This window comes from Leguminivora glycinivorella, chromosome 17, assembly GCF_023078275.1.
Source record: "Leguminivora glycinivorella isolate SPB_JAAS2020 chromosome 17, LegGlyc_1.1, whole genome shotgun sequence".
Taxonomy (NCBI): Eukaryota; Metazoa; Arthropoda; class Insecta; order Lepidoptera; family Tortricidae; genus Leguminivora; species Leguminivora glycinivorella.
The window spans coordinates 14,975,220-15,119,398 of NC_062987.1; the positions used below are offsets into that span (position 1 = coordinate 14,975,220).

The 144,179-nt window shown below is 38.6% G+C and overlaps 3 protein-coding genes and 1 non-coding gene across 6 annotated transcripts in view; 1 reads left to right on the top strand and 3 right to left on the bottom strand.

The window, feature by feature from the left end:
- Positions 1-4,040, bottom strand: part of LOC125235510 (zinc finger CCCH domain-containing protein 14-like) — a 13,621-nt gene extending 9,581 nt beyond the window's left edge. Inside the window, exons 1-4 of the mRNA XM_048142083.1 lie at positions 3,809-4,040; positions 2,807-2,849; positions 1,927-2,094; positions 879-1,546 (exon numbers count right to left, since the gene is read on the bottom strand). Coding sequence (XP_047998040.1) covers positions 879-1,546; positions 1,927-2,094; positions 2,807-2,849; positions 3,809-3,847 — 918 coding nt within the window. The 5' untranslated portion in view covers positions 3,848-4,040. The remainder of the gene's footprint in view (positions 1-878; positions 1,547-1,926; positions 2,095-2,806; positions 2,850-3,808) is intronic.
- A 5,134-nt stretch (positions 4,041-9,174) lies between these two features.
- On the bottom strand, positions 9,175-115,704 carry LOC125235130 (G-protein coupled receptor moody-like). 3 transcript variants are annotated; one of them, XM_048141570.1, is made up of 10 exons: positions 115,455-115,704; positions 69,787-69,819; positions 25,584-25,647; positions 20,086-20,226; positions 18,349-18,519; positions 15,799-15,926; positions 15,114-15,267; positions 13,920-14,140; positions 12,851-12,994; positions 9,175-10,557 (listed from the first exon to the last, which is right to left on the bottom strand). In XM_048141570.1, exons 3-10 carry the CDS (start codon positions 25,637-25,639, stop codon positions 10,178-10,180), a joined length of 1,395 nt encoding a protein of 464 aa, XP_047997527.1. In that variant the 5' UTR covers positions 25,640-25,647; positions 69,787-69,819; positions 115,455-115,704; the 3' UTR covers positions 9,175-10,177. The 3 variants fall into 3 exon arrangements, with proteins under 3 accessions (XP_047997527.1, XP_047997528.1, XP_047997529.1); XM_048141571.1 differs by lacking the exon at positions 69,787-69,819 and having other exon boundaries at positions 10,301-10,559; XM_048141572.1 differs by lacking the exon at positions 69,787-69,819 and having other exon boundaries at positions 10,427-10,559; positions 12,766-12,994.
- On the top strand, positions 33,373-35,318 carry LOC125235128. Its single transcript, XM_048141569.1, has 2 exons — positions 33,373-34,301; positions 34,758-35,318. The coding sequence occupies exons 1-2, from the start codon at positions 33,414-33,416 to the stop codon at positions 35,316-35,318; spliced, it is 1,449 nt and encodes a 482-aa protein (XP_047997526.1). The 5' UTR covers positions 33,373-33,413.
- Trnad-auc lies at positions 55,780-55,852 on the bottom strand. Its single transcript has one exon. It is a non-coding gene; the product is annotated as a tRNA-Asp (tRNA).
- Positions 115,705-144,179: the final 28,475 nt, after the last annotated feature.

Genomic DNA, 144,179 nt, shown 5'->3' on the forward strand with positions numbered 1-144,179 from the left:
ATGAGACAAGACTATTATAGAGTCGCGACTTAAGATTATTATTGTGTAAAGCTGATATTATCGTAATTTATAATTTAACATAATATTGTCTTCGGTTACCGCGATAGTTACTCATCGTTGACCACGAATGCTGTAAAGTGTTCGAAACGTCGGGATGAATTGTAAATTCATTATACGCGATATAATCCGTTTCCAAAGTTTTATTTATAATTTAACATTTGACCTTTTTTAAAGTTTGAAGATTGTTTTTGAAGATTTGTCAAAGTGGCATGCTTGAAGTAAGTACCTAGTTTCGTGGTGACAATTCTAATTAATACAATTATTTGCTTACTTACGGTTATTTCGTATTATTAATATTATTTCCAAATAATAAATTGTTTCAAAAATATAATTAAATAATATTGTACATAATGCGACTCTATTGATCTTGTTCTATTGCAGTCTTGCGATTGTTTTGCGATGACTTGTCCGAGCACTGCAGATCACGATAGATCAGGAATGGTCACAGTAAGATACGGGCACTACGAAGCCTTACGATAGCTAATTCAATAATATAAGGTTATATTCCTTTACCCTATAATGGGGCCACTATTCCACAAAGGTGATCTGTTACAGAATAGTGTGTCGAGTATTTAGGATTTCCAAAACACTTAAATACTGGACTTTAGATGCCCATGACCAGATAAAATGGAAGATGGCCTGGACTTCCTCAGAGAAATCTCGTGCAGGTTACGACGTGAAACAATACTAGGTTAATGTTACCAATTATTCTATTCTATTCTATTTTTATTATAAGCATTTTTTTTATACAGCTCAACACGATGATAGTGTATTCAGAATTTCACACTAATAATACTGTTACTGTAAATATTCCTTACCTGATACACATCTTCAGCAAAATCATTCATCAACTCCTCAGCTTCAGTCCTTATAGTCAGAAAATCCTCATCATCCGACATAGAATCTAACTGCTCGGCTAACTTCTGTTTCAACCCCTGAATTTTCGCTTCAATCTCATTCATCTCCTTAATCTGTTCATCCCTTGGTGCTGGTACGGTAGGTGCTGTAGGTACCTCCTCAACATCATGGTCACTGATTGTTGTAATACTTTCCATACTAGATTGTGAAGGCTCCGGCTGTGAATTTATTGTAGCTGGGTCTATAATAGGCAAAATTGGCCTCTTTAATTCCGGTAATGCAGGTTTTTCATCCACTTTTGTATCTATTTTAGGTGTTTCTAAAGTAATACCATGGTTCTTCAAAATCTGACCAGCAAATACATCAGTAATAGATGGCTCAGATTCCTTTTCCATGTTCATGAGTAGAGGTGGTATGTTAGGCCTGATCATTTCATGCTTTTTACTCTTTTTCTTACTCTTATGAGCTTTTTTGGATTCTTTATCTTTTTTCTTGTGTAGTTTTTCTTTGTCCTTCTTTTTGGACTTTTTAGAGCTCTCGGATTTTTTAGATTTATCCTTGTCTTTTTTATCTTTAGATTTCTTTTCTTTTGTTGAACTGTCTTTGCTCTTTTCAGATTCTGCTACTTCTGAAATGAAAAAATAATGTTTGTTTTTATTCTTCTTCATAAAATCGTACCATGGTTACGGTGACCGCTTTCCATCAGGCGGACCGCATACCTTTTTGCCACCGACGTGGTATAAAAAAAGTTAGGTTCTGAAGGTTGCGCGTTAGAATTAGAATTCTTGTGTATGTGTAAATTAATATTTTTTCCCTGTCCCTTTACAATGAAGTAAAAAATTGTTAGGACACAGGACTTATCTCATAGCCTAGTTTGCCCTGTGTGTTGAAAGCTTGGCAGTTGCTATCATAAACCTTGTACCTTATTCTGTCATTAGTTGCAAACACTTCCCCAAGACTTCATGAGCTATGGCAGAATGTGTGGGTAATTATAAGAAATGTACTCACTTATCGGCGCTGTAACGGTAACCTCCTGTAACTTCTTGAGCACCTGATGCAGCCAGTTGACAAACAACTCAGTGTTGTCTCCGAGGAACAACTGAAGATCGTCCTCCATCTGAGCGCGGGTGCGCTTGTTGGCCACCATGACCATGACGTAGTCTGGGAGCTCGTCATCTGGAAATAAATACAATACACCGTGTTTTTTTTTGTTTTCCGTTAAATTTGACACGTTGTTAGGTTCATTAACAGGAACCACCCTGTATGTCACTTTTAGTTAAATTCGCAAAAAAAAATCATCATTTTCATACATAATAAATGAATTTATTAGTGTGAGAGACCCTTAAGAATAACATTCAAGTTAGTGTCAAGTGATTGACGGCACATGTCAAAACAAATAACATTAGGAATTGGTAAAGGCTGTGACACACGTGTTCAGTAATTGTCTTTATTTTTTAATAACTCGATAACTTCAAGAGTTAAGATGCTAGTTTCTTAGAGAAATGAATTGTATTTGATGTAAAGAATCTTCCCTTAAAGTTAACGGAATTCAATAAAAACAGGGTGTATATAAAATATGCAAGCTTTTTCTCATTCTCTTTCAACCCGTTTAATGCCAAAAGTGGTCCCTCTTCCCTCAGAATAAATGTCTATTAATAATTTTTAATAGTTAAAATTGACAAATATTTATATTTGCACCATCTGAACCAGAATCAATGTTCCTTTATGGTTCTGACATACATTTTTTTCTTAGACATCTTTGATTATAGATACATAGTTGGTTCACTTTAAAGTAATGTTTGCTATGCCCTTACAGGGCTCATCTTTGGAACACTTACCTATGTAATAACATCATACCTGTTTATACTTAAAGAACTTGAACACTTACCAACATAACAGCCCAGTTCAGTTAGTTTTGCCTTGATGGCAGACTGAAAAAAAAAACATAATTCTGATTTAAGACAAGTGATGTCTTCAACTAACTAAAATAAATAATTTACCTGACCCGACAACCCTCGACAGAATCTCATGGCGCAAGATAATTAGGAGAGCCGACCCCACCTAAAGTGGGATGGAGCAAGGATGAAGAAGATGTCTTCAACTATTAGTGCGTTTTCACATTATTCAATCAGATGTAGGATAGATTTCAAAGGGAAAAATCAAAGATGGCACCTGTAATGTATAGGATATTCGTACTTCTGTACTACGCCTCGATTTTGATGACAGCTCGACACAGACTAAAATCAATATTTTATAGATATATTATATAAGTACCTACATTTTCTGTGTAATTTAGTCCTACAATAAATTTCACTGCTCTTTTAAAAAAAAAAGAGTTGGTGCCAACCTTGGCTATGCCATGTAGAGCAAGAAAAATTGTTCCGGAAAAAGTGCAAAAAGATGACCTAATTTTACACATGGATCCGTGCCTGCAACATATGATGGGATTGATGGGTTAAACCTTTTAAGGATGGCAAACTTGTTGTTCATAAGAAATCTTATATTATTTAGGCGTATGTTGTAGCACAAGTAATTAGCGGTCAGGTTTAACGAGACAGGAAGCCTTTTAAATGAATAGCATTTAAAAATGTTTTAATAAGAAATCAGTGTGCAACTATGCCTTTTATACTGAGCAACCGCTGTTATGATGTCTTTTAATTGATTTTCTGATGTTAATTCATTTAGCCTAACACACTGCGGAACTATGCCGCTGTTATCGTAACATTTTATATTGTATGGTTATGCTACACTTCAGATGTCATTTCAGCGCATGGAAAATGTAACTTGTAAAATATAATAGAGTGTTACAATGGTTACCTTAGGTGGCAACAGTTTATACCTTCAATAGAACTAATACACGCAGTTGAAATATGAAATAGAGCTTATTTACCCGCATCTTTTGGCCAATTTCACTGCCGACGACGTCCATTTCGATGGAGAGTTTATATGTCCTTTCACAATATACACTTCTTACTAAAACCAATTACACTAACTAATACTTTAATATTTAAAATAGAACATTCTAAATCTACAATTCATAGCTATTTACAGCCCGTAATATAGTTTTACGAATTATTTCTTCATTTGCACTTCATTTGTCAATTTTTGTTGCAGACGAAGACTTCGTTCCAATTCGCACAACCAGCTTTAGTTGATTTTAGCAGACTTGAGTGCAGCAAAGAAAGTTAGTATTGTTAGTAAGCGAATAAATAAAAATAATATTTTTAATAAAAAAAAAAAGTTATTCCAAATATAAGTAAGTTGCAGTGATATTTTATCAATTAATAGCGTAGATCTTTTTTATTTTCAAAACTAAAATAGCGTGCGTAATTAGGAGTGGAAAATTAAAAAAAGTTTCGTTTAGAAATTGCCACGGAAGTATAAAGCTAGGAACACACTACGCGGACGTCCGTCGTAAAACGACCGCGACCGCGACCGATCAGTGTGCACGGAACAAAACATCCGGCGAGCCAGATTTCGATCGGACGTCCACGCGCTCAAGGCCACGTCCACGTCCGTCGACCGATAGTTTGCACGGCTACGTGTATTTCCATTGGCCAGATTCCCGTCCGCGGTCGATTCACGACGGACGTCCGCGTAGTGTGTTCCTAGTTTAAGCTAGGAACATACTACGCGGACGTCCATCGTAAATCGACCGCGACCGCGACCGATCAGTGTGCACGGACCATAGATTTAGAATTATTAAACTAGATTGTGGAATCACATTTTTTGCCATACTAAATTGAACCTTATCACTGAGACAGAAAGGTGATCGTATCAGACTAGCGAAAACGGTCCACATGAGAGGGCATTGTTTGGGCTGGTGTCCCTCTCGCACGTGTGGCCAGTGTTAATGAGGTTACCATAGTAGTAGTATTTTTATCTGTATATTACCTGACTTTATAACTTCTTATATTATTTTAGTGTTATATTCAAACTAGGGTTTCGATATATTTCAAAGAATTGGAAAATAATTATAATGTAATTATTTTGATGCCAATAAATCAAAGATTTGTATAATTAAAAAATATGTTCAAATGGGTATTAGTAGATTTGGTAGTAACTTTGAAAATTGACTGGTATCCCCCCGTGGTATCCCCAATGTATGACAGTGATGACGTCACTGAATAATGTTGACATTGTCAGAAAGTGCGAGAGGGACACCAGCCCAAACGGGACTTCCGGTTGGGACGCCATCTTAGCGGTTTCGTGTCGTGAATAATTTATTTTTCTTTTACTCATTAATGTTGTTTAAAGTGTAATATTGATAGCTTATTATGCAGTAAACTAATGGTGTAGTGAGAAGCTGATGAAGAATTGTTCTCGAAACGCGTTTAGCCTCTTTTTTGTCGTAAACGGCCGGTAGTCCACGTGCTCTTGTAAAATCTAGCTATCAATTTACATGTGCTAAGTCACCGTACAATGTCGTACTTACTGTACAAAAATTACTAATATTAGCTCATATCACCTTGACACTGGCGAAATAGTCCCAATGGACTGAAGCCATTTAATTTTAAAAACTGAACTGAACCAGCCCAAACAATGACCTCTCATGTGGACACACTTTTTGACCTAACTACTCATTCTGGTTTAACTGTAATTCTGTGGCACGGACCAAAACATCAGAGAGCCAGATTTCGATCGGACGTCCATGCGCTCAAGGCCACGTCCACGTCCGTCGACCGATAGTTTGCACGGTTAAGTGTATATTCATTGTCCAGATCCCCGTCGGCGGTCGATTTACGACGGACGTCCGCGTAGTATGTTCCTAGCTTAACTAAAGCAAATTGCTTAAGTAGGTAACACACCACGGTCGGATCGCACTGCGATCTTGAAACTTTTAGTTATTAACACTTTCGCTACCAAGAACCCGACTGTCGGGTACACCGCTCGTAGAAGCGTAGCCGATTACATGGGTTTCCCCGTATGTAGCGAAAATGTCGTAGCGCCGCGTAGAGCCCGGTTTCGAAAGTGTTAAAGTAATTAAGAGTTATTCTTTTCTCGCTCCCACTTACAGGAGTCAGCACGTGGTCATATGTTAGCACTATAAAACATGACCACCAACGTCATCCACATACTATCCTGTAAGTGGGACCGAGAAAGAGTTATTCTTTTCTCACTCCCACTTACAGGGTGTCATGTGTTAGCACTATGTCCGAGCGAGACAAAAATAACTGTGGTGCGGCAGGTGTAAATACTATAGCATTTTGGTAAAGTATGAATTTTCTGAGATGCACTTTTCGCTTTTGCCCTAATCTGTTAAACAAAGGCCTTTGTTTCTATTATTCGCTGCGGTTAGCTCCCGTTTAAACGGCACGTGCTATAGTCTCAGTGTAGTTAAAAATAAGCAACTATCATGATAGCAATAAGGTTCAAATCCATAAAAAGCCCTTTCGGAGATAACACGTTTTGTCATCTTCAAAAAAAGTTGTGCACGCTGCAAACTGTTTAATAAATTTGAACCTTATTGCTATCATGATAGTTGCTTTTTAACTACACAGACTTTAGCATGTGCTGTGGAAACGGGAGCTAACCACAGCGAATAATAGAAACAAAGGCCTTTGTTTAACAGATTAGGGCAAAACCGAAAAGTTCATCTCAGAAAATTCATACTATAGCCACATTGGTTTATGATGCATTTGCTCTGCATTTGTGTGCGTAACAAAATGCACATGAGGGGATTTTAGGGATGTGAACTGGTCGATATTAATTAATAACATATCGATATCCTCAAACAAAGGAACAAAACACTTCAGGGATAGTTATTGATTAATTAATGAATAATTTTCATTTCAAAAGCACGTATTTTAATGGGATATTTACATCATGTAATGAAAGATTTAAACTTTTCTGTCTCGTTTAATAAAGAAGTGTCTCGAAAACCATGACATTTTCATTAAAGTGCAATTCGCTTAATGTGATCTATATGAGATGTCCAATCACTCCTTTTCATGTTGGCGTTGGTGGAGGACACCCGGTCGGTCCCGAAAAAACTCAAAATATTTTAATCTTAACGTTATTAGCATTATTTGAGAGTTTTTTTTATATAAACCACAGTCCCTATTTTTTTTTCTATCAGTAGACGAAAAGAGAAAGGAAAGCAGGCAGGCAAGTATGGTCGCTCGATAAATGATAAAAACATCTGGCCGTTCCTGCCTGGACTTTAAAAAAACGCCTTACCGATTTATTTGTCAGTCAACCTAGCTATTTCTTTCAAATATACGTTGTTGGTAAACAAGCATACGACCCGATGGTAAGTAGTTTCCGTAAACCTATATGGACGCCTGCAATTACAGAAATGTTATGCGCGCTGCCTACCCTAGTTTATTAAAGCAAAACTACAAAATTATGCTTTCAAATTTCATTTATTTTATTATAAAAATTTGTCCATGTTTAAAACTTAAGTAGTAACTAACTTATATAAAATAATAAATAATGCAAATATTTGAGTATCTAGCTAACTATTCTTATTATGATTGTCAATTTTATTAATTTCATACTTGATCTTATATACTAATATGGCATATAGATTTTAATTTATTATTGTTTTTTACATGTTTCACAAAGATACACCATATCGATAGTATTTTCACTCATTAGTTTATACCAAATGAAAAAAAAAAATCTTTATTATTATGATACAGTAAGAAGGTAATAATAGTTATTTGATACAAGGGGGCAAAGTTGTATTTTAACGCAGAGTGTGGAATTGAAAAACGAGCAAGTGAAAGGATTCTATAGTTGAACCACGAGCGAAGCCAGTGGTTCGAGAATAGAATCCTGAACTTGCGAGTTTTTTAACACACGAGAAGTAATAGTTATTTGTTATACAAGAGTGCAAAGTTATATTTTAACGCCGAGTGTGAAATTGAAAAACGAGCAAGCGAAAGGATTCTATAGTTGAACCACGAGCGAAGCGAGTGGTTCGAGAATAGAATCCTGAGCTTGCGAGTTTTTCAACACACGAGAAGTAAAATACATTTGCACTCGTGTGTAACACAAAACTTTTCCCCTCACTATAGCGAGGAAACTACAACGCAAGAAACGCCTTAATCACTGCTTCCAGTAGTTACACAGGTGGTAAAACATCTTCATTACTAGATTTACTCACTTTTATCAATTTTAAAGCAGAAAATTTGCCTCTATTCAAGGTCAAATTACTTTACCCACTAGTGGATAAAATGCGTTTTTACCCGCTGGTATTAAAGGACAAAACACGTGTTTCCGAGCTAGTGAGGGGAAAAATACATTTGCACCCAAGTGTAACACAAAACTTTTCCCCTCACTATAGCGAGGAAACTACAACGCAAAAAATGCGTTTATCACTGCTTCCAGTAGTTCCACAGGTGGTAAATCATCTTTATTACTAGATTCACCTACTTTTATCAATTTTAAAGCAGTTAATTTAACTTTATTCAAGGTCAAATTACTTTACCCACTAGTGGATAAAATGCCCGCTGGTATTAAAGGACAAAACACGTGTTTCCGAGCTAGTGAGGGGAAAACATAATATTTCGATAATCAAGTACAAATACTGACTGTGTCCACTTTCACCATATATAGGTGACCTATTTAAAGTTGAATAAGGTTTGTAGGTACCTACTTATTCTGAATATAACAATAATTGACATACTTATACAAAATCATACATTGACTATGACGCTTACGCTATTTGGTCAATCCATATAGGCCGAAAAATATTAATAAGTTAAAATTCTTTTAGCTGTCTTATTTTTTGCCCCCATAAAACGTGTCGGTCTGGAGCATTTAATTATTTTTTTTGTGAAATTTAGTTTTTAATTTTATGCATGTTGATTATAGGTAGATAATCTAGACTTAGAGCGTATATTTTCACGTGTACTGCAAAATACTCTCATGGCAGAGTGGCCAGAAACTAGACAACTAAAATATTTTTGACCCAATTATCTATGCGGAATGAGAATAAAATATTTGTGTCGTCTCCAGGCCAAAGGTCAATTTTTCGCCTACTATTAAAACGATATTTGTATTTTGTATAATACCTTAATTATATGCATGTTGTGTCCTTATAACGCGGAAAAGTGTGGATTTTTGCTGCGAAACAAAACATTTATATATTAATAACAGGTGCACTAGGCAATAGCTAATGTAATAAAAGTTGAGTACATCCTGTGACGTAATGGAGCGCAGTTCCCACTTTTCAGGAAATCCGGAGGGTAGATAGAAATGTAAATATTGGAAGTTGCAGGCAAACACGCTAGTGGGTTACGTACGACATAAGCCCGGAGTTCCTGGTATTGTTACGATCGGCAGAACGGAGCTTAGCATCCGTTCATTCGAGTGTTTTATGTCTGACCAATGGTCTGAGTCTGAATGGTGAAATAGGTAACTAGGTCATACTTAACAAACATTCATGTCATGAAACAAACTGCGAAATCAAATCAAATAAAACCTTTTGTATGAAATATTTGCGCATTAGCGATTACGAGGCTTTTATAGCTTAATGTAGGTACTAGGGAAGTTTTCATACAAATTTATAACATCGATAATTGTTAGAGAATAACATAAGTATTTACTTTTAGTTTCGTGCAAACATTTAACAAAGTGTTTACAAGGGCTACTTAAATTGTTTAAAACTGTGTGTTTTCCTTTTCGAATATTTAAATTTCCTACATCCGGCATCCGTGTTTGTCCACAACTTCTGCTGAAACTTTTGAAGGATATATAATTAATTTTTATTATGCAAAACCATTGGTAAAACATTAATTCACTACTTCTTATTTTAGTTTCTGCTCTAAAAACATGTTTGGAATGTGTTTTCACTTATAAATACCTAAATAGAAAACAGATCTAAACTTTACATAAAAGGAATGTATAACAAAACACGAACACTGTTTTTAAAACAGTTGCAACATGTAAAATTCATCGGAGATACATTTGTATTTCATTTAAATATCACTTTACAAATGTTATACAAATATTTACAATTAATTAAAACTATGTTTACCATTATAATGACTCGCCGCTCGCTAGCAGGACGGACTTTATTTAAGAATGATTCAGATATCGCCATTTAAATAAGCATAATAAAATAATACATGAAAAATATTAAAACTATGAATACTTCATTCTGGTGGAATCTCAGTGCGTCTTACTCTAAGTTTGTCATTGTCAAATCTTAAAATAAATTTGGCAAAATATTTGGCGCAAAGCAGTGCTTAAGTGCTTAAAATACTCTTTGGAATAATCTTTGGTCGGTTCTCATAGCGAGCGACGAGCGCTATATATTGGTCGTCCTATCAGCACCGTGTCCGTAGCTGCCAATCTGGAACCTGGTGATCTTGGGTCCTACAGGGCTCACCCTTGCCGGCCCGACTTTTAGAGAGCTCGGTTTATTGAGTATCGGAGTCGAGATTTTTACGGAGCTAGGCGTGCTCGAGTTTTTCAAGCTTGACTTCGGTGTGCTCGAGTTTTTCAAGCTTGATTTCGGCGTGCTCGAGATTTTCGTAGTCGAGCTGGTGGGGGCCGGCCGGGGGTCTACCGGCGAGGCCCCGTGGGGACTGCTGAGGCCCTGGGGTCCGCTCTGGACTCCCCCAGTGATACTTGGCTGAGCGCCGTTCGTGTGTTGCTGTAGCTGTATCCGTGACGCTCGTTCCATTTCTCTAAAAAGAATGTGGGACTAATTACTTGTCTTAAAATTTAATGTTATTAGGGAGTGTGAGAAAGAAAATTATGAAGGATGCACTGCAATATCTTAAGAGTAGGTGTAAGGGACTCAATCAGTTATACTAGGTAAAAGTTTTTTCGTGAAATTATAGATAATATTCCTGGGCAGATTATAGACTATCTGAGAAATCGCTGACATGGTAGTTTGGAAGTTACCAAGATGCCAATTAAATAAACAAATAATAACGGTTACAAATTTTTTTGGCACTAGATAATTATCAAAGTTACTTATACCTCTAACAAGCAACAAATTTGTTCATTCGCTACCTACACCTAACTATCACGCTGGTATATCACGCTGATTGAATACATGTGGAAATTAAAGTCAATAAATGATAATTGCATTGCACGTGCTTTCATCTCCCATGCCAGTGTTTCCAAGCTTGATTACCTGATAATTTAATGAACGATGAAACGTGCCATCTATGGAATCATTCGATGTAGTGTTTATTGTAATTGTGTAGGGACTAGGGACATTGTGCTAGTTTGTGTCCGCTTACGATAGTTTCCCTTCCATACACGGAATAGCAAATAAGTTATTAATTTTAACAACCTACTTGAGAAATATCATGTTTATGTATAAAAGTGTTGTTTGCACAATAAGGTCTCATTTACGTTAACACGCTACGCGAACTCGTAGATATGGAGCATTTTATTAAATATGTACATTGCGGTATTGGGTTGGTGTACCTATTCAGCTTAGGTACATACTAAGCTGAATAGGTCGCAATGTAACTAAAATTGGCCTTAACAATTGCAATAAGTGCGACAAAGTTTTATACTAAAAAATTCGTCAAATGGACACAAACTAGCACAGTAACCGTATGTGTAATGTAAATGCATTCATGCAACGCGCTGTGAGATCATCGGTACACGGGAACTCAGCGTCCCCAAACTATAAATACTCTGCCACATGTTAATATTTCCTTTGTCAGAATAGGTAATATCCTGTGTAGGAATAGACACTTCCGAGACATGAAGATAAAACCATAATTAAGACGTTGAAAACCATAATTACATATTCCCTTTTCAAAATTAGTAAATTGATAATGTATCCTGTATTCTCGAAACAAAGAACTTGAAACCACAATTAAGAATTTGTTGAAATTTTAGTTGTTAGTAATATGTATTATTTAATAATTATTGGTAGGTATTTCCTTTCCCGAATGGGAAATCCTATATAGAAAAGCTCTTTTCGAGATAATGAATTTAGAATTCTAATTAAGATGTTGAAAGTTTTGTGTTCGTTTTAAACTCATTCTGTTGAACATAAAATATATAGGCGTCGTCGGCAAAAGTAGTCGTTACGTAGGTACGCAAAATATGCATGCCGTGACATGAAATAAAAATTAGGGATTTTTTTTTTTAATAGTCTGTCGAGATTACATTTGCTTAGTCAACCTATTAAATTTATGGACAATTTAAAATTTGAATACTGTAGGAAACTTGCAACGATGTTCACAGCACATTGCAGAAGCAATCTGGAAACTATTGAGACGGTCCCATGTTTAACCTATTGTATGCCGGAAAATAATAATAAAAAAGGTACGTTATTTACAAACATGAAAAACAATCCTACATCGTAAAACTAAACGTACTCGTACGTTGTCAGGTTAGTTATATTAACTCATGAAATTAGTGGTATTAGTGGTAGAAATAATAGAAATACCATGTCGCATGCCGTTTATGGCCGGCAATGCGAAACCGAATAGCGATTAATTGAAGCTTCAATAATATTACGTATACTAAAATAAATCAACTATTGTGACAAACATTTTAGTCGGCGTTTTGTCCAAGAGTCGCCTAGAAGTAACCATAATCAACTTTCGAATAATTTATCGATATGACTTTATCGACATGGCTACAGCGTACATAACTAACGTCTATCAATAGTCTGTCAAGTCGTTTCTGTCATTAGAAAAAAGGCGGCAAATAAAAAAAAAAGCGCGGGAATGTTTCTCGTTTCATAGAAAATTTTAATTTCGTTTTTTAGTGATAAACATGTTTGAACGTCTATATTTACGTGTGCATAAGTGGATGTACGGTGTGACAGCTGGCTTAGCCGTCTATTGTCTATGGTAAAAGTCTTTTATCAGTTAGAACCGTTCAATAGTCCCCAGATCACCACTCTCAAGTCACTACCTTCAAGTTCTAATATACGAGGCCAATGCAGACGTGCGTTCCGTTTTCCTCGCGTCCAGGCATGCGGGCGAGGAGGGATACGCACCGCTGGTGAGGCCCGACAGCCTCGATAGAGGGCAGCACAGGGCCGCTGCGTACGCGGCGCGGTATTGCGCGTTCATTATGACGTAGATGATCGGGTTCACGCAGGCGCTTGCGTACAGGAGGAGGTAGCCGGCGATGTGGAATACTGGAAATAAATTAGATGGTTAATAATTTTTTTATTGAAGTTAAACTTCTTATGCGACTTCCAACTGACAACGTTAAAACCTGACCAGAAATATATAAAAGTCCTGTATTAAACTCCTCAAAATAGTCATATATTTCTGGCGAGGCTTTAAGCGCCCTCCACACTCGCGCACGTATCGAGGCGCGATGTCGCAAACGCTAGTGTGGATTTGATACGCAGAAAGAAAAGATTCCACACTCGCGTTCGCGGCATCGCACCGCGATACTCGTGCGAGTGTGGAGGGCGCTTTAAACGTTTAAGGCTCAGTGTTGTCAACTCGAAATTTGAAATACCCTTTCCTATTCTCATTTCCAAGTTACGAAATTTCACTTCTTCCGCGCAGAGGGATTCTACGCACTATTTTTTGGGAATGCGTTTGTTCTGTAAACAAACGCATTCCCAAAAAATTGTGCGTAGAATCCCTCTGTAAGATTAGGCAGTCTCCCAGACATAGTGCAAATGATATATTTAAACGTCAAACTATTTCAAAACCAGTTGAGGTTGAATGAAATGATTAAATATGCGAATAAATAAGGAGTGGAGTGAGTACCCTACTACACCTCGTTTACTGGAAATTTACTCGATTGGTCGAATACTTTTTTACCTACTACGCACTTACCTATTCTTCTTCCTTGAGTCTTGGCCATTAAGGAAAACCTTCCTATGTAAGTAGGATTAATACCCACGTCAAGACAATTATTCAAATATTGTTGTAATAATTATAATAAATAAACGTAGGTATTATTTACTAATGGGTAAGTAAAACTCAAGAAGACTCGTTCCTAGTCTTAGGGGCCTTAATTTCCCTGTTATCTTTAACAGTGGAAAGATCATCTGCGCGAGGAAAACTTGGGCTAAGAGTCAGCCTGGATATTAAATGTCTTACCAGGGTATTGTACATGGTTGTCAGCAACCTTCGCGATAGTGATGGGCAGGTAACACACGAGGAACGAGAGAAAGATAGCCAGCACCATCTTAGTGATTCTCCATTCATTTCTTCTCGCTTTGGTTTCCCTGTTATCTTTGACTGTGGACCGTTTGTCTGTGTTTAGAGAGCCGGGGCTCGCGTGTTGCGAGCGTTGGTGTTCGCGCATACGTTGCTCTGAGCTGAAAATATATTGTTGTTATTATAAGTATAAATAAAAACCGGCCAAGAGCCACGCTCAGTGTAGGGTTCCGTAGTTTTTCGTATTTTTCTCAAAAACTACTGAACCTATCAAGTTCAAAACAATTTTCCTGGAAAATCTTTACATAGTTCTACTTTGGTGATTTTTTTCATATTTTTTAAACATATGGTTCAAAAGTTAGAGAGGGGGGACGCACTTTTTTTTCCTTTAAGAGCGATTATTTCCGAAACTATTAATATTATCAAAAAACGATCTTAGTAAACCCTTATTCATTTTTAAATACCTATCCAACAATATATCACACGTTGGGGTTGGAATGAAAAAAAATATCAGCCCCCACTTTGCATGTATGGGGGGGTACCCTAATAAAACATTTTTTCCCATTTTTTATTTTTGCACTTTGTTGGCGTGATTGATATACATATTGGTACCAAATTTCAGCTTTCTAGTGCTAACGGTTACTGAGATTATCCGCGGACGGACGGACGGACGGACGGACGGACGGACAGACGGACAGACAGACATGGCGAAACTATAAGGGTTCCTAGTTGACTACGGAACCCTAAAAAAACAGATGACTGTCTACTGGAAAGGTGTAGATACAGAACTTTAAAGCACTAAAAGTGAATAAGCGATGAGCTATCGGCGATAGAAACGAACAAAAGATATGTAGTCGCTCCCGTGTAAAAGAGACGCGATGATAGTTTTATTTACCCGGGAGCGACTATCTTCTTCACCCCTTTTGTTTTCATGGATATATATATATTTCAATTCAATACTACTCGTATTTAGGTACTTCGACGACGAGGAACCAGCAAGTCTTAGACATTACAATCTGTATAATGTTTTTCTATTTCAAAAATTGTAAAAGGGTAAGAATTTTCTTCCCCTATTTTGCTTGTTTTGTGTCTTACAAGCAAACCATGTAATATTTCAAAATAAACAGTTTATACCTATGCACTACCCAGAAGATTCTCGCATAGCACATCAGAATAAGCAGAGCTGGCACCAAGAAAGCGATGACGAAGAGAGCGGTCTTCGCGGATCGTCCGTTGTCATCGGGCACTATGGAACACGTTCCCAGTTCTTTATCGTAGTCGAATTTACCTGTGAAAAGAGATTTCAGCTGTAACACGAATATAATTATAGGAACAAAAGGGCTTGTACCAATTCAGAAGGAGGCGAATGAAATGGAAGCTTTAGAAGTGGGAGAGGAGATACTAGAAAGCACTGGCGGATTTACAATGTTTACCGTCCTAGGCCAGGCATTGTAGTGAACACTAGTCACCCTTTTCCCCAGATCCATCATCGTCATGTAGGTAGACTGCTACTCCCTAATATTTTGGAGCTCCACTTGGCTTTACGTTAAATCCGCCTACGCTAGAGAATTACGTATGCATTGCCTCTTTCTACGGTGTAGGTACATAAGCCAGAACAATAGTTATTGTTTTTATTAGGTAGTGAATCTGCCTAAGAAGCCGATGGTCCTGGACTAGAATCTCGGCGATTGTGTAGTCAGCACAGACATTTTTGGTTTCGCTATATATATCGTTGCTGATGAGTCGTCTTCTTGCGCTTATCATGGGACAGTCAACGTATATAAGAATGTCTTAATATTAAATATAGTCTTCTTCGTACCCCATATCCCGATCAGCGTCGGAGTCTGCATGCCGTACGAGAACAGCCACGAGAAGACGATCATGAGCGCGATGTTGTACTTGCGGTACACGCGTCCGTAGCAGCTGTGGTGGGCGATCATTATGTATCTGAAAATACAAATTAATTAGCACTTACACAACACTCTGCCAATTGAACCCCCAAGACTTCCTACCCAAGAACCCCCACCTCTTAGGTCAATGAGACCGGTAGCAACATCTATTAAACTTCTTAGGGCCACTTGCACCAACGAAAATGGAAGGTTAACACGAGGGTTAACCCACCATTTTATATGGAATTTACCACTACTTAAAACAAACACAACCAAATCGAATTAAAAGTTCCAAATATCGTGAAGACTTTAAAATAATGTAAAATGTTACCTACTATTGTTTTAGGTTAGGTATAATTATTATTTACTTTTTTCGGCTCGGAAGTGTACCACTATATTATACCCGACTAGCTTTTCCCGTGGCTTCGCCCGCGTACTAATCTGATCTTGTATTCCCATACAAACTTTGGACCCCCATTTTACCCCTCTAGGAGGTGAATTTTGAAAAATCCTTTCTTAGTGTTCCTACACCTTACAAGGAACCTACGTGTCAAATTTGGAATCTCTAGGACCAGCGGTGATATGTCAGTCAGTCAGTTTCTTTTTTGATATATTTAGATGGGCCGATATGACAATTTTTAAGAAAAAAAAATACGCCTTCCTTTGGGGTTCTGGTAATAAATACTTTCAAATGTTGGATTATGTTATCAATTCGTCTGTATATTTTTTAATGTTTGTTATTCGATATCTCCGTCATTTCTGAACCAATTTTGAAATTTGGATGATTCTGAAGTACCTACTTACAGATGAGAATGATTATCAGAACGGAACTCTAACCAGGGGCGGCTCACTCTTCATCAGTAGTTCCACTGCACCAAATGTCACTGTTCTGGACGTAAGTGCATGCTGTTCTTATAAAAATACCAAAGTCACTATAAGTGTGCCGTTCAGATTTGAGGAGTTCCATTCTGATCATCATCAGGAGTTCCACTGCACCAAATGTCACTGTTCCGTACGTAAATGCATGCTGTTCCTTTAAAAACACAAAAATCACCGTATGCCTTTCAGATTTGAAGAGTTCCCTCGATTTCTCCAGGATCCCATCATCAGAACTGGGTTCTGAGAAAAATGGGACCAATCTGTATGCATATACATTAAATAAAAATAAAAAAAATCAAAATCGGTCCAGTAGCGACGGAGATATCGAGGAACAAACATTAAAAAAATAAAAAAAATACAGACGAATTGAGAACCCCTTCAAGGCGGTTAAAAATATACCTAACACGTATACCTATAACTGTGAGTAATCAAAAAAATTATGTCAAAAATCTCTAAATTTTATAAAACATCAAAAGTTTATGATAATGCAATTTTTTCCTCCTATAAGGCCTAATAAAGGTAATAAATAGGTACCCACAAATGTTTTTTCTGTTGTAAAAGAAGTGCTTAAAATCACAAAGAAAATACTTGTTAATAATAATCAAGATGGAAAATTTGTCGCAGCAGCTGTGTTTGTCGAAAAATCCCCCCAAATTCTATTAGACGATGTTGATTCGAGTTTGATAGAAAATTACAATTAAACTCAAACAAAGAAATTGGAAATGGCTTTGACGGGCTGTTGCTGGGTGCTGTAAATAACCAGTTGCTAGGTTCAACGACTTTAGAGAACATTAGTTGTGTGTAAACACGGCACATACAATTGTACGAACAGCCAATCACTCCATCGTAGGCCACGTCTTTGCCTTTGGCTAGTCTGTGGTCAATAGTAAGCCCATTTATAATAAAAAAAATAAAAAAAAATAAAAATAAAAATTTGTAAACATAGAATATTGAGTAATAGGGTACTGGATGGCGTTGTTCGTAACTACCAAAGACATAAATGTAACTCCGTATAGACAGCTACAGTTTAAGAAAAAAACGTACCTACCTCAGACCATATAGGAAAAGGCACGGTGGCCTAGATGGCGTTACACCTTTGGGGACGCTCGGCTAGATGGCGCTAATATTAATATTTGACATTTTAACACATATCAAGCTAAGAATATGGGCCAAATTGTCAAACCTGAGGTTTAAAAGTTTTAAGCCTGTGTCGAGAGATGGCAGTCTATGCCCTGTGATTACATATTTTACTTTGACAGTAACTCTCTATAATACTTGATCCTCTTTGGTAAGTTTAGCCTTTTACAGGATGATAGAGCAAAATATCCTTTTCAGTACCATCTGTACTGAAAAGGATATTTTCTCCTACTATATTCACTAGAAAGTGTAGAATAGGTCTTCTCACCGGTTGAGTGTGATGAAAGCGATAACATTGATACTCCAACGCTCCTGTAACGCAGGAACGGTACCAGCTTACACAGAACGTCGCTATGAGATCACTTCTGGTGCCAGACGCCAGTGATCGCTCATAAGAGCATTATGCCGCAGACCAAAATAGGAGTACCAATGGAAAATACTAGAAAGTGTAGAAGTCTTCTTACCGGTTGAGCGTGATGAGAGCGATACTAAGCAGTGATACTCCAACGTTCCCATACCGCAGGAACGGTACCAGCTTGCACAGAACGTCGCCATGAGACCACTTCTGCTGCCAGAAGCCGGATATCGCGAATGGAAGCACCATGGCGCAGAATAAGAAATCGGCGCAGCAGAGACTGTAACAATTAATTGAAAGGTTATACATTTTTATTGAGATTTTAACCTTATAAACGCTTACCCCCTTATTCATAAACGTTGTCTAAAGTTATCAAGCCGATAAAGTTCGTTTGTCTCTTTCTATCAAACCAATACGTCGGAAAGGGACAAACGAACTTTATCGGCTTGATAACTTTAGTGAACGTTTATGAATAAGGGGGTTAGAATTTTTGATCGAGCGTGCTCGTGTCGTCGCCGGTTACACATATTTGTCTTATTTTTCAGACTTTGGCGCTGGTATAAATATATCAAATCGATAACACAGTCAATTTCAATTTGAAAAGGGTCATTGGGTTAGTTTGGGTCCACTTACTTTAGTCAACGTCCAGCCACGGAATAGCAAATAATTTTCATAATGCTATTTGCAAAATATAATTTAAAGAAAATTTGCGCTTGATGCAAACTAGCGCATTTACCAATTGACCATACTTTATCTTTCTTTCTTTGGTGAAGAATTGATCATAAAACTAAAACCTATACTTTCAAAGACAGTAAAGTTGTAATGTGGACGCAAGAGAGTTCAATGCTTTACGTTTACACCACAAAAGAGGAAAATATACACAATAGGAACTCCCCAGGCATGTCATTACTATAGAAAACAGCAACTGTAATACGTTCTTATGTTTCATACATGACGATGTCGTGGTTTATTGAATGTATACCTAATTGAGTTTTAAGTTTTTCCAGGGTAGGTTCCTCAGTAGCTCAGTACTGTCTGATATTGGTAATCGGTTCCTTAGTATCTTTCTAGGTACTAAGGAAATTTGCTTTACGACCGATTACCAATATCATAATCAGATCAGATACAAAATGCATAGTAAAAGTTTACCATCTATCTACGAATTTTTCTCACCATTATTCTGATGAGATATTATATAGAAAAAATATGAATAAAAAATTGTAATCTTTAAAAAATTAAAATAAATAATTAGGAAGAAAAAGAAGTTTCTAAATATCTTTTCCCCTCACTAGCTCGGAAACACGTGTTTTGTCCTTTAATACCAGCGGGTAAAAACGCATTTTATCCACTAGTGGGTAAAGTAATTTGACCTTGAATAAAGTCAAATTAACTGCTTTAAAATTGATAAAAGTAGGTGAATCTAGTAATAAAGATGATTTACCACTTGTGGAACTACTGGAAGCAGTGATAAACGCATTTTTTGCGTTGTAGTTTCCTCGCTATAGTGAGGGGAAAAGTTTTGTGTTACACTCGGGTGCAAGTGTATTTTACTTCTCGTGTGTTAAAAAACTCGCAAGTTCAGGATTCTATTCTCGAACCACTCGCTTCGCTCGTGGTTCAACTATGGAATCCTTTCACTTGCTCGTTTTTCAATTCCACACTCGGCGTTAAAATACAACTTTGCCCCCTTGTATAACAAATAACTATTCATTGGCTTTGATTTATATAAATAAATAAAGGACACCTAGTTCGAATGGTCCAGGTCATTTAAAATATTTTGCCACAGCCGATCGTTCTTAATTTCCCATTTATTTAGGATAGTTATAATACTTATAATTGTACTAACCTAATAATAAACGCCGCAGCGACGTTGCGCACCTTCGGACATTTCAGCAGGGCTACCACTGTAAGTAGGTTTCCAAATAGCCCGACTAGCATGATGAGTCCAGTCATTACTGCTGCGAACGTCAGCAAGCCTGGTGAGAACCTGCAAGATAAAGGAATAATTTAAAATCGTGTTATGATGTTTTTTTTTTGCTTTGAGGAATTGAGGATGATCACAGGGTTAAAAAGCGAACATATGCCGAGGTCCCTCTGTCCCTAAAATCAACGCCAAATTAAAAAGGAGATAGGATACATGAGATACATATCATTAGCTATCACATTAAGCGAATTTGACCATTTTTTGGTAGCACCAAAAAGAAGAAATTTGTCATTTTTTCTCGTATCACGACTATCACGAGTACAATATCGTGTTTCATACTTTGAAGATAAGTTTAATACGCTTGTTTATAGTAATAAGGACAAAGAATTTATTTACAATTTTGTGAAAACAGTGGCAAAATTGCCTAAGCCTCGTTAACGCTCGTTAGGCTTTAAAAAGGAATTGAGCCTCGGTAGCCCTAGTTTCAAACAATTCATAAAATATGCTAAGTTATATTCCAATGAATAATAAACATAGCTTTGAAATTTTATTCAAAACACAGTCCCGGTAGGGTGAGGTGGCATGAAAGGATAGGAAGTCTTTTGTGGGACTGAAGATGTGAAGTAAATAGAAGTCAATTCAATGTATAATATGCATTTCTATATTATCTATATCGATGTCTGAGTACCCATAATACAAGCCTTTTTGGGCTTACCGTGGAGCTCAGTCAATCTGTGTCCTATAATATTAAAATGGAAGCCTAAAATAGAAGCTTGCTCGAAGTTTTGGTGAAGTTTTAGAGTAGGTATCCAAGTGACGCAAAAATATTGGAGCGGAGTTAGCGATGTACTGAAGATAATTTCCGAAATTGCAAATGTTCTCATAGAAACTTCTTGGTATTGCTCTTCGCACATTTATTACCAATTTATACGGTCAATTTCTATGGCAGTTTATGAGTTAATAATAAACGCCAGTGTAAATTTCACCAAGTGAAGCGATCGTCAACTGTTGGGAACATTGCGTAATATATCGTAATTCGAAAGAGAATGTTCTCAATGACAATTGCTTGAGAATGTATTCATGGAAAATTACAGTAATTTAAATAGTTTTGAGAATGTTCTGCAACTTGTACAAATTCTAAGTGGGATACATATTTTCCAAAAGATTTTCAAATTGACTGATTGAAAGGTTTCAAATTAGTTTTAGTACACTAAGGCCCACTTACACCAACCACTTAACTCAGGGTTAGTGGGCTGTCATCTGTCAAATTCCATATAAAATGCATAGCTGGGCACCGTTAATCAAATAGTTAACTTCGTTAATCGCTAATCCGTTACTAAAAAAGTTAACTTCGTTAATCGTTAAAGCGATACATTTCGACAAATTTAACGTAAGTTAAAGTTAATCGTTAATCCGTTAACACGTGAAAAAAAAAGAACTTTGCTGTAAATATTTAGTTGTATCAGTATCCACTATAACGTATTATATTTCTGTAAAAGGCCGAAGTACAGCTAGCCTATTGAACTCTAGGCTGCCCGTGGAAGGCAGTGCTCGCCTGAGCTACTGCCAAGAGCTGTGTCAGGAGAGATGCTGGCGGTGACGGGACTGTTGTGGTACTTTGGGCGGTAGAGGCTAGGGAAGCGAATGTGGTCGTAAATTAGGGCTCGAATTTGCTGCCCTATCACTACAACAGTCGCCATGGTAAAGCTTAGGATTCACCGAATCAACGTTAGTAAAAGCAAATCCACGTGAAAAATACTTTTTTAGGTAATATTTCGGGCTTTTAGCGATAGACATCGGTAAAACCTAGGATTTACCGGCAAATCATAGGATTTGCCGTACTTCGGGCTTTTATAGTAGCGTTCAGAACGTGTTTTTTGCAGCGCAGATGGCGCCTGTGCCCTACTAGATTAACGATTAACGGTCTCGGAGAAATTTAACGGAAGTTAACGAGTCCGTTAACATTTTTTTAAGTTAACTTAAAAGTTAATCCGTTAATCGAAATGTTAACTTCGTTAATTAACGATTAACGGATTAACGAGTTAATGCCCAGCTATGATAAAATGGCGGATTAACCCTCCATTTTCGTTGGTGCAAGTGGCCCTAACAGTTGTTTCAATTTACAAAACGTTAACCACTTCTATCTCCCTATGCATAGACAAGTCAATTCCCTTTCTTTTTAATCACTTCGCATCCTGTTTTAAAACCAAATATAAAATAATTTAATGGTAATTGGAAATCTGACTCTCAACCAAGATAATATATCCACGCATAGCGTACAAAAGCGTGGTAAAACAAAGGTAAACGGAAAGGCTTTGAGCAGCTTCCTGTTTCGAGGAACCCCTTTTCACCAGCTTTTGAATGACATCCAGGTCTGGATAAAACAGCAGACTTTTTAAAGGTTTATTATTTGAATTGTGGTTTGTTTTTTGCTAATAGAAATGGTATTTGAGACCACATAAACCCCCTTATTCATAAACTTACACTAAAGTTATCAAGCCGATAATAGTTATTTGTTATACAAGGGGGCAAAGTTGTATTTTAACGCCGAGTGTGGAATTGAAAAACGAGCAAGTGAAAGGATTCTATAGTTGAACCACGAGCGAAGCGAGTGGTTCGAGAATAGAATCCTGAACTTGCGAGTTTTTGAACACACGAGAAGTAAAATACATTTGCACCCGAGTGTAACACAAAACTTTTCCCCTCACTATAGCGAGGAAACTACAACGCAAAAAATGCGTTTGTCACTGCTTTGAGTAGTTCCACAGGCGGTAAATCATCTTTATTACTAGATTCACCTACTTTTATCAATTTTAAAGCAATTAATTTGACTTTATTCGAAGGTCAAATTACTTTACCCACTAGTGGATTAAATGCGTTTTTACCCGCTGGTATTAAAAGACAAAACACGTGTTTCCGAGCTAGTGAGGGGAAAAGTTCGTTTGTTCCTTTCTATCACAGCAATACGTTAGAAAGGGACAAACGAACTTTATCGGCTTGATAACTTTAGAGTACGTTTATGAATAAGGGGATAATCTTTTTTCTAAAGTTCTTTAGCTTATAAAAGGCCAGATTTTGCTCATAATCCTCCAAAATGAGGGAACCTATTGATACGAGTAAAACTCCTAATAAGTTATCTAGACTTGTTCTTTGAATACGAAAAAGAAAATCCATTTCCGAAAACATTACATGGCATGAAATAAGAAATAAATAGTAAAAGATAAGGAAATATCGAATAAATCTGTGTACACGCCAAGACATAATTTAGACGAATACAGCAATATTTCAATCCTTCAGTAAAAGCTTTCACGTGAGATTTATAGTGCGGATTTGTGTAGATGACTCTATTTGTATTGAGTTCGTTATAATACCTATAAGTATATAAAGTTTGGTGCGATTGTAAAATAAGGATAGAATAAACTAGTCAATATATCAATATTTTTGTTGTATTGAGTACCTATTGCTGTGCCCCAACGGGGATTATGCTGGAATACACTTCAAAATCTTGTCAAACTCTTAAAAACAAATTTTAAAAATGTTCAATAGATTTTAATTTAGTAAAATATAATACCTACCTGACAGCTGGTAACTAAGAGCTGCCAAAAACAATTGAGTGACAAATTAATTCTTCTGTGTAAGAATTAATTTACAAAAGAACATTACAAAGAAGAAATAGAACATTATAAAAAAAGAATTTACCTATTTTGACGGTTGGTAGGCGATTCTGGTGTAATAGGATTTTTCGCAAAATTCTACTAAGTATCATTCTTTATAATATAAAAGGTACACTCAGACACCTAGGTATGCCTTTGAAGTCAAAATTACTTCTTGAATACTTAAGTACGTATGAGTAGGATGTAATGAAAGTATGTTATGAGTTTTTTTAGTCTAATCACTACATTAGAATCCCCTCTGAACGTCTGGTATTTAGACGACGGCACAATAGGAGGCGATCCCGATGTGGTCCTTAATGACATCGGCAGACTTCTACCAGCCTTAGAACATATTGGCTTGGAAGTAAATTCCTCAAAATGTGAGTTCTTCGCTCCCAGTCCCGCTGCTATGAATTCTGTTTCAGATTTTCAGAATTTACTACCACACATTAAGGTCATAGACAAATCTTCTTTTTGCCTCCTTGGTGCACCTATTTATCCTGAAGGGGTAAGTTCGGTGCTGCAGTCTAAGACATCACAATTAAGATCGTCTCTCGAACGCCTCAAACAACTTTCAGCACACGTATCTCTAACATTACTACGCAACTGTTTTGCCATGCCACGAATAACTTACACTCTTCGGACGGCACCAACGTGGTTATTCAAAGAGGACGTCAACAACTACGACTTAACATTAAAAATAGGTCTGGAAAGCGTCCTTAACGTCCACTTCAACGAAGTCCAGTGGATCCAGGCTACACTTCCTATCCGCTATGGAGGCTTAGGTATTCGTAGCATGAACGATGTCGGGATTGCAGCGTTCCTAGCCTCCTCTCATGCGTCGACAGGTCTTGTCACTAAAATATTATCCTACAACGGTGGCGAGATCTGTCTTCCATTTGTAGAGGAGGCCTTAGAGGAGTGGGCAACCCGGTGTCCCGGAAGTGCACGTCCGGACAACCCTGATCTCCAAAGACCCTGGGATAATACTTTATGCGAGCGCACATATTTAAGTATTATCAACAGTGCTCCACGAGGCGAAGATGTGGCGAGATTAAAAGCTGTCAAACAACCAGAGTCCGGAGCCTGGCTGCACGCGCTACCTTCTCCACAATTGGGCACACTCTTAGACAACGACACTCTTAGAGTCGGAGTCGCCCTTAGACTCGGGTGCAGGGTATGTGAACCTCATCGCTGTGTCTGCGGTACAATGGTCGAGGCCAATGGGCACCACGGATTAAGCTGCATGCGATGTGCGGGGCGAATGCCTAGACATCACGCCATCAACGAGCTGATCCGCCGTGCCATGGTCGCAGCCAGTGTACCCTGCATCCTCGAGCCGCAGGGTTTATGCCGTGTAGACGGCAAACGACCGGACGGCCTGACGCTAGTGCCTTGGGCAAAAGGCCGCAGCCTAATTTGGGATGCCACATGCGTTAGCACCTTTGCCCCGTCCCATATCACCCATACTAGCAAAGTGGCAGGCGCGGCTGCCGAAAATGCTGCTAAATTAAAAAAAACGAAATATTCCAACTTAGTACCGGCATACGATTTTGTCCCTGTCGCCATTGAGACGGCAGGGCCTTGGTGTGCTGAGGCCAAGGCCTTTATTAGAGCTTTGGGGCGGCGTCTACGGGACAGAGGCAACGACCCCGTTCCGGCTCTTACCTGGTCCAACAAATTTCGCTGGCCGTGCAACGCGGCAATGCCGCCAGCATTTTTGGCACCTTTAGACCAGGTGAATAAAAAATAATAAAGGTAGCTTACTTTGAAAGTTCACTTTGGCTGCCGTATAACGTCTCGTTCTGGATATTCTCGTCCATTTTGAAATCTGAAACAACAGAAAATATTTTATTATTAAAGGCAAAAAAGCATACCGAATAATTAAATAAATTAGAATTGATTTAGTTTTAGTTATCGCGTTACAAAATTAATCTCAGAGTTCAAGTTAAAAAAAACCGGCCAAGTGCGAGTCGGACTCGCCCACAGGGGGTTACGTACAAACTTTCAATAGTTGAATCATCAAATGTTATTCATATAACTCTACAGACTACTACCTAACTAAAACCTTCAAGACTCAATTTTCCACATAACTAAGTAGTAATGTTTAATATACAAATTTATAATTACACAACGTCCAAAAAAATCAAGACAATCAGACTTCAATAGTTTACGACGTCGTTTTTTTTTTTTGAGTGTGCGTTTTGGGAATTTAGAGTGAAGACTCTATCATATCCGCAGAATCATGACGCCGGGATGTCCTGGGGGGGACAACCCGGGGAAGAGAGAATATATGCCTGGTCCCTTATTATGGGGGCCAGGTCTTTTGGCTCATACGAGCAAAACAAAAGTTATATTAGTCGGTGTTAGTCCGTAAAGGACGCCGACCCCATTATATCAGCAAAAACGTGATGTAGGATATGAGCGTTCAACGTACAGCGCTATCGGAAAATTAAGTAAACTAATGTGCGCGAGCTTAATGTATGGAAGATGATTTTTATGGGTTATGTATTGCGTTAACTGATTTTAACCATTTTTCTTTATTTGAAAGCAGTTATTATTATTGTTATTCTGTAGAAATTACAGGTACAATAAACACCCGCAACGGTGGTGAAATTGAAAATGTAAATCTGAAAGGTTTAAGGTTCTAAAATGAATATTAATACATTTAAAAAATAATACTTTCAATCTGTAGAGGTTAACGATGTTTATAAGTATTCCAAATTTCAAAGCAATAGCATAAGTAGTTCTCGAGATATTTAGTAATGTGACAGACAGACAGACGGACAGAGCGGCACCACACAGGGTTCCTTTTGTACCTTTATGGTACGGAACCCTAAAAATAGCGGGACGTGCCCTTAGCCAGCCGTGTGTAGTTAGTTGACTGTAGGAACTTCGCTTCGCTCGTTCGTTTATTCGAGTTTTCATGCGTTTTTCTTCGCGCGCCATCTCGTGTGCAGTAGTTGTACTGTTAAGACAGAATTCTTTCGGTCGATGTAAGTACTATTTATTGCAAACACTAGATGGCGACACAGGTCAAGGCTAAAACGAATAGAAAAATACACTATTTGAGTTTTTGTGGCGAAATGCGCGCCATCTCGTGTGGAGTAGTTGTGTTGTTAAGGCTGAGAATTCTTTCGCTCGATGTAGGTACTATTCATTTTTGAACTAGATGGCGACACATGTCAAGGATACGAAACAGAACCGAGCGAAGCTCGGTCGCCCAGATATTAAGAAATAATATTAGAAAAAAACAAAAGGTTACACTAGAACGACACTACATTATTTAGGTCTCTAAGTCAACCAAGGAGGATTACAATTTTGTAATTGTTTTGCAATAGACAATCCTTGACAGGAAAACATTTGCCAATTTCCTTTCTTTTTACTTAAAGTCTTATTATTATTTAGCTTTGTTCTCACACATCCCATATTTATTTTGTTATATTATTTTGTTTATTATATATTGATGTGTGATCCCTTGAGGGTGAAAGCCTCCTCCATCTTCTTCCATTTGTTTTTGTTTTCCGCAATATGCTCCCAATTATTTCCTGCGGTTTCTATGATGTCATCATTCCATCTTTTTCTTTGTTTCCCTCTGTTTCTTTTTCCAAGAGGACCTTTCCATTTGGTTGCCAGAACAGTCCACCTATTATCTTTGTACCTTGCCAAATGTCCGGCCCATCTCCATTTTTGCCTTAAGCTATACTGCAGTGCGTCTGTTACTTTTGTTTGTGATCTAATAACAGTGTTTCTGACTTTATTTATTCTTTTTAGGTTTAAAAGGCTTCTCTCCATCCCATGTTGGCAAGATAAGATTTTTCCTCGTACTTTCTCGGTGAAAACCCATGTCTGGCATCCATATGTCAAACTGGGTAGTATGCAGGAATCCATGACTATTTTCTTTATTTTTAAACTGTAATTTCCTTTTAGGATTTCTTTATGTGACCAGTATTTTCTCCAAGCTATGTTTATCCTCCTATCTACCTCGTTTTCGTTGCTGTTAGGGTCAAATGAAATCATTTTTCCTAAGTATACATAGTTGTTCACATATTCTATTGCTTTTCCTTCTACAGTTATACATGTTTTGTGACTGTTAGTTAAAATTTTAGTTTTAGACGTGTTCATGTGGAGGCCTACTTTTTGACTCTCTGCGTTTAGGCTCGTTAGCATTGTTTCCATACCCTTGGCTGTTTCACTAAATAGAACGACATCGTCCGCAAACCTCAAATGCGTGAGTTTTTTGTTTGATATCCATATACCTTTCTTTTCCCATTGAAGTTTTTGAAATATTTCTTCCAGCACCGCTATAAATAGTTTTGGAGAGAGGGGGTCCCCTTGTCTGACACCTTTGGCAATTTTAAATTCCTCTCCTAGTCTCTCCAGTTTCACTCTACTGACGCTGTTGGAGTAAATGTTCTTGATGATGTTAATATATTTCTCATTAATGTTGTTGCTATTCAGCGCTTTCCATATTGATGTGTGTATTAAGCTGTCGAACGCTTTTGAGTAGTCTACAAACGCCACATACAACGGTCTTTTAAACTCTTTGAATTTTTCTATAATTTGTTCGGTGGCATGTATGTGGTCAATCGTAGAGAATTGAGGTCTGAAGCCGGCTTGTTCAATAGGCTGGTTTCTGTCGATTCTTGGTGCTATTCTGCTCAGTAATATTGACGAGAAAAGCTTGTATACTGAGGAAAGTAGGCTGATGGGCCTGTAGTTGCCGATGTCAAGTGGGTTTCCCTTTTTATAGAGCAGTATGATGTTGGATTGACACCATTGAGTTGGAACTTTTTCTTCTACTAGTACTTTGTTAAAAATCTTGGCTAAGGGTTCTGTTAGTACAGGAGCTCCAGTTTTCAAGGCATCATTTGTAAGTTGATCTGGGCCCGGGCTCTTGTCAGGTTTTAGCCTTTAGGTCATTTCTCAAAATTTTGCCACCCCCACCTGTCAGTACGTTTATGTTAGAACTTTTTTTAGTATACAATATCTTCATAAATAAATTATCGATACATATTAAAAGACAGTTTTTACATAGAGGCCTGATGCTTTGAAATCGATTTATTTTATATTAATGAAATAAATAATAATTGTAACTAAGTTTTGTCGTTCACCTTCCGTGTCCCAACGCGGAGTACTCATGTTTCGAGTTGTTAAAAGTACACAAATTATTAACTTTACTTACCTTTATTGCTGTATTTTATTTGCATATATCCTTAACTTTTAAAACTAGACTATCTGATAATAATATTACACTTATGTTCCAAGTTATTTGGCTTTAAAGTTTGTCCACGGCCGTTTTTGTCGTTGACCTGTCGAGACAAACTCGCAAGCACTGTGCGATCCCTACTCCACCTCTGCCGCCCCACCCCGCATGAATCGAAGCCGCCAGTATCGGCCATCACCTGCAAGCAACGGCACGTGCTCACTACGCCTTGATTAGAAAATAGAAAATTTTAATTACCTCGAACGGGAGTTTGTAACGGGTAAGTAGTCGTTATTCTGTCAATCATAATTTGGTTATTGTTTGAGATACTGCATTAACTGTAACATATGTTTCGTATTTTGTTGCTTAATTTTTAGGCACCTAAATATTTAGTTCGTTCGGCAAATACTTTTTGAGTTTTGGCGAAATAACTGGCATTTTGTCGGTCACCTGTGCATCGTTCACCTGGCTAAAATAGGCAAGTGAACGACATTTTGGGACAGGGTGACGACAATAATGATAAATTTACCAATCGTAATAATACTTTTTTACACCTTCAATATTTGTTTTGTGCGTTAAATGAGAAAAGTATTACTGTTATATCGGTTTAGGCTGCATTTCTCAAAGGATTGTTGCTTTTTTGCGGTGTGTGTCCTTCACCTGTGCGATAAAGCCAGGTGAACGACTCAGTGACAGGAAACCGACACGTCGATCACTTGTCATAAGCCAGATGAACCATTACGAGGGGCGATCAATCGGATCAATAAGTAATGATAATGAGTATTAAAACATAATCTAGAATATGAGTATCCTTATATTTTTATAATTAAAAGTAACTCTTCTGTGATTTATTTACATATTTTAATTTTTTCATTTGTTTTTTGCCCCCTTTAAAAAATGAAATCTTAATTATAGTCTAAATACCATGTCAGTAAGCAAGTGCTTGCTTGAAGTGAAGTCACTTCATTATACTTCAGAGTAGCTATTATATTACAATTTTATTTAAAGGTCGGGTATAAAATATTAATGGCCCTTATATTGCCTTCAATATGAGGTATGTCACTTGTAGCTTTAAATACACCAATTAAGCAGCACCCTCGGCAATTTGAGGGTTCGGCCAATTTTTATTTGATTGTTTAAAATTTTGTTATTTTAACTAATCAATTTTTTTATATAAAAAAAAATTATATTCTTCTTTAATACTTGCTGATGGGCAGGTGAATGACGTCCATATCAGGTGAATGACCACCAAACTACAGGTGATCGACTACGGACGCAGGTTAGCGACGCTTGTCGTTAACTTGTCAAATGTGTCATACAAATTTGTACTAATTTGTCGTTAACCTGCTGCTGTTGTCGATAACCTGTGTATATTTATCCTTCACCTGATCATGATGTCGTTCACCTGAATTTTAATCGATCATAACTTCTAAAATAATTAATTGATATCGGTGCCTTTGACATTTTTGAAATGTTTGAGACGCATTCAAACGATCCCTACAAAAAAAAATTTTAAAAATGCGACATTTAAAAAAAAACAAATCTTTCACCTGTCGGTGCCAAAATTTTGAGAAATGGCCTAGTTAACGTTGAAAATCCAAAATGTTTCCTCGATTCACAATATTCACAATAACTCACACATCACATATCGAACTTTCACAATTTTCACACATTATTTACTTTAGACCGCGTACTCTATAAATATACACAATACCTACTGTTCTAATACTTGTTGTTCTGACAGTACTTGACTTGACTGTGATATGAGTATGATATGATGATAGGAACACTAATTTATCAGAGATCAGTTATGTACTTTACGTATTACTACACGATATGTGAATATAACACCACAGTTCATATAATACTAAAAGTAATTATACAACCTATTCGAACCGATTACTACATCATAATAAAGTGTACGTCAATTGCGACTAGTAAGGAAAATCTCGACCATGTGCCCATTATTAAATGAGGTGCTTAATGACGTAGGTGGAATAATTAATAACATCATTACTGAAGATATGTGCAATTATTTTTTATAAAAGATTAAACTATTATGCCAAAATAGTGTTCATCTACATCCTACAAGTACGAATGATTAATAAAGTATGTAGGTAATTAGCAATTTTCTTCTGACGAAAAATATAAGCACATTGTGCTTAAAAAAAACGACTATTTAGCATGTTAGCGTAAAAACATGTGGATATTCAATGATCGATTCGATTACTTCGCTTACTATAAGACAACCTGTTTGCTCGTTTGCTTCCTATCACTTTAAAATTAATTACATATACCTACAAAATCTAGTAACGTAGAAATTGTAAAACATCAAAAATTCCGTAAATTACTGAAAATTTTCATGAAAAAATTCTAATGCACTTGCATTAGAATAGCATTAATGGTTTGCATGGCTACTTAGCCATTGAGAACATTGTCTTTAAGATTAAAATGTATTATTAAAAAATGTTCTCAACAGTTGACGATCGCTTCATTCGATATTTGACTTGAGGCTGGCGTTTTTTATCAAGTCGACAGAAATTGACACTAAAGCTTGTCAATTCATAATGCGAAGAACAATACTTACCTAGAACTTTTTCCTAATACAATTATTTAGCGTTCGTTTAATTATTCGGACGACTTGTGGGCCAAGATAACCACAGAGTGGGAGCCCCACGAGTCAAACCGGAGATCCGGCAGACCACACCGGCGATGGCGGGATAACCTGGACTCATTTTTGATTAGCTGGCCAGAAGTATAGCACTAGACAGAGAAGATTGCAAGAAGAGGGGGGAGGCCTTTGCCCACCAAGTGGGACACAGTAGGCTCTGAATAATATATTCAATATTTATGATTCAAAATCATCATCTATAGGTAAATTCTACCAGCCAGCTTAAGACATCAAGTTAAAATTTAAATGAAATTACTTTGCACTCTTGTGGATAAAATGCAATTTTGCTATCTGTTTTCGAATAGCAAAGTAAGTCATCACCAGTTGGTGTGGTGAAAATATCATAATGCATATCTTATACTTTTAAACGAGCAATTCTTGTATATTTATTTATTTATTTATTTATATATATATTTATTTACACTGACGATCTCGGAAACCGCTCTAACGATTTCGCAGAAATTTGTTATGTGGGGGTTTTTGGGGTGAAAAATCGGTCTAACTTATCCTTAGGTCCCGGAAAACGCGAATTTTCGAGTTTTCATGCGTTTTTCTTCGCGCGCCATCTCGTGTGCAGTAGTTGTACTGTTAAGACAGAATTCTTTCGGTCGATGTAAGTACTATTTATTGTAAACACTAGATGGCGACACAGGTCAAGGCTAAAACGAATAGAAAATACACTATTTGAGTTTTTGTGGCGAAATGCGCGCCATCTCGTGTGGAGTAGTTGTGTTGTTAAGGCTGAGAATTCTTTCGCTCGATGTAGGTACTATTCATTTTTGAACTAGATGGCGACACATGTCAAGGATACGAAACAGAACCGAGCGAAGCTCGGTTGCCCAGATATTATTCTTAAAAAGAATAATATGTATTATAAGAATTTCTTATCCACGTTTATCCAAATCCGCTTGCATGTGTTGCGTAACACGACGCGCTTGTGCGCACCCCGCGCGGCGTACGTTTGTTAGAAGATTTATTACTGATTTTATACTGTGGTATAAGCTCATGTCGTTATCTTATACTTTTAAACGAGCAATTCTTGTATATTTATTTATTTATTTATATATACCGACGATCTCGGAAACCGCTCTAACGATTTCGCTGAAATTTGTTATGTGGGGGTTTTCGGGGGTGAAAAATCGATCTAGCGTAGCCTTAGATCCCGGAAAACGCGAATTTTCGAGTTTTCATGAGTTTTTCTTTTGCGTTAGTAAACGTAAAATATGGTCGTTAATTTCGCCGCGCGCGCATCGATTCCGCTTAGCTCAGTCGTACGAGGTCGGTCTAATCTACGCAGATAGATCGTTGGTGTCAGGGTTTCGAATCCCGGCCAGAAATTAAGTTTTTTTTTTGTATTTATAAGAGTTTTTTTTTATCTAAAGACGTGATATATTAAAATAGAACCGAGCGAAGCTCGGTCGCCCAGATATTTAAGATTGAAACAACATGTTTTGTGAATTAGTAGCTGTAAGTACAAGATTGGGGGCAATTTATACCGACCTGACAATTAAGGTCCGTCAGTCATATCTGGTCATATCCCGTTGCATCGTCTACGGTTATTTAGCTTTTAAGTGGACATTAGTGGCAATGTCAATGTGTTGTAAAAATGCTCCAAAAACGTAGTGCAGGTAATCTCATTATAAATCATAGTTCGCTCGAAGCATTCGCGGAGAGAGGACGCTTGTGCGCGACGTATACGGTTGCGAATCGGCTTGTCAAAATGACAAACGTTCTAAAATGTGATAAGTGCAATATTGTGGTGGACGAACTGTTAACCTTTGTGCAGAATAAAATCGATGTCATGGATGAAGATAGTTTGTGCCGCATCTGTGTGTCGACATTTGATGAAGAAAGCATAGCTAAGTCGAAATCGCTTCTTTTTGAGTCTATACCTACTGAAAAGAAGAAGGTTGCACGCAGGAATCGAAATAAAAGTGGAAAACAGAGGAGGGATATTGAGGACATAATTGGCTTGTTTAAGGGGACGGATCCAGAGCTGATACCAACTTTTGTAGCCCGGGACCTACACCTTCTCCCCCCTGTCACTTTCGATCATATCGATATCACTGATTTCCTAAAGAAACTAACTATAATGAGGGCGGAGATAGCTCATATTAAATCTACTTTTGTGACGCAGGAACAGTTAGAAAAAGTAACGAATAAATTTGAATCTTATGCGGGCAGACAAAGCGCATCATGCAACGGTCATTTTTTAAACGTAAACATGCAGAGAGGCGCCTTTATCGGCGGCGACAGTGGCCCCAGTGGGTTTTCGCATTCTGACCTGTCAGTTCTTAGGTCGACGGAGGATTGTGTATCTCTTTCACACACGCTAGTCGCGAGTATGCAGGAGCGAGTTGAAGAATCCGGCGATGAGTGCTCTGTTCGTGAGACGGTACATAATGAAGAAGTAGCGCTCTCTCCCTCACTCTCGCGAAGTAAGGAGATGCTTGCGCCCTCGTTGCGCGAGTGTGAGGGGACGCGCGACCGAAGCCCCGTGGATCTGCGGTCGCACTCTAATACACGTAATTTGCCATCTAATGAAATAGTGCTGTCACCCTCATGCAGTAGAAACACTAGAAACGGTCCCACTCCAACGTCGATGCAAATTAGGCTTGTGCCGTTTCGTTCGTTGATCGGAGCGCTCCGATCTCGTTCAATCGTTCCCACGAACTAGTTCGCTCTTTTAGGTCTTTTGCTCATTTAGTTCAGCCAGACCAGCGACCACTGCGGTCGGAAAGATCAGAACGAATGGGACCGAATAGTGTCAAATGATACGAATAGTCCACAGATAGTAACATTCCGGGCCCAAAGGTTGTAAGTAACCGAAGTTTAATATGAAAACTTGACGTTTTTTTGTTGCTCTGCTAATTAGCTCTCGCTCTCGGTCGGCGCAGTCACACACTCGTTCTCGATCCAAATCGCTCGCGCTCGCCGATCCTATTCTGAACTAAATGAGCAAAGACCGAATCTCAGAGCCTGGAAAGATTCAGTTCATTTCGGTCATTGATGGGATTTTATTCCTAACAGTTCATAGTTCGTGAACGACACAAGCCTAATGCAAATGGCGGAAAGTTTACGTAGCAAAGAAACGGTTTCGTGTGAAACAATTACGTCTAAAAGTGAGCAAATTGTGTCCGAAAATAGTAGTAAAGTGCAAGCAATGAGAGGTGACACGGGTGAGAGACGCAAAGAAGAGTGGAGAAAGGTGGAATCGCGTAAACAGCGGGCAAAGCGCAACCGCTTTATCGGCAAGACGGGTATGGCGTCGTTGTCACCTAACGCCAAGTTCAAAGCGGTTGAAACTAAGCTGCCTCTATTTATAACTAAAGTTGCTTTGGAAACAACTAAGGAGGACATCGCTGAATATATTGAAGCTAAAACTGGGCAAAAAGTGACTGTCTACCAGATTCGAAACAAGGATGACCAGGTGAAACGTCACAATTCTTTCAAGTTTTACGTCGATAAGGTAATGGTGCCAGCTTTCCTTGATGCGAAACTATGGCCAGCGGGAATAGTTTTCAGGCGTTTTATGGCACAGAAGCCGCCTATAGAAGTGAATGCTGCAAATGCTGCGAATGCGGCGAGCACTATTGACGGGACGCAAACACCTCTTTCAAGATAGAGAAAGTGAAAGTGAAAGACAATAATATTGTGAACGACTACATTTGTAACTTGGCCAGCTTTAACTGTAAAAATGTTAAGCGGTCACTTGAATCTATTAGAGAGCTGTGTAAACAAGTGGACATAGTCGCTCTTCAGGAAACTTGGCTGTACAGTGATGACCTAGCATACTTGGATACTATCAGTGACGAATTTGCTTTTACCGGCACCTCGGCCATTGACTCTGCGGCAGGGATTCTACGTGGTAGGCCACATGGAGGTACGGCTATATTATGGAGGAAGAGTGTGTTTCCTTCTGTTAAAGTGCTTGAGTGTAACAACTGTCGTGTGTGTGGTGTTAGACTAGCGTTGCGAGATAGAGAAGTCCTGGTTTTCAGTGTGTATATGCCCACGGACTGTGCAGACAACCTGACTGAATTTACGCAGTGTCTAGGTACAATTAATGCTGTAATTAGTGACTGTGATGCTGAAAGTGTCTTTATTCTGGGTGATTTTAACTCGCATCCCAACGAGCCTTTTTGTAATGAACTTCTTAATTATTGCTCGGACCAATCGTGGATCTGTGCTGATTTTGATAAACTTGGCATGTATTCCAGTTGTTATACTTACATTAGTGAATCTCACGGGTGTAAGAGGTGGCTTGATCATTGTATTGTTACAAGTGCAGCTTGGCCTACCATTATTGATGTATATATTAAGTATGATGTTTACTGGTCAGACCATTTTCCACTCATAGTGAAGTGTAATTTGGGCTCCGTACAGCCAAAACAATTTATCTATAATCAAAGTAAAAATAGTGTTCTGTGGGGAGAGAGAGATATAGAGGAAATTGAGCTGTATAAAAATAAATGTAACTTGTTACTAAAGAATATTGACTTTCCCCAGTCTCTGTCCCAATGCTGCGATGGTATGTGTCATAACTTGGAACATAGAAATATAATTACCAAATTGTACTGTGATATTATTAGTGCTCTAAGTTTAGCTTCTATAACTTCTAAAAGTAAACCGTGTAGAAGGCATAGAGGTAGGCAGATCATGGGTTGGAATAAATATGTGGCTGATGCCCACAGGGAGTCTAGGAGTAAATTTCAGATGTGGCAACTTTGTAATGAGCCCTCAGCGGGTCCAGTGTATGAAGAAATGTGTAGTAGTCGACGCAGGTTCAAGGCCAAACTAAAGTGGTGTAAGTTAAACCAAGAACAGATAAAACTTGATAGGCTTGCTTCATGTCATTCCGATAAAGACTTCCGTGCATTTTGGAAACAAACTAATAAACTTAACATAAGACCTGGACTTCCTGTGAGTATCGAAAACAGTACTGAGCCGAAGGTGATAGCGAATAAGTTTAAGGAACATTTTTCTGTGAAGTCACCATTGAACTGCAGTGCTGCGGTGCCTGATGCTGGGGCAGCCATGGCCGGGGTGAATGTTACCAAATTTTCTGCTACGAGAATTTCTCAGATTATTAATAGCATGAAGAGGGGTAAGTCTCCCGGGCATGACGGCTTGAGCATCGAGCATCTCCAGTATGCAGGTGCTCATCTGCCTAGGGTTTTGGCTATGCTTTTTTCCTTTTGTATGAGTCACTCCTTTATGCCAAGTGAGATGACTAAAACAATTGTTGTACCTATCGTTAAAAATAGAACGGGAGATGTATCTTGTATAAATAACTACAGACCTATCTCACTAGCTACTGTTGTGTCTAAAATATTTGACAGTTTACTTAATGCTGAGCTTGATAAGTATTTGCAACTTCATGATGCACAGTTCGGGTTTAGGCCCGGCCTGTCCACCGAAAGTGCTATCATATGCATGAAGGAGACTGTTAAGTATTATACTAATAAAAATACACCTGTCTTTGCATGCTATCTTGATTTATCAAAAGCTTTTGATCTAGTTAATTATGAGCTTCTGTGGAAAAAGCTTTTTGAGGCAAATGTACCTAGAGAAATAATCTATGTTTTTAGGCATTGGTATACTAGTCAAACTAATGTTGTTAAATGGGGTGATGCAATGTCTGATGAGTATGGCCTTGAATGTGGGGTTAGACAGGGGGCTTGACTTCCCTAAATTGTTTAACTTGTATATAAATGCACTTATCGAGGAGCTCAGTAGCATGCATGTCGGCTGTCGCATACAGGACACAAGTTTCAATAACATTAGTTACGCAGACGACATGGTGCTGCTGAGCCCCTCGGTAGGCGGGCTTAGGAAACTGTTACTAGTCTGTGAGCAATATGCTAACAGTCATGGTCTTAAATATAATTGCTTTAAAAGTGAATTAATGATTTTTAAATCTGGTAATAAGTGTCCTGAAGAGGTTCCTCCAGTGTTGCTTAATGGAGTGCCATTAAAAAGAGTGTATGTATTTAAGTACCTTGGCCATGTATTATGTGATGATATGTGTGACGATGAGGATATAAAGAGGGAGCGGAGGGCGCTGGCGACCAGGGCGAACATGCTGGCACATAGGTTCGGGCGATGCACAGTGCCTGTCAAGATAACTTTGTTTAAAGCTTTTTGCACATCACTATACACATGTGCACTATGGGCCAGCTGTACGCAGAGGGCGCTGGGTGACCTCCGCGTCCAGTATAACAATGCGTTCAGGGCGCTGTTGCGGCTGCCGCGCTGGTGTAGTGCATCGGGAATGTTCGCGCATGCGCGCGTAGATGGTTTCCAGGCCATGCTGCGCGCGCGGTGCGCGGCATCTTTGTGCCGCCTGCGTGGCAGCCGGAACAGCCTTCTGGCCGTCTTAGCTGATCGCTGGGATAGTCAGCTCCTCATACACTGGACTAGAATGCACTCGGTGGTGGCCACCTACACATATAACTGAGTGTATGTGGCTGTCACCAAGGCACCTTAATTAGAATTAGAATAAGTTTTTTAAAAAAATGTATTTTGCTCACTGTATGGACTTTGGTCTGAAATAAAGATATTTTATTTTATTTATTTATTTTATTTTTTTTATTTAAATTTTATAAAAAATAACTCATAATAAACATACATAAGTAATGCAACATAGATGTACACAAATACAGTAATAACTACAGATAAATTCTCTAACAATAATATTACATATAATACTAGCTGCCCGCCCCGGCTTCGCCCGTGGTACTTAAATGTATTATACATATAAACCTTCTTTAAGAATCAGTCAATCTATTTAAAAAAACCGCATCAAAATCCGTTGCGTAGTTTTAAAGATCTAAGCATACATAGGGACAGACAGCGAAAGCGACTTTGTTTTATACTATGTATTGATAATAAACACAATACTTAAATAATAACTACAACATTACATAATTAATAAAAGTACATAAATACTATACTTATACTTAAATACATGTCTCATACTAAGGAAAGATAATGTTCTTGTGATATTTTGCAAGTATTTAATGGTATTAATTATTGAACTCATTATTTATTTATTTATTTATTACAAGGTCAAGGCATGTCTACATCGAGCCAAAACGAATATCGGAGGATACGGAGATATTACCCGTGATCCAGAATTTAAAAGAATGGGTGAAAACTCCGTGGGAGTTATCCAAAGAAAAGTAAAAAATAAGTAGTTATATTATATCAATGATTATTGCCAAAGTAAAAATAATAAAAGATGATTCTATAACCAAGTGTTTTAATCATATAATACCCTATTTTTCTCAAATCTGCAATGTTTTATTTTGTCAAACTGGTAATGACGTCAATTTTGGGAGAAGGGGGGGGTCATTAAGATATGACGATAGGATGATTATAGGGGGGGGGGGTCTAAAATCTGAAAAAATCGATGACGTAATTTATGGACGGCCCCATACATCTCTGATATACCTACTTATACTACAATACTTATTATTGTTTATTTCCATAGCAGGTATATTGATAAAGATTAACAGCGGCCTTTTGACACATTGCTCATTTTTTCTTTGGTGGTTTTGGTATGATAATTTTTGCCCACACTAGTCCCCAAAGTAGTTAATTTCTTCAAATATTTCTTTCTGTACTGAAAAATGTCGTACGATATACGTGCGAAAAGGAAATTCGTAATTCATTCGATTAAAAACACTTTCTTCTGTCGTGTTTTGATTTATCGCCACTAGTGTCGAACTCCCTCTTTTCTTCCTGTTAAGTTCCTATTATGTTCCTGGTATTGATCAACATTTTGGGCGCCCCCGCTCCCCTATTGATTGGATTGACGATCGAACCGTTTAATTGAAGATACATTGTACGCGTTCATCCAAATAACTGATCAAACGAGTGCATCGGGGTCACTTGCATTGTTAAGATCCGGAGCAATCAATGGACGATCAAAGCATATGTGGCTTTCCTGTATGAAAAGGTCCCTATACTCATAAAGACGTTGTCTTCTGGAACTCTAAAAGAAATTCCCCCTTATAGTAGATGAAGCATAAATACCCTTGAAATAAAAAAAAATACATACTTAGTTGAAACTATGAATATAGTTTTCCACTACCCAAAGGTTGCCTGGAAGAGATCGTTCTTTAGCGATAAGGCCGCCTGTTGTTTACCTCTATAATAAATATTGGAATGTGTGTTCCTATGTACATTTCTGAGGTTGTGCAATAAAGTGACTTTGTCTTTGAATTGTATTGTATTGTAACCTTTTGTGTTGGAATACTACAATTTAATAATTTTAACCAGCTAAGTATCTATGGTTTCTTTAACATAACTTTTTTACCAAGTAAATAAATAAATAAATAAATAAATCAGAAATTATTGGAAATTTTCATGAATAAATTTTCATGCAAGTTGCCAAATCTGTATTCGTAAAACTATTACAAGTTGGCAGATTATTTTGGTGTTTAGCATTGAGGTAATTTCGAAAGTCACATAAAAATAACCATCCATCATATCAAGAATATCAAGATTCCCCTTTCGAAATTACCCGAGAATTTCTGTGCTTCGAATAGGGTTGCAAAAAACGGTTTTTTTTCTGGCTTGAAAAAAAAACATGAAAAAAAACAGTTTTTTTTCTGGAGTATGTTTATTTTCTAAAGTACGAAATCTCAAAATTTGAAAGTAGTTAATACTTTTATACGGTTTTTTAGACTTAATGTTAACTATTAAACGAATTTAATCAAATAACTTTAATTTCTGGTCTTATAAAAGTAACATTTACGAAATCTGTAGTTGGTAGTTATCACTTTTTACTGTTGGCAACACCACCGCCTCTCCACGCTACACGCAGCATCGGGGATTCCCCAATAAACGTTTGTATACTGAATGTTAATTGAATTAAAATTTACGTTATTGTCATTGAAACACGTTACACCTCACGAAAAACCGTTATTGTCGTATTATTTGTTCATCTGAAAAAAAAACCATATTTAGAAAAAAAACCAAGGTGCTCGGTTTTTTTCATGTTTTTTTTTCACAATTCTGAAAAAAAAACATTTGGTTTTTTTTTCTATTTACAACCCTAGCTTCGAAATTACCTCAATGCACCCTATTATTTTACACGCAACTACATTATTGTCGACTGTACATGAAGTTAGCGCTGGATTTAGAGTATTAAGTCGGCCGGGTGCGAGAACTGCGCGGGCGCACTAAGTGGTCTAAATTGAAGTTTAAACAATTGCTCTGCAACTGCCCGTCGACGTTAATTAGCTGTAGCTTCTTTCTCGTTGGCCATACGCACGATAAATACACGATATGTGTATCTCTTTCATAACGCTTTCAAATAAGACAAAGCTCGTAAAACCGTTATTTTTGTCAAGAAATGACTAGGTCTCAACTCAAAAAGTAGTAGTACATGTTATGATTTGATGCTGTAGGGTAAATTCGCCTAATTCGGTAACACGCCTAATTCGGTGAAAGAACCAAAAATCGTCTTTCGGAATAGTGCTTCAAAGCTTGTATCACCGAATTAGGCGTGTCACCGAAGGAGGCGAGTTTACCCTACCTAAATCTATGAATGTGTTATTAAGAGCAATTTTTGGCAAAGTTTTCCAACAAATCTAAACTTCAATTGACAATTCTTGAATGCCTTTAAATATATGTATAATAAATAAGACATGGTACAAAAAAGACAATAACTGATATAGCGCAAACTAAAATAATGCTATATTATATTATAACAGTTTTAGTCGCGGCTATGGTGTGTGTTCAAACGGTCAACATTTTGTCTAGTGCGTTTCTATAAAATTTACAAAACAATTAATTAAGATAGAGTTTCGGTAGATGCAGACTCAAGGGACGTAAAACGACTTGATTTATTTGATTGACTTTTGTCCAATGTCTTTTGTACTCGTTACAATCTCCGTAATAGCAAAGTCCAGTCTGCAATCAGCATTCGACGTGTCATTTAATCACAAATAAACTAAAACTTAGTGCAAATGAGTTAAGGTTTGAATTTACTTAGGTAATAAAAGTTTAAGAGACAAAGAGCTTAATTTTATACCTCAAGGTTCAAGAGACAAATAGGTACCTAAACTAAATTTAGCAAGTAAAGAGCAATTTGGTATACCTTCAACACCCTTGAGGGCTATCAGGGGTCGAGACAAATTTGCCAAATGCACCCCTAATGGTTTAGAACAAGGATTTTCAAACTGTGGGGCGCGCTCCATTGCTTTCACATTGTATAGTTTGACCAGTGATTACTCAGGGAGTACATCTAAACGTCTGTCAAGTTACACCAGTTTTGACAGGACTGGCTTCCCTCGAAGGCAACTGACCCGCAGCAACATTATAAAGGGGGCCCCCTTTATAATTGGGCGCGGTACCGCTGGACAAGTGCACACGTACCTAAACCTTACACTCCTGTACTCAGGCGTAGAAATTTCACTTTCGGCAGCAGGAAGGCGTCCTTAAAATAGTTTGGGAACCTCTGGTCAAGAATATATTTTCAACAAAGATTTGTGACTCGATTTTTTATGCAAAACGACTTCAGGTGCGCAATGTGAAGGAGTAAGCCTTTATTTTTTGTATTTTCCTCGGATTGTAATGTTTAACCGAAATAACAGGGTTTTTGTGGGTTCTGCTTGGCACCTGACATGGATTTATAGTCTTATTATGCACTAAGTAAAATTGGCAACAAACAAATAGATGCCAAATCCCGAGAGAATTGTAAATTTGTAAAAGAAAAAATCCAACGTTTATGCCCACCAAGTTTATTTAGCATTTTTTCTACTCCAGCACTTAAATCTGTCAATTAGATTATTGTCAGAGGTATCCAAATTAACTTCATTTGAGTAACGATAAGAAAGTCTATTTTGTCTATAGGTTCACATTATGAAGGCTAAAAGTCTCGTACCTTAGGCCACTCGGCAGGCCTCGTGGCCTAAACGCGGTACTCAACTTTTATAGCTTTCATAAAGTTACCATTATATAATACCAGCTTTTACCCGCAGCTTCGCTCGCGTTAGAAAGAGACAAAGAGTAGCCTATGTCACTCTCCATCCCTTCAACTATCTCCACTTAAAGAATCACGACTATTCGTCGCTCCGTTTTGCCGTGAAAGACGGACAAACAAACAGACACACACACTTTCCCATTTATAATATTAGTATGGATACTATTAGATGGGACACACTTTGTTGAAATCTTTAAGAATACCGCAGGTATATTACGACGAGAATATCACATAATGATACTAAGCATCTTTTACAAAAAGATTAACGACCAGATTATAAAAGTGGCTCTCTCATACTTAGAAAACGTCAATATCAGATCAGCCAAAATCCATGAGAGAGATCAATTTAGTCTCAGACCTCAGTTGAAATCCCTGCAGAGTGCCTATGAGGCAACCGGACTATGATAAGCTGGTTCGATTGAAGCCGCAAGAGACATTATGTAGGTAAATGCACGCAGATATACGTATTAAAGATCTGGTTAATGACTTTTATTGAGGCTACTGGTTTTCATTGCTACCCTCAATGTTCCATAAACAAGTGGACGTCATCAGTGCCTCAGCCCTTCGCGCCGTCATTGAATCAAATTGACATTTCAGATTCTTAGAAAATAATGTGTCAATGCGACAATGAATACGTCCGTTCGCACTTTGACTTCACCTTTGCCCGTTCAATGAAAGATGATTACGAAAATAATAGTGTTTTTTAAAGCATGACAGTTTGAATTGTCGACCTTGAGTCCTTGACCCTTAAATACTTACGCCTAAAGACTGGCAGCAGTTCTTTTATTGTTGTACCTACTATTTAATAAATTGGGGCCACTTTACACGGGTCAACCTAGCTCCTATGCTAAGCGACGATATTCATGTTTATAAATAATTAAATAATAAATAAATATTGGGGACACCTTACACAGATCAACTTAGCCCCAAACTAAGCAAAGCTTGTACTATGGGTGCTAAGCGACGATATGCATACTTAAATAGATAAATACATACTTGTATACATAGAAAACATCCATGACTCAGGAACAAAATCTGTGCTCATCACACAAATAAATGTCCTCACCGGGATTCGAACCCAGGACCGCGGTTTAGCTATAATAAATAGACAGAAAACATACGAGAATTGTGTTCATAACACAAATAAATGCCCGTACTTGGACTCGATCCCAGCACCAATGGCGTAGCAGACAGGGTCACTACCCGTTGTTAGGCCATACCAATCATCAAAAAAACACTGTCATAGGTTTTTTTTTTCTGTGTGCTAAAAGTGCTATATTTTAATGTTTGTTTATTTTTATTTACTCTTTGTTTACTATATAAGCGGTTCTGTATGTAAATTTAACTGTGGAGGTGCGAAGGGAATGTGGTTTCGGCTGAAAAACAGCGCTGAAGTGTTACCCATGTGGGCTGGCATTCTCAGTATCATGCTGACGCCAAAACCATTTGCCACATTTTTGTTCAATATGATATAATAATAGCTACATTTAATTTAGTTTTTTAACATAGTTACATAATTATATAAGAAACTAAGACTAAACTTTAGTCTAAATTTAGTACTTGGATTTAATTTAGTATTTAGTTAAGTTTTTTATGTACCTACTTGCTAATTTGTTAATTTGTTTCTGTGGCAATAAAGAAATTTCAATTTCAATTTCAATTTCAATACTTTGGGTAAAGGTACAGTGAGCTGCAAAAGTGCGTGACGAATTTATCAATGAATTCGTTCAAAATTTGTCCAATCAATTTTTCACTGTACATTTTGGCCCCAATTTGTTGACAAAAATACTATCATTTTCATTGACAAGATTAGTATCATAGTAATGTAACATCGCCAGAAATTATGTTTAAATTCCAACCAGACATCGTGGGTGATATGATGCATGAGGTGAGAACTTTATGAAGATAATGAGCGTAGGCGAGGGCAATTGGGTGAATCAAAAGTGAGTTTAATATCCTACGAGTTTAACTGGCCCATCCGTGTGTTTTGCTCGTTATAGAAGCTACCGTTTTCAATAATAAATAACCTAACCACAAAATTAAAATTTTGAAAAAACCCCCGACCGTGACCTAGTGGACCGATTTTCATGAAACATGGCTAAGAACACTCCCGATTAACTCAGCTTTCAGACAAAAAAAACTAAATCAAAATCGGTTCATCCGTTCGAGAGCTACGATGCCGCAGACAGACACACACACAGACAGACAGACAAACAGACAAACAGACAGACAGACAGACAGACAGACAGACAGACAGACAGACAGACATACACACAGACAGACACGTCAAACTTATAACACCCCTTCGTTTTTGCGTCGGGGGTTAAAAATAACACATTGCGTTGACATACAATAATATTTTTGCGTCTTTTTTATTATTTTCTTTTCAGATATCACTTCGGGGGCCGATTTTTGAGTCTCACTGTCACTAAAATACCGGTTGAAAACGGTAAATTGCCTATTATTTTCAGTGACAATTTTCTGAATTCGAACGCCGTGAGACTCAAAAATCGGCCCCCTGAACACATTTTGAAAAAAATATGAATTTGTAGGTCTCATCAGTGGAGTTATGTTAGTGTTTAATAGGTGGCGCATACAAATGGAGGTACGATCTTTAGTATGAAAATTGTCAATCCATACTTAATACTTAATACTCAATATAATATTATAAATGGGAAAGTGTGTGTCTGTTTGTTTGTCCGTCTTTCACGGCAAAACGGAGCGACGAATTGTCGTAATTTTTTAAGTGGAGATACTTGAAGGGACGGAGAGTGACATAGGCTAGTTTTTGTCTCTCTCTAACGCGAGCGAAGCCGCGGGCAAAAGCTAGTCCTTTATATATTATTCTTGCTATTAAATACCTATACTTATAAGTAGTTTATCAAATTAAAACTACAAAAAAAAAAACGAATCGTCCAGCGAACCTAAAACTGAAACTTGTAATTGTAACGCTCCCACGGGACGGAGACAGTCACGTAGAGAGCGATGCACGGATAATTAACTAATTTAACAAGACAAATGTTAAACAAAGCTCATCGCCTAATGAACGCCTACATGCTTTATCCTGTATGTTCCCGTGGGGACAAGAGGAACCAATAGAAACAATAGAAATAACCAGTGTTCGTGAAAGGCCTCCAAGTGTTCGGAGCTGGAATCGAACCAGCGTACTCCGTTTACCGGACGGATGCCTGAACCACTTGGCCATCGGTACACGAAGGCAAGGGTCGAAATTTTCAAGTATATGACATTTCCGAACGCTCGTGGCGCCCTCTCTCGTGTTCGCTTGGTTTAATGTTTATAACATGGGTAATAGTAGTGTGACTACTTAAAAAACACAAATTAAAATATTTTCTACGAAAATAATTTATTTTTTTCTTAGAGAAAGAACCAGTGTTTAGGAGCTCACTGCGTTAAGTAACATACCTACTTAGATATTTTTTTAAATCTTTTGGTGTCTGAAATTGTTCTACCCACCAACGAAGTGACAGCTGACGTTTAATTGGGTCCACATTTTTAATAAGACAAATGTTAAACAAAGCCCATCGATTCACGGATACTTCATCTGAAAAAATATCGTACGGGAGGAAATGTCTGAATTCATAAGTTTTCGGTCCTTCGATGGCTGCAATTCCTCAACTTTCCAACGCTGCAGCTGACGTCCACGAGGCTTCATTATGTTTAAAAAAGTTAGGTTAAAAAAAATTAAACAGCCTAATAGACTGTAGGTTCTTATGAGGGTGCGACAAACCAGTGTAAAAGCTTGTCACACTGTCCGTTCGTTCCGATGCCAATGGCAGATCAGATCCATATCTAATTCATGTTCTATAATTAAACTCCGAATACGACTTTTCTTCAAGATGCTATCGGAAAGCGGTTACACTGCTGATGCTGATTTTTGGACTCGCGTATGTGAATATGCAGTGCATTTGGAATAACATTCCTGATGCAGCTTTATTCAATTAAACTTGCCCCACAATTGTGGTTTTTTTATTGAAATTTAGTGACCAACTAACTAACTAACAACTAACTGGGAGTAGGTTAATCTTCATATATTGTGAGCACGATGAATAAAGACAAACTGTCACTTAGGAAGAAACTGTGGACTTACGTTACGATATTTAATTAGCATACACCGGACAAACGGGGGCAATTTAGAGTTTGCCAATAGTGCAAAGGCTAGTAAAAGGTAAAAGTTAAGAAGATATATATGTCCAAATGAAATAATTTGCGTTTGCACTATTATTTTTTTTTGTTTTTATTTTGACGACCGGTCTGGCTCAGTTGGTAGTGATCCTGCCTGCTAAGCTGCGGTCCTGGGTTCGAATCCCGGTAAGGGCATTTAATTTGTGTGATGCGCACAGATATTTGTTCCTGAGTCATGGATATTTTCTATGTATATAAGTATGTATTTATGTATTTAAGTATGTATATCGTCGTTTAGCACCCATAGTACAAGCTTTGCTTAGTTTGGGGCTAAGTTGATCTGTGTAAGATGTCCCCAATATTTATTTATTTATTTATTTAAAGTATAAATTGCCCCCGTATATCCGGGTGGGCCCTGTAACAAAAGCAATGAAATAAACTGTAGGCTATATTATATACTCATCATACTGACCCACATTTTGTTCAGCGACTTTTAAAAATAACTTGTAAGGTACAGCGGGGCAAATCTCGACTGGGGGTCAATTGTAACTAATCTTCTTCTCAAACTTGTTTTCCCATGGAACCCTTTTGGAAAGCAAAATATCTGACGGAACCCTTAAATTAAATAAATGAAAAAAAAAGTCTTAATCATAATAGTAAAATGTAATCACTAGATTTTAATGTGAGGTATTTACATGGAACTGTTTTTATTTTTACAATTGGTGAATCTTTGGTTTTATGGAAGAGAGTTGAAGTCGCATATCAATCAACCAGAATTCATACGGAGCCCCCAGAGAGGTTTTGCGGAGCATACTTTGAGTATGGCTGCACTATGATGTTGAGTTCTACATGTATCCACTGAACACGCCTACCATATATAACCGGTGGACACTCTATTTAATAATGTAAACATTGTAAAAATGGAAAAAATGGACCAGTTACATTTTGCCCCCCCAAAGTCGAGATTTGATGGTATACCTAATTCTGATTTTTATTACGCTTGAAAGTTTTTCCTAAGAGGTAATGTATTGCGAATTCTCTTAAGTCTAAAGCGTGACAGACAAAGTCAATGACAACAATAATCGCGTACATATATTGTATTAACTTATATAATATTTTTGGTATTCTAAAGCCAAAATTCTTTATCTAACGCTCTCAACAGGTGTCACAATGAGATAAAAGGCATTAAAATTTAACTTACTTTAATTCGTCCGCATAAATTTTAAATCATTATCCCTTCAATTTGGATTTCACCAGTCTATTTACATTATAATAATTGTGAATCGTTTTACTTCGGAGGCTTATCGTTATACAGTCAGCAACAAAGCTATGAATACAGCGAAAGTGCTAAAATTATGTATACAGAACTTTATTACCTGTACATTAAGGTGCCTGATACATATTTTTGGCACTTTGTGATCGCAGCTTGGTTGCTGACTGTACTTTGGAGTCCATTTAAATGGCAGGTAATAAAATGATCCGAAGTTTGTTCAAAAGAAGCTGTTTCCATTAATGTCATTGTGTTTGAGCCAATTGACAGTACGTTGCCCCGAGTAATCATTACTGCTCAATGATGGTGATAGTGCTTTTCGCTGTTATATATTTTAGAGTACCTACCTATAGTCTGTCAAGTTTTTACTTGCCCCTCGACACGTTGCGAATTTTCAACTGAACTAATTTCTTTTACTGGCAAGGATTATTAATTAATAATTTGCATGTACCTACGTGGATAGTCAGTATAAGAACATATATAACCTAACCATAAAATTAAAATTTTGAAAAAACCCCCGACCGCGACATAGTAGACCGATTTTCATGAAACATGGCTAAGAACACTCCCGACTTACTCAGCTTTCAGCCAAAAAAAACTAAATCCAAATCGGTTCATCCGTTCGGGAGCTACGATGCCACAGACAGACACACACACAGGCAGACAGACAAACAAACAGACAGACAGACAGACACACACACAGACAGACACGTCAAACTTATAACACCCCGTCGTTTTTGCGTCGGGGGTTATAAATAACGTATTTCAGAACAACATAATTATTCCCGGCTCGGCCACCAGTGGGCCTTGTCGTTTTTTCTTTCGTGTATGATATCTATTTCAATTTATAACATAATTATTATTGATAAGGACTTAATGACACATTTCCCCACAATGACATTGACACTCGACACTGACAATGCCTCTGTGCATCTCTTTCTGGGTTCTGTGCCTATTTCTTGGTTGATAAGTTGTAACAGCGTCATTATTTCCTTGTTGAACATGCAATGAACGGCGCGACAGATGGCGCCACCCCATTAATCTTTGCACTTGATCGCACAGATAAATAATTTCATACGTGAGAGCGAGAAAATAATATGTTTTCTCTCTCTCACAGGCACAGGCGCCGCCTGGCGGGATAAAATGTCAGTTTGCCTCCTCATTGTCACTATTGTGAAATAAATATTATGGAAGCGTCCTATCTCATAACCATAACTCGATACTCAAGTAAGAAGGTCGATGTTCATCACGCTAAGCTTGTGTAGGCAGGTTTTCAATAAGATTTAATGATCATCGCCGCCGTAAGGATCCTCGGGTGTCAGCGCAATAAAGTTCTAATGCTCAGTATAATAACAGGTTGAACGGCCTTTCAGCAATAAAATGGAACAGCTACAGGTGGAAATAAATAAATAATAAATAAATAAATAAATATTATAGGACATTCTTACACAGATTGACTGAGCCCCACGGTAAGCTCAAGAAGGCTTGTGTTGTGGGTACTCAGACAACGATATATATAATATATAAATACTTATATACATAGAAAACATCCATGACTCAGGAACAAATATCTGTGCTCATCACACAAATAAATGCCCTTACCGGGATTCGAACCCGGACCGCGGCGCAATTGTCAGTTTTATTGCCTTAATTTTTTCCATATAAAATGCTTCGCCCGCGTTAATCCTCCATCTTTCGTTCGTGAGCGTCGCGTCGGGCCAACTGTATGGAAAAAGACGCCGCGTTGACGCGTCGTCAGGCTTTGCCCATACAGTTGGCCCGACGCGACGCTCGCGAGACGCTAGATGTGGGGGGACCCTCAAATAATTCAAACTTTGGACCCCCATTTCACCCACTTAGGCCCACTTGCACCAACCACTTAACTCAGGGTTAGTGATGGGCTGTCATCTGTCAAATTCCATATAAAATGGTGGGTTAACCCTCAGGTTAATCCTTCATTTTCGTTGGTGCAAGTGGCCCTTAGGAGGTGAATTTTGAAAAACCATTTCTTAGTGTTTTTCTACACATAATAAGGAACCGACGTGCTGTGCGTTGATATTTGATATGTCAGTCAGTTTTTTCTTTTATACAAGGTGTATTTTGATAGCGGGTTAGTAAGGGCAGCTATGAGATCCCGTAGTCTTACGTGAAAATGGTCTAAGGGGACCATCCATCGATTTCAAATTGATGACAAATGGCATTTACAGATTTAGAAAAAAACGAGAGAAAAAGGGCATTTTTGACAAACTGTTTTTTTGACGCCAATCGATCCCATTCTTATCCAGAATCAAAAGCTTGTATGGGACCAAGAAAATAAAGTTCGGCTAAAAAAACTTTTCTGATACAATTTATATGAAAAAAAAAATGTTTTGATATAAAATGCAATGATATCATTTTATTAGACACTGACATGTGTGTAGTGACAAAATTTAGTTAGAGCGACCTAAATGCATTACAAGAAGACCTTACGTTTGGTTTGAAAGTTTCAAACGAATTATCTGCCAAGTTGGTCATGTCATGATTCAGTTGGTTCGTTAATACTTATAAGGCATTATTCGAGGTTTCTGCGCGTAGCCAAATACCAATGCGGTTTACTGATCGATGTAGGGTAAACTCGCCTCATTAGGTGACACGCCTAATTCGGTGAAACAACCAAAAATCGTCTTTCGACATAGTTTTTTTTTATATAGTGCTTCAAAGCTACGGTGTATTACGGTGACGAATTAGGACGCCTGCAACTCAAACAGTGTCACATGCGCGTCACCGAATGAGGCGAGTTTACCCTAATGAACACTTGTTTAGGAATGTGACACGTGCACAAATGCATATTGTACAATGCATCTTGTGATAATGTCACAACTCACAACAACATGCTTTGACTCAGGTTGCAAGATTCCACGTGGGACAATCATAATAGGTACCTACCTACCTCATCCTCCTTGCGTTACCTGGCATTTGCCGCGGCTAATGGGAGCCTGAGGTCCGCTGTGACAACTAATACCAAGATTTGGCACTAGTTTTTACTAAAGCGACTGCCATCTGACCTTCCAACCCAAAGGGTAACTAGGAATTAGTCCGGTTTCCTCACGATGTTTTCCTTCACCGAAAAGCGACTGGCAAATATCAAATGACATTTCGCACATAAGTTCCGAAAAACTCATTGGTACGAGCACTAATACGAGCCGGGGTTCGAACCCGCGACCTCCGGATTGAAAGTCGCACGCTCTTACCGCTAGGCCACCAGCGCTACTATACATATAGGTACCTAGCTACTACAAGTAAATGTGGGTGGTCTTATTTATTTATTGTCAATTCAAAATCATCAAACGTTCAGAATGATTTAATATTTTCGTCATTCGCGTTACAAATGCCTAATCATTCGCTTGCCCTTATCCCCGTCATTAGGGGTCGGCGCAGTATTTCTTACGCCGTGGTTTGCGTGGGCGACGGTCGCGCGATGGTCGCGCGACGGCGATGCGACACATACGAAATCAAACCTTATCGATATGGAAGTATGAGACGCGACGGCGACGGTCGCGCGACCGCCGCCCACGCAAGACACGGCGTTAGTCTTTCATAGCTCTCTATCATCTGTCATCTTATCATTCACTTGCTTACGTTTCGTAATTAGGTACCATCTCTCACTACACAATTAGACGATAAACAATTCATATTTTATAAAGGTTTTGTTTGCAAAAAGAATCTTCAAAGGAAAATGTTAAAAGAGTTGCTTTGTTATTACAGCTGCAAATGATACAAAATAAAAATACCTACGCTTTTATTTGTGACAGTCCTGATCTAAAGGGTCCTTAGGCTTCATCCATACTAATATTATAAATGGGAAAGTATGTGTGTCTGTTTGTTTGTCCGTCTTTCACGGCAAAACGGAGCGACGAATTGACGTGCTTTTTTAAGTGGACATAGTTGAAGGGATGGAGAGTGACATAGGCTACTTTTTGTCTCTTTCTAACGCGAGCGAAGCTGCGGGCAAAAGCTAGTATGCAATAAGGATTGGTATAAAGTTTTTTGAATATAGGCAAATAATATATTTTTCTGATAGAATACGTTATAGAGTTCACGGAAAGGTAGTTCTTATTTTCATTTCGTATTATTTCTAAGCATCCGAAATGACATGAGTTGTGAAATTTAATGGCAGATGAGGTGACAATGCCTTTGCGCGTGCTGAATGTAAGAAATTAGTAAAAAAAAAACACCAATGACAGCTAAGTGACACTGACGCCGTGTCTTGCGTGGGCGACGGTCGCGCGACCGTCGCCGTCGCATCTCATACTTCGATATCGATAAGGTTTGATTTCGTATGCGTCGCATCGACGTCGCGCGACAATCGCGCGACCGTTGGCCACGTAGGCCACGGCGTGACAGTTGACATTGCTTTTTAACACGCTTTTATTAGGTCGTCGTGTATGTAACTATGTATGTAATGGAATCTAAGGAAGCTAATTTAACCATCTTCCAGGAGTCGTAGCGTAATGAAAATTGGCAGCTATATGTAGTTCCGATGACAATACAATAATATGGTACTGTTGAGCTGATCTGATGATGGAGTCGGAAGATATGAACTGGAACTACATGATGGAACATCGTATCATAGCCGTTTTTTTGTTTCTTAGAAAAGTCTTGTAATGAACTTTGACTACAATTAGGTTTCAAGGTCTGATGATGAAGCCGAAAGATATGAACTGGAACTACATGATGGAACATCGTATCATAGCCGTTTTTGGGTTTCTTAGAAAAGTCTTGTAATGAACTTTGACTACAATTAGGTTTCAAGGTCTGATGATGAAGCCGAAAGATATGAACTGGAACTACATGATGGAACATCGTATCATAGCTGTTTTTGGGTTTCTTATAAAAGTCTTGTAATGAACTTTGACTACGATTAGGTTTCAAGGTCTGATGATGGAGCCGGAAGATATGAACTGGAACTACATGATGGAACATCGTATCATAGCTGTTTTTGGGCTTCTTAGAAAAGTCTTGTAATGAACTTTGACTACGATTAGGTTTCAAGGTCTGATGATGGAGCCGGAAGATATGAACTGGAACTACATGATGGAACATCGTATCATAGCTGTTTTTGGGCTTCTTAGAAAAGTCTTGTAATGAACTTTGACTACGATTAGGTTTCAAGGTCTGATGATGGAGCCGGAAGATATGAACTGGAACTACATGATGGAACATCGTATCATAGCTGTTTTTGGGCTTCTTAGAAAAGTCTTGTAATTAACTTTGACTACGATTAGGTTTCAAGGTCTGATGATGGAGCCGGAAGATATGAACTGGAACTACATGATGGAACATCGTATCATAGCTGTTTTTGGGCTTCTTAGAAAAGTCTTGTAATGAACTTTGACTACGATTAGGTTTCAAGGTCTGATGATGGAGCCGGAAGATATGAACTGGAACTACATGATGGAACATCGTATCATAGCTGTTTTTGGGCTTCTTAGAAAAGTCTTGTAATGAACTTTGACTACGATTAGGTTTCAAGGTCTGATGATGGAGCCGGAAGATATGAACTGGAACTACATGATGGAACATCGTATCATAGCTGTTTTTGGGCTTCTTAGAAAAGTCTTGTAATGAACTATGACTACGATTAGGTTTCAAGGCCTGATGATGGTGCCGGAAGATAAGAACAGAAAAAAGGGGGGGGGCTCGAGGGGGCAAGCATGAAAGAAAGATCAACGTAGTATTTAAAATAAGTTGGGTTAGCGTTTTCTTGTGACCTTTCAGAGCAAACAAAACAAAAGAAAGATAAACGTTGTATTTAAAATAAGTTGGGTTAGGGTTTTCTTGTTACCCTTAAGAGTAACGAAAAGGGGAGCTCGGGGGGCGAAGCCCCCCGCATAAAAGAAAGATTAACGTAGTATTTAAAATAAGTTGGGTTAGCGTTTTCTTGTGACCTTTCAGAGCAAACAAAGGGGGGCTCGGGGGGCGAAGCCCTCCGCATAAAACAAAGATCAACGTTGTATTTAAAATAAGTTGGGTTAAGGTTTTCTCGTGATCTTTAAGAGGGGCTCGGGGGGCGAAGCCCCCCGCATAAAAGAAAGATCAACGTAGTATTTAGAATAAGTTGGGTAAGCATTTTCTTGTGACCTTTAAGACCAAACAAAGGGGGGCTCGGGGGGCGAAGCCCCCGCATAAAAGAAAGATCAACGTTGTATTTAAAATAAGTTGGGTTGAGGTTTTCTTGTGATCCTTAAGAGTAAAGAAAAGGGGGGCTCGGGGGCGAAGCCCCCTCATGAAAGAAAAATTAACGTAGTATTTAGAATAAGTTGGGTTAGCGTTTTCTTGTGACCTTTAAGAGCAAACAAAGGGGGCTCGGGGGCGAAGCCCCCTCATGAAAGAAAGATCAACGTAGTATTTAAGATAAGTTGGGTTAGCGTTTTCTTGTGACCTTTAAGAGCAAACAAAGGGGGGCTCGGGGGGCGAAGCCCCCCGCATAAAAGAAAGATAAACGTTGTATTTAAAATAGGTTGGGTTAGGGTTTTCTTGTGATCCTTAAGAGCAAAGAAAAGGGGGGCTCGGGGGGCGAAGCCCCCGCATGAAAGAAAGATCAACGTAGTATTTAAAATAAGTTGGGTTAGCGTTTTCTTGTGACCTTTAAGAGCAAACAAAGGGGGCTCGGGGGCGAAGCCCCCGCATAAAAGAAAGATCAAAGTTGTATTTAAAATAAGTTGGTTTAGGGTTTTCTTGTGACCCTTAAGAGTAACGAAAAGGGGGCTCGGGGGCGAAGCCCCCCGCATAAAAGAAAGATCAACGTAGTATTTAAAATAACTTGGGTTAGCGTTTTCTTGTGACCTTTAAGAGCAAACAAAGGGGGGCTCGGGGGGCGAAGCCCCCTGCATAAAAGAAAGATCAACGTTGTATTTAAAAAAAGTTGGGTTAGCGTTTTCTTGTGACCTTTAAGAGCAAACAAAGGGGGCTCGGGGGCGAAGCCCCCGCATGAAAGAAAGATCAACGTAGTATTTAAGATAAGTTAGGTAAGCGTTTTCTTGTGACCTTTAAGAGCAAACAAAGGGGGCTCGGGGGTGAAGCCCCCGCACAAAAGAAAGATAAACGTTGTATTTAAAATAAGTTGGGTTAGGGTTTTCTTGTGACCTTAAAGGGGGGGCTCGGGGGCGAAGCCCCCGCATAAAAGAAAGGTCAAAGTTGTATTTAAAATAAGTTGGATTAGCGTTTTCTTGTGACCTATAAGAGCAAACAAAAGGGGGCTCGGGGGCGAAGCCCCCGCATGAAAGAAAGATCAACGTTGTATTTAAAATAAGTTGGTTTAGGGTTTTCTTGTGACCCTTAAGAGTAACGAAAAGGGGGCTCGGGGGCGAAGCCCCCGCATAAAAGAACGATCAACGTAGTATTTAAAATAAGTTGGGTTAGGGTTTTCTTGTGACCCTTAAGAGTAACGAAAAGGGGGGCTCGGGGGGCGAAGCCCCCCCGCATAAAAGAAAAATCAACGTAGTATTTAAAATAAGTTGGGTTAGCGTTTTCCTGTGACCTTTAAGAGCAAACAAAGGGGGGCTCGGGGGGCGAAGCCCCGCATGAAAGAAAGATCAACGTAGTATTTAAGATAAGTTAGATTTTAACTTCTGAATAGCAGAAACGTCTGCAATCGATGCCACTAGGCTTAGAATAAATTTAAAAGTGGAAAATGTCTGCCTTGGGTGAGACTTGAACTCACGGCCTTTGGATCGATACTCCAACGCTCTGCCAACTGAGCCACCAAGACTTCAACCAAGCCAGCGAAATTTTCCACTACTAAGGTCAATGGGACCCGTAGCGACATCTACCGTAAGAGTGTTAAACCGCCGTTAAGAGTGTTAGGCCGTGAGTTCAAGTCTCACCCAAGGCAGACATTTTCCACTTTTAAATTTATTCTAAGATAAGTTAGGTTAGCGTTTTCTTGAGACCTTTAAGAGCAAACAAAGGGGGGCTCGGGGGGCGAAGCCCCCGCATAAAAGAAAGATAAACGTTGTATTTAAAATAAGTTGGGTTAAGGTTTTCTTGTGATCCTTAAGAGCAAAGAAAAGGGGGCTCGGGGGCGAAGCCCCCGCATGAAAGAAAGATCAACGTAGTATTTAAAATAAGTTGGGTTAGCGTTTTCTTGTGACCTTTAAGAGCAAACAAAGGGGGCTCGGGGGCGAAGCCCCCCGCATAAAAGAAAGATCAAAGTTGTATTTAAAATAAGTTGGTTTAGGGTTTTCTTGTGACCCTTAAGAGTAACAAAAAGGGGGGCTCGGGGGCGAAGCCCCCGCATAAAAGAAAGATCAACGTATTATTTAAAATAAGTTGGGTTAGGGTTTTCTTGTGACCCTTAAGAGTAACGAAAAGGGGGGCTCGGGGGCGAAGCCCCCGCATAAAAGAAAATCAACGTAGTATTTAAAAAAGTTGGGTTAGCGTTTTCTTGTGACCTTTAAGAGCAAACAAAGGGGGGCTCGGGGGGCGAAGCCCCCCGCATGAAAGAAAGATCAACGTAGTATTTAAGATAAGTTAGGTAAGCGTTTTCTTGTGACCTTTAAGAGCAAACAAAGGGGGGCTCGGGGGGTGAAGCCCCCCGCACAAAAGAAAGATAAACGTTGTATTTAAAATAAGTTGGGTTAGGGTTTTCTTGTGACCTTTAAGAGCAAACAAAGGGGGGCTCGGGGGGCGAAGCTCCCCGCATAAAAGAAAGGTCAAAGTTGTATTTAAAATAAGTTGGATTAGCGTTTTCTTGTGACCTATAAGAGCAAACAAAAGGGGGGCTCGGGGGGCGAAGCCCCCGCATGAAAGAAAGATCAACGTTGTATTTAAAATAAGTTGGTTTAGGGTTTTCTTGTGACCCTTAAGAGTAACGAAAAGGAGGGCTCGGGGGGCGAAGCCCCCCGCATAAAAGAAAGATCAACGTAGTATGTAAAATAAGTTGGGTTAGGGTTTTCTTGTGACCTTTAAGAGCAAACAAAGGGGCTCGGGGGCGAAGCCCCCGCATGAAAGAAAGATCAACGTAGTATTTAAGATAAGTTAGGTTAGCGTTTTCTTGTGACCTTTAAGAGCAAACAAAGGGGGCTCGGGGGCGAAGCCCCCGCACAAAAGAAAGATAAACGTTGTATTTAAAATAAGTTGGGTTAGGGTTTTCTTGTTACTCTTAAGAGTAACGAAAAGGGGGCTCGGGGGCGAAGCCCCCGCATAAAATAAAGATTAACGTAGTATTTAAAATAAGTTGGGTTAGCGTTTTCTTGTGACCTTTAAGAGCAAACAAAGGGGGCTCGGGGGCGAAGCCCCGCATAAAAGAAAGATCAACGTTGTATTTAAAATAAGTTGGGTTAGCGTTTTCTTGTGACCTTTAAGAGCAAACAAAGGGGGGTTCGGGGCAAAGCCCCCGCATCAAAGAAAGATCAACGTTGTATTTAAAATAATTTGGTTTAGGGTTTTCTTGTGACCCTTAAGAGTAACGAAAAGGGGGGCTCGAGAGCGAAGCCCCCCGTATAAAAGAAAGATCAACGTTGTATTTAAAATAAGTTGGGTTAAGGTTTTCTTGTGATCCTTAAGAGTAAAGATAAGGGGGGCTCGGGGGGCGAAGCCCCCCGCATGAAAGAAAGATCAACGCAGTACTTAGAATAAGTTGGGTTAGGGTTTTCTTGTTACCCTTAAGAGTAACGAAAAGGGGGGCTCGGGGGGCGAAGCCCCCGCATAAAAGAAAGATCAACGTAGTATTTAAAATAAGTTGGGTTAGCGTTTTCTTGTGACCTTTAAGAGCAAACAAAGGGGGGCTCGGGGGCGAAGCCCCCGCATAAAAGAAAGATCAACGTTGTATTTAAAATAAGTTGGGTAATGGTTTTTCTGTGACCCTTAAGACCAAATAAAGGGGGGCTCGGCAAAAAAGAAATACTTAAATTTTGTTTGAATTAGTTGAAATGTGACAATATTTTCTAATCGAGTCAAACAAAATCCCACTAGCTGAGAGCTTCAAAACAATGTATGGCGAAAGTATGTCTCTCTAATGTCTTCAAAAAGTCCGCGATGGCATAGAAGGTAGCCACTAGTTATTATTAAGTAGCAATTAGCAATAAGTACACGTTAAGCCACAAATGGCATGTAAAATCCGCCTACTTGAAATAAATTTATGTATAATGTTAAAAGTATTTCATTATTAATGACTAAAAAGTATAAAATAAATTAATAGTTTAAAAAACACTATAAAACACGCTTTTATAAATGCACGTAAAAGCCAAAAATAAATTATGGATCGTTCAAGTTGTCTCTATTTGTGAGCTGAAGTTTAAAAACTATGTGCTTTTAATTATAATATTTGATTGTAAAAGCGTGGGGCGCTGGAACAGGAAAGACTTTCTTGTAAACAAATACTAATCCGAACTTCCTGGCGAATGAAGTTGCATAAGAACATAACGTTTACATATGCCGCCTAAGGGTTACCAAAGAGAACCAAAGATATCTCGTCCACGAACAAGAACTCTGCATCCTGTCACTGTAGACACTTTCCCCTTTTGTACTTTGATTACCGGAAAAAAGCGGCGTTCTAAGTGTCGGTGACTGTCGACTCTCCTCGCTACTAGCGCATATTTTGTCTGAGTTCGACAAACTGGTACCTACTTTGAACACTGACTTTTAATTGATTTGACTGTTTAATGTAGAACCTACTAGTCATAGCAACTCCAGTTAGCGGGTCAATCTGTGTAACCTCCTTCCCGTAACATAGCATAATTTGATTTATCAGCAAGTTATACAAAAAGTCTTTCCTGTTCCAGCGCCCCACGCTTTTACAATCAAATATTATAATTAAAAGCACATAGTTCATTGTCTGTTCAACAAGGACATTTTGACGCTGAAGGAAATTTTGACGCTGAGTAACAATGTTACTTACCATCCTCAGGGCCATTTGCATCAACCAGTTAGCACGCCAAATTCGGTTTGGTGCAATTCTTCTTGCACTTAAAGTTGACCCTTTTATATTGAAAAGTCACATTAAATTGCTAACTAACGAAGTCGCTAGTCAGAAGCATTTAACTTAATTTTAAAATAATGTTTTCTAACTAAACAATTAACTTTTCAACCGGTAAATTTGCAACAGATACATTCTGTTAAAACCTTGATGATTCATGGCAAAAATTTGAAAGGCAAAGTTTTTTTGCACAAAGAAAAAACCGCACGTCTTAGTCACGATTTAGAAAATGACAGTGTCACCTCGTTTAAGTAATGTTCACAACAGCCAGTGGACAATATACCTTATTATGGTGACGAACATATGCCAGTTTATCTCACTATACATTCTTGTCATTTTACCTTGAAACTTGATTGACCAATAAAGGTGGGAAAATTAAACTAGAAATTATGTAAGTTTTACACTAAGTCGTTATTTTTTTTGTATACTGAAACCGGTCACAGCACGTATTTTTATTTTCACTCAAAAAATACTAAACATTTTTCGTTCCATCCGTAACGAAGAGCATAAACAGGATCACGCGTTGACCAAAACAGGTTGGTAATCACTATGCATTTATGCATTACATTATTTGTAACTTTTACCAATAGTAATAGCTTCTAAAAATCAAGTCTGTCGGGTTATTGGCCATCCACCGTATATACAACTTCCGGTCAAATCTACTACTATTTAAGACAAATATTAACATAATTATCATTAAAATTCATTATTAATACCGAAGGTTGAATCACTCTCACCGAAAAAAAGCAGGCCACCATATTTTTAAACTATGTTGGCACAATTTGCATTGAATTGTATGTATTGTATTGAATTGTATCGGGCTCCTTTGTTGGTAATTTCACTATTGTTGAGAGGTAATAATAAGTATAAACTCATGCCTCAATTCCCAAAAGGGGTAGGCAGGAAGAACATAAAATTGTTCATTTTAGTTCCATACACAGCAATGCAAGGGTTTATAGAAAACAAAATAATGGATAGGTACCTATAGAAATACATAAATATTTCCCCTCACTATAGCGAGGAAACTACAACGCAAAAAATGCGTTTATCACTGCTTCCAGTAGTTCCACAGGTGGTAAATCATCTTTATTACTAGATTCACCTACTTTTATCAATTTTAAAGCAGTTAATTTGACTTTATTCAAGGTCAAATTACTTTACCCACTAGTGGATAAAATGCGTTTTTACCCGCTGGTATTAAAGGACAAAACACGTGTTTCCGAGCTAGTGAGGGGAAAAATCTAATAGACACCTATTTATGTACCTAAGGTATCTTTCATATCTCCTGGCCTCACTAGCGACGTAGGGGGAGGGATCAAGCGTTTCTCCCTTCCTTCCTTGCGCGGGTGCCCTGGCACTTAGCCGGGGCTGCCGGAGGGCGCCACGGTGGAAAGAGGAAATCCGATGATCCCGTGGCACCTTCATGAACGGCACAGGGGGCGAAACGCCGGAGTGGGGTTTAGTGGGTAGTCCGCTTCCCTCCCTCTCAATAGGAGAGGGGGCCGAAAGTGGGAGTCCCACACACCCCCCCATTAAGGCCTTCCCGTGGTCGGGGGGACGGTGCGTAAACGCATTCCCCACTCCGACAAAAAAAAAAAAAAAAGGTGGTAAATCATCTTTATTACTAGATTCACCTACTTTTATCAATTTTAAAGCAGTTAATTTGACTTTATTCAAGGTCAAATTACTTTACCCACTAGTGGATAAAATGCGTTTTTACTTTTTACCCGCTGGTATTAAAGGACAAAACATGTGTTTCCGAGCTAGTGGAGAGGAAAAATATATTTCAGTGGACATACAGTATACATGTTATCTTCGTATGTAAAGTACCCAGTAAAACACTAGGGTTTAAAAGTAACTTAATAATATGTAGTAATTTTATTTAAAAGAAATGAAGTACGTTTTGTATGAGGTCCAGTACGACGTAATATCAGCGGTCTCTAGCGTTTACTGTAGTTAGTACAGGCAAAACAATACTGCTACCACGTCTTTTAAACACAAGTTTACCGGTTTACGACATATCTGACCGCACACATAATGTTTACTGAGTCAATAGTGAATCAACACCTTACCAACTTTGAAATAATTGGATGCGTGAGAATTTGAAGCTTCGTTCTATACGAGAAGGTTCGATTTGCAAAGCATATATTAGTTTGTTGAATATGAGAGTACGAGCCCCAATGCAAATGATATCGTCTAGTATGAAAAAAATATTATGTCCTAACTTCGACCTCAAAATTCAGGATGAATTAGATGATTAGTAGAACATGTAACATAAAAACAAGAGAGCTTATAATGCATATTTTATTTATTCAAAACATAAATTAACAATTTTCCTCACTAGTAAACAAAAAAACATAATTTCACCAAATGTAACACTCGCAAAAATGGTCGTCTTCAGCGTAGCCGATGCAGAAAAGAACAACTACCACTTGGTGGCGTCACCTTTTGCATCTAAAACGGCCTTAATTCTGAGCGGCATTGTATCTACCAACTGTCTATACTCCTCAGGGGTTATTCCATTCCAGACACCCACAAGTTTCTCCTTAAAATCAGCTTTGGATTTAGAAGGATCTTTTCGCAACTTTTTCTTCATTTACCACTACAAAGTTTTTATGGGAGACAAGTCTGGACTGCTGGATGGCCATGATATGGTAGGAATTTGTTTTTGTTTCAGCCACTCCATCGTTGTCTTGCCAGTATGACATAAGGCACCATCTCGTTGAAAAGTAAATCCATTTATATACTTGAACTTTCTTATAGACGGTAGTGAACTCTATTCCAAGATGCTTTTGTATTTCTCTGCATTGACGGTTCCATCTATAAATTGCAGACATCCCACACCCTGTGCCGACATACAGCCCCAAATCATTTAAAGATGCTGGAAACTACACCTTGCGTTCAAGACAGTCTTTGTGAAATGCATCTCCTTTATCTTGAATGACTTTACTTCGTTCATCGCCAACTATGACCTCAAATTTGGATTTGTCGCTCCATATTATTTTTCGCCACTGATCGGCAGTCCAGTTTCTGTACTTTTGTGCAAATTTCAACCTGTTAGTTTTCTGCTTTTGAGTAAGTACCTAATGGTTTCTGTTTAGCGATGTGAAAACCGAAGCCCATTATTTTCATTACTGTCTTTCAGGTATCGACTGAAATGTTTATTTTGATCGCGTCATGCCATAGTTAGGTAAGTTCTCCTGCTCTTGCATGACGATTTTTCCTGATGATGCTCCTCAAAATCCTGTTTTCTCTTTGGCAGTTATTCTTCGACGGCCAGATTTATTTAAACAGGAGACGGTTCCGTGTTTTAGTTGATGCTGGATGATTGTATGCGCCGTAGATCTTGGCAAAAAAAGGTCTTTGGATATTTTGGAACGTAGATTTGCCGCTATGTTACTGGAAATTATAATTTTCCTCACTGATTCAGGCACCGACTTACCTCTTGCTATTTTGGTATAAAAATGTTGTAGAATAATTATATTTTTTACAGAATTTACCTTTTTATGTAGCCGTATATCATATCAGACGACTTATAATATTATTAATTCAATTTAAAATATTATTGTATAATATTAATCTTACTAAACTATTTTTATTTAAAATAGACGACCTATTATGCCTCAAATATGAACTAGGCGTATTTTTTTGCTTTAGATATGTTATTTTTATGATATGATTATATTAAAACATATAACATTAGGGCATTTTGTACGGCGCAAGATTAACACGTTCACTGCGTTACGGGGGTTTTTGAACCCCGTACGCTGTCATCACTCAGTGCGGGTGAGAAAAATCATGTACACTCCGCTGGTGCGTAAGCTGTATTTTGGTCATTTTTGCAACTACGAAAATGACAAATATACATTTGGATTTCTGTTCAAAAGTATTATTTATTGATATATTAATTATATACGGGGTCTCAGGAACCCCGTACCGACCAGGGGACAAAAATTACCTTCTAGTGCGATACGGGTCTCTGTGAACCCCGTAAAAGAATTTGCTGGCCCGTACGGGGTTGTGGGCACAGTATCGCTAGTGCAGTGCTTACTGAAATACTTGTTATCGGCAAATTAAAAATGAAGCGCTCGAACCACACGTTAGAACTACTATATTCCAAAAATAAAGGTTATCCCACACAGTAAACGTCAAAATCACCACAAATTGACATTTAATTGCAGGCAGGTAATTAAATATTTATGTTTTTAATACGTAAAAACGGTGGTGGTTTATCTTATTTTATTTATCTTTGTTTAAGTAATTATATTAACTACTTTCACAAAAATACAAGAGTGCGAAATATCATATTTTTGATGTGTAATGTTTTTATTAATATAGCACATACATCGATTTTTTTATTCCCATCACTACTAATTTATCGACCTTAATACATTACATGCGTTACGGGGTGTATTAAGCCCCGTATTTTTTCATTTTATAATGAGACGTAGGAAATTTCATACTCTTACAGTTAGCCGAAAAAAATATTTGAAAATCCAATATTTCAGGAACTTACAGCACTTTTAACAGACTTCAGCGTACGGGGCACTTTTATACCCGTAACGCACTACGATGTAAACTATTACGGGGCGGTTTGGGCCTCGTAACGCACTTGATTTTGGGTTAAGGTTTTGGCTTGCCGCAGCGAACGTGTTAAACTAGTTTTAATGGCTTAGTGTGTCGTGTATTCCATTTATCATCAAAGTCAATCTGGGTTTAAATACCAGTTTCGGAAATAAATATCGCACGTTGAAGTGTGACTAGACGATATCATTTGCATTGGGGCTCGTATTTAGTAACGTAGCTATGTGAGTCAGCGATGACCATTTATTATGAGAGAATGTGGCTGAGTCAGCAGTAGAATAGTTGAGATGATATGATTGGTTCCGGCATTAAACGTTATATCACTCATATCGATAGTATCGGTTCTATTGCCGATGAAACAAGTTTGCCACAAGAAAAAGGTGCGAAATCTGTGGGATGATTCGTGCCTAGAGTATTTTAATTTGCCACTTATTTCTAATTTGTAGTGACGGAAACGGCTTGGCATAATTACTATAGTATTTAATGATAAGTGGCAGTACAATAAATCGAAAGTACCTAACCGATCAAACAACGCTTCAGAAGTAACTACAGTAAACGGCCATAAAAAATGCAAATCGGTTTATCGTCAATCGGTCTTCGAAAAGCGTTGTATCTTTCTTGCTTATAGGACGTTAATTATCTCTTTCCAAAGACCGATGTGCGTTCTTTATGGCCGATTACTGTACTATTCTGTACCTAACAATTAAACAGAAAAATATGTGATCTACACAACTTTCGATATTTCTGACCGTGAACTTATCTACATTTAGAAAAGTTATTTAGGATGTCAGATACTTTTGGGGCGTTGTTTCAACCGCTTCAAATGATGCTGACTGTACATAGTGACAGGAGGTCCGGGGTTTGATCCTGCAGGGTTAGCACATGATTGCCGCGAGAGTATGTCGCCGCGAGATAGACTACCCGTGTCCTTGTGTCATTCATACAGTTATAAGAAGACGTATACAATCTACGACATATGACGTACTCTCGCGGCAATCATGCGCTCGGCATACTGGTGTGGATATACTTATGTGTATGTAAACACGGAGTCATTGTTATTTTCATAATATAATTATTTTTAAAATTGGGACTTAATCGCGTATTAGGGACGGCGTTGTCCCCGTGGTCTCGGAGAAGACTGGCTTGAAATGTCATCAACACCTTCTGACAGCCGCGCGAGTTTTTTGAACTACCCGCACTTGGCTTTGATTATCAACTTGAACTGTTTGCGCACTAGTTTCATAATACTCAGCACATCCGTAGACTGGGTCGATTTATGTAATGTTACATAATATTTAACGTTACACGTACTAACACAATATTCATTGATAAAAGAATGTTTACAAATACATAAGCCAGTAACATTGATCACGACTTATGATTGTACGTGTCTTTCTGACTTTTTGTGTTATTACCTGATAATTTGTTATTTAAGTTTAAGACACAGATAAGAAGTAAACAGAAATGTCAGGTTCAGTAGCCTGTTTCACCAAAGTGACATTTGTCGCCCAACACTGACACTTCACCCTTCATTACCTATTCAAAAATAAAGAAAATACTGACGCTGAGTAATACTGTTACTTATAGCCCAGAAATAGGCACATAATTTTCAGTGTCAAGTGTCATCATCATCCTCCTAAAATAGCGACTAAATCCCGGCATTTGCCACGGCTCATTACTACTGAGCCTTTTTACAAGTAATCCCATATTTGGCGTAGGCACTTTTTTACGAAAGCGACTGCCATCTGACCTTCCAACCCGAAGGGAATAAAAACGAGCCCTTATTGGAATTAGTCCTAGTTTCCACGAGCGATGTTTCCTTCACCGAAAATAGACTGGAAATATCAAATGAAATTTCGCACAAAATTCCGAAAAAATCATTGGTGCCACACGGGTGTAACAACCCTTTTCCCTCCTAACGAAAGTCGCAACGTACACCGCTAAAAATGCGTACCAGCTCTTCAGTGTCAAGAAGTGTAAAATGTGGTAAAATAAACCAGACTGGAATTTTAAAGCAAACTGTTTATTCAAGGTCAAATTACTACTGAACCTTAGTTTATCTGGCAGGTACCATATTTAAAAAAAATTGAAAACGGCATTTAATCGCGTATGACTGTGTTTCAAACACTATCCTAGTAATACGTGATTAAGTCTGGTTTGCAATTTTAAATATCTATGTGCAACGATTTTTATACAGGATTTACATACGAATCGTAGGTACCTCGACTTTTTAGCGCCACCTAATAAATACTGATATTGCCTACATTTATTTTTTCTAAAAGTGTATTGTCTTAAAAAATAAAAACACAAAAAATATTTCGGGAAAATATGATTTTGGCGTGTTTTGGCTACTTCCAGGCTGCGAAACAACGCCATCTAGTTTTAAGCCTAAAAGACCTACACATTTCAGGGGTGCGCTTTTTTGTATGGGATTTGTCTGTCCCGTATTTTATGGTCCTTGGTGTCAAGTGTCAATGTTGTGGTAAAATGGCCAGACTGAGCCTATACTATCAACATAATTTCAAAGCTTAATACCCCATTCCGCAGTAATTATTAACTTTCGATAAGTCTATTGGTTCATAACCAATTCTAAGATAAGGTTTATGTAATGCCCGATAGTTTGCAGATAACTTATCTAATTCAAGTGTACGTCAAAAAGTACTTAACAGATAGCTCTTTAACATGATCAATACTAATATCAAAGTTCATTGAAACTTGTAATTTGATTCTAGTGGATACTAGAATACCTTTTTTTTTTTTTTTATTTATTGCTAAGTAAAAACAAAACACTTAAATCTTACAATAACTTCGCCAAACTGCGGAACAGTCTACAACCTAAACAAGTCTATTCGCTAAGTGGACGACTGGTTCCCGTTCTGTCCTCATTTGTGGGCTTTACTAAGTTTTTTATGAAGTCAAGCTAATAGCATGTTTGACATGTCCATTATTAGCTTTTATTCAACTAGCCTTGTAACATGGCCCTTGTTAGTATGTTAGTGTGGGTCAAAACGTAGAAACCAAATTTGACCCACTTCCCGGTTTCTGATTGAGCTGAAATTTTGCACACATAATGTAAATCACGTGACAATGCAATGGTCATAGGAACTCTGTTATGAAACGTCGTATCCCTATCCAGTAAGGGGTTTTTGAAACGTCTCGGAGAGCAGTAGATGACTGTTGAAAGAAAGGTACAGTCGACGCTAAAAGCTTGTGTTAAAAATGAATTCTTGCAAAAAAACTTATATTACGTAAACATGAAACCACACGAAAACATGATTGAATGAAACTTATAGATAACTAGCTTCCCGCGGCTTTGCTCGCGTTAGAAAGAGACAAAAAGTAGCCTATGCCACTCTCCATCTCTTCAACTATCTTCACTTAAAAAATCATGTCAATTTGTCGCTCCGTTTTGCCGTGAAAGACGGACAAACAAACAGAGACACACACTTTCCCATTTAGAGGTATAATATTAAAATGGATTTAATCAGATTATATTCGTTTATAATCAGCATGTCGCTAAAACGATGTTAACGATGCTATGTATGATGCGTAGTTTGCAAGATTTAATCGAAAAACGGAAATATGAGACTTTTAAACCTCTCTCTTTTGACATGTTTAGTTCCTAACTAGTGTAAACAAAGTTATGCAGCCAAAAATTATGTTCCAAAGCATTTCCCTCTATAGTTCTCCTACCTCTGCTGACCTAATATGTATGTCAAAGAATGACAACAAAAAGTCTATCCTTATAAATACTTGTTATATCTTAAGCCCGGCCCCCGTAATACTTGTTGTATCTTAGGTGCCCGTGTGATGACGGGTTAAGAATTTCGCCACCCCCTATCTTCCCGCGGGTGTCGTAGAAGGCGACTGCGGGATATGGGTTAAATTGTGGCGTAGGCGAGAGGCTGGCAACCTGTCACTGTAATGTCACAGTTTCGTTTTCTGTCAACCCCTTATTTGCCAAGAGTGGCACTGAAACTTGAGTAGTTTCATGTGCTGTGCCTACCCCTTCATGGGATACAGGCGTGATTGTATGTATGTATATCTTAGGACACTGACAGAGACCTTTAAATAACCCATAATGTACTCCCGTGAGATACATATTTAAAAATATTTTAAGACCACGTATTAAGTCGATATAGCGTTCGACATAATTTCCCTTTCTCATAACCCCGCCTTTACATGTCGAGAGCGCGACGCATTTTTTGTCGAACGCTAGATTAATACGCCTATATTTTTATGGATATTTTAGTGTGAGATATCTTGCAGTAACCATTAAGAAGACTCCAACAGCGGCTTAAGATAAGTGTTAAAAAAGAAAGCATTAAAGTGTTTGACATTTAGATTTATGTTCGTGAATGATTAAATAACTTGTTGATAATATTGTCTTCGGTTACCGCGATAGTTACTCATGAAATAAAACTATGGAAATCAAGAAATATCCAAACTTTAATAGAGAAGATGGCTTTACTTTACCACCGGGATCCAGTAGTACATCTGATAATGGAACAAGCACGACGAAGACTGTGAGGCATTTGTGTTGTATAGTGTTAGACATTTGTAGTTTGTTTTTGTCAATTTTGTGTAGATTAATTGATAATTTTTTTTTTGACATAGTAATGGTATTTTTTTTTAATATTGTATAACTAGCTTTATTTATAGTGTGTGAACCTTCCTTAGAAATTTATATTATTTATGGTCATGGTTCGTTCATATTTCTTGTATGTGGGTAGCTTTTGCACATTGTAATATTTTCCTCAGTCACCCGTTGACCACGAACGCTGTAAAGTGTTTGAAACGTCGGGATGAATTGTAACTTCATTATACGCGATTTAATCCGTTTCTATAGTTTTATTTCATAAATAACTTGTTGGTTTAATTCCATAGATCAACCACAGCCCTATTCAAACGAATCCTGACATCAGTGGGGTATTTCACAGTGACATTCACACTTGACACTGACAATTCTTTGCCTATTTCTGGGTTGATAAGTAACATTATTACTTAGTGTCAATATTTCCTTGTCGAACAAGCAAAGAACGGACAAGTGTCACTGTCAGGCGACAATTTTTTTTAATACTACGTCGGTGGCAAACAAGCGTACGGCCCGCCTGATGGAAAGCGGTCACCGTAACCTGTGGACGCCTGCAACTCAAAGAGTGTCACATGCGCGTTGCCACCCCATTAGAAACTTGTTCATTCCCTTTTGCTGTGGTAAATACACAGTAAAAAGGAGTACACAAGTTCCAAGGAGGGTTCGGGTTGCTGACGACTCAAATTACAATAGACGGAATAAGTCAGTCCTCATCAGCACACCGCACCCTCGTTGAGCTCTGGCAGCCTTACCGGCAGGAACACAACACTATGAGTAGGGTCTAGTGCTATTTGGCTGCGGTCTTCTGTAAGGCGGAGGTACTACGCCAGTTGGGCAATTGTCACTATTGTGAAATAGGCCTCTGAACGATCTCTGAATGAAATCGCAGCTTGGCTATTGTCAGCGTGTCAATTGTTTACGTTTCTTATATAGGCATGTCTATGTACGTCCGTTATCGTTTGAGACCTTGGCTAGGCTGTTACGTCACAACTCGGAACCCTGTACAATTACTACAATTACTACCAAACCCCTGGAACGCGTACCACTTTTATGAACCCAGTTATAATTGTTACATTTAAGTTTCATACATTTTATGGTACCTAATATCAACAAGCCTAACAGTTAATAAAGTACAGTAGGTAGAACATGCAACATTTACTACTCAGTATTATAACGTAAATTTCTATATCCTACACAGTTTACAATATGTAACTGCTATAGCGATATATATCCCTTTCTCTCAACTTACGGCTTTTGTACTCCATGGTAACACCCCCCCCCCTTCCCCTTTCCCAGTTGCCCCTCTCTATACCTGGTGCCGTAGCCGAATAGTATTTCTCCGACGCGAAACGAAAACGAAACGCCGAAAAGGTAGTCTGGCTCTGTCGCGCCAATACGCAAGAGCGATAGAGATAGATATCTACGAGCGTTTCGTTTCGTGAGCGTTTGTGCCATTCGGCTACGCACCCTGTCATGTCATTTAGCGGCGCGGCGGCATTCATTGACACACAGCAAGGAGGAACATATATGTATATGTAGGCATATTTACCGTTATGATTCTTCCTTCATGAACTGAACATACCTGCAATAAATCAAGTATAATGTTATTAATTATGCCTGCATTGCTGTATCTAAATATAAACTTAAGATAATAATTCTTTCTAAAATATGGTTCAATAAAAGTCATAGAACCTACTTAGTAAATATCGTTCAATAGGTCATTTAGTTATTTCGACAACGACTGCCATAATTATAATAAACACATATAATATTATCTGTCTTTGAAGTTGAACGCCGTGGGTACGACTATTAGTGTGCTTGGTGCGGTTAAGTAGTTTGATCAGCCTGCCAAATCGGCCCTTTTTTTACGGAGTGGGAATGCAGTTGCGCACGCTGTGTGGGTCTCGTCGTTGCTTTCCCTTCTCCTGGCGAGAAGGGGAGAAACGACCCTACCTACTAAACCCACTCCGGCGTTTCACCCTCTTTTCCGTTGTGAGAGCGCACTGGGTTCGGAACGTTTCATTTCACCACTGCGCTCAAATAAATTCAACTAAGAACATGATTACATCTACTTACGAACCTTGTGAGTCTGAACTAAGATATTGGTCAATTTGAATATTAATTGTTTAATCAATTCAACTAAGACATCTGTCAATATTAACATGAAGCATTACTGTATTAACTATTTAATCCGAATAAGTTCAACTAAGAACATGATTACATCTACTTACGCACCTTGTGAGACTGAACTAAGATATTTTTCTATTTGAACATGAATTGTTTAATCGATTCAACCAAGATGTAGGTCAATATTAACATGAGGCATTACTGTAGTAACCATTAAAACCAAATAAGTTCAATTAAGGACATGATTACATCGATATACACACTTTGTGAGAGTGAACTATGATATTGTTCAATTTGAATCTTTGTTTTGTTATACATTTCAACTGAGAAGCTTGTTCAGTACTATCATTCATGTTCAATTGCACTATGACTTACTTTGTCTCATTTACTAAGACAACAACCCCTTATTGATAATTGTCATAAAACACCACGGGACTGAATTAGACAAATTATGTTTTATACCTATTTACAAATACATACGTTAACTTGACAGATAACATAAAACGATTCATATCTAATTCAGGCTGGTGATGCGTTTATGAATAACGCCATAAATAAAACAAAAGTTATAAAAAATGACATTTATTCATAATATACTTGGCACCTACTACTACTACCTACTTAGAATAAATAGTTCTTTTCTTGCGGCGGTTATCACATCACAGTATTACCTAACAACTTACAAGTTCAATGGAGGAAGAAATCGAAATTTTAAAAACATGGGAGTTGGAAACTTAAGACGCTACAGGAGCGAAAATGCTAAAATGGAAAGGAACCCCCCTTTCAATTTGGGAATTCTAATTTAATATACAAGTGTTATTCACTACATTTATAAAAAAAAAATGTCCATTAAGAACAACTCAGTAAAAAAATATTGCAAAAAAAGCTTTAAAATCGAGGTTTCGCTCTCGACTGTTTCCCCTTCAAAACTTAGTCAATCGTAATGAAATTTGAGAATCTGAATAACAATGAAATAATCAGTGTCGGACCGTTCAGTTTTTGTGGCTAACAGGCTAGTTTCCTACTAGTCAAATCAGCTTATTTTTAAGAAAACGATTTGCTAATATGGAATTACTATGAAATACTGAGGAGTGACGTCACGGTCAATTCATTTACTTTATATCTTTCTCTTTGACTTATTAAATAGAAATTATGTTTAAACACAACTAAGTGTCTACATTTTTCTTCTAATTAAGTGGTGCTTTCTTTCGTCCACTGCACAAAATATTTTATTTTAAGTATAGGAACTTAGCCTATTGCCACCAATTTTGAATGCCACACCTTTTTTACGCCATAATCAATAACACCGTTTTTGGAAATTTTCGATGGGCTCTAGTGTCTTTAAAAATAAGAAAGTCAAAAAATCAGTACGGTCCGACACAGATAAAAATTATTATACTGTGCTGAAAAAAATCATGGCTGTATCTTGAAAAACCAGGGAGGAAATAGTCGAGAGCGTTTGTATGGAGAATTGATCACTCCTGTATCGTCTTAATACCAGAGTTCACCAGTAAGTACAATGTATTATATTTTCATTATTGATTATTGTTTGTTTGTTCAGAGTATCATCTTAGGTCAGCGAAGATTTTGTAGCATGTATTTATTGCGTTCATAATGGACTGTCTTTCATAGATTACCGATCTGCTAGCAAGAACTAGAAATGATTAGATTTTTTGTGTGCATCAGAATGACTGACCAAAATGGCAGATCGATGTTGGAGTAACATTAGCATTTACTACCTATTTGCTACTATTTACTACCTGTATTGACACATTTGCTACCTAAGTTAAAAAAAAAGATTTTCCAAAAAAAAGTGGGCAGTCATTCTGACGTCAGGATGACTGCCCAAACGGTACTCCGTTCAGGTCCAACCCCGACATACTTGTCGGGGTTGGACCCCTTAATTAGCAACAATGTATGTACTATGATTTACTACCTATTTGCTACCTACACATATACTTTTTTCAGATTTTTTAGTTAAAAAATAACGATTTTATGAGCAAAGTATTATTTTTAGAGATTTTTTCAATAAAGTGGGCAGTCATTCTGACGTCAGGATGACCGCCTAAACTGAATATATCGGGGTTGGACCCCTAATTTGCAACAATGTATGTACTATAATTTACTATCTATTAGCTAGCTAGCTGCACATATATTTTTTTTAGATTTGTTTGCCAAAAAATAACGATTTTATAAGCAAAATAGTTTTTTTGTAGAAATGTGTTTCATAAAGTGGGCAGTCATTCATATATCAGGTTGGACCCCCTAATTTGCAAACATTCTGTCCTATGATTAACTACCTATTTGCTACCTACATATATACCTATATATTTTCATTATATTCAGATTTTTATTTTTTTATAATAAAATCTGAAAACTTGCAAATATTATGTAGGTAGGCAAATTGGGCCTAAATTTTTATTTATTTTATAAAAAAAAACTGAAAACATACATATATTATGTAGGATATGTATGTTTCAAATTAGGAGGTCCAACCTGAAGTATGAATGACTGGCACTTTATGTAACACATTTCTACAAAAAAAAATCATTTTGCTCATAAAATCGTTATTTGTTGTCTAAAAAACCTGAAAAATATATATGTGCAGGTAGCAAATAAGTAGTAAATCATAGTATATACATGGTTGCAAATTAGAGGGCCCAACCCCGACAGACTCAGTTTGGGCAGTCGTCCTGACGTCAGAAAGACTGCCCACTTTATGGAAAAATCTCTAAAAATAATACTTTGCTCATAAAATCGTTATTTTTTTAACTAAAAAGTCTGAAAAAATATATGTGTAGGAAGCAAATAGGCAGTAAATCATAGTACATACATTGTTGCTAATTAAGGGGTCCAACTCCGACATACTCAGTTTGGGCAGTCATCCTGACGTCAGAATGACTGCCCACTTTATTTTTGGAAAATCTTTTTTTTAACTTAGGTAGCAAATGTGCCCATATAGGTAGTAAATAGTAGTAAATAGGTAGTAAATGCTAATGTTACTCCAACATCGATCTGCCATTTTGGTCAGTCATTCTGATGCACACGATTTTTTCAAGAGACTCACCCACAACAATACAATTATGTATGGCTGGCATGACAATCCTATTTTTTGAAGTGTGGCTATGCAAAGTTCGATGGTCTGGCTAATTTCTGCACTAGAGCGGATATGCTTTATGAAACCTTCCCTTACTTCCATTTTGCTGGGCTTCCAATTTTGACTTGCACCGGAACCTCGCTTCTTCTTTTGGCGGACTGCCGCAGTGTTCAGCAAAAATGGAATGGTGAGAAATCCGGTTATATTCGTTGTTTCCTCATAGGACGCTATAAAAATGGGACTAGTTAGTAAAATATTATTACAAACGATATAATATAAGGAAAGGTCAATGCGACTATATGCATCCTTTTCTTTAGGGTGCTAGAGAAAAGGATACCTATAGTTTTCTTTGTTCTTATTTACTGACAGACTTGTTTCACAGAGTAAAGCTAGTTAATCTTATTATATTTACCAAAGAATATCCTTGTGGTTTTTTGAGAGCAGAATATTTTCAAAAGTAATTTTCTATAGTTTGTTGACCAGCAACGTCATATAAAAACTGCGTCCTTCTTTTTATACTTTGGTCCTATTTTTCTTCGACTAGGATCCGAGGCATTTTCTAGCCATTGCAAATCATCTTCAAAATTGCCTTCTGTTTCAAATTGAATGCCAGCAGTGATGCAGAGTCCAATGAATCTTAAGAGCTTTTCCAAAATCTGAAAAATATTTAGAAATTTTAGTTTTCATTTGCCTCTTCTCTTGCATTAATATAATTATAATACAATTAATTGCAGTCGTAACCTACATATACACTCACAGTATAAATGTATCATAATAATAAATAAATTAATTAATGTGACAGGATATTCTTACACAGATTGACTGGGTCCCACAGTAAGCTCAAGAAGGCTTGTGATGTAGGTAGGGTACTCAGACAACGAACCCGGGACTGCGACTTAGTAGGGACGGTCACTACTCGCTAGGCCAGCCCGGTATCTTGCCTAACAATGCAGTTATATTAAAAATATTATTGTGATAATGTGCATGAGAAACAATATGTTACTTCAAAAATGGTTGGAATAAAATCTCTCTCTGGTATGTTGGTCTGCCTATGTGGTATTAATTTATTGAATTGTAATTCTTATATGTTTTTTACAATAAAAAACAGAACCTCCTCCTTCTAGGTAAAGAAGTTTGTTAGAAACTGCTTACCCTGGAATTATAACTGGGCTCTGGTTTTCTTATCAGCAATTGCAGATGGCACATTTTCTGGCACATTTTCCTTTTCTGAGGGCAAGTTTTCCTTTTCTGAAGTTTCTATAACTATTAGGTCTGTGCAAAATCCATCAGGGTCTGGAAATGAATGATACAATTAATATCACATACCATACTACAAAATTATGAACAGCGTGGAAAAAATATTTGGCCCTAGAGGAACCATGCATCTTTTTTTAACTCAAAGTTAATATTTTTCAATATTCATCTTTAATCCCTGTTACCATCTATGTAGGGTTTGAATCATATTTCTCCATTGACTGTTAGTCCTGGACAGCTTGAGTGGCCACCTCCCACTCGTACACCCAAGTCGAAGGGAATGTTTTTTCTTTTCAAAAACCACTGTTTTTTAAGTAAAAAGGCATCTGCTCCTCCTCCTCTCCTCTACTTAGCATAATCCAGTTCTTAATTCTACTATAAATAAATATTTGGGGACACCTTACACTAATCAACCTAGCTCCAAACTAAGCAATGATTATTCTATAGATGCTAGACGATTATATGCATAGATACATGTCATGTCTGTGTTCATCACACTAGGCCAAACTTTGTTACACAAATTGATAAATCCCACTGTTAGATCAAGAAGGCATGTGTTCTGGGTACTGATGATATACAAATACTGAAGTAAATAGAAAACACCCATGACACGGCAACCTCTGTATCATACAAATGTCCTTATCCTTACATGTGTATTATTACGAGCTTGCATCCATCATCGGCCGGGGCCGCAGCCCAGCAAGCTATTGGCCTCGTGTCATTAGCAACTTGACTAAATAATGAAAAAAATACATTGTACTTACTGGTGAATTTTCGTATTAAGTTCTCCAACTCCCATGTTTTTCAAAAATTCGATCACTTACTCCATTGAACTTGTAAGTTGTTAGATCTGTGATGTGATATGATAACCGCCGCAAAAAATTTCAACACAACAGTCAACACGTGTTGACAAGTCAGTTCGGCGCCAGTGTTGCCAACTCCGATTTTGAAAAACGCTAGGCTAATGTATAGAAGATGTCTAAAATACGTTAACATTTTATTTAAATGAGTCTCCCTCGAATTAAAGGCATAAAGGTATTTAAAATAAATGATTAAAAATAATTCAGTACCTATCTAAAATTGAAATGCCGTCAAATGATACCTAATGTGCAGTAAAATTCACCGTAATTTGTTATTTGGTTACGAGTCTGTTGTTTTTTAGCAATATATTCGATAAAAATTTTATTTTAACTAATAGATAATAATCAATAGTAAACTACGATACAAGTGCGAAAAATAGGAAATTCGAAACGAGTTGTAATTAAAACACGAACGAAGAGAGTCTTTTAAATCGACACGAGTAGTGATATAGTGACACCTATAATACTTATTCTATTCGTACATGTATCGTACAACGTTTTACAATACATACCATAATTATATAATAGTACATTACGATTTACGATAGGTACTAGTGCGAAAAGGTGGAAGTTCGAAACGAGTGGCAATAAATTAAAACACAACAGAAGGGAGTGTTCTAAATCGACACGAGTTACGAATTTCCTTTTCGCACGTGTATCGTACGACGTTTTTCAGTACAGATGGTCCTCCGAAGTTTCGACCTGACAAGAAATGAATCACTTCTCGCACTAGTGCGTAAAAAACGCAACATCTGTACTGAAATAGTACATTACGATACAAGTGCGTAAAAAGGAAGTTCGAAACGAGTGGCGATAAATTAAAACACGACCGAAGTGAGTGTTTTAAATCGACACGAGTTACGAATTATATATAATTATACATATATATAGAGTAACCGAAATGGGAAGGGGTGGATCCGTTCCTGACTTGGATACTCATGAAGAATACAAAACTGAACCCAAATCGAGTCCGGCTATGCTAACGCTGCAGCGTTTTTGATAACAGTGTGTAAGCCTTATTGCGATTATTAAATAACTTTAACGATTCTGACAACACTTTCATAGTGGGCTATCAAATTTATGGAAAGCATGGTTAGCTTAATAGGATCAGCATGGCAATCCGTAAATAACTCACCCTTCCATTTATTTTGAAAATGGTTATATTACATCGACGTCCGCCACACACCAAAATTCATAATAAAATTGAATACCATATGGCGATGACAAATATGGTTGCTTTCAAGTTGATGCCTTAGACCAAATATGCAAAAGTATGTGCCCAGTGCTAAATGGAAAATTTCGATGAAAGAGCCGTGAAAATATCCCAGATCTGGTATATTTTATTCCGAGTTGGCAACACTCGCACGCGCCGCGGGAGGGGCGCGGGCGGAAGGCAGATGTACAAACGCTTACCCCTACTATTCACTTGATTGATCAGATTACCAATTATTTAATTTGTTTATTATCATAATTGATTTAACAATTCATTCTTAGTAGAGCTCAATTCATTTCGTAATTGATACAAAAATTTTATCATACTGGGATTGAAAAATGTATCTTCGTTGTTTCAAAATTTTATATGTCTAGAACTATTAACATACTTATCTGTCTTAAAGAATTAGTTGAGCATTGAAGCAACCTAGATTTAATTTATGTCAAATACCAAGTCTTATTTGAATCAACAAAGACAAAATAATCAAATGTTCTCCGTGCCAAATCGGCCCTGCTGTCAACTTACTGTTTTATGAAGGTTAGTAAATTATATTGGGCAGTGTTTAGGTAAAGCTTTACTATCATATGCCCAAGGGGGTATGGACATTCAGCAACTTTCACAAGTTATGTTATCAAGGAAGGAGTTTATGACTATCGTAATAAATGTCACTTACTACTTTATATATTATCGTCTTGTGTATTTTATAAAGAAACAATAAAATGCTCAAATATTATACCTACGAACACACCTACCTAATTTTATATCTATTTATTTTTAAAGGTCAAACGTACCAAGTTCAACATTCTAAAAAATCTAAAATAACTGTATGAAAGCTGTTTAGTTGCTTGTTATCCATACTAATATTATAAATATGAAAGTGTGTGTGTCTGTTTGTTTGTCCGTCTTTCACGGCAAAACGGAGCGACGAATTGTCGTGATTTTTTAAGTGAAAATAGTTGAAGAGATGGAGCGTGACATAGGCTACTTTTTGTCTCTTTCTAACGCGAGCGAAATCGCGGGCAAAAGCTAGTAAATTATAAATACATATATCTTTGCGAATTTGTGATACTTACCAGTTCTTGCGCAGTGACTTGTAACATAATTTCTGAAACTTTATCAATTACGGATGCCTTATTTTAGTAACTAACTACATACATATGTCTAACGAGACAGCAATAAAAAAGTATGACTACCCGTGTTTATATCCATGCGGAACATCAAGTTGTTATGCAAATACATGTAGCGTGCATAAACAGCAAAAAACGTAATCGATAAAAAGGTAAACACCGTGAATGCAATTAGTATTAACATTAATCATGTCATGATACTGAAAAACACGATAAAATAGTAAAAAATACTAACCAGGCAACATGCAGGAAACTATGTATTTATAATACCCACAGTCACGAGGTAGCAAACTATTAAACTATTATTGAAGTAAAGGGTTAAGGTAAGCTAGGTTTTGGCTACGCATACATGCATCGTATACGTATATGTACATGTGTGTGTGTGTGTGTGTAAGCATAGCAAATACTTATATCGATACCTTTGGGTTCAATTGGCGTAAAGGACAAAATGCAGGTTTTCAGGAGAAGCAAAAAACAACTTTTTTTTTAGAAAAATGTTTATATCTTTTTTGTTTTTTGACCTATATTTGTGACGTATATAGAAAAATATGTAGATTTTTAGTATCCTTCACCTAGTGTAGCAACCGTAGTGATAAACTAAACGGTTTAGAAGTTAGATGGTTGTAAAGGACACGTCAAAATGCTATGGACGTCCTTTACACCCACGATTTTTTTGAACAATTAGAGTTGATAGGGTCGTAAATGACGGTCTTAGATGATTTTTATACAAATTCGGGGCGTAAATGTAACCGGAATGGTACAAATGGCAACTGTTTTTAGCTTAGTTTACAATTGAGAAACTTGAAAAATGTATCAAAACGTAGTTAATATGGCATAGAATAGCCACATTAGTGTTACAGTGTATATTTATCTAAATATTTAACAGTGACAAGAACAAGACTATTTTATATCCAGTTTTGCAATAAAGAAACAACATTTGCTTAAAAACTATCTAATATTTTGGAAAGTTATTATTTTAGTACTCGCCGCTCGGCTGTCTCAATAAGTTACGCATTCAGTATTTAATTCTAGCAGGGAAACGATTTCGTAGTTTAAGTAAAACACTAATTGTAATCACGTAAACTTTAATCAGCAACTGTGAATAGTAGACTATATTAATACGACAGTAATTTTAAGTCTAAAGTAGAAAGAAGTTTTAAGAATAACTAAGAGTTAAGTACTTATTTATAAACGCAAGTTAGGACGCGTATACAAACTGTATATATAGTCAAGACTACCTACTATGTTGATTCATATTTTTGATAATTTTAAAATAGAAGATTGTTATTTAGTCTTAAACCTGTTAAATAAGAATAATTTTAATTATGAGTTCAATCCTAGAAATATTATAGTCAATGCTTTAAGTACCTGGGTACATAGCCAAGTCACCAAACGCTAACGCTCATTCGCTAGCGAAACGCACCTGTTATTGTCGCAGTCGCACTTAATGTTAGTATAGTCTACTGTTAAAGTTTACTGCCGGCGTAGCTGAATGGCAATCGTCGACAAAAATGCAGTCTGGTGCAATACGCAAGAGCGATAAAGATATATAGCTACGAAATAGATATTATCGTGAGCGTTTGTGCATTTGGGTACGTACCCTGATTACCATAATGTTTTTTTTAATTACCTACATCTCGCCGCAGTATAATAATACTACGAAAGCGTTTCCCTGCTAGAATTAAAGACTGAATGCGTAACCTACTGACTATTCAGACAGCGGCGAATACTAAAAAAATAACTTTGAATTTGTTGCCAAAGTATTAGATAGTTTTTAAGCAAATATTGTTTCTTTATGATAAAACTGGATATAAAATATTAGTCTTGTTCTTTTTTGTTGCTAAGATAGCTTAGATAAATAATACACTGCATTAAACTGATGTAGAGCTATTCTATGCCATATTAAGTACGTTTTGATACATTTTTCCAGTTTTTAATTGTAAACTTAGAACAACATTTGTACCATTTCGGTTACAATTACGCCCCGACTTTGTATAAAAATCATCTAAGACCGTCATTTACGACCGTATCAAATCATGGGTGTAAAGGACGTTATAACATTTTGACGTGTCCTTTACAACCATCTATCTTCTAAATCGTTTAGTTTATCACTACGGTTGCTACACTAGGTTAAAGATACTCGTAATCTGCATATTTTTCTTATACACGTCACAAATATAGGTCAAAAAAACAAAAAGTGGGTTTATCTTTCTCTTGGAAACCTGCATTACATGTCCTTTACGACAATTGAACCCAAAGATATCGATTACAGTTGCGGATAAAATATTTTTAGTGCTGGTCGTAAAGGACGAAGAACAAAAAACTTGTCCTTTACGCCCAACTTTATCACACTACTATAGAAAGTGATCCTTAAAAAGTAAGGGCTTAAAGGTCAACAATATATAACAAGGTGACTTGCGACTATATTTTTATTTGTAGATTTCCTTTACGACACAAATAATAATTTATAATTAATGACTTGATATTTACGCCCCTTCAGAAAAGCTATTTTTGCAAGTCCATAGTAGAAAATCTTGGTCGTAAAGGCAACTTTTTAAGAGATATCGAAATTTTAACTACACAGATCGATAGCGCTTGAAATTCTGAACAAAACTGTATATATAACTCATTTTCGCCAAAATGTCCTTTACGCCAATTGAACCCAGAGGTATCGATATATATAAATATTATACAAATATCTAAAAACTATGAGGTATTTTAGCTTGATAAGTGTATGGGAGCCTCGTCTGCCAAAGTGGTTTGGCAGAAGATATGTAATAGGGTTAAGCTTTACGTTCTGAATAAACGTTTTATTTATTATTATTTTTTTTATTAAAATAATGAAAAATTGAAAGCCGACGAAAAACATTACGATTATTTTACTGTTAGTTGTCAGTAATAGTACGTACCTATGTAAATTTTAGTTATTATCGAAATTAACCAATATATACCTCTAGGTAGATTTACTTATTGCTGCTGCAGAAAAATATTTAAAAAAAAGTAATTTTGACTTTAAAACGGGTAATTGATTTGTGAACATTTTTCATACTAAGTAAGTAATAAATTAAAAACCTACCACTCTGCGCATGTAAGAGATATTTTCCGTATAAATTCTTGCGTTTGTTATAACCAGCAAATAGTTATTTGTTATACAAGGGGGCAAAGTTGTATTTTAACGTCGAGTGTGGAATTGAAAAACGAGCTAGTGAAAGGATTCTATAGTTGAACCACGAGCGAAGCGAGTGGTTCGAGAATAGAATCCTGAACTTGCGAGTTTTTTAACACACGAGAAGTAAAATACATTTGCACCCGAGTGTAACACAAAACTTTTCCCCTCACTATAGCGAGGAAACTACAACGCAAAAAATGCGTTTATCACTGCTTCCAGTAGTTCCACAGGTGGTAAATCATCTTTATTACTAGATTCACCTACTTTTATCAATTTTAAAGCAGTTAATTTGACTTTATTCAAGGTCAAATTACTTTACCCACTAGTGGATAAAATGCGTTTTTACCCGCTGGTATTAAAGGACAAAACACGTGTTTCCGAGCTACTGAGGGGAAAATATGGTTAAGGCTTGCCTCCTTCAGAGTAGGAAGAATGACAAACAACTTGATTGAAAAATAAGCCGCTGAGGGCATTGACTGTTTGAATATACTTTTATCTCAACACAATCGACGTTTAAAAATACTACTGCGAAATAATATAGTAATTGCCATAAAAATTATAGTATTTTATGCAACAGGCGTTTAAAGGAGGTCAAAAAAGACGTGTGTGGAATTGGTAACAATTTGAGGCGAAGCCGAAAATTTTATTAAGACGCCACGAGTATTTTTTGACTCAGTTAAACACCGTTGCATACAATACTTTTTCTACGACCATGCACTTAGTTTTTAATAGTTTTCTAGAATAACTTTCGTGAAATTCACACTGTTTCCTGTATTATGACGCAAATGTTTGCACTGTCAGCTCAGCTGCCCAAAGCCTTCCCGAGTACGCGCAGTATCGTTATAAGAATGCGTTGCCATGGTTACAGAGCCAAACAATGCGTTTTCAGTTTTTTCGATACTGCGCGCATGCGTTTTAAAGCCGGCGGACGCTGGCTTTAGGGAATAGACTTTTATGTAGGGGTTTAAAGATCTATGCACGACCCTGTAAATGACGAATAACAGTTCGGGAGTAGAAAAAATTATTATCACAGCCGGTAGAGTTGTGCCTGCTCGTTCACTGAAAAGATCGCTCCCAACTAGTACGATCTCCGAAGTGTATACAAGTTTGTTCTTTTAGGACTTTTAGTACAGTAGTACCGACCGAGAGACAAAGTGCGCATATGGCGTACAGTAACGCTCGCTCGTACTAGCCGAGAGCTGATCGGCCGTTTTCGCGCGCTCTCAGTCCGAGTCAGTCGGTTTTCGTTCGGTTGCGGTCGGATCACACGGATCGCTTTGCTGTCATTGTCACTCCTCGGCTCTTCGCTCTTTCGCTCCCATTCTGTTGCGCGTGTGTGAGTGTACCAAATGTACTAGAGAGCAGAATCATTTGGGAGTAGTTCGGTCTAGTACAGTGCAGGGAATCGTGTCTTTTGTACTATTAGTACATTACATGTCCTATGATGACACAAGCCTAACAGCCGGGCATTGAAAGTTATAATTTTGTTGATTTGCATAACAATTATTAATCAAAATGTCAGCCTCATATTTAATGTTCCAGTAAAAATGGAAAAACACCCAACACGCAAGCCACGGCGTAACAATATCGGCTCAATACCACAGATTATTAATAAGTTACTAACTTGACAGACAAATACCTACGCTTTATTTAACTAATACTAATGAGTTACCACGTAAAACTCAGAACGTAAAACACGTAAAACACGTAGGTACGTGCCACGCGACTACACAGGCGGGTGCGTGGCGCCCCTCGGCCACTTGTTCATTCGAATGAACGGCTAGCGTGTAGGTACTTAACGCGCGACCGCGAGCGAGTGACGGAGGCCTGGGTGGCTAGCCGAATGGCACAATCGCTCACGAAACGCTCACGAAACGAAGCGCTAGTAGATATCTATCTCTATCGCGCTTGCGTATTGGCGCGACAGAGCCAGCGGCGTATCGCTTTCGTTTGGCGTCGGAGAAATGCCATTCGGCTACGGGGCCTGGCAATACAATCTATGAGCCATGAGGTAAACGATCACTAAAGGGTACGTTTTTGATGTTTATTTCGAATCTGCAACTCGTCTTCGAGTTCTTGACAGCGATATATTTTAGTAATTCATCCTATATTGATTATACGTGTTGACATCCTGCCATGTTTACGTATCGTATCTGGGGCATTCCACGAAAATGTCGCTTACGACATGCAATTCTTCTAAGAAAGCGAAGTTGTGTCTGACAACCTTTAATGACTTCGTTAACAAATGGACCTTTTCTCGACCTTTACGGATTTGATTGAAATAGCTGCCATATAAGGGAAAACCATGTCATAAGCGACATTCTCGTGGAATGCCCAATCTATGAAATTGCAAGTAATTACGATAATGTCCGTCTTGGCACGACATAGCCAGACTGTTTTGATGACGTCTAGCGTCAACGATCGTCGTTTTGGTTAGGTCGGCTGTGAGCTGTGAGCGGCTGGAAGAACGATAGACAGATTTTTTTTTATATACCATGTCGGTGGTAAACAGGTATACGGGCCACAGCCGGATCGTCCGCGGGAGGAAACTCCTCTGAAACGGTGTGCGACCATTTAGGTTGCAAGGTGTGTGGATGAGCGCCCTGTCGATGGCGAGCGGTGCGGTGATGAAAAGTGGACATTGGTATCAAGTCAAACAGTTCTTCAGAACACAACCTATTGTACAGGCGATAGAACTAGGGAATGCAATCCCGACTCGGGATTGAAAATTCGGGATCCCGCGGGATTAGAAATATCAATCCCGCGGGATCCCGGAATTTTCGGGATCCCGACTAGTTTTAAAAAAAAATATTCGGATGACTGAAGAAGCCAATAACTGCTTGTTTGTGATAATTAGTTTAACTAAAATAACATATTACTTGAAAGAAAATAAAAATCTTTATTCTTTAATCTTACTAACTAAATAATTATCAAGTTTTAAGAAAATTAACATAAGTAAATTAGGTAATCAATACAATAAGCATATTTCAAGTTTCAAGAGAATTAGGAAGTAGTTACCTACGAGTGATTTTGAAAATGACTCCTTAAAAACAAAAGGGTACCTATTAATTGTGTCATCTGCTAAACGACATCTTATGTCCGTAGCAATGTACCTAGCTGCTGAGAATGCCCTCTCTGACTCTACACTGGTTGGCAAGTGCAGCACGTAAATTTAAATCCTCTGCAATCACTGAAAGAGGCAAGGCAAGTTTTCTAACGCTGTTTGGCGTTCCTGCCGCTCGCGGCCGTCAGTCAGCGGCTCAGCGCGCCGCTTGCGCCCCGAGTGGACGTGTGTAGCGTTGCTGACCACTGCCGCCCAATCCCGTCAATCCCGAACCGGATCTCGTCAAATTATGCGTCGGGATTGATCCCGAAAATTTACACGAGATCTCGCGAGATCGGGATCCCGCGGGATCGGGATTGCATTCCCTAGATAGAACACACATAAGGAGGCGAAGTTTCTCCTTAGACTTAAGGGTTCAATACCGTCTGTAAGTTTGGTTTGTCGACAATTCACACAGCGCGTCTCTGGACCAAGTCCAAGCTGGTATCCAGGTGCTCCTGCCCAAAGGTGACAGTAATACTCCATGTGGGATATGACTTGCGACTTCTACACGAACAGTCTTTGCCCGGAGTAAAGTCTGCCCTCGCTCTATTGAGCACACCGAGCTTTTGTATCGTTTCCCACGGATCGCTAGCGATTGGCAACTTGTCCACGCTCCCTGGATACGGATGTGGAGATGTATCTTACCGATTTGGGGAATGCTGGCTGTAAACGATTTGTGATAATGCGTAGCGATTAACCTACATTCTTGCGTAGGTTACTTCCTTAGATAGTCGTTTGTTGGTATTCAGCATCGTAAATAGGCGGGATCTAAAATTAACTTAGGTAAGTAGGTTAATAGCCGTGTAGCAAAAAAGTACTTAATTTAGCAATTTAAATTTGTACTTCAATTTCAGTCTCGTAAAATATTTTTAAATGACTATTTGTAGCAATTCCCCGAAGCGCTGGTAGCCTAGTGGTATTAAGAGCGTGCGACTTTCGATTCGGAGGTCGTGAACATATACGGTCGGTCGGTCGGTCGGAACATATGTGCGAAATGTCATTTGATATTTGCCAGTCGCTTTTCGGTGAAGGAAAACATCGTGAGGAAACCGGACTAATTCCAATAAGGCCTAGTTACCCTTCGGGTTGGAAGGTCAGATGGCATTCGCTTTCGTAAAACTAGTGCCTACGCCAAATCTTGGGATTAGTTGACAAAGCGGACCCCAGGCTCCCATGAGTCGTGGCAAATGCCGGGATAACGCAAGGAGGATGATGATGATTCCAAAACCATAAAACACCGCATATTTGTCAACACAGTAGCTTAAACGTAAAAATGAAAGTCTCAAAAAGTTCACTATCTAAATTAGAAATTTCACCGCACATTTTCACTTTGCATTCGCACATAACCGCTATTTGATAAGCGCTCTCAATGTTCCCATTTCCTAAATGACCGCCCTTATTTGCTGCCAACAACGCTTTTTAAGACTCCATCCATCTTCTGCAGAACCATTATACTAACGTAAAGCTACTAAACAAACCGCCTACGTAATCGGTAAGACGATGGCACTTAGCCTAACGAATTAAAGGCCTGAATCGCATGCTTACCTGAGGGCTTACCGCGAAGACCTAAATTCCCGATCGCGTCTTGAAAAAAAGTAAAGAAACAGATGCTCGTAGTTTGTGAACTTGGGTTTCCACGGTAGGCCCATAGGTTTACAAACTTATGATTGCAGTTGTAAAACTCGCGCGGAAGCGTTTAAATTCAGAAATATGAATGAGAAGATTGAGTTTGTAGTTAGATAAGTGTAAATATAACTTGGTTTGTTACGAGAAATGCTAGCATCTGAAGAGGATTAGCGATGTGGAAACAGATTAATAGAGCACTACCGGATCGGAATTGATTAAAGTTGTACGAGTGACGTGACGTGAAAAGTCGGTCACTGCTGAACTGGTTAAATTGGTAGTGGACCAATTGTGAACAAGGTCGCAGTTTGTGCTACTATGTTAAAACTAATGGTAAATAAAGGATTGGGAAAACTTCGCATTTATTAACGAAGAATCTGTAAATGAACGAAGAAATAATTAACCCAATTAATATTTCGGTCAAAATAAATCAGTAGGTAAGTGTTTGTCTGCCTATGACGCATCTCTCTAAGTGCCATTCATTATGTAAAATCAGACCTCAATCTACTAGTGGTATGCAAAATTCATCAATGAAATTTGTTGTTAAAAAAGAAAAAAAAAGAAATGTAAATGTTAAAATATATGCTACTAAAAATAATAATGATAAAATATTCAGAAACGAAATTAGGTAACTCGTTTTTAAAGATACTGTGCGTGAACATTGGTAGGTATTAATAGTAGATATACGTTAAAAGCCGACAACATTAAAGATAGCCCTCGCTAAGACGCTAAAAATGGAGAACCAGACGTTTTAAACCAAGATTTACTGTATAACGTGGGTGACCAACTATATAGCACTGACTCATACATGTTTACATAGACCGATGACACAAATCGTTTCGTCACCGTCCAAACTTACAAGAAGTCCATTTGATACGAGGTAAATTGATTGGTTATTTTGTACAGATGAGTTCACAAGCACCTTTACAAACCACATAAAGATTATTGTGAACTCGAGCGTACACAATTGTGTGATTTTTGTAATGAAAGTGAAGGACTTGCGCGAAACCGACTTTTCATACAAATGTAATCCTGATTTTACTCGTTGGATATTTATTGTCAATATTGTAATTGAAAATATTTTAAAACCCCCGACACAAAAACGACGGGGTGTTATAAGTTTGACGTGTCTGTCTGTCTGTCTGTCTGTCTGTTTGTCTGTCTGTCTGTGTGTGTGTCTGTCTGTGGCATCATAGCTCCCGAACGGATGAACCGATTTAGATTTAGTTTTTTTGTCCGAAAGCTGAGTTAGTCGGGAGTGTTCTTACTTCTTAGCCGTGTTTCATGAAAATCGGTTTACTATGTCGCGGTCGGGGGTTTTTTCAAAATTTTAATTTTGTAAAATAAATTAATAGTTTAAAAAAAACTATAAAACACGCTTTTATAAATGCACGTAAAAGCCAAAAATAAATTATGGATCGTTCAAGTTGTCTCTATTTGTGAGCTGAAGTTTAAAAACTATGTGCTTTTAATTATAATATTTGATTGTAAAAGCGTGGGGCGCTGGAACAGGAAAGACTTTTTGTATAACTTGCTGATAAATCAAATTATGCTATGTTACGGGAAGGAGGTTACACAGATTGACGCGCTAACTGGAGTTGCTATGACTAGTAGGTTCTACATTAAACAGTCAAATCAATTAAAAGTCAGTGTTCAAAGTAGGTACCAGTTTGTCGAACTCAGACAAAATATGCGCTAGTAGCGAGGAGAGTCGACAGTCACCGACACTTAGAACGCCGCTTTTTTCCGGTAATCAAAGTACAAAAGGGGAAAGTGTCTACAGTGACAGGATGCAGAGTTCTTGTTCGTGGACGAGATATCTTTGGTTCTCTTTGGTAACCCTTAGGCGGCATATGTAAACGTTATGTTCTTATGCAACTTCATTCGCCAGGAAGTTCGGATTAGTATTTGTTTACAAGAAAGTCTTTCCTGTTCCAGCGCCCCACGCTTTTACAATCAAATATTATAATTAAAAGCACATAGTTTTTAAACTTCAGCTCACAAATAGAGACAACTTGAACGATCCATAATTTATTTTTGGCTTTTACGTGCATTTATAAAAGCGTGTTTTATAGTGTTTTTTAAACTATTAATTTATTTTATACTTTTTAGTCATTAATAATGAAATACTTTTAACATTTATACATAAATTTATTTCAAGTAGGCGGATTTTACATGCCATTTGTGGCTTAACGTGTACTTATTGCTAATTGCTACTTAATAATAACTAGTGGCTACCTTCTTATTACGGTATTATCATAAAAATGTTTATACCTAGTAAGTTATCCGTAAAAGATAGACAATATAGACATGTGCCATCGCGGACTTTTTGAAGACATTAGAGAGACATACTTTCGCCATACATTGTTTTGAAGCTCTCAGCTAGTGGGATTTTGTTTGACTCGATTAGAAAATATTGTCACATTTCAACTAATTCAAACAAAATTTAAGTATTTCTTTTTTGCCGAGCCCCCTTTATTTGGTCTTAAGGGTCACAGAAAAACCATTACCCAACTTATTTTAAATACAACGTTGATCTTTCTTTTATGCGGGGGCTTCGCCCCCGAGCCCCCTTTGTTTGCTCTTAAAGGTCACAAGAAAACGCTAACCCAACTTATTTTAAATACTACGTTGATCTTTCTTTTATGCGGGGGCTTCGCCCCCGAGCCCCCTTTTCGTTACTCTTAAGGGTAACAAGAAAACCCTAACCCAACTTATTCTAAGTACTACGTTGATCTTTCTTTCATGCGGGGGCTTCGCCCCCGAGCCCCCTTATCTTTACTCTTAAGGATCACAAGAAAACCTTAACCCAACTTATTTTAAATACAACGTTGATCTTTCTTTTATACGGGGGCTTCGCTCTCGAGCCCCCTTTTCGTTACTCTTAAGGGTCACAAGAAAACCCTAAACCAAATTATTTTAAATACAACGTTGATCTTTCTTTCATGCGGGGGGCTTCGCCCCCCGAACCCCCCTTTGTTTGCTCTTAAAGGTCACAAGAAAACGCTAACCCAACTTATTTTTAATACAACGTTGATCTTTCTTTTATGAGGGGGCTTCGCCCCCGAGCCCCCTTTTTTGCTCTTAAAGGTCACAAGAAAACGCTAACCCAACTTATTTTAAATACTACGTTAATCTTTCTTTTATGCGGGGGCTTCGCCCCCGAGCCCCCTTTTCGTTACTCTTAAGAGTAACAAGAAAACCCTAACCCAACTTATTTTAAATACAACGTTTATCTTTCTTTTGTGCGGGGGCTTCGCCCCCGAGCCCCCTTTTGTTTGCTCTTAAAGGTCACAAGAAAACGCTAACCCAACTTATCTTAAATACTACGTTGATCTTTCTTTCATGCGGGGGCTTCGCCCCCGAGCCCCCCTTTTCGTTGCTCTTAAGGTCACAAGAAAACGCTAACCCAACTTATTTTAAATACTACGTTGATTTTTCTTTTATGCGGGGGCTTCGCCCCCGAGCCCCCTTTTCGTTACTCTTAAGGGTCACAAGAAAACCCTAACCCAACTTATTTTAAATACTACGTTGATCTTTCTTTTATGCGGGGGCTTCGCCCCCGAGCCCCCTTTTCGTTACTCTTAAGGGTCACAAGAAAACCCTAAACCAACTTATTTTAAATACAACGTTGATCTTTCTTTCATGCGGGGGCTTCGCCCCCGAGCCCCCTTTTGTTTGCTCTTATAGGTCACAAGAAAACGCTAACCCAACTTATTTTAAATACAACTTTGATCTTTCTTTTATGCGGGGGGGGCTTCGCCCCCGAGCCCCCTTTGTTTGCTCTTAAAGGTCACAAGAAAACGCTAACCCAACTTATTTTAAATACTACGTTGATCTTTCTTTTATGCGGGGGCTTCGCCCCCGAGCCCCCTTTTCGTTTGCTCTTAAGGGTCACAAGAAAACCTAACCCAACTTATTTTAAATACAACGTTGATCTTTCTTTTATGCGGGGGCTTCGCCCCCGAGCCCCTTTTTTACTCTTAAAGGTCACAAGAAAACGCTAACCCAACTTATTTTAAATACAACGTTGATCTTTCTTTTATGCGGGGGGCTTCGCCCCCCGAGCCCCCCTTTGTTTGCTCTTAAAGGTCACAAGAAAACGCTAACCCAACTTATTTTAAATACAACGTTGATCTTTCTTTTATGCGGGGGCTTCGCCCCCGAGCCCCCTTTGTTTGCTCTTAAAGGTCACAAGAAAACGCTAACCCAACTTATTTTAAATACTACGTTGATCTTTCTTTCATGCGGGGGCTTCGCCCCCGAGCCCCCTTTGTTTGCTCTTAAAGGTCACAAGAAAACCTAACCCAACTTATTTTAAATACAACGTTGATCTTTCTTTTGTGCGGGGGCTTCGCCCCCGAGCCCCCTTTGTTTGCTCTTAAGGTCACAAGAAAACGCTAACCTAACTTATCTTAAATACTACGTTGATCTTTCTTTCATGCGGGGGCTTCGCCCCCGAGCCCCCCCCCTTTGTTTGCTCTTAAAGGTCACAAGAAAACGCTAACCCAACTTATTTTAAATACTACGTTGATTTTCTTTTATGCGGGGGCTTCGCCCCCGAGCCCCCCTTTTTGTTACTCTTAAGGGTCACAAGAAAACCTAACCCAACTTATTTTAAATACTACGTTGATCTTTCTTTTATGCGGGGGCTTCGCCCCCGAGCCCCCTTTTCGTTACTCTTAAGGGTCACAAGAAAACCCTAAACCAACTTATTTTAAATACAACTTTGATCTTTCTTTTATGCGGGGGCTTCGCCCCCCGAGCCCCCCTTTTTTGCTCTTAAAGGTCACAAGAAAACGCTAACCCAACTTATTTTAAATACTACGTTGATCTTTCTTTCATGCGGGGGGCTTCGCCCCCCGAGCCCCCCTTTTCTTTGCTCTTAAGGATCACAAGAAAACCTTAACCCAACTTATTTTAAATACAACGTTTATCTTTCTTTTATGCGGGGGCTTCGCCCCCCGAGCCCCCTTTGTTTGCTCTTAAAGGTCACAAGAAAACGCTAACCCAACTTATCTTAAATACTACGTTGATCTTTCTTTCATGCGGGGGGCTTCGCCCCCCGAGCCCCCCTTTGTTTGCTCTTAAAGGTCACAAGAAAACGCTAACCCAACTTATTCTAAATACTACGTTAATTTTTCTTTCATGCGGGGGCTTCGCCCCCGAGCCCCCTTTTCTTTACTCTTAAGGATCACAAGAAAACCTCAACCCAACTTATTTTAAATACAACGTTGATCTTTCTTTTATGCGGGGGCTTCGCCCCCGAGCCCCCTTTGTTTGCTCTTAAAGGTCACAAGAAAATGCTTACCCAACTTATTCTAAATACTACGTTGATCTTTCTTTTATGCGGGGGCTTCGCCCCCGAGCCCCCTTTTCTTTACTCTTAAAGATCACAAGAAAACCTTAACCCAACTTATTTTAAATACAACGTTGATCTTTGTTTTATGCGGAGGGCTTCGCCCCCCGAGCCCCCTTTGTTTGCTCTGAAAGGTCACAAGAAAACGCTAACCCAACTTATTTTAAATACTACGTTAATCTTTCTTTTATGCGGGGGGCTTCGCCCCCCGAGCTCCCCTTTTCGTTACTCTTAAGGGTAACAAGAAAACCCTAACCCAACTTATTTTAAATACAACGTTTATCTTTCTTTTGTGCGGGGGCTTCGCCCCCCGAGCCCCCCTTTGTTTGCTCTGAAAGGTCACAAGAAAACGCTAACCCAACTTATTTTAAATACTACGTTGATCTTTCTTTCATGCTTCCCCCTCGAGCCCCCCCCCCCCTTTTTTCTGTTCTTATCTTCCGGCACCATCATCAGGCCTTGAAACCTAATCGTAGTCATAGTTCATTACAAGACTTTTCTAAGAAGCCCAAAAACAGCTATGATACGATGTTCCATCATGTAGTTCCAGTTCATATCTTCCGGCTCCATCATCAGACCTTGAAACCTAATCGTAGTCAAAGTTCATTACAAGACTTTTCTAAGAAGCCCAAAAACAGCTATGATACGATGTTCCATCATGTAGTTCCAGTTCATATCTTCCGGCTCCATCATCAGACCTTGAAACCTAATCGTAGTCAAAGTTCATTACAAGACTTTTCTAAGAAGCCCAAAAACAGCTATGATACGATGTTCCATCATGTAGTTCCAGTTCATATCTTCCGGCTCCATCATCAGACCTTGAAACCTAATCGTAGTCAAAGTTCATTACAAGACTTTTCTAAGAAGCCCAAAAACAGCTATGATACGATGTTCCATCATGTAGTTCCAGTTCATATCTTCCGGCTCCATCATCAGACCTTGAAACCTAATCGTAGTCAAAGTTCATTACAAGACTTTTCTAAGAAACCCAAAAACAGCTATGATACGATGTTCCATCATGTAGTTCCAGTTCATATCTTTCGGCTTCATCATCAGACCTTGAAACCTAATTGTAGTCAAAGTTCATTACAAGACTTTTCTAAGAAACCCAAAAACGGCTATGATACGATGTTCCATCATGTAGTTCCAGTTCATATCTTCCGACTCCATCATCAGATCAGCTCAACAGTACCATATTATTGTATTGTCATCGGAACTACATATAGCTGCCAATTTTCATTACGCTACGACTCCTGGAAGATGGTTAAATTAGCTTCCTTAGATTCCATTACATACATAGTTACATACACGACGACCTAATAAAAGCGTGTTAAAATGCTTTTTTACGCACTTGTATCGTAATGTACTACATATTTTAAATGGCAATTAGAATAATTTAGTATAGGGCAGTAAATAAATAAACACCCAGATGGAAAATGGACATTAAAACATTTGTATAGAGAAGCGTCGTTTTCCTTTTAATAGAATGTGTTATCAATCTTTGCGATAAGGGCGGGAAAATCAGTCCCTACTGTGAGAAGTATTGCTCTGTGATTAATTTCTGATTGAGCGTAACAAAAGAGGATCGAGTATTATAGAGAGTTACTGTCAAAGTAAAATGTGTAATCACAGCGCATAGACTGCCATCTCTCGACACCAGCTTAAAACTTTTGAACCTCAGTTTTGCCAATTTGGCCCATATTGTTAGCTTGATATGTGTTAAAATGTCAATTAATATTAGCGGCATCTAGCTGAGCGTTCCCCAAAGATGTAACGCCATCTAGGCCACCGTACTTTTTTCTCATGGTCTTTGAGGTACGTTTTTTTCTTAGACTATATCCGTCTATACGGAGTTACATATGTCTTTGGCGTAGCTTATTTATTTTGGGGTGAATGACTTACTTCCCTACATATTACTTAAACGATAATTATATTTTGTAGGTGTACATTTTGTACCTACACATCATCATCCTCCTTGCGTTATCCCGGCATTTGCCACGGCTCATGGGAGCCTGGGGTCCGCTTTTGACAACTAATCCCAAGATTTGGCGTAGGTACTAGTTTTTACGAAAGCGACTGCCATCTGACCTTCCAACCCGAAGGGTAACTAGACCTTATTGGAATTAGTCCGGTTTCCTCACGATGTTTTCCTTCACCGAAAAGCGACTGGCAAATATCAAATCACATTTCGCACATAAGTTCCGAAAAACTCATTGGTGCGAGCCGGGGTTCGAACCCGCGACCTCCGGAACGAAAGTCGCACGCACTTACCGCTAGGCTACCAGCGCTTCAACACGCATTGGAATGTGTAGGTACATTTTGTACCTACACATTCCAATTATTATTTACTTGTGAAGGTCGCGAAAACCAATTTCCGTTTGATTACAGGGTAATTTAACTTGAGTTTCGTTGTGAGAAATGGAGTTTTGATGTCTACAACTCCGCACTTTTTTCTTGGTAATTGAAATCATAAGTAATACAACTAATACAATATTTATTACTTATCATTTTCATTACGAAGGAAAAAGAGCGGAGTTGTAAAAATAATGAACCCAATCTAACCATTTTCACCATATCTGTGTGGATGTTTTTTTTATATTATAAACTGGCCGGTGATTGACCTTAGTCGCACCTGATGGAAAGTGACGACAAGGTCGAAGTTGTAGCTCACTGGTTCAGTAATAGCCTATTCACTCTTGACTTGAATACACCCAGATTGTATTCGGCCGGGAATGTGGACCAAGGAACAAGATAGATATAGCCTATAGGTAGCAACTTACTGGTGGAAAGGCATCGTAATTTTCATTCTACGTTTAAAAATTCGACCGCAATTATCCGTTCATTGCTTTTCAATTAAGATTTAAGACGATACGGTAGGAGTCTCGACTATTTCCTCCCTGGTTTTTGAAGATAGAGCAATGATTTTTTCAACACAGATTGTTATTATTTTTATCTGCGTCGGACCGTTTTGATTATTTTGATATTCTGCTTTTTAAAGACTCTAGAGCCAATCAAAAATTTCCAAAAACGGCCTTTTTCATTGTGGCGCAAAAAAAGGTGTGATACTCAAGATTGGTAACAATTAACCAAAAAAGCTAAACGGTCCGACATAGATTATTTCATTGTTATTCAGATTCTCAAATTTGGTTCCGATTGATTAAGTTTTGAAGGAGGAAAGAGTCGAGAGCGGAACCTCGATTTTAAAGATTTTTTGAAATATCTTTTGACTGAGTTGTTCTTAATGGACAATTTTTTGTCGATAAATCTAGTTAATAACACTTGTATATTTAACTAAAATTCCAAAGTTGAAAGGGGGGCTCCTTTCCATTTTAGCATTTTCGCTACCGTATCCTCTTAATCCCAAGCTATTTTTGCATGTAATCCTGTGTTACACGTGTTGGTCGCTTGGCCGACGTGGGAACTTTAGCCCATCCATCATCTGTTGGTGTAGATACCTACCTTATAATCGAAATCTTTATAACTATGAAACAAATTTTGAAGCGGTTTTTTAATAGATAAAGGAGAAAGATTTTATGTATAATACCCGTGAGACGCCCGGGCTAGTATAACCTCTAGCGACCCACCATACAAAAAATTGCCAATCAATGAATCAATGGCAGTAGATAACGGGGCTGAATTTCTTTTGTTTGAAAATCGAATGAATCAAAACAAAAGCAACTCAATTCTATTTAATGTAGATTCGAATTTCATCGTAGGTATTTTGTCCTAGTATTAGGACATTGAACCCCAGAAGAAAGTGATAAAGCAATGCAAAAAAATATTGTGAACATTTTACGAGAAAATTCTATCGTTACCTAAGATTCTAAGAAGTATTACATTACTGTGATGTTTATATCCAAGGAAAATAGTTTTTCACGCTATAGCCCTGCGTAACTTGCTATGTGTCACTACTGCGCGTCAATTGAAGACCCCTCGACCTTGTGGTTCCGCGTTCTATACCTACAACCGAGTTAGGTAAGGCATTTTTATGGCATTCCGACGCAGTTATAATATCCATATCATAGTATTAGCTGCTTTTTTATTTATTTTATTAGTATTAGCTGCAGAGTGAGAACTAGGGAATCTATAAAAATAGAAACAAACAATTTTTTTTTATGGGATAGGAGGCAAACGAGCAGACAGGTCGCCTGATGGTAAGCGATCACCGCCGCCCATGGACACCCGAAACACCAGAGGTGTTGGAGGTGCGTTGCCGGCCTTTAAGATGGGTGTACGCTCTTTTCTTGAAGATTTGAAGGTCGTATCGGTCCGGAAATACCATACAATCACGCCTTTATCCCATAAAGGAATAGGCAGATCACATGAAACTACTCAAGTTTGGCAAACAAGGGGTTGCAAGAAAACGAAAATTAAATAAATATTATAGGACATCTATACATAGAAAACATCCATGACTTAGGAACAAATGTCTGTGCTCATCACACAAACAAATGGCCTTACCGGGATTCGAACCCAGGACCGCGGCGTAGCAGGCAGGGTTACTACCGACTAGGCCAAACCGGTCGTCATTAATTGTGACATTCATTGCAGTGACAGGTTGCCAGCCTTTCGTCTACGCCACAATTTAACCCGTATCCCATAGTCCACTTCTATGACACCCACGGGAAGAAATGGGGTGTTGAAACTCTTAACCCGTCACTACACGGGATCCATAAACATATTCTTCTAATAGTTATATTAATTTTACTAAATAGTAACTAAATTACTAGGCCAAGAGCGTGTCGGGCCACGCTCAGTGTAGGGTTCCGTAGTTTTCCGTATTTTTCTCAAAAACTACTGAACCTATCAAGTTCAAAACAATTTTCCTAGAAAGTCTTTATAAAGTTCTACTTTTGTGATTTTTTTTCTTTTTTTTTAAACATATGGTTCAAAATTTAGAGGGGGGAGACGCACTTTCGATTCGATAGATTATTTCCGAAGATATTAATATTATCAAAAAACGATCTTAGTAAATCCTTATTAATTTTTAAATACCTATCCAACAATATATCACACGTTGGGGTTGGAATGAAAAAAAATATCAGCCCCCACTTTACATGTAGGCGGGGTGCCCTAATAAAACATTTTTTTCCATTTTTTATTTTCGCACTTTATTGGCGTGATTGATATACATACCCATACAACCATTTCAGTCGCAAAATCTTCAAATCAGTAACTAACTGTCAAATGTGACATAACGCGTGGTAACGTCGTGCAAACAATGCGACCGTATTGATACAATAACAAAATGTAGTTGTCGTGTGCACTCGTTACAGTAACAAAATGTGTACGAATTTGTGGCTGTCAATGTCACTGTCAGAATGACTTTTAACGACACTTTATTAGTCGACGTTTGCACACATAACGGTAACAACATGTGGACGAATTTGTGGCTGTCATTGTCACTGTCAGAACGGTTTCTGACAGTGACATTGACAGAATTTGTACACACATGTGTAGGTCTGATTACCGAACTGCTCCTAAACCACTGTATCCGCAAATGACAATCTGAAATACGAAGGTTTCTCAAACTGTCTTGTGAAGTTGTGGACTGGTTGCTTTGAATCATTTAAATATGAGCGAATTAAATAATAATAAACGACGACGACCATTTAAGCACTCTTCGACATTTTATAGAAATGTGGGAAAGTTAAGAAAAGTGCAGAATGATAATACAAATAGATAAGCACTTTATAGTTACTTAATGTATTAAATATATAATTTTTAATTCTTATTGATAAAAATGAAGTGTAGTGTTGCTTTACACAATAAAAGTAGGAATCAAATGAAATAGAGTATTTACTGTGATATTAATAGAATTTCTGTTGCGCAATGATAGTTTTTTTTCAGTACAGATGCTGCTTTTTTTAACGCAGTAGTGCGAGCAAATCAAGCAATGATTCTTTTCTTGTCTGGTCGAAACTCGTAGCTTAGATTTAGGTACTGAAAATCGTCGTACGATACACGTGCGAAAAGGACATTCACAATTCGTGTCGATTTAAAACACTCCCTTCGTTCGTGTATTAATTTATCGCTACTCGTATCGATTTTCCTCTTTTCCGCACTCGCATCTACAAGTATTTTGTTTGGGTTACAAAAAAAACACATTATTTACTCTACTACGTTTTATTTATGTCTCTTTAACATTACAAATTTGTAGACACTTATCTATACAACAATCTTGACAAAAGAAGTACAGATCGCTGAAATTAATGTTGATAGTAATATTAATGACGACTACTTCAACAAGTGTCAATTGTGAAATGCCGCAAAATACTAGTTGCTCTATAGAAGACCATAATAATATGATCCCCGATCCTTTACAACCCAGCAGCTCGGTACGCACGTTACAATTTTTTTTAATCTTCTTTAGTGAGGGCAACTGAGTACGACGGCATATTTAATTGTTTATAAAGTTTGAGGATACCTGGAAAAAATTAATACAAGAAGCCATTTTGCTTTCGGTCACGCGTGTACGCTGCGACCATTTTGCGACCGTTTGTCGACCGTTTGGTGACCGTTTGGTGACTGTTTTTTACATGGAATATTACCGTCTTAATCCATATTTTAACAACTTTATTGGTTTTCTAGGCATTATTTTTATTATTTCAGTATAGTATATGCACCGGAGCACTAAAACTTCACCAATCAATATACATAACACGCAAACACCGAGTAGTCAATAATATTATTACTGGTTAAACTGAGGTAAATTGATGGCGCGTTGATAAATTTAGACTTATTTTATGAAATCACTCGAGCAATTTAATTGGCCATGGTAATTAGCCCACATTATATTACAAATGCAAACAATATTTTATCTTTAACAAATTCTTACGCCATTACATTTTAATGTCAAATGATTTTATTTATTTTTTACTTTGACGTCTCTGACAGTCGCCATTTGAAGAGAATGAAATGAACGAATGATTTTGGGAAAGTAGTCGCCAAACGGTAACAATGTGTGCACGCGTAGTGCACACTTCTGTCACTTCTGTGACCATTTGTGCCTGTTACCAATCGTCCCCATTTGGGTCGCCGCGACTAAACGTCGACCGTACTGCGACTAAGCATTGAGACCCGAAGACCTGTGTGTACACAAAATAGGAGGATTTGCGTAGGAACGGCGACCGATTATGGTTATATGGGTATTGGTACCAAATTTCAGCTTTCCAGTGCTAACGGTTGCTGAGATTATCCGCGGACGGACGGACGGACGGACAGACATGGCGTAAGGGTTCCTAGTAATCCTAGTTGACTACGGAACCCTAATAAATGAGGACTAAAATCAGGTATTCATCACCTTACATTCCTACACATGCAGTGCTATGCTATTAAAATGCAATCAGCCTGTTAAAGCCTAACTCAATTTGAATATCAGGGCATGTAGCCAAGAGTACAATCGTTGACGCTTCGTAACATGTCATATGTAGTTATCTCTCTCGCTCTCTGAAACTTATGAAGGAGGCAGTTGACAGCCCTCAGTAGCCGAAAATGTTGGATTGGAACAACACAATTTGATCCTAAACTGCTATCTAACTTAGGTTGTATAGATACTAACCCCCTTATTCATAAACATGCTCTAAAGTTATCAAGCCGATAAAGTTCGTTTGTCCTTTTCTATCACACTAAAGCACTGGTCCCACCGCTAGCTAGTAAGCTATGAGCTATCGGCTATAAAAACGAACAAAAGATAATCACTCCCATGTAAATAAACGAGACACGGCGATGTTTATAGTTACTCGCCCAGCGGTGAACTATCAATATCACGTGTCTCGTTTATTTACACGGGAGTGATTATCTTTTGTTCGTTTTTATAGCCATAGCTCATAGCTTACTAGCTCGCAGTGGGACCAGTGCCTATTACGTCGCAAAGGGACAAACGAACTTTATCGGCTTGATAACTGTAGTGGGTTAGTGTCCTTTCTGTACTTAAGTAAAATTATTTAATTTGTAGGTACTATTGGCTAGCGGCCCTGTTTAGCATTCCAGTTACTCACTGCGCCTTTTCTCAGCCACTAGGGAAAAGGTCTCAATTAATGTAAAGGTCAATCATACGTGGCTTTCTATATATAGAAGGGTCCTTATGCTCCAAATGCAATAAAGTTATTTCCATCATAAAATTCAACGTAAATTTTGATAAAAAGGTCCTTACTGCTAGTGGACCCTTTAGCCGTAGAACGCCACTTTATAACTGCCCTATTTTCAGTTGACTTACCTATTATGGAAAACGTACGGTGACAGTATTTTTGTTTGTATGTAAATTATGCATTTATAAATGGAAAAGCCGTTTCTTGTGTGTTATTATTGCCAGTTACTGCAATTTATTTGAAATATTTATTTCCTTAAACTAGAATTGGAAAATCGTCACTACTTTGAAAAAAAACTTGTATCTTCTTCTGTCAATGAAAAGAAAAATGTAGTAAGTGTGTATGGAATGCAAATAGACTTACTGCGTTTTAACTTTGAGGAGCAGTGTGAGATACGAGATTATTTCAAAGTAGTGACGAAATGTTATGAGTTGGAAGTTATACCAATAATAAAAACATTAATTAACGATTATCTGTATGATGGTGGTTATATTTGCAATCAACAATAAGTGCCCTTAAAAATAATTAAAAGAGCAATTATTTAATTTCACTCAAACGCTCGGGCAAATCTCTATAATATCACACCTCGGACACTGGCGATTAAATATATGAATGAAAGAGGCGCGTTCCTAGCACACAGTCTAAGCTCGTGTAGGTGAACGCGTACTATGCTTGTATGAGTGACATATGACAGGTCGACTGTTCGCGTTTTTGACAGACGGTAACTGTGAGGTAACCGAGAGGGGGTGGGCGGCACTTTCAGCGGGGAGCGGGAGTGGCCATACTGTATGATAATACTCTTTATTATACTGTGATAATATGTAGGTATATTTAAGAGGCAAAACTATCCATTATCCATACAAACTTATAGTTCTTATTTTCCTTCCTGGACATTGACATATAGGAAAAATATACTTAATTAAACCAAAGTTATGCCCCTAAATTGAATTGTTTCCAAATTTTAAAGTGCTTACAAGTATGAGAATTAGGATCCCTAAAAAATGTACGAAAAAAGTACATGTAATACTTAATCATAAATTCAAAAACTCACAGCTGAGTTAATAATATTAGATAATTATTAATTATTAAAACTGTTAAAATACTTCTGGAAGTTCCCTGGGGAGGAAAAATCGGACGACGTGTGTATGTAAAATCGGTTTCGGCTCGGTCTTCCCCTTTCGGTTTAATCCGCACCCAAAGGGCAATAACGTGGTAATGATAATAAAGCCTAATTGGGGTATCAACCGAGTATGCGGGCACTGCCCACTTACTGTGGCCACTCGTTACCTTGCCCGGTGTCGAGGGACTATTTAGACGAGATCGTTCTGCTCGTATCAATAATTATTATCAATATTATCACAACATTTAAATTTTGTAAAAATCCCCGACATATTGGACCGATTTACAACAAACATAACACTCCCTACTACATACAATCACGCCTGTTTCCCATAAAAGGGTAGGCAGAGCACATGAAACTGCTAAAGTTACAGTGCCACTCTTGGCAAATAAGGGGTTGAAAGAAAACTAAACTGTGACATTTCAGTGATAGGTTGCCAGCCTCTCGCCTACAGCTACGCCACAATTTACCCCATATCCCACAGTCGCCTTCTACGACACCCACGGGAAGAAAGGGGGTGGTGAAATTCTTAACCCGTCACCACACTCCCTACTAATTGTCAACTTTTCATATTTTTAAGTACTACTTTTTATTGTTTGGTTTGAAAGAACTCAATAATAAAATATACACGTATTTTTTTATTTTTCAAAAAAACTGCTATTTAACGCGAAAATCTGTTTTTATTACTACTTCGAGCTGAAAGAGCGTAAGTTACAAACGTCAAGACTCAATTTAATGACGATTTTGATAGCCCTGCCTCTGTAAGGGTTAAGTAAACGTCATCGTTTCCTCGAAGTTCGACGTTTAAAACAACAGTTGCCCGGTGAGGCTATCAATATCGTGAGGTGACTCTAAAAAAATGACAGAATATTATAGAGAATTACTTTTTCAGTACAGATGGTCGTTTTTTTACGCACTAGTTCGAGAAGTGGTTCATTATATGCCAGGTCGAAACTTCGGAGGCTCATCTGTACTGAAAAACGTCGTACGATACACGTGCGAAAAGGAAATTCGTAACTCGTGTCGACTTAAAACACTCCTTCGGTCGTGTTTTAATTTATCGCCACTAGTTTCGAACTTCCTTTTTTACGCACTTGTATCGTAATGTACTATTAAAGTGTAAATGTCAAGTCACAGTGCATAGGCTTGCTTTACATATAATAGTACAGTCAGCTGCAGAGAAAAGTAGACCCCCCTTGCATATACAAATTTGTAGCCTTTTCTCTGCAGCTGACTGTACCTATTTATTTATTTACAGGCAAAATTCTTCAGAAATTAGTAGCATTAATTGGAAGTTAATCAAGACAGCATGACTTTGAAAATGGAATTCAAAGAATTCGTCAACAAACACAATGACGCTCATGTCATTCAACAGAGACCGTTTTATTAAAAAGTAAGTTATTCGCTGGCTTTGAATAATAAATACATCTTTAGATGATAACAGGAGTCAAAGTATAAGATATGCTAATCACATGAATGGGACGATGTTTATAAAAATATGGTCAGTCAACTCAGAGATCAAGAACACGGATATTATAAATGTTATCTCTATGTTTAAGTAAGATCGCAAGTTATAATAGGAACTGAAATAGCGGGGCTATGGTATCAAAACTGTCAAATTTAAAAACATCGGAGAAAGGTCATTAATGTCATTATGCAAAATAAAATATTTTAATAAATATTATAATTATTTTCAGTACAGATGGTGTTTTTTTTACGCACTAGTGCGAGAAGTGGTTCATTATATGGCAGGTCGAAACTTCGGAGGTCCATCTGTACTGAAAAACGTTATAAAAAAGAATTCGTAACTCGTGTCGATTTAAAACAAATTTATCACCACTCGTTTCGAAACTTTATCGAAATTACTATTTTAAAAAAGGTTAAAAAAGACGAGTGCCAAAAATGAAATTTCTTCAAAAAAAAACTTATTTTTTGAACCGGTCCGTCCACCCTGTGTCACGCTTTTTTTGTATCCCTTTAACATGGATTGTCACATTTAGTATGACCCCCACTGACGCTGCTGTGACGTAATAAGACCCCAAAGTTGAATAAACTAGAAGGTATAAATGTCACCATCTCTCATTTTCCCAAATAAAATGGACTGGACAAAAGACCGGAAGAAATTGGTAAACGGTCACCATGTTTAGAAAGGCGGACGTCCAACGCCAAAACTTATCGCACAATTTTCCTCGCAGTTCCTACAATTATTTTCAAATAACGTGCTATTATTTTAAAACGCAACGAAGTTGGTAACGGAATACCTCCATGCGCTCTTGAATCTAGTATAAAAAGTCGCAAGCCATCACAAAACTCATCGAATTTTGTACTTTATTATTGAGCTACAAAGTCCGGATTTTAATTAGTATTTCAATGGTGGTTAAGACTGTAGTTTTCGTGTGGGGTGGCGCTGGTCCTAAGTCATGCGAAAAATTGCTCATTAATGTGAGGAGTAATTAATTTACAAGTTGACCGTTTGCTCCAGTTCTTACGCAGCAGTTGACTCATTTAATGGCGTATGCTTACTTCAGATTCATTGTTGCTTAAAAACTAACTGGTAGTTAAAGAAAAAAATCTTGCCCCAGTAAACGTCAAGAAATATCAGGTACCTAACGTGTGTAATTGTGTATGAATAAATTTCAATTAGGTAAATGTGTTTAAGTACAGTTTTGTTTTATCCCATAATTTTTCATAGATAAAAAAACTACGGTTTCAGACTTTCTTCAAAATTGTTCATTGCAAACTAGACAATTTCATACTCATTAAATGTAAAGTTGAAGAAACGTGAAGTTGCAAAGCAAACTGGATTAGTTTATTAAGTTAATAAAATTTAAATAACAAAAAAATAACAAATAAACTCTAAAATATCAAAACAACTTCAAATTAAATTAAAAACTTTGTGCTCCATGCAAGTATAGAATAACATTAAAGATATATTATGTACATTATGAAAAGCTAAAACATAAACCATAAACTTATCAACCCTTCGACGGGGACCATTAATTGCATCTTGTTAATTATGCCTTATTAATAATTATTAACTTAAATTTCAATTAAAACACACGAAGCACGGAAGATGAACGATTTTTAATCACGTTAAGAAATTCTGATAACGAAGATGGAAGCTGCTTAATTGTTCAAAATTACCTGTTAAAAGGAACTTTGAAATGCTTAATTAGGGTAATTCGTATTTTCTACACAGAAATGTTTTGTGTTAATAAAACTTCGTTCTTGCAACTTTGTTAGCGCTATTTTTGACGAATCAAACGTGTTTCATGCCTAACACATACAAAGTTGTAAACTACTTACGAGTATCTACTGATATTTATAACTTCAACAAGTGATTGAACATTTCATTTAAATAATGTTTTGTACTGAGATGTAATTCCAAACCCAAAAATAAAGTAAATAAAAAAAAGATTCGAAACAGTCATATTTCAGCGTGATGCTGGGGACTTCCCATAAAGGGGTAGGCAGAGCACATGAAACTACTAAAGCTTCAGGCCACTTTTCCAAATATGGAAACTATAACTGGATAAATACATAGAAAAGCAGATAGGTACATATAAAGCAAATTCTCTAATCTGCATTTCTATCGACTGAATTCCTATGTACCTATCTATATCGTTAGGATATCAGAAGGATACCATTCGGATATCCTGTTTTCCGTTCGTTCTTGCCAGTAGCTAGTACGCGGGCGGGACAAACGATGACTAAAATTACATCTTTCAGAATATCATTTTGATGTACACCACATTTGATTTAGTCATTACATTCGCCGTGCATAGTACCTACAAGCTGATACGCAATATTGTGTCATCCCACATGCACTTTGCCATAACTGCCATAAGATTTGACGATTAAAGTTGACATTTTATTGAAAAATAGGTACAGTCAGCTGCAGAGAAAAGTAGACCCCCTTGCATACAAATTTGTATGCAAGTGGTTAACACAATATTGTGTATGATCGGAGTGTTTCGCGAAGCTTCATATACGTTTTCTGTTTCTCAACATGAGATTTAAACCCGCTCACTCTCATAAGTAAATATGCAAATATTTCGAGAGATATACGAGCTACGGCAGTAGCAAAGTGCCATTAGGTAATTAATAACTAGATAAGGACAGTAAGTCAAGTTAACACTATCTCGAAGCATAAATAACGAGTTATTTGTCGTAATTAGTCATTTCGTATCTCCGTTCGTGGCCTTTGGGACTCGGCGCAATATTTCATATTTATTGCTTCTAAAAATATATTTTATGGTGTTCCCACACTGGCTGTTGTAAAATGGTTTATAACATGTTGTCACACCAGCGCGCCATAGCGCCCTGCCCAGTGTGGGAACACCATCAGGAAGCCATTACATACATTAGCCCCGACGGGAAGATCAGCGTTTAGCTCTCCCAGGCTAACACCATGCTGAGTCGGGTCGGGACCATTTCGTGGCAAATATAATTATGTATGTCTTTTTGTGTTATGTGTAAATAATTTCTGTTGTCACTTGTCACGAATAATGATTTCTATTTCTATTATTTTCTTCTTTTACCGATATTTATTTATGTAAATTAGTTAGGACATAAATAGTTATTTGCTTTACAAGGGGGAAAATTTGATGTTTAACCGCACGTGCCGATATTGATACCCGAGCAAGCGAAAGATTCCAATATTGAACCACGAGCGTAGCGAGCATTTTAGTCAGACTGTATTATCAGCTTTTGAGCAGATTCGTTGATAGTTAGACGATTACCAAGTTACGTGAGTCACGGTCAGAAAATGTCAAGTCAAGCCACTTTAAACGATGACGCTAGGATAGAACCATGCAGTGGCCTGCACAGGTCGATTTTCAATTTCCATAGTAAACGTGTCAGTAAGCGACTCATAGGTAAGTACCTTGATTGTGAGTGTATGGATAAGGACTTCATTCATCAAATATTTTATGTTGTGTAAAGTACATATTTAATGACATTGAGATTTATATTATACTAGCTTTTACCCGCGGCTTCGCCCGCGTAATAAAAGTATTCATTAAGATTTTCATTTGGATCCTTAGGTTTCTCTGGTATATTTATCTGCGATTATTTCGATTGCACATAATACTTTTGCTTGAAATGATTGTAGTAATATTACACATCGACCACAGCGTAGGTAATTCTATATACGCTGGGGAAACCTTTATAAACATCCCACATAGCCCGTATTTCGACACTATATGATCGGTGGGTAAAAAGTACTTTTTTCTATTATCCCTTACAATTTTTTACATTTTGCTTATACTTATCGCAAACGTAATCTTCAAGCAAGCAAACAACGATCGTCTTAGAGCACTTTGATTGTAAGAGACCGCCGACCGGTTATCCGTATCCCTCTAACGATACCCATATTATCCGTATCCGTATCCGTTTCCGTATCCGTATCCGTATCCCTATCTCTATCCCTATCGCTATCGCTAACGCTATGGCTATCGCTATCCCTATCGCTATCCCTATCGCTATCCCTATCCCTTATCAAGATAACACTAAGTTCTCGCGCTTTGTACACATATTTAAAGTCACATACAGGTCGAAAGCGATTAATTAACATTATTTTTACCTTTTTTCCCAACGTTTCGGCCAGGTTGCACTGGCCGTGGTCGCGGAAGACTGACGTCCCAGCAAAATGTCACCGGAGATGTAAACAACACAAAACTACCCGATATTAATTTATATAAATGTTCGGGGTAGACAAATAAATATAATCTACCCGCATGTAATTATTTACGACATCACATTAGAAACCTCAAAAATAACAGTACTTCTCCACTATTTAATGGATGTTATTATACATATAAACCTTCCTCTTGAATAACTCTATCTATTAAAAAAAAAACCGCATCAAAATCCGTTGCGTAGTTTCAAAGATTTAAGCATACAAAGGGACATAGGGACAGAGAAAGCGACTTTGTTTTATACTATGTAGTGATATCGCTATCCCTATCGCTATCCCTATCCCTTATCAAGATAACACTAAGTTCTCGCGCTTTGTACACATATTTAAAGTCACATACAGGTCGAATGCGATTAATTAACATTATTTTTACCTTTTTTCCCAACGTTTCGGCCAGGTTGCACTGGCCGTGGTCGCGGAAGACTGACGTCCCAGCAAAATGTCACCGGAGATGTAAACAACACAAAACTACCCGATATTAATTTATATAAATGTTCGGGGTAGACAAATAAATATAATCTACCCGCATGTAATTATTTACGACATCACATTAGAAACCTCAAAAATAACAGTACTTCTCCACTATTTAATGGATGTTATTATACATATAAACCTTCCTCTTGAATCACTCTATCTATTAAAAAAAACCGCATCAAAATCCGTTGCGTAGTTTCAAAGATTTAAGCATACAAAGGGACATAGGGACATAGGGACATAGGGACAGAAAAAGTGACTTTGTTTTATACTATGTAGTGATTTTTCTTCTGTGACAATTTGATATGTTTTCTCTGAAGAAGAACGACACTTATCGTATTATTAAGCTATAATATAATTTATTGAAATTAATTTCCATAGAGTACCTAGTCTGTTAATATTTTTTGATGAATTCTTTTGCATGTCAAATTGTATATTGTTATTTAATGCATGTTAATCATAAGAACATTGTCATGTTTTGAAAAGAAGTGGTCCGCCGAGTTTCTTGCCGGTGAAATCTTCTCGAGGCTGAGGCGTAGGGTTAGATCCGGCGTAGCTTTATTTGTCGTTCATATGCGCATTGTAATATGTCTACTTAAAAAATAAATATTTCATTTTCATTGCGGAGTCTAAGAATTTGTAGAACCGATAAATGGTGCCTCGTGTATTCAGTTCTAACACGTGGCTTTACTATTAAGAGAAAGAAAAGACCTAAGTGATTGCCTGTGATTAAAACTGCATCGATGATCGGTGGCCTATTTAACAACATTGTCAATGGTCGCCCGACAGTGACACACACGAATGAATACTTTCTTTGGGTGATTTATTGGAAAAAGTGTCAAAATACAGGCGAAGATACGCAAATTTACGGTATATTACCCAACATGATTTTTTATCATATAGGAATTGTAGGAACATATTGCTTACTCAAGTCCTCCATAATTATAATCTTCAAGTTTGGTTAAAATCAAGAACGATATAATACGAGACTGACAAAGCAGATACAAAAAAAGCATACCACTGAAATGTATGGGCTTTTAGGCTCTAAACTAAATGGCGCTGTTTCGCAGTCTGGAAGTGGGCAAAATCATATTTTCGTCAAATATTTTTGCGTGTTTTTATTTTTTATAAGAAGAAATGACATATTCTTTATTTTTATATCATGATAACATGCCAATACCTACACATTTGAAAAAAAAAAAATGTAGGCATCATCAATGTAGTTATCGCTAAAAAATACATACATACATACATACAATCACGCCTGTATCCCATGAAGGGGTAGGCAGAGCACATGAAACTACACAAGTTTCAGTGCCACTCTTGGCAAATAAGGGGTTGACAGAAAACGAACTGTGACATAAAAAATTTAGGTTTTTTAGTATGAAAATTGTAAACCCTATATATAACTAATCCTTGGTTAAAATCCTCTCCCCTTTGTACCTATGTCCTTGACATAAATATACATGTCCAGTTGTTGTCCACCTTGCTAGGGGGCTTCCCCTGTTAAAATCCGGTATTAAACGGTATCCAATTGTAATATAAAGTCAGGTAGTCATTGCTTGTCAATGGCGAAAGATTAGTCAGATGATGAAACAATACAGTTTTATTATCTATAGAAACGTCGACACGACATTTAAGGAATTCCATTAACTGTAAAATTACAAAGCTTAACAATTAGGGTAAACTCGCCTCATTCGGTGACACGCCTAATTCGGTGATACAAGCTTTAAAGCACTATTCCGATAGACGATTTTTGGTTGTTTCACCGAATTAGGCGTGTCACCGAATGACGAATGAGGCGAGTTAACCCTATGTGGCTGAACCATTATGGTGGGAAACTAAAGCTCAGAGACTCCGTTGGTTAAGCAATTTTGATAGAATGGATTAGGTTAGGATAGGATGGAAGTGTCAAAGAGTCAATTAGTCTGATTGTCCTTTGAGTCGTCGGCAACCAAAACCCTCCTTAGAACTTGTACACTTTTTTTTGATGTGTACACAGCAAAAAGGAGTGTACAAGTTTCTAATGGGTTGGCAACGCGCACGTGTCCTTGAGTTGCAGGCGTCCATAGGTAACGGTTACCACTTTCCATCCGGCGGACCGTATGCTAGTTTGCCACCGACGTAGTATAAAAAAAGAGTTCTGGCAGGCAAGTATGGTCCCTATCGCACTATTTGTAAGTGCGATAGGGATGGCCAGATGTTTTATCATTTATCGCGCGACCATACTTGCCTGCCTGGGACTTCTGGGCTGCCAAACAAGAGGACGGATCTTTCTATCGGACTCGCTAGGTATAACTGGAGCAACTTATAGTCTAAAATAAATATGTATATACAGAGGCCGATCTGCATGGCTAGCTTATGATAGGCACGACAGTATATCGCAGCGACACAAATCACACGTGTTTTTAACCGACTTCAAAAAGGAGGAGGTTCTCAATTCGACTGATTGTTTTTTTTTTTTTTTTTTTTGTATGTATGTTACTCGATATCTCCGAGAATCGTAGACCGATTTTTATAATTCTATTAATGATGTAAGGACGAGTAGGAGTCTATGTCGCGTCGAGATAATCTCGCGCCAATCATGTCCTGTGTTGCGCGAATTTTGAGTCTAACATTGGCGAGAAATAGCTTTAAAAACGGGTGTCTTGTTTCGGAGGCAAGTCGTATTTTTTGTACACTGAGGCCTAAGCCAACGGTGTAACAATTATGTACATAATATAAATAAACGTTCGTAATACTCATACATAAAAAGATTTACGCTTAAACTCGTAAACAACATTGATAGTCTGTTACAATTTACATTTGAGGAATAGGTTCCTAGTGTTCCTATTAGGTACACATTTGTCCTCCTTTCTAGAGTTTCCAGAACTTTCTATATCATTGTCAACAATCAAGTTACTATTAGGTAATTTAAGTATAATAGCGCAGTTATAGCATGCAGTCACAAAAGGAAACGTGACCTGGATACCTAGGTAAGGTAACCCATATTTTGCACCTGTTCAAAGAAACATCTATCTTTAAATATATAAAAGAAGAAACTGACTGACTGACATATCAACGCACAGTCAAAACCGCTGGTCCTAGAGATTCCAATAAAAACCCCATAGTAGGTACTTCATCTTTACGTAACCTTAGGTCTTGAACTGAATGTATTTTTTTAATATGTATATGGCATGGCAGTATTGGCAGTAAAGGGAAACACTTCCTTGAAATAATACTTTGATACGAAGAAAAACTACAAACAGCGTAATTAAAATTTATTTCCTTTTTACGACATAGACTTTGATATGGCGGCCATGAGTTAAAAGTATCTGGTTTTAGTTGGAAATAACACGCGTATTTTTTAACGGGATGACATTTATGAGCTCGAAAGGGATACGGTACAGATTGATCCGGTGCTAAAAGTGGAACGACGCCACTACTCAAGCAGGTATAGTATGAATTTTCTGAGACGCACTTTTTGCTTTTGCCCTAATCTGTTAAACAAAGGCCTTTGTTTCTATTATTCGCTGCGGTTAGCTCCCGTTTAAACGGCACCTGCTATAGTCTCAGTGTAGTTAAAAAGCAACTATCATGATAGCAATAAGGTTCAAATCCATAAAAAGCCCTTTTGGAGATAACACGTATTGTCATCTTCAAAAAAAGTTACCTGCACACTGCAAACTGTTTAATAAATTTGAACCATATTGCTATCATGATAGTTGCTTTTTAACTACACTGAGACTTTAGCACGTGCTGTGGAAACGGGAGCTAACCACCGCGAATAATAGAAACAAAGGCTTTTGTTTAACAGATTAGGGCAAAACCGAAAAGTTCATCTCAGAAAATTCATACTATACTTGTTGCAAAATGTATAACTATGTGGTAGGGCATTTTCAGAATTTAAGACCCCCCCCCAATTAGCGTAAGTTGTTAACAAAAATTAAGTCACTAAGTCAATTTTGTGACGATAATTAAGCATGAAATTTCTTCTTAGTAGGGGTCTTCATTGCTAAAAGGTCGTGTCTTACTTGAAAATGTGATTTTGAAGCGTCTTTGTCCTCAGCGGACTTCATGGCTTTTGGTATTAGCCGGCCAGTGAGCCTCTTTGTACTGATAACCGATGATTGTGCGCAGCCCTACGATCGGTATACAAAATGTTTATGATCGCACCTCTGATTTGACAGGAGAGCATCGCCCGCCTTTTGCGCGTTCTATTGTATTATCCCAAGTTGTGTCTGTTTCTCATGGTTTATAGTATTAAATCCTTGTATTTGATGATGATTGGTATTTTAGTTTAACTGTACCTATTAATAAGTTACAATTTCAGTAATTGGGCCAATGGAATCATTTATCTTAGTAAAATCTGAATCTGCGCCTAAATTGTAGGTATAATGTGGTATTTTATCCTAAAATTCGACCAGTTTCCAATAAAAATAAATGCTATGCAAACCACGGTATTGCTCAATTCGTACCTTTGTACATATCTATTGAATACAAACTAGATCGGGTTAAACGGGCAAATGGGTAGAAAAGTGGGATTTGCCTTTTGACCGTCATAAATCTTTGTGGGAAACGTGTTTTTTTCAATATTCTGATTATATTTAGACGGAGCCACTGACGTTTGACACTAAAGATGACCGCTGAGTGCTGCCAAAATTGAAAATCCCTCGCATATTATTTTTTATTCCTCTTTATTTCTTTCAAATCTTAGGCTAGGTTATTTATAATACGAATATAAAAGTAAAATACAAAACCACTTACAAAACAATAAAAAAATATAAACATATTATAAAAAACCTAACCTAGGGGGCCGCCAGCAGCGGGGCAGGGCACAAGCTGCCGGTGGTTAGGGCTGCAGAGAGAGGAACCGTCGGACTATCCGCGCTGTGTCCAAAATCACCGCCTTCTGCATCTGACCCTTGATCCAACCACCGAGCGAGAGTCTCTTAAGATGTTGGTCGAGACTCTTCGCTATGAGACCGTTCGCTGAAACGACTATCGGGACAATGATCGTTGAATCAACATCCCACATGGTGGTTATCTCGTGAGCCAAGTCTAGGTACTTACTGGACTTGTCCTTCTCGGCTTTCACGAGATTCTCATCATGGGGGATGGTGATGTCAACGAGCACGGCCCGGCGTTGCGGTCGATCTATTATCACAATGTCAGGCTTATTGGCTACAATAGTCCTGTCAGTGATAATAGATCGATCCCAATAGAGCGTGGCACGGCCATTTTCAAGAACTGGCGCAGGTAAGTACTTGTAGTACGGTACTTCGCGGTCCACAAGGCCGTATTGAAGAGCAAGCTGCTGGTGAATGATCCGGGCTACGAGATTATGCCTGTGCAAGTACTCACCGTTAGCAAGATGAGAACAACCGGAAATGATATGCCTGAGTGATTCTCCGGGACGGCGGCATGCCCGACAAATGTCGACCGTGCCGTCCTTCAGGATATATTTCCGGTAGTTGTTCGTCATCATAACTTCGTCCGCAATTGCACAGGCAAAACCCTCAGTTTCTCCGAAGAGGTCCCCGAATCGTAACCAGTTCACCGATGCGAGCAGGTCTACATCGGGTCCCGTGAGGGCCTTGTAGAACCGCCCGTGTAGCTGCTTGCTCTCCCATACCGCCTTGCGGTCCGCAGTACTTAGTACCACAGGTTTGCGCCAGTTCTCTTTCGCCAAGGAGAGCGGCGTGAGGTTTCCGTCCACTGCCACCACATCACGATGCATCCCACACTCGTTGTTAAGGAAGTAATTCCTGAGATTGTACACCTCACGGTTGTGGAGATTTTTGGCGTTTAGGAAGCCTCGACCTCCGCACTTCCGTGGGATGTACAATCTCATAACAGACGAGCGCGGGTGTAACATACGGTGTGTGGTAAGCAGTGACCGGACCCTCCGATCCAGGGCGTCCAGCTCGGTCTGTGTCCACCTTAGTATGCCAAAGGAGTATGTGAGTAGAGGCATTACCCAGGCGTTAAAGGCGCGCACTTTGTTGCCTCCTGACAAAAGACTGTTAAGGACTTTTGTCAGCCGACTGAAAAAGCGCTCCTTCACCGACCGTCTAATGCCAACATCCTCAATACCCAACGACTGTGACATACCAAGGTACTTATAGGTTTCTGATTCAGAGATAGATCTGAACGACATCGTCTCAGAAAGTTGTAAATTTTCTGAATTTACAACCTCCCCCGCTGTACATGCATAACCGCACACTTATCGACACCAAACTCCATTCTGATGGCGGTACTGAAAACTTCTGTGGTTTTCAATAGCACCATCAGGTCTTGGGTGTTCGGTGCAAATAGTTTGAGATCGTCCATGTACAGAAGGTGAGAGATGACTTCACCCTCTCTCCGAAGCCGGCAACCTAGCCCTGAATCCTTCAGCAGGGTGCTGAGGGGATTCAGAGCTAGGCAGAACCATAATGGACTCAGACTGTCACCCTGGAATATTCCTCGCTCAATCCTTATGAAGTCCTGCGGGCCAGTGGGGTCATCTCTGCCTCCTGGTTGACGAAGGACTGTGGTCCACTGCCTCATACATGCAGCCAGGAAGGATACTAAAGCTGCATCAAGTTTATACAGCTCCAATACCCTTCCCAGCCATGAATGAGGCACTGAATCATAGGCCTTCTTATAGTCAATCCAAGCGGCCGAGATGGCCCCCTTGTTCCGCCGAACTTGTTGGCAAATGGTCATGTCTATGAGGAGGAGCTCTTTAGTACCACGGGACCCAACCCTACATCCATTTTGAGCGGGGGCCAGAATGTTGTTAGCGACAATATGCGCGTTAATTTTTGCTCTCAAAATGGATGTAAGGAGCTTGTAGAGTGTAGGCAAGCACGTGATGGGTCTGTAGTTTTTTGCTTCCGTGGTACTACCGGACTTGTAGAGCAGGAAAGTAACACCAGTTGTTAGGGAAGGTGGGAGAGAACCAAGATCGAGGGCTTGTTGAAATTGCGTTGCCAAACGCGAGTGCGAGCATCGAAACCATTTTAGCCAGAAGTTGTGCAATCCGTCCGGTCCAGGACTTTTCCAGTTCTGGGCCGTACGGAGAGCACAACTTACGTCGTCGGGGCTGATGGTGATAGCCCCCATAGGTTCGATGTTCTCGCACTCGCGTTCGACAACGGTCATCCACTCACCCTCCGTGTGTTCGACGGGCACCGACCAGATGCTACGCCAGAAATCAGACATGGCAGTAGCATCCGGCAGCCGCACGTCAGACACACGAGGGTCGGTTTCCTCCCACCTTATTTTTTATTATTATTATTATAAATGGGCTTACTCTTGACCACAGACTAGCCAAAGGCAAAGACGTGGCCTACGATGGAGTGAGCTCGCCCAGAAGATGCCTGTTCACTCTTGATTTGAAGGTTGCCGGGTTATATGAGCTCGGAAATATAGCCGCCGGCAAGGAATTCCACTCCTTGGCAGTGCGCATAAGAAAAGAAGAAGCAAAGCGCTTCGTTTCGTTATTTGTAGTAGGCTTTTGAGTTTGTGTTCCGTAGAAGCACTTTTTGTACAAGAGTTGAGTCATTTTGAAGAGAAGTTGAGTCACTTTTGGGCAGAGTTTAGTCAGTTTTATGCATGGCTTAGATGAAGGTCTTATGAATTTGGTTACAATTTAGAAAGGGTTGCGAAAGGTTTCATAAAAGTAGAAATAAATTACGTTCAGGAATTGTAAAATGGAAGGTTCAAGTAGATTTTTTTAAGCTACTTGTCATAGACAACCGCCGGCGCAAAGCGCATTCTGATTTCAAGGAAATTTTATGATTGAAATCTGGATAACAGATTAAATATAGAAATATTATTTATTATGGCTACCTATGTACGATTCAGTATAGTGAATTCAATTTTTCAAGCAGAAACTTACAAAATGTGAGACACTGGATTTGATTTGAGATCAGATCCACAACTGATCCTAAACTAAATCCTGTCATGTTACAACCATAATGCCTACTTTAGTCTTGACTTGTTTTGCTCCATGGAAGGAAATGACGCGAGCTTGCAATAATAGGAAACGCGGTTTCTAGGGTAATTTGTAATAAGTCACGGTGGGTGAGTAATCTATTGTGAACATGGGTTGCTAACGTAGTTTCCCTGTTTGGCTGTCAACACTATCAACAGTGATATGTAGGTAGTTAGTTACCTACCTATAGGTATTTTTTAGACTATAGATGCTGCAGAATCGGAAATAGGGCCTAATGAGAACAGTCTTCGACATAATTTTAACCAAATTGTAACTAATATGTTAGGTTTATACCTATTTAATATTATAAATTTCAGACCCCGAAAAATTTAACATTAATTAATTAATTTTCTAGATAATGAATAGTTTCCCCCTTTTCCCTTTTGCTGTGTACTTAACACAGCAAAAGGGAATGTACACGGTTCTAATGGGTTGGCAAAACGCGCTTGTGACACTCCTTGAGTTGCAGGCGTCCATAGGTTACGGTGACCGCTTTCCATCAGGCGGACCGTATGCTTGTTTGCCACCGACGTAGTATAAATTTATATTTTTACTTAGTTTTTGCCTGCGGCTTCGGTCGCGTTAGAAAGAGACAAAAAGTAGCCTATGGCACTCTCCATGCCTTCAAATATATCCACTTAAAAAATCACGTCAATTCTTCGCTCCGTATTGCCGTGAAAGACGGACAAACCAACAGACACACACACTTTTCCATTTAATATTAGTATGGATAATTAATTTACGATTGAACATGTAAGTTCTTCTATTACACATGGTATAAAAAATATAATATTTACTAAAGAATATTTAATACATACTGTATAAATTGTTTAAACACCTTTATACTTAGGCACCCAAAAAATAAACTATAAGTACTTTTATCACACGTAACGTAAGGTAGTTGCAAAATCTTTAATAGATTATTTGAATAACTTACCGTAATGTTTTCAAAACTGCAATCCGATCAGTGTGATTGTTCCAAGTATTCGAACACACTCAAATATCTTTTTATTTCTTTATACACACTTATCACTGCATAGTAAAGTATGGTTAAAAACACAATCCTAGTTATGTACCTAATGGTCTCTGTCATCACAATATTTTATTAAGTTTTGGGTAGGTACATTATTTTTTACGATTTAATATTCGCGCCAAAGTGGGAGGTGGAAACACGTGCGTTCGGTACCACGGCATGTGTCACACTGACATAACGAGAAACGATAGCGCACAATGCGTATGCGCAAGCGACAGAGTAAAGAGGCGCAGATAGTTCACTAGATAGTTTATGATATGTACAGTACTCGTATCACAGGTGACTGCTAATTCAATCGATACCTTCAAAGGGTCTACATTCTATAAGTTTTTTGTAATGCTTTTAGCTCAGTCAACGAGTTAGGACGAAAATCAGTAGATTTTGAGTTATGCAAGTTTTTTTTAAAATTCTACCTGGCCTATGAATGTAAATTGTAAAAAAGTAAGGATTTTTTTACTTGTACTCCAATTACTAAAGGATATTTTTTAACATAAAAAACATGTAAATGTTATCTATATACGTATAAAAGAAATAAAAGGTTAACAAAAGCGATTAGAAAAAAAAATTACGAAACTTCGTCATAATCACAAAAACGAATTATTTATGTCATACCCTTTCCAAAAATGTAAAATGGTTGACATGTTTAACTCAATTATTGAAATCGAGACACGGAAGTTGATCAGTGGTCTTTATAATCAGAAATTATGTGTAAGTACCTAAATATATTAATGTATAATTAAAAAATAATATATACCTATTGAAAATAATAACTGTAATAACAAAGCACGTACGTACAAATACAGCGTACGCTGAAATCGTACCTGACCCGAAATCGGTTAGTTTGTGTCATGCTTGTTTCGCTTTGTATCGCATCACTAGGTATACAATTGAAATTGAAAAGAAATACCTATTCTATTTGCAATAAGTACATTGACAAAGGCGTTGTTTTGACGCGTAAATGCATATAGTATAAAATAACGAAAAAAGAAACGTTATAAGATAAATAAATAAATAACAATTATCAAAAAAATAACTAAATTCAATTTACGGATATTAAAAATCTACGACGAAATTTAAACGAGTAAGGCCCTCCGCTCACGAGGCTACTCTCAAGCGACGCGATTGCAATGCAATTCATGGTTGCATACTGGTATGCTACTCGTTTCCGCACACAGTGCTACGCAACTGAGACGATTTTTATCATTTGCAGTGCAACATTCGTAGCTAGGTAGTACTATTTACAAGGCGAAACACGATGAATTTTGAATCGTGACGTTATTTATCACTCACCCCTTCATAGTTTGTAGTAGGTTAATGTAATAATAGTAGGTAAATAAACCCTTCATTTCATAAAAACAAAATATAATACCTATACTGACCTGTCATATTCATTTTTTTGCCAATATCATTCCACGCCTTTTTCACCACATCTTTTCTCATATATTCTGGCAGCTTATAATTATACAAACACGGATAATTTTCCACTTCTTGGACAAATCGAATATTAAACTTTTGATCCACCGCCATTTTTGTTTGCAACGTGCATGCGACTCGAGTAGCGTGCGACCAGCAATGACAGTCGCGTGCGACTGGTAGCATACGGGTCGTAGACGCGTCTCGTCGTGTGCGGAGCGACGTTAATTTGTATGCAGGCTACTCACGAGCGACGCGTATCATACGCGTATGAGACGAAAGTCGCTTGAGAGTAGCCTCGTGAGCGGAGGGCCTAACTATGAAGTGAACTATCTTACATTTTTAATTTACGTCGCCATTGTCAATACAACGGAGGGACACCGGAGTGACTCACACGCCGCTCCTGCCGGCTGCGTCATTATACCAACCACGCGGCGCAGTCTCGCTCTTATGACGTCACCTTAAAGTCTATAATTGAGTGAATGGTGGCTGTTTAATTCTTATAGATCGGTCTTTAGTGTTTGCTATTAAGTTCAGTATGGTGGCCAGTTTGTGCCATTGATGACTTAAACTGGAATAGATGAGTAACGTGTATAAAGGTAAAAAGAGCTGAATTATGAATGGAGGGGGTATAATATATACAAATCACTAGCTTTTGCCCGCGGCTGCGCTCTCGTTAGAAAGAGACAAAAAGTAGCCTATGTCACTCTCCATCCCGTCAACTATCTCCATTTAACAAAACACATTAATTCGTCGCTCCGTTTTGCCGTGAAAGACGGACAAACAAACTGACACACAACTTTCCCATTTATAATATTAGTATGGATTTCCTCTTGACATTTTGACTTAATGGGAAAAAATAGCTAAGTTAGTACTTAGTAAAGTGAATTTTTTTATAAATATATATTACTTACTTAACCCTTCTGCACGAGGGGGTATGTAATAGGTATACTAACTACTACTAAGTAAGTATATTATGTAAAAGGTTAGTCCAACTAAACTCTCTTAAACTAACTTGTAAGTCTTGTAACCATTGTTATCAATAAATATTTCATTTTCATACTCACTATAGGTAAGGTCAATACGGCTAAGTGTGTAATAAGGCGAAATGGGTCTGGCTTTCCCATATTCGTCTACCACTAATCGTGAGTAGCAAGAAGCAAAAGTATGAACGCGCAAACCCACCTGTGACAATGAGTAATAAGGCAAAATGTGAAGGCTAGACACACTTACCCTTATGATTATGACACACTTAATTACCCGTATTGACCTTACATATTACTTGGTAGGACATAAAAAAAAATCCCCGCCTATATTGATTATTGATAAACGGATATCTTTTTTCATTATAATAATTAGGAGTGAGACGCTAGACACATACACTTTTTTAAAAGCTCCTAATAACATACCGCATGCAGCTGCTCCGGAGTGCCAGTAAGACATCATATCCATCCATAGTTGCAGGGCTAAGGTGGCTGTCTATCATTTGTCACCATGTCTGTCACGCTCTAACAAATATGTAAGTGCGAAAGTGACGCATGATATGACAAGTGACAAAAGCACGACCATGATACAGCCACTGTGTCATTCAGATACTGAACCTGCGTACAGTCTAACCAAAAAGAGTAGAAATTAAAAAGAGCTAAACAGACAAAGATAACCCAAAAACTGCCCCGACAATGCGGTGACCCCTCCTTGACCTAGTGCTGGCCGTCACTGATGAGTAGTCGCATAAATAGAAAGGTCCGCTTGGAATAAGTAGTCAAGTCGCTGGTAAAAATGTAAAGACAAGCGCCTGATTCTGAACAAATGACTTGAAACGTTTGTGATGTAATTTTGATACGATTTTGGGATCGATTGCGCCGATATGTGCCTTCGAAAAAAGTGGATGACGTGCATTATTAGTAGGTATCTAGAATTATAGACGGTCAAAGAAATCTCGGCATAAAAAAGTTAGTAAAGATAAATTTTGGGCTCATTGGCCAGCCTCAGATTCAGCTAATTACGTTTTTGATAAATTTTACATTTAGATTTGATTTTGAAGTTTGATCTGGGTGGCTAGCCGAATGGCACAATCGCTCACGAAACGCTCACGAAACGAAGCGCTAGTAGATATCTATCTCTATCGCGCTTGCGTATTGGCGCGACAGAGCCAGCGGCGTATCGCTTTCGTTTGGCGTCGGAGAAATGCCATTCGGCTACGGGGCCAGGGTGGCTAGCCGAATGGCACAATCGCTCACGAAACGCTCACGAAACGAATCGCTAGTAGATATCTATCTCTATCGCGCTTGCGTATTGGCGCGACAGAGCCAGCGGCGTATCGCTTTCGTTTGGCGTCGGAGAAATGCCATTCGGCTACGGGGCCAGGCCAGTTAATGTCATCGTATTTGCAGGCGAAGGAACTACCAACCTCCGTGCTGTGCGTCTTTTGTTTCTATGGTCAGATTTTGGGCTCGAACTGTCAATGGGGAGGATGTTAATAATATTGTGTAAATAGCTAGTTTTTTGTATATATGACGACCGGTCTGGCTCAGTCGGTAGTGACCCTGTCTGCTAAGCCGCGGTCCTGGGTTCGAATCCCGGTAAGGGCATTTATTTGTGTGATGAGCACAGATATTTGTTCCTGAGTTATGGATGTTTTCTATGTATGTAAGTATGTATTTATCTATTTAAGTATGTATATCGTCGCTTAGCACCCATAGTACAAGCTTTGCTTAGTGGTTTGGGGCTATGTTGATCTGTGTAAGGTGTCCCCAATATTTATTTTATTTATATTTTTGTCTTTTTAACATAGCAAGATAAAAAGAAAATAAACAAATTAAATTAAATTGTACAAAATACTTCGCGAGGGACCAACTTTTGTAGATAATTAGTAGAGAGCGGATTTCATGTAGCGATTTAAATATTAATATGGATATGATTAGTGCAATTTTTTAATTACATGACATGTGGATTGTAATAAGGTCTTACAATCTATTGCATCTACATCGCACACCGCAAACTTCGCTGACTAATTAGATTAAATTAATGTTATTTTTTGTAAGAGTAATTTTTCTTTTCTTTAAATGTAGTTATTTTTGTAAATCACTAGTATTTTATTAGTAAGTATTTTATTCTAAATAAAGGAGTTTGTATTCAAGAAGCGAATTATTTTGATTTTTCTATTCTTTGAGTCGTAATATAGAAGTTTTTACAAGAACGTATATAAATAAATTATCAAAAATTAACAAACATTTTTTTATTTATTAATTTTATTTCCTTTATTTATCTTTTCTCTTAGATTAGGTTATTTTATAATATGATTATAAAAGTAAAATACAAAACCACATACAAAACAATACAAAATATATAAACACATTATAAAAAACCTAACCTAGGGTGCCGCCAGCAGCGGGGCAGGGCCCAAGCTGCCGGTGGTTAGGGCTGCAGAGAGAGGAACCGTCGAACTATCCGCGCTGTGTCCAAGATCACCGCCTTCTGCATCTGGCCCTTGATCCAGCCACCTAGCGAGAGTCTCTTAAGATGTTGGTCGAGACTCTTCGCTATGAGACCGTTCGCTGAAACGACTATCGGAACAATGATCGTTGATTCAACATCCCACATGGCGGTTATCTCGTGAGCCAAGTCTAGGTACTTACTGGACTTGTCCTTCTCGGCTTTCACGAGATTCTCATCATGGGGGATGGTGATGTCAACGAGCACTGCCCGGCGTTGCAGTCGATCTATTATCACAATGTCAGGTTTATTGGTTACAATAGTCCTGTCAGTGATAATAGATCGATCCCAATAGAGCGTGGCACGACCATTTTCGAGAACTGGCGCAGGTAAGTACTTGTAGTACGGTACTTCGCGGTCCACAAGGCCGTATTGAAGAGCAAGCTGTTGGTGAATGATCCGGGCTACGAGATTATGTCTGTGCAAGTACTCGCCGTTAGCAAGATGAGAACAACCGGAAATAATATGCCTGAGTGACTCTCCGGGACGGCGGCATGCCCGACAAATGTCGACCGTACCGTCCTTCAGGATATATTTCCGGTAGTTGTTCGTCATCATAACTTCGTCCGAAATTGCACAGGCAAAACCCTCGGTTTCTCCGAAGAGGTCCCCGAATCGTAACCAGTTCACCGATGCGAGCAGATCTACATCGGGTCCCATGAGGGCCTTGTAGAACCGCCCGTGTAGCTGCTTGCTCTCCCATACCGCCCTGCGGTCCGCAGTACTTAGTACCACAGGTTTGCGCCAGTTCTGTTTCGCCAAGGAGAGCGGCGTGAGGTTTCCGTCCACTGCCACCACATCACGATGCATCCCGCACTCGTTGTTAAGGAAGTAATTCCTGAGATTGTACACCTCACGGTTGTGGAGATCTTTGGCGTTTAGGAAGCCTCGACCTCCGCACTTCCGTGGGATGTACAATCTCATAACAGACGAGCGCGGGTGTAACATACGGTGTGTGGTAAGCAGTGAGCGGACCCTCCGATCCAGGGCGTCCAGCTCAGTCTGGGTCCACCGTAGTATGCCAAAGGAGTATATGAGTAGAGGCATTACCCAGGCGTTAAAGGCGCGCACTTTGTTGCCTCCTGACAAAAGACTGTTAAGGACTTTTGTCAACCGACTGAAAAAGCGCTCCTTCACCGACCGTCTAATGCCAACATCCTCAATACCCAACGACTGTGATATACCAAGGTACTTATAGGTTTCTGATTCAGAGATAGATCTGAACGACATCGTCTCAGAAAGTTGTAAATTTTCTGAATTTACAACCTCCCCCCGCTGCACATGCATGACCGCACACTTATCGACACCAAACTCCATTCTGATGGCGGTACTGAAAACTTCTGTGGTTTTCAATAGCACCATCAGGTCTTGGGTGTTCGGTGCAAATAGTTTGAGATCGTCCATGTACAGAAGGTGAGAGATGACTTCACCCTCTCTCCGAAGCCGGCAACCTAGCCCAGAATCCTTCAGCAGCGTGCTGAGGGGATTCAGAGCTAGGCAGAACCATAATGGACTCAAACTGTCACCCTGGAATATTCCTCGCTCAATCCTTATGAAGTCCTGCGGGCCAGGGGGGCCATCTCTGCCTCCTGGTTGACGAAGGACTGTGGTCCACTGCCTCATACATGCAGCCAGGAAGGATATTAAAGCTGCATCATGTTTATACAGCTCCAATACCCTTCTCAGCCATGAATGAGGCACCGAATCATAGGCCTTCTTATAGTCAATCCAAGCGGCCGAGATGGCCCCCTTGTTCCGCCGAACTTGTTGGTAGATGGTCATGTCTATGAGGAGGAGCTCTTTGGTACCACGGGACCCAACCTTACATCCATTTTGAGCGGGAGCCAGAATGTTGTTAGCGACAATCCAGGACTTATCCAGTTCTGGGCCGTACGGGTAGCACAACTTACGTCGTCGGGGCTGATGGTGATAGCCCCCATAGGCTCGATGCTCTCGCACTCGCGTTCGACAACGGTCATCCACTCACCCTCCGTGTGTTCGACGGGCACCGACCAGATGCTACGCCAGAAATCAGACATGGCAGTAGCATCCGGCAGCCGCACGTCAGACACACGAGGGTCGGTTTCCTCCCATCTTCGGTATACTTTCCTTTGGTCGCTTTGAAAAAGACGATTCTGCTGGAATCGGTCCACACGCTTTCTGTAGCGGCGAATACGGCTTGCCCATGCATAGACTTTCTGCTTCAGGAAGTCGATGCGCTCTGTGACATTGGCCAAATAGTCGCGGGGCCTGATGTCCGTCCCCGCGAACGCCTGGTTCACAAAGCGCATTACTCGGGGGCGATTATTACCCCCTCTGAAGCAGATCAACTTTGCAATTAGAGTCCTAAACGAGTTGATACGACGCTCGATCCGTACTTGCCATGCAGGGACACCTTCGGCGGTCCTAGTTGCTCGGTCAGCGTCCGGAAACTTGACTCGAGCAACACGGCACGCCGCGATGGCCCCGCAGTACATGATCGAGTGTGTATCATCTAGATCTTTACTAGTCCGCATATATGGATCTAGCAAAGCATTTAAGGCTCCTATTAGCGCTAGATTGCGTCTATTCATGGGCAGACGTGGTAATCGTGGCCTAGGATTGTTTGTGGAGCGATACTGCGTAATCGCCTCTTCCAAAGACCTCCTCAGTTGCTCATTGGCAGGCTCACTCTCGCTCTGACTCGCGAAGTCCCCGCCGTCGTTACCGGAATCAACCCGCGGCGCCTCCGGTGCCAGGTCGGGTTCGGGCACCGGGTCCGGCGACATGGCGGGCAAATCCCGCCCCGAGGCGGGGTCCGCGCGAGTAGCGAGAGCCTCCTGGCGGAGCCGATCAAGTGTGGCGTCATCCAACCGCTTTGACCGCTGAATGACGCGCACCTGATCCGATAGCCGCTGCTCCGACACGGTGGTGGATGGCTCGAGTGCCTGGAACAGAGGTAGCATTTATTATCATTACTATTTTTGCTTAATATTCACAAAATCATCCAAAAAGGCTTTTACTTTTATAATTTTTTTGTGTGTAGAAAACACGTACAAACAAATAATAAATTATGCGAGTCATATCCATATTAATATTTAAATCGCTACATGAAATCCGCTCTCTAATAATTAGCAATGTCGTTAGCCGAGGACATTAGGCATATTAGTCGTAATTCTGATTACGTGAGTTACAAAAAATGTAGAAGGGTTTTCATTGTTTAAATGCCCGTTATACTTACAGACGTGACAAGTGGACAGATACTGATTGACTTGCACGTTATGTATTCGCGGATTAGATAATGATGTTCTAGATTTAGATTGACATGGATTTCCGCAAAGTAACGCCTGATTCCATCGATGATATTCGTTTTTAACTTAAAACAATTTAAATATAAACTTATATTAAGTACTGTCTGGGGCCCATTTCTCGAAGTAACAAGTTACAATTTACAAGTGGGAGTCAATGTCTAATATGACAAGTGGGGAAGAGACTTCCGCTTGTAACTTGTAACTTTCAGTCTTGAGAAATGAGCTCCTGGGGCCCATTTCTTGAATCTACAAGTAAAATTTCAAAACTGAAACGTTGGAGGTCAGATTAATTATGTAGGCATACGCGATTAAGTCCCGACTTTTAACTATTTATTATTTGTAACTTTGAGTCTTGAGAAATGGCCCCTTGGGGCCCCTGAGGCCCATTTCTCGAAGCTACAAGTTAAATTTACAAGTGGTAGTCATGCCATTCCAAAATTTTTGATTACGGCTCGCGTAAAGGTGGAGGTATCATAAATCAATTACTACTAATTACTTAGGTAGATATCGCTGGTGCGAGGAAGCCCTGAAAGACCTGTCCGCACTTGGTGTACCCAACTGGCGTGAAGTGGCGCAGGATAGGGCAGAGTGGCGATCTCTTGTGTTGGAGGCCAAGATCCTTTTTGGGTCGCTGAGCCAGTGAAGTAAGTAAGTAAGTAAGTACTTAGGTAACTCAGAAATAGACATGCGCGCCGCCGCGGCGCGCCGCCGCTACGAGGAGCCAGCGCGCCGCCGCCGCCGCCGATAGTTTGAATTTCGCGCCGAAATAGAGAACCATACGAGATTAATAATATTAAAATCCATTGAATATGTATATACAAACAAATGAAACGCGCGTACCCCGTGTCCCTTTAGTTTCATTATAGTATTTTATGCAATTAACCGTTGCTTATGAGAGGTCAAAAATGGCGAGTGCCGTGGGTAACAATTTGAGACGGTAGTATACAAAAAGCTCTTCCTAATATCCCCACTGTCTAAACGCTCTCTTTGAATGTTCTACACATTCCAACGGCGCTGACAGGTTCTAATCTAAGCCGTCAATAAATTTGCTGACAAACCGAACTGCCCGCCGCCGTTGGATGGAGTCAAGCGGAAGGAGCTGGTATTGCGGAGCGCCAGACCAGAGATGGGGACATATTAAGGTCGAACCTGCGCTTTATATAACGAAAGTCGCTGACGCTGACCCGGTAGTTTGGCCCTGTTCAATCGTTGGAACCCAATTTAGCTTCATGTTTCACATGACTTCGAAACTGGATATGGTTCGTAATATCAGCATCAAGTATCCATACTTTTGGTTAGAGATGGTAAAAGGGATGCCCTGAAACTTTGGCGCCGTGACAAATGGTGTTTTATTAGTAGAAAATGCACTAACCATACTTTGTTTGAACTGGGCTAGGTTAAGATTACCCAATTCTGAGACCAGAAACGTATTGATCTCAGACACAAGGTTGCAACTATACTGCATCCTATTCTCCGACTACTGCTCAGGGGAGGCATTTTTGCACTACCTGTATAACGGCTATCGGTAGTGTTATCATCTGTATAGCAGTGAATATTGTTAGCAGACAATAAATCATTGAATCGCAGAAGGAACAAGGTAAACAGTACAGATCCTTAGGATACGCCAACGTTTATGAGCTTATAGTTCGAGCATACTTATTCCGACAGTGACGACTGAAATGGTGCGCCTAAACAGGAAGCAGGAACCAATGTGCACAACCCTTTAGGAAGACAGTACGAGGTCAGTTTAAAGAGAAGAGCCTTACGCCAAACCCTATAAAAGGCCTTTGTGATATCCAGGCTAACAGCCAGTGCTCTCTATAGCTGTGGCGCAACGACAAGTAAGATAGACAAAGAGGTCTCCAGCGCCTCGACCATGGCGAAGACCGTACTGCCGGTCGATATTGAGCTGGTGGTCTTCAAGGTACTTAAAACTGTTTTCAAATCAGCAAGCGGACATCCCTTTTCAACGCTTATTTGCTAGGTTGAACCCAGGCAATATTGAAAAGAAGACAGACAAACAGAGAGCAAGGAAAGTCCACTTTCTCTTTTGCGGAATGAGCCAGTGAGTCATCAGGTTTGGGCAAGGGTAAAAGTGCAATGAAACTCGCAGAAGGTCTTCTGAACAGTTTCTAGTTCTAGTTATGTGGTATAAGAACTGGGAGTCAAAATCCAGTTAACAGTGTGTATTTTCAGAAAGTTCTTCTAAAAAACTATATAAATTGGTAATACATGGTCGTAGATAAATGTGGCGAAGATGGAGTACATGGCCTGCAATATTAAGGGTCCCGCGCCAGTACGCATAGGCGATAAAGTTGTCGACTGTACTGATCAATTTAAGTACCTGGGATCTGTATTTCATGCGTCCGGGGACACCGACAATGACATCAAGACTCGCATAACGGCTGCGTGGGCAAAGTGGCGTGAGGTGACTGGTGTCATTTGCGTCCCAAAAATGCCGGTTAAACTGAAGGGACAGGTCTATAAATCCATCATTAGACCTGTCCTCCTATATGGAAGCGAAGCGTGGCCTGTGCTTGAGCGGCACAAGCAGGAGCTGCGCGTCACGGAGATGAACTTGCTCCGTTGGATGTGTGGAGTGTCGCGGAGAGACCGCGTGCTGAGAAACTCCCGCATTCGCGGCAGTCTTCATGTCCGTGACATAGCAGACAAGCTCCAAGAAAGCCGCCTACGATGGTACGGCCATGTCTTACGTAAACCGGCAAGTTACATAGGGAACAAATGTCTTGACATTGCCACCTCCGCCCGGCCCCGGACGAAGGGGAGCACCCAAGAAATATTAGCTTGATGTCGTTGGTGCTGATATGCGTGCTAATGGTCTCACTAAAAGGGATGCAGAAGACCGTGCGAAGTGGAGGAGAAAAAGCCGAATAGCGGACCCCGGGCTCCGAAGCGCCCGAGCCGAGGGTGCAACCGGGAAACCGTTAAGATGAGAGAGAGAGAGAGTTTAAACTTTCACGATTATTACACATAATTATTTTTAAAATCGGGACTTAATCGCGTATAACTACATATTAAACTGACCTCCAACGTTTCAAGGACGGCGTTGTCGCCGTGGTCTCGGAGAAGACTGGCTTGGAGTGATGGTATATGTAGTTATACGCGATTAAGTCCCGATTTTAAAAATAATTAGAGAGAGAGAGGTTGTAGATGAAGTAATGTTTGCGACGTTGTTGAACTGAGTCAAAAAGAGTCAATCAAATCATGCTGGTACCCATGCCTTTCACTTTTTTTGCCCAGTGTCTTAAAAAACGGTTGCATAATATACTGTAAATAAGATTTTCATGAATATTTAACCCCATAAAAGTTATATTTAAAAATTTGAAAAAAATCTCACGCCGCCGGCGTTACGCCGCCGCCGACGATTTTTTCGAGGCGCGCCGCCGCCCGATTTTTTCCGAGCGGCGCGCATGTCTACTCAGAAATAAATACAAGTATCATCATTCACCTGCCTATTAAAATTTGGGGTTGGCACAGCATGTCCTTCTCATCCATACCTCTCTATTGCCCGTTATCTCTTCATTCGAGCATTTCTTTTTTTTCCACTTTTGTGAAATGTGATATTTTTGAAAAAAAAAATGCTATTTCTACTCAGAATTACTAGCTTATTCAATCCTAGTAGTTATAAAAATGTCTTATACGTTTTTTTCTTATTTTGTTACCATTTTCCGTACGTGTTGTATGGGGTAACAAAATAGGAAAGTAACAAAAATTTATGGAAATTCTGGGACACTATGTCTCCCAGTGAGATTGAAAGTAATCGTGATTCTGAGTACAATTGACCTAAAATTCCCTAAACAATCAAAACAAAAATAAAATGGCAAAAAAAAGATATTAATTCACTTGTTCCACATCATCTTTCACACAGTCCACCCATCTTTTCCTCGGTTTTCCTCTCCCGTTACACCTTTCGATATTAGATTAGCTGTTTTGTAATTTTAAACAGTAAATTTGGAGCAAATACTTAACTTTTAAACGGAAGGAATTTAAGTACTTACTTACTTCCAGGCAACATTTTCCCAGTGAGTCTAGGTTATAAATAATGATTATACCTGTACGCCCGGTCGAACTTAATCGTTTACTTTACATATTTATACTAAACGACCTCGTTTGCTATTTCACCAATAAATTAAGAAAATTAAGGTGCCGTATGTTTTTTTTAAAGTTAACCTTAAACATTTTAGCTTTGTCTTGGTAACTTTTTTATTAGAGACCTGTTTATAAAAGTTTTGTTGGGAGTTATAAAATAATAGTCAAAATAAATCAAAAAGTATTAATTAGTTACAAATTATATCAACATTAAATGCAACTCGATAGATGCGTCATTTTATTTACAGAATACATCATCGAATAGAACAATAAATAAATAAATATTATAGGACATTCGTACACTGTCAATCTGACAGAGTCCCACGGTAAGCTCAAGAAGGTTTGTGTTGCTGGTACTCAGACAACGATATATATATAATATACAAATACTTAAATATATAGAAAACATCCATGACTCAGGAACAAATATCTGTGCTCATCACACAAATAAATGCCCTTACCGGGATTCGAACCCGGGACCGCGGCGCAGCAGGCAGGGTCACTACCGACTGCGCCAGACCGGTCGTCAAAACAACAATAATTTAATCAAAACTATACGATACGTAGACACATACTAGGGACTGTAGTCGTTGACGCCAACACGGAAAAGAGAGAGAAAGAGATACAGAGGAGGGAGGGGAGAGATAGATAACTACAACACGGTACAGAGTGTGAATGATTTTAAATAAGTACACTTCATTATATGCCCCTAAATGATTCAGGCTGAATCACTGCGCCTTAAGTACCTAAGGCATATCTATCTATGTCGCAAAACTAAACAAGGGTAGGTACCTACTGCGGCGCGAATAATTTCTCAAGTAACAAAACTTTAAAGGACCTCAAACGTCTTGCGCCAAAAGACTTTCAAAGTTTTGCCTAATTTGTGTTTGTTTTCAGAAGTTATTTCAAAGTAAGTATAATAAAATTCAACTCTTGACTTGAACAACTTTAATGATTCTTTCGTGGCAACATCGGTGAATGATACGCAAAACTCAGAAATTTCTAAGATTTATCGCAGCAGGCAATAAGTATTTGAACTACTGAATTAAACATATTTTACTGAAATGAGTCCGCCATCGCCAGGTAATTCGCTCTCATTCGAAATTGAGTCCGTGCAAAATCAGGGTCGATCTAATCAGGCTTCCATTAGCAGACTTAAAGCCAGATCTAATGTCACGTCGATAACTCTTCTACTTAGGTTGTAAACATTTTTAACCGACTTCAAAAAAGGAGGAGGTTCTCAATTCGACGTGTGAATGTTATAGGCACATGTAATGTTTTCAGTGTATTTTTCAAAGGTAAACCAGTATTTACGCCTGATCGTAATAATTTTATGTGGCTGAGCTGATGATGGAAGGTCAACTCCTCAATGGTTAGGAGTTAAAGGATAATTCTTTCACTAGTGTACATGTATTCGGACTGATACATATAATATCAATAGGAACCACTAAAAATCAACAAATAAATAAACTTTTTTAACAAAAAATAAAACCGCCTTCAAAAATAAGCGCGTTACAAAACACGGAGAAACTAAAAAGCAAAAAATAATAAACCTTTGAATTCAGATTTCTTATCGTATTGCAATAATCTAAACATCCAAATTATAAACAGATCAATTATTTTTGGAGTCGGTGCCAGCCTGCGTATGGTTGGGTGGGGCAAACAGGCAATAGCAAGGCGACGAACAGGTCTGGTACCGACTGCAAAAATAATTGATTTGTTTATAATTTGGATGTTTAGATTATTGCAATACGATAAGAAATCTGAATTCAAAGGTTTATTATTTTTTGCTTTTTAGTTTCTCCGTGTTTTGTAACGCGCTTATTTTTTGGTATTAGGTAAAGCCAGTAGGCCTAGCACATGACAGCTGCGAGAGTATGTCGCCGCGAGATAGATGACACGTTTTCTTCTAACTGTATTCATGACATAAGAACGGGTAGTCTATCTCGCGGCGACATACTGTCGTGGCAATCATGTGATGCTAACCCTACAGAGATATATGACTACGCGCCATGATGCGGAATTTCATAAGAACTAAATAAGAACTATTTTCTTCAAACTATACTGAATTTTCACCGCAGACATCAGAACAGCGCCCTCTTGACAAGTCATATATTTCTGTCCAGGCTTTACCTAAAAATACGACTACATTTAGGACATTTGTGGATACGAGTATTATGTAAACAATCCTCCAATTCTTGCGTAATATAATATCGTTAAACCAATATTTTTCCATTTTTTTTCCATCAATCACGAATGACCCATATTTCTTACCTGAATAATATCTCAGAGATTTATATTTGGTGTTCCATTTCAGATAACGTAAATATTTTGATATAAATCTGTGGAATTTGGCCTTATTTTCTGTAAGTACATATAATGACTTCATTTGGCTTCCCAGAACGTTACTGATTGCTGTCAATTACAGATGTATGAAGCGTCTGGCATCCGTTGACATTGACATCGAGTCAACGTATGAGACGAGCTCAGGACCGGAACAAGTGGCGGGGATGATAAAGTGCTGATGATGAAATGATAAAGATGATGCTGATCATTTCTATTACATTTCCCCAAGCCAACTAGGTAGGTAAGCCTACCCACCCTAGGGTTATTTTTAGATCTTGCCAAGGCGTTCGATACTGTCTCAGCAACTATTCTTCTGAAAAAAAATTAGAACACATGGGTATGAGGGGCACAGCCCTTGACTGGCTGACTAGCTACTTAACCGGCCGCCGTCAAAAAGTAAAACTTGACCAATTATATAGCGATGAGCGTCCAGTTCTTTGTGGGGTCCCTCAGGGGAGCATCCTGGGCCCAACTCTATTTATTATATATATTAACGACATTTTCGACATAATACTTAAAGATACAGAAATTTTATGCTACGCTGACGACACTGTGATTTTGGTGCATGGCAAAACTTGGGATATAACTTACCACAAGGCGGAAAGTGCACTAGCGAAAGTTGCCTCCTGGCTAAGCCACAACCTACTTACGCTAAACGTAGACAAAACTAACTTTGTTACCTTTTCAAAAACAAAAACCTCTACTCCCGCCGCAGACCGTGCTATTAAATTTCATACGTGTGTACCAAATCCAGACTCCCTACCAAATCCGCCTGTTCAATCATGCTCATGTCAAGCCATTACGAGGTGCACGTATGTGAAGTATCTGGGACTTCTATTTGACCAACATCTCACATTTAAGCAACACATTACCACCCTTGCCGCTAGAGTCAGGAAGCTAATTTACGTCGTAAAGAGGCTCCGGAATTGCGCTTCACGTGAAGTGCTGCGCCTCGTGTATCTTGCACTGTGCCAGTCCATTACACAATATGGCATTGCGGTCTGGGGTGGCACAGGAAAAAGCCACATGATAACACTGGAACGGGCCCAAAGAGCCGTGATAAAAGTCATGCTCAAAAAACGTTTCAGATTCCCTACAAATAGGTTGTACTCTGAGTCAAAGTTGTTAAGGGTGAGGCAGCTCTACATCCTAAAAGCAGTAACGCGTATCCACCGATCCATTCTGAACTCCCCGTCGTATAAGGATATGTTACTAAAGAGAACCTTCAAAGCCCCTCTTCGTCCAGTTAGGTCGGCGTTGGCCAGGAAATCCCCGGACTTCGCTCATCCCTACACCTACAACAATATATGCAGGACCCTAGACATTAAAACACTGTCCGTGCAAAAAGTCAAATTCCAGGTAACAAGATGGTTGCATAGTTTATCTTACGCTGAGACGGAAAATCTGACAGCTAAGGCTTAACCTAAACACCTTGTGATAAGCTTCCTACACACACACTCACACACAAACACACTTACACTACCTACACAAACACAGACTTACACGCAAGTGTACACACCCAAATGAAAATAATATTAGTAATAGAACCTATTTAACTTAGATTTTAGATTAGTTTTAATGATAATTTAGTTTGTATAGTTACCTATAGCTATAATAGCACTGTTGTTACAAATCTAATTATGTATAAAATTATGTAGTTGTCAACTCGCTCTCGCAGACGTCCAAAATACAGGCTCAGCCTAGTTTGGAGTCTGATGGATATTCATGTAAACGTGTGTCTCTTTTGATAAATAAATATTATTATTATTATTATTATTATTATTTAGTAAACCCACGTGGCGACCGAAATGTAGTCTGGCTCTGACGCTCCACTACAGGCCTACATCACTCGCTCGCGGTCGCGCCCGCCTGTTTGGTCGCGTGGCACGTACCTACTATTCTTCTGAGTTTTATGTAGTAACTTATTAGTATTAGTTAAATAAAGCGTAGGTATTTGTCGTTTTGCGGGCAAGTGAAGGATCTGTTATGTTAGTAACTTATCAATAATCTGTACCAGAAGAGCAATAAGAGCTAGCTAAGATTCGCTTACGGAGAGTACGCGGCGCGCTAAGGTCATCAATGCCATCATAGGTACCCAGGCCCCGTAGCCGAATGGCATTTCTCCGACGCCAAACGAAAGCGATACGCCGCTGGCTCTGTCGCGCCAATACGCAAGCGCGATAGAGATAGATACTCGTATCTACTAGCGCTTCGTTTCGTGAGCGTTTCGTGAGCGATTGTGCCATTCGGCTAGCCACCCTGGTAACATCATCATAGAGAGCTTATGGATAGTTTAAAAGGAAACTGGTTTTCGTTTATTGTAACTCGTCATCTTGCTCTAGTGCGTAAGCACAATTATTTCAAGAGTGCCGAGGGTGCCGAGCGACACGCAAGGCAAGTTTTATTGTTTTGTCGACGGAACTGTGACTGGCGATACTCGTGCAAATAAACTCAGTTGTATGATAAACCATAAATTAAATATAACAAGATCATACCATCCCATACATTAAAATGCGACCGCCTACGAACGCGCTTACACTGCACCACACATAGATGGCGCCACAAAAAATGCCTTGTTGCCGCCGATTATTTGTAGATTGGCATTAAGTGTCATTTCCGAGCCGTAAATCTATGTCAAAAGTGACACTTAACGCCATCTACAAGTATAATCGAAAGCTACAAGACATTTTTTTGTGGCGCCATCTATGTGTGGTGGAGTGTAAGCGCGTTCGTAGGCGGTCGCATTTTAATGTATGGGATGGTACTATCTTGTTATATTTAATTTATGGATAAACTTATTCTTGGATATTAATCGTGTTCCTACACGATGATTGCTATAGTTATTAGACCTCCTTTCCTTCTTTTTTAATACGAGAATGCCTAGTAGTTTTCTTAAATTAGATTCGTAGGAAGAAAACATGTCCTTGCTAGTAATGGAAAATATTAAGTTAAGTTAATATTAAGTCAGTAAATCTAATATACCTTACATAACTCCATTTCTTCGTGATTTCTCTGAAAGGTATCATTTACCTGCCTATATTTAACTTTTTCTATTTTTATTTTTATCGTAGAAAATGTTGTTTAAACTTTACCGAATCGACTGTCGATACCGTAAATAATGGTTAATGCCATAATGCCTTTACAGTGCCGTGTTTCTGCTCATTTATGGATTTAACTAGGTATGTATCAGTGGCGGCTGGTGAAAATTTCTGCTAGGTAACACTGAGCAAAAAGAAACCTACCTTAACATTAGGTACTACTGGTAATCAATTTTAGGCAAGCCGGTGGGAATCGGCTTGTATGGATCAACCGCTGTTGGTATGTATTTAATCATTTTGCCAAACATCGGTTCCTCGTAAAATGTTTGTTAATATTTTTAGCACCATTGATTAGTTACATAGGGCATTATTTAAATGTAAACAAATGTAAATATCGACGCTGGAAAGAAGAAATGGGATAAGCGACATTTTTACAGATATCGAATTATACATACCGTTGGAATTGCCAGAATTTTCAGACTCGAGTGAGCTAGGTTTCGTATCCATTTGATAACTTTAAAGGCGCTTATCCTGTCGGTGATTTAGAGAATCACTCGGACATTTATTTCAAATAAAATATAAAATATTTTTCTAAATTAAATCATATTAATTTAAAAGTCTTACGGCTGCGAATCTTGCGGGAAAATGTTTTTCCCCTCACTAGCTCGGAAACACGTGTTTTGTCCTTTAATACCAGCGGGTAAAAACGCATTTTATCCACTAGTGGGTAAAGTAATTTGACCTTGAATAACGTCAAATTAACTGCTTTAAAATTGATAAAAGTAGGTGAATCTAGTAATAAAGATGATTTACCACCTGTGGAACTACTGAAAACAGTGATAAACGCATTTTTTGCGTTGTAGTTTCCGCGCTGTAGTGAGGGGAAAAGTTTTGTGTTACACTCGGGTGCAAATGTATTTTACTTCTCGTGTGTTAAAAAACTCGCAAGTTCAGGATTCTATTTTCGAACCACTCGCTTCGCTCGTGGTTCAACTATAGAATCCTTTTACTTGCTCGTTTTTCAATTCCACACTCGGCGTTAAAATACAACTTTGCCCCCTTGTATAACAAATAACTATTGTACGAAAGAAAATCTGAAACGCGACTTGATGTAATTACAATAGCTTTGTTTGTAATTACAATCATATAATTAGATTAAATGCAGTTTTAAAGAGAAAGTATCCAACAAAGAAAGTAATTAAATAGGTGTTGAGAAAAGTACAAATGATCTATACTAATATTATAAATGGAAAAATTTGTGTGTCTGTTTGTTTGTCCGTCTTTCAAGGCAAAACGGAGCGCCGATTTTTCGTGATTTTTTTAAGTGGAGACACTTGAAGGGACTATTTCTAACGCGAACGACCGCGGGCAAAAGCTAGTGTTATATATAATAGTTACGTCTACTTACTATGGCCTTAACACGCTTCTTTTTTATCTTATTTTTAGTTTTTACCAAGGCTCTAAAAACTATTAGAACATTCTACATTATCACTGTTCCACCTAGTCTAAAAGTTTACAACGCGCGATCCAAACTTCTCGCAATCGCTTACGCTCCGTCTTGCGTGAGTCCTATCGTGTTTCAGACGGACGTCCTATCCTATCTATTCGAGAAGTTGTCGTGGAAGTCCACCCGCAGCTCTCTTGGGGCGCGTAATTGTAGTGTACAGTTGGTGACACCTCGACATTCTTTAGCAGCCTTTCGTGGGAGCTTCCGGTACATGGCAACCAAGTGCTGGAACAATATTCCACCACCTCTCAGGAACCTGCAAAGTTTATTAAGTTTCAAAATTAAACTCAAATCACTCACACTTCAACACCAGCGGCAACAGGAAGCTTTAACGTATGACACAAGTTTTTGTTAATTTATTTATCTTGTTAGTTTTTGTTAATTTATTTATTTATTTAATTGTCTTGTTATATTTAACGTAGGCTATGCTAGACATGTTTACTAATGATAAGCAAGTAATAATAATATAGTTACCCGTTTTAATGTTCTCTCTTCTTTATTACTAAATGTTATTTACTGTATTTCACTTTTAAGTTTTATTGTGTTTCTCTTCCTTTTCCGTGTCGTGGCATCCACCTCTGCATGTTTAATAGTTTTTCATGTACTAGTAGCTGTTTTTCGTTATATGTTCATGTGTACAACGTAAATCCAAGCCTATTTCATAACTAGTTGCAAAAACTCACTTGAATGTAATTCAACACACGTCTAATTATGTACTTCGCACTTGATTACTTGTTATTTAAGATTATAATGTACTCGAACTCATTGGCACGCTGTACGACCTGACCGGCCATTTTTATTATTTTTTATGTAAAAATGTATACCTACCCGCAGTCTAGATGGCGCTGAATACCGCCTCGCAATTGTGGCCGCGTTCAGATGTTTCGGAGGGGCAGGCCGTACAGCTGCGTTCGTGGCCCACAAAGTGATCTCGCCGGAAGATCAGCGCTGACCCCTGGGTCAGCATCTATGCTGAGGCGGGACCATTTCGTGGTAAACCCGTCATACATTTTTTAATATCAATTGTAAAATTGTATATAATACTTATGTAGATAATTATGTGTTTACCATGAATAAACTATTGAATCTTGAATCTCTTGAATCTTAAACGCTTATGAATAAGGGAGTAACTTATTGACCCACTGATGGTGTTGGTGATAAAGGTCATTTTCAGAAATTGGGACCAAAATTAGTGACAGTTGTTAACAAAAGGGTTAAATTGTGGCGTAGGCGAGAGGCTGGAAACCTGTCACTGCAATGTCACAATTTTCGTTTTCTTTCAACCCCTTTTTGCCAAGAGTGGCACTGAAACTTGAGTAGTTCATGTGCTCTGCCTACCCCTTTATGGGATACAGGCGTGATTGTATGTTATTGTTAACAAATAGTTAACTCGCTGTCAGTTTTGAGACTACAATTAAGCATAAAATCTGTCTAAAAATCAACTTTTTTCTCGTTATAAATGTAGATTATCGTTTATGTGATTATTTTATTTATTTATTTATTTAAACTTTATTGCACAGTAAAAATATACAGTTACAAAAGGCGAACTTAATGCTACATGGCATTCTCTACCAGTCAACCTTTAGGCCAAACAGAGAAGACCAAAAAAAGGTGCGGGATATGTAAAGAACACTAAAGACTTGATTTTATTGGACTACGTTATAGAAAAAAAAAATAGGGACTTATGTAAATATATTTACCTATTTAAGACACTAATAACTATAATAAATACATATATTAATAATAAATACATATAAATTACATATTATAGATTTACATAAATATAACATATATACATACATATACATTTAAATATATATATATACCTGCTCTAAATATACTTAGTCTTGATACTTCTCAAAAAGATGTTTTCGCAGCTTGCGCTTGAATGTAAATTTAGATTGGGCTTGTCTTATGTCAAGAGGCAAATCATTCCAAAGGCGTACGGCTTGCACTGTGAAAGAATTGGACATGGCATTGGAACGATGATGTGGGACAGCTAGAACAAGCTTACGAGCAGTGCGAAGTTCGCCACCTGGCCGAGCAGTAACAAATTTGAATTTAGACCGCAAGTAATCGGGTGCCGCTGGGTCGTATAAAATGGAGAACAGTGTGCATAAGGACCTAAGACTTCTGCGCTCACGAATGCGGAGCCAGTTGAGTTGTCGGCGAAAGGCGGACACATGGTCGTACTTGCGCAGGCCGAAAATGAACCTAATGCAATTGTTCAGAGCACGGTCCAGCTTGTCCAGAAGACCTTGCGACACATTCGTACAGCACACATCACAGTAGTCAAAGATGGGTAAAACGAGAGCTTGAATAAGGAGAATTTTAGTTGACACAGGCAGAAAATTCTTAAACCTATACAGTGATCGCAAGGTGTACGTGATTCTTCGACACATATCAGACACTTGGGGCTCCCAAGTCAGGCCACAGTCAAATATCAACCCCAGATTTTTAGCCTTAGTCGAAAATGGAATTACACTGTCTTCGTAGAGAATCGGTGCAACGAGCTCTAAATTGGTATTTAAGACCAGTCGCGGGTTCCCGATGATGATAGCCTGACACTTGGAAGGATTCACAGCTATTCCGAAGTCTTTAGACCAAGATGAGATGCGATTGAGATCCTCATTCAATTTCGCGATAGCCTCGTCGGCATCATCAAGCCGCGTTTGTGTGTATAGTTGTAGGTCATCGGCATATAAATGGTATGAACACTGAAGTTTGGAAGTAATCATGTTAATAAAAACGGAAAACAAAAGAGGAGAGAGTATACCGCCCTGAGGGACGCCCGTAGTAAGGTCACACCAGTCGGAGAGCGACCGGTCAGCTCGGACAGCCTGGCTACGCCCCTGCAGGTAGGATGCAAACCAATCCGCTACTGACAACGAGACATTTAAGCGACTAAGGGCAGCAAGGAGGAGTTCATGATTTACTGCGTTAAATGCGTTCGTAAAGTCAATTAGGACCATGATAGTAACAAGTGAAGATTCCATGCCAAACCGAACATCTTCAACTTCTTTTAATAGCGCGGTTGTGGTACTATGACCGGGACGAAAACCTGACTGTAACGGTGAGAGGAGATGTTTGGAAAAAATATGGGCGGATAACTGTTTATGTACCACAGCCTCGAGGACCTTCGAAAGGAACGGAAGTATGGAAATGGGACGGAATTCCTTAAGAAGAGTAGGAGTAGACGTTTTTGGGAGGGGGATAACAAAGGCCTTGCGCCATGCCGACGGAAAGACACCCGAAAACATAGAGAAATTTACAATGTGAGTGATAATTGGAACAATACTATCTAAAATGTGTACTATCATGGCCCTACTTATCTCATCATGTCCGATCGCATTCGACTTCACCGAAATAATCACCTTACGTATCTCGTCGTCAGTAGCCGGAGTGAAAGAAAATTTGGTTTCAGATAGTGATGGCAAATTATTGATATGTGCTAAGCTAAAAGATTTTGAAGTCGGATCTAGGCTAGAAGTTTTAGAAAAATGAGCATTAAAATCATTTAAAGAAAATGGTAAGGTGTTCGAATTAGAACGGGAGCTACCCACACCAATTGATTTTAAAAACTTCCAAGTGTCGGCAGAAGAAGAAACATTGACATTGTTGTGAATATACTTCCGTTTCGCAGATCGTACCATCATGTTGCAACGATTCCGAGCAGATTTGTAAGCGGTCCAATTTTCATCACACCGATGATTTTTAAACATAACGAATGCTCGATCGCGTGTCGTCATTGCAATACGGACCGATCGAGTAATCCACGAAGCGGGCGGCCGCTTCAGTTTGACGTTACGAACGGGCGCGTGAGTGTCAAATAATTTTAAAACTGCCGCATTTAGTGCATCTACCGCGTCATCAACCGTTGGTGCTGTAAGTGTCGGTGTCCAGTCGATGTCACCGGCGTCACGTTGTAGTGCATCAGCATCGAGCCTCGCGAAACTACGTAGTTTAATTGAGACCGGTACCAACTTAGGAGGTCGAACTTTGTAACACAGGTAAATAAGATCGTGCCGTGAGAACCCAGGCGCCGCAAATTGGCCTACTTTGCCCACATGGTCATTCGATGAGGTCAAGATGAGATCTAGCCAAGAGTCCGATGTGTCTGTATTATAATGTGTGTCGTTTAAAGGCAGCACATTAAGGGCCGCAGATTCAATTAGGGACAATAACTTGCGAGACCGGGTATTATTTTTCAAGAGATCGGTATTAAAGTCGCCCATGATCACGTGGTGTGTGCCTTCTGTTATGAAAGATGTGAGCAGTACTTCTAATGATAAGAAATAATCTACTGTAGGTGGACAATAAATTACCCCTAGAACGACCTTTGCTCCCTTAATATTTACTTCGACGACCAAGTGCTCCATGGAGTTAGAAAATTGAGTAGGAGACGATGAAAGAATATTGAAGGGTATGTCGCTGCGCAGGTACATGGCAACACCGCCACCGCCTTTGCCCGTACGGTCGTTGCGCAGAAGAATGTATCCAGGGAGCCCATACGAAGTTGATGGAAGATTTGGTTTTAGCCAAGTTTCTGATACCAGTATTGCATGAGCGCAGCCAGTGGAGAAGGTGTCAAGGAGATCGCTATGGTGGCTGGGAATGCTTTGAGCATTTAAATGGCAAATGTTAAGAAATTTGTGAGAGTTCTGGAATTCACGAGTGATAAGATCACCGAGCGTTTCCGGCTCGGACAACGTCGAGTCATCGAGAGAGTGGAAAGACGAGGACAAGTCGCAAGCTGAGTAAAATGATGCATCATCTATCATATTATACTAGTGCAGGTATGTAGATTGAATACATATAAAATATTAATATAATATTATAAATAATAATTTACGTATATATAAATAACAACAAAATTAAATAAGCTAATTTCAAACTATGTGATAGCCGGAGGGCACTGTTAGAACCCGCCGGTTGACCGTTTTCTTACCGGTGATAGGTACTACTCAATAAAAACATAATTATAAAACAGATTGTTACACATTCATCGCAAAAAACAGAGATAAGCTCATTTCAAAGGTACCAAAGAATAAAATTTAAAAGTAAAAACGAACAAAGAAGAAAAAAAGAACATAGTTATGCAGGTATCCGAACAAACAAATCTGACAGATGACACTAATGACAGTGACACTAGTGACAGTATTGACTTGATAGTTTTATGTCGAACATTCGATTCGTACAAAATACAGGGTATAATATGAAAAGTTAATCAAAACATTACTTAAGTAACTAAAAGAGAGGTAGATGATTATTACTAAAAGTGAAGCTGCCGATTTAACAACCTACCGTGACAAACGATACCTATGTTGTTTACTACTCGATTACAAGTAAAAAGCAACAAAGCATTAAACGAAGGAGTATCACTGCGGCGCGCGTTTCGCACGACGTTCATGGGTCTGCTTCGGGACTGGAACCTTCATTGACGCCTGGGTGGCTGGTTTCAGAGCAGGACTTGAAGCAGGCTCGCCGGCTGCAGACGGTGCTGGTGCCGGCAGGGCGGCCGGCGCGGGCGCAGGTGCAGAGCCATCACCGGACGACTGCTCAGAGGGATGCTGGGCGATCAGGGCTTGAAGCTGATCAGATGTCGTCACTCGCTCCTTCTTGCCGCTGGATACTTTTATATAGATGTTACCATCAAGACTCCAGACACTGCGCACTCCAAAATGCCTGCGGGCTGCAAGGAACAATGACTGTCTCTGCCTGGTCAGGAACTCCGACAGCACTACAGATGTGCCTTTAAGAGCAGTTTTTTTGGCCCACACTGCATTTTTAACAGCATAGTCAGAGAATCTGACAAGGACGGGGCGAGGTCGGCCAGCTTTACCACCAATTCTGTGACACACTAAAATGGAATTACTGGTCACCTCAGGCAATGACATGTCTTGCTGACAAACCGTCACAATCACCTCGGAGATGTTTTCATTGGCGGCCTCTGCAACTCCACCAAACAGCAAATATTTCCTGCGGTGCCTCATTTCAATATTGTCAACAGTGTTGTTGATCACCTCTATCTGCTGACGGAGAAGCAGCAGCATAGCATTGAAGTGTGTTTTGAAAGTGACAACCTCCTCGCTCAAGCTACTGATGGTGGGATGTGTGAGCGGTGTAGTTGAAGCGGACTTCAATGCGGCGTCCAGCTCTTCAAACCGTTTGGCAAAGGAAGTCTCCAGTGATTTCTGTGATTGCAGGACTGCCTCCAGTGAAGTCATTTTCTTGCTTCTTTTATTAAAAACTACTGGTGATAGTCAGTGAAGTTAGGGTCCAAAGGTCAACCGGCAGGTGTGAATATTGAGTTTCTTATAAGTGCATAGGATCCAGCACACTACAGGGTATGTACTATAAGGCTAAAAAAGCACTATTTTTATTTGGAAAAAAAATACTTTTAGTTATTTTAAATTAAATTAATTAAATAAAGTTCTTAACTGACATGTGTTGACTTTTCACACCTACCCCAAAAAAACGATTGTGACGTGATTAATAGAAAAACAATATTTTTATTGAAATTTCATGCTTAATAAAATTGTCGTCACAGAATTGATAGCGAGTTAACTTTTTGTTAACAACTGTCACTAATTTTGGGTCCCAATTTCTGCAAATGCCCTAAAATGTGATCCCACAATTTTGAATAACTTCACCCCTTAGCCACTTCTGCTTGCCTAAAAATTCTAAAATATCTAACACAAAACCCTACTTCATTAAGACACGAGAAAAACAACTGTGAGTACAAAATAAAATTCTAGGTTTGACAGTGGGAACATGCCGATTTGAACCAAAACTGACATCAGAATGGTATTTGACTAGGGATGTACCGACTATTGATTTGGCCGACTAGGCCGACTACCGACTAGTCGGCGCTTGGGTGGCCGATTAGTCGGCCGACTAGTCGGCTAGTCGGCCAGAACATAATTTTCGATAAATTCACATTTTGAATGTCATTATTGGTCCTTCGTTCGCGCTTTTCATGATTTTTTACAGATGTTCAAAGGTTCATGACAATATTTATATACATTTTCCATTTTTAACAACCGGCTTGGCTTAGTACCCACTATGATCCTGCCTATGAAGTCGATAATCCTAGGTAGGAAATTTATTTCTGTGGTGATAACAGATATTTGTTGTTTTGACAAAAAAAGGAATTACTAATAGCAACATAATACAAACATAATTTTCAGCTGGTAATTTAATTTTGTACTGTTTTTCTATCACTAATGAAGTGCCGACTAATCGGCCCTTTTTGCCGACTAGTCGCCGACTAATCGCCGACTACAAATGCGGCCGGATAGTCGGCTTTCCCGACTAGTCGGCGACTAGTCGGTACATCCCTATATTGGACTCATTTTAAGACTTGTTTAGACGGTGCGCGAAATCGCATGCGATTTTAGATACATTGCGGGCTGAAGGTTACATCAAATTCAGCCGGTCAATCAAAGGCCACAATGTACTGAAACTCACACAGTATACGTCCTCGTACCTACTAGGTAAATGGATTTTTCCCCTCACTAGCTCGGAAACACGTGTTTTGTCCTTTAATACCAGCGGGTAAAAACGTATTTTATCCACTAGTGGGTAAAGTAATTTGACCTTGAATAAAATCAAATTAACTGTTTTAAAATTGATAAAAGTAGGTGAATCTAAAGTCCAATTCACAAACCTGCGGACTAAACTGACAAATGACTGACAGATGAAATGTTACCAGGAACAGTAAAATAAAAATAGTGAAGGGTATATGTCGATAACAATATATCGGCAAGTTATAAAGTACAAATAACAGACTAGTTTAAATCAAAAATATGTATGTTACTTTTAAATAAAAGGTAAACATTTTGGTTTGTTCGGTTTTCGAGGTAGTGGATGGATAAAATGCTTTTACCCACTAGTTTTATAGCATAAAAAGCTATCAGAACCAGTAGGTAAAAAAAAATATGTTGTCCGACGATAACTAGTCTTTATTATAAAATATTATTCATTCCCAGGCTCCGTTATTTCGTCATCTTCATCATCATCATCAGTCACATTTATAATAAAACGATCCGAGACATTGTCCACTAAATGGTCGAGTTGTAACATTTTGTCCTCGGTTTTTATTATGTGATTTACACAATCTTTCCATCTTTCGGCTGTAATGGTTTCCAGTCCCCGGATAAATAAATTTTTCACCTCCTCCATTTTGAACGTTTTATTATTCCTAGCCACATATCCTTTTGCCTGTGCCCATATAAGCTCAATAGGGTTGAGCTCGCAATGGTACGGCGGTAGCCGCAAAATTCGGTGTCCTTTTTCACGTGCCATTTCATCGATTACAAATTGTTCTGACTCATTTTTCAGGGGTGATGCAATTGTAATCATGTCCAATTTAGTTGCAGTTGCAGGAAAGCTCAAATTTTTATTTACCATCCATTCCACTATTTTCTGTTTATTCCAATTCATAGTGGGAAATGTATCTTTTTTCCTCGAGTGGTAAGGGGCATTATCCATAACAATAACGGACGACGGTTTCAACTTTGGCAGGATACCTCTAAACCATTCCTCGAAACAATCGCCATTCATATCCTGATGATAGTCTTCCTTACCTGACTTGGATACAAACATCAGCAATCCATCGTTTACAAATCCTTCGTCACTACCCATATGAGATATGATTAAGCGGCGGCCTTTTCCAGTTGGAGCTTTGAGACCCGTGGTTAGGCCTTCTAAAAATGCCTGCCGAGGTGTTTGTATATTCAGGTCTACCCAGGCCTTACTTAGTGTTTGCCCCTCATTTAACCAAGTTTCGTCCTGGTAATAGATGTGAACACCACCGCGTCGAAAATCTTTGATTTGTTGCAAATACTTTCGACGCCATGCGATGATATCATCCCTATCAATCAGCATGCTCCGTCTTGATTTTTTTAAATATTTAAAATTGAGATGTATAAGAATTCTTCTCATATTACTTAATGAAAAATTAGGTAAATCTTCATCATCGTTCACAACCTCAAGAACCTAAAAATGACAAAGTAGATAATATGTAATGTAAGTATGTTATAAAATAAAAATTTAGCTATAGTCTAACAACCACAATCTGATGGTGGAATATTTTTAAAATTATATTTCAGAGCGAAAAAACGGGAGTCATATAAATTAAAAAAAATATTCTTCTGTCGGACTACTTGGGTTGTCAGACTGTAAGGCTCCGCGCACACGGAGGCAACAGTTGCTCGGCGACTTTCGTATTTGTATGAAAAGTTGCGTCGCCTCGTGTGCGCACCTTCATACTAGCCCATAGACCGAGCGACGGAGACAAAACAGTTCTGTCTCCCGTCTGTGGGGGGTAATAGTGTTTGATTGTTTCCAAATGCGTGTAACGAAACGCAAGTACAGGCTATTATGAATGTTCCAATACTATTTAATGTAGTGTCAATAAACTGTCAGT

What these genes read in the sequence shown, in the direction of transcription:
- LOC125235130 (XM_048141570.1), bottom strand. Translation starts at nt 25,639, where the DNA reads ATGGACGAGAATATCCAGAACGAGACGTTATACGGCAGCCAAAGTGAA. An exon ending in CAACCATGTACAATACCCTG is followed by an intron (nt 12,995 to 13,919) that starts GTAAGACATTTA and finishes ATTTATTTCCAG; the next exon opens with TATTCCACATCGCCGGCTAC. An exon ending in GCTGTCGGGCCTCACCAGCG is followed by an intron (nt 10,558 to 12,850) that starts GTGCGTATCCCT and finishes TTCTTTTTAGAG; the next exon opens with AAATGGAACGAGCGTCACGG.
- LOC125235128 (XM_048141569.1), top strand. Translation starts at nt 33,414, where the DNA reads ATGACAAACGTTCTAAAATGTGATAAGTGCAATATTGTGGTGGACGAA. An exon ending in CCACTCCAACGTCGATGCAA is followed by an intron (nt 34,302 to 34,757) that starts ATTAGGCTTGTG and finishes AGCCTAATGCAA; the next exon opens with ATGGCGGAAAGTTTACGTAG.